Source organism: Muntiacus reevesi, chromosome 7 (assembly GCF_963930625.1).
Source record: "Muntiacus reevesi chromosome 7, mMunRee1.1, whole genome shotgun sequence".
In the NCBI taxonomy this organism is placed as follows: Eukaryota; Metazoa; Chordata; class Mammalia; order Artiodactyla; family Cervidae; genus Muntiacus; species Muntiacus reevesi.
The window spans coordinates 43,574,391-43,689,970 of record NC_089255.1 but is presented as its reverse complement, the minus strand read 5'-3'; the positions used below and the strand labels follow the sequence as shown (position 1 = coordinate 43,689,970).

Below are 115,580 nucleotides of genomic sequence, written 5' to 3'. Positions count from 1 at the left end.
CTGACTTCCCTGATGATCCAGTGGCTAAGAGTCCATGCTCCCAAAGCAGGGGGCCTGGGTTCAATGCCTGCTCCGGGAACTAGATCCCATATGTGGCAAGCAAGAGTTTGCATGCCACAGCTAAAGATCCTGCATGCCACAAATAAGACCTGGCACTGCCAAATAAATATAAATACATAAATATTTTTAAAAAGAAGATCTAGGGCAACAGAAGGGTTGATTATAAAATCAGCAAAGGAATAGAACCATGAACTTCACTTCAATCTTCCCAAAAGGCAGTGTCTCCCCATCAATGCCCCTTCCCCAAAGATATTATTTCTTCTGTCTCCACATGGCTGAAAATTAGGGGAAGACCCTCTGGTCAGAGATGGTGTCTTTTTGCATGTTTGAATCCTCTGTGCCTGGCTCAGATTCAGTAAATAATATTGAATGAATGAAAGGCTTGGGTTTCCATGGGAAGAACTCTGAGAGAAGTATTTTTATACTCACATGTCAATGACTGCATTTCCCCTCTCCCAATGTGGGAGAAAGAATGGGATACAAGGAACCTGAAACAGAAGCAGAAGATTTAAAACCAATGATCAGAAACCCAAAAAAGGGTGTCTGGCAGACCAGAGGTTTCTGGCCTGGACTCTGGGGGCTCCCAACTTATACCTCCCTCTCAGCATTCAAAACACCTGCCCCACTGCCACTTCCTACCCCAACACTGGGCCAGTGGCCTTTGCAGATGGGGAAATTGAAGTTCAGCAGCTGAAATCAACTCACTTGAGGTCACAGACAAAGTCCTGAGTTCATTTCACACTTTTTATTGAATTTTACAAACAGGTGGCTTGGAAATTTTCTAAGAAAAAATAAAACTAATCAAAGATCTTTTTGAACTGAGTCCTCAAATGATCTTTTATTCCCCAAAAAGTCTATGTGTTGTTTTTTTCTTTAATGAATTTTAAGTTCTGGCAACGATTAAATGGCACTTGCTAAACTTTTACTGGTTTTGAGTCCTTCCCAGGGAGCCAAAGGTCATCGAGAATGGCTCTCTGGCCTGTTTCCCTGCCTGAGTTGTTGGCCTCCCAGAGCCTGGGAGAGGAGATGGCCCCCCAGACCAGAGAGACTGCACAATTGCCAGGCATGCCCGGTAAGCTAGCCCCACTGGGCAGAGTTTCCAAGAAAGATCCAGGGGCTGAAAGTAGGAATGGTTGCACTTAACCAGGGTCCAGTGGGGCAAATGGCAATGTTTTTGTGATCAGGGCTCTGCATAGAGTGGGGTAGAGCAGGACAACGAGAGAAGATGGACTGGTTGTACCCTCACCACTAAAGGTGGCAGACAAGCTCCTGTGGTCTCCATCTTGGCAGTCTCCTTTGCCTTCCAAAAAACTTATTGCTCTAAAGAAGTCAGGGTGCAAGTGCAGTCACTCTGTTTAAGGCCTTAGGGGTTTAAGGAGGCAGCTTGGGGTGAGGGCAAGGCCTAACCCACAAGAGTGCTTCCTCCAAGGTGGGCATTAGGGCACGTAGATCACAGACTTGGTGTTAGAAGGGGTCCTAGAGGTCAATCCAAGCCAGTGGACCTCACACTTGGCTGCAGACCAGAATCATCTTTTGAAAAAGACAGATTCCTAGGGCCCATCTGAAAACAACTGCACCCACATCTCTGGAGGCATACCTTGGGAATCTCCTTGGGCCCCAACAGCTAGAACCCCAGCACCAGAATCCAACCCCATGCGTCAGACACAGTAATCCAGCCTCTGCCTGAATTTAGGGAGAGGCAACACCACCCCTACCTCCAGCTGCTCATTCCACTGCTGCAACTCCAGCTCTACTTGTAGCTTTATTTGTATCAGATAATGATTAGTGATAATTAACATTTGTTCAATACTTGGCCAATGACATCTTTGCACAGAGGCTAAGTTTCTACATTCTAGGCTGAGACAGGCCTGGATTTAAACTTGTTTCACCTTATTTTTGTAAATTTGGGTAAAGTGACTAAGGACTCTGAGCCTCAATTTCCTTATCTGTGCAATTGGGATAGCTTGTGTGGAATCACACAACAGTGCTTAACACAGTGCTTGGCATATGTCCTGTCAGTTAAACGTGTAAGTTGTTGGGGGCTTCTCTGGTGACTCAGTGGTGAAGAATCCGCCTGCCAGTGCAGGAGACAGAGGTTTGGTCCCTGGTCTGGGAAGATCCCACATGCTGCAACTACTGAAGCCTGCTCACTCTGGAACCTGTGCTCCACAGCAAGAGAAGCCACTGCAATGAGAAGCCCGAGCCCCACAACTAGAATGTATCCCCTGCTTGTTGCAACTAGAGATAAAGCCCTGGGAGCAACAAAGACCCAGCACAGCCATAAATAAATATAGTTTAAGTTGTTGGAATTTCCTGGTGGTCCAGTGGTTAGGACTCCATGCTACCAGTTCAAGGGGTCCAGGTTTGATGCCTGGTGAGGGAACTAAGATCCCACATGCCATGTGATATGACCAAAAAAAAAAAAGTTTAAGTTGTTCCTCCATTTAAACCCAAATCAGTTCCCCTGTGTCTCCACCCAACTCCTCCTAGCATTTGGCCCTGGGCTCCACAGCTCCATAGAGCAAGCCATGCTCCCTGCCCTATCCTTACAGACAGCAGGCTCCTTTCCCAGCATCTGATTCTGGTTCCTGTACCCTCACACCCTGGCTGGCCCCTTTCCTGGACTGTGTGGCATTGGGGCTGGTGAAATATTATGGGAAGAGGACTCTCCTCAGCGAGTCCAGGTCTCCAAGAGTACCTTGAGCATGTGGGGAACCAGAGAAATTTATGTGAAAAAGACTGCAGAGAACATACCCTACTAGTATAAAGCCGCCGACCTAGGCTGTCAACCATGTGCCAGGCACAGGGCTAAGCATAATACTCCCGAGTTCATTCACCTCTCATAGCTGACTGAGGAGACGACTCTTCCTTATTTTACCTTTGAGATGCAGAGAGGTTAACTAACCCGTACTACGATGCACAGCTGTAACAGACAGGAATGGGGTTTGAACCCAGGACTCCCTATATTCAACTCCTAGAACTAGAATGGAACAACGGAGTTGAACCTTAATTGAGGGCCAAGTCCAAAATGCAGTGTTCTTAAAACTGCATCTAGATGAATATTTGCTAATTTCTTATCTAACCATAAGCCCTTACATTTATTGTATACTTTTTTACTTTTCCATGAATGTCCACCTTCATTTTTTTTTTTTCTTTTTCTTGGGAAGAGATGATATTTACACATGATGTTCCTAGTTTAAAATTAACAAGGTGCAAAATAATTTTTTATACTCAACTCCTTTTTTATTATAGTTGATTTACAATATTGTGTTAGTTTCTGATGTACAGCAAAGTGAGTCTGCTATACATACCATATACCACTCTCTTTATTCTTTTCTTTTTTTTGACCATGCTGAGTGGCATGCAGGTTCTCAGTTTCCCAAACAGGGATCAAACCTGTGCCCCTTGCAGTGGAAGCACCAAGTCCTTACCACTGAACCACCAGGAAGGTCCCCTAGCCACTCTTTTCAGATTCTGTTCCTGGATAGGTCATTATAGAGTACTGAATAGAATTCCCTGTGCTATTCAGTATGTTCTTATTAGTTATCTATTCTATATATAGGCTCCCCCGGTGGCTCAGCAGTTAAGAATCTGCCTGCAATGGAGGAGACAGGAGTTCGATCCCTGAGTTGGGAAGATCCAGTGGAGCAGGAAATGTCAACCCACTCTGGTGTTATTGCCTGGGAAATCCCATGGATGGAGGAGCCTGGCAGGCTACAGTCCATGGGGTAGCAAAAGAATCGGACATGGCTTAGTGACCAAACAACAACTATACATAGTAGTATGTTTATGTCAATCCCAATGTACCAGTTTATCCCTCCCTCCAGTGCAAAAGAACAATGAAAACAATTTGCAGTTCTTAAAAAAGTTAAGCTTGGGACCTCCCTGGTGGTCCAGTGGTTAAGAATCCACTGGCCAATGCAGGGGACACAGGCTCAGGAAACCTGTGTGCAGCAACAAAGACCCAGTGCCACCAAAAATAAATAAAAATTAAATATTAAAAAAAATTAAGCATGGAACTACCATATGACCTAGCAATTCCACACCTGGATGTGTACCCCAAAAGAGCTGAAAACAAGAATTCACACAGAAACCTATATATGACTGTTCATAACAACACTATTCGCATGAGCCAGAAGTGGGAACCTGAATGTCCATCCACAGATGAATGGATAAAGAAAAAGTGCTACATCCATACAATGGAATATAAAAATCCACAGATAGTAGGGACATGGATAAACCACAAAAAACATACGAAGTGAAAACAGCCAGACATAAACGTTCACATATTATTTGATTCCATCTTTATGAAATACTCAGAATAGGCAAATCCTTGGAGACAGAAAGCAGGTTGGTGGTTGCCAGAAAAGGGGAGATGGAAACTGACTGTTTCTGGGTACAGGGGTTTCTTTCTGGGGTGATGAAAATGGAGAAGAAAATGGCAACCCAGTCTAGCATTCTGGTGTAGATCACAGACTTGGTGTTAGATCCTGGAGATGGTTGAACAACACTGTGGATATACTGAATTGTATACTTTTAAATGCTTAAAATGATTCATGTTATGTGAATTTTACCTCAATTTTATAAAAAGAATACTGAACATTAACCCCAACCCCATCCCTTAGCAACTGGTACAAGTTCCAGAGATGTTCTGAGCATTTTTATAAACATTTGTGTGTTTAGTTTTTCATATAAACGGTAGCACCCTGTATATATTGTCCTGTGCCTCGTTTCTTTCACTTGGCAGAGATCTTCGAGATTATTCAACGTCAGCACTTAGCAGACTTTCTATGTTGTATTTAATGTCCCTTCACTGTTCCATGTTGTAGATGTACCCTGAAATGTCAAGCCTGTCCACTTCTGGTGGACACTGATTAATTTTTAAATTTCTTTTCGGCTGCGCTGGGTCTTCATTGCTGCGTGCAGCCTTTCTCTAGTTGTGGCAAGCGGGGGCTACTCTCTAGTTGCGGTGCGCAGGTTTCTCATGGGGTGGCTTCTCTTGTTGCAGAGCGCAGGCTCTAGGGCACACGGGCTTCGTTAGTTGCGGCTCGCAGGCTCTAGAGTGCAGGTTCAGTAGTTGTGGCGCATGGGCTTAGTTGCTGCGAAGCATATGAGGTCTTAGTTCCCTGACCAGGGATCAGACCTGTACCCCCTGCGTTGGCAGGTGCATTCTTAACCACTGGACCACCAAGGAAATCCTGATGGACATTTAGATTGTTTCCAGTCTTTCGCTGTTTTAAACAAGGTGGCTGTGAATTGCCTTGTACATGGGTCCTTTCACACATGCCTGTATCTGTGGAGAAATTCCTACAAGTGGAATTGCTGGGTCAAAGACTATGTGCATTTTAATTTTTCCTTGCATACCTGTTACACAAATTTCTGACAGAACTCTGAAGCTTATTGGTTAAAAAATGGAAGAAGCCCTTCCCTTAACTCCAAACCCATGCCTCTGGTGGAGCTGCTCCTTCTTTGTCTTTCTCCCTTTGGCAGGCACTTCCCCCCTGGCCCTGGGGTGCAGCTCTCAGAGCCACCCCTGCTTGCCTGATCCTGGGTCTCCGCTCCTCCCCCTGCCCCGCCTCTTCCTTCTCTCATCCCTTAGGAGAGGCTTCCCCACCTGTGCCCAGAGCCTAGGCTGGGATTGAGGCTCGTAGTCAAATATAACCTGTGAAAGTGAAAGTGTTAGTCTCTCAGTTGCGTCTGACTCTTTGTGACCCCGTGGACTGCAGCCCGCCAGGCTCCTCTGTCCATGGGATTCTCCAGGCAAGAATACTAGAGTGGGTTGCCATTTTCTTCTCCAGGGAACCTGCCTGACCCAGGGATCAAACCCAGGTCTCCTGAGTGGCTGGCAGGCAGATTCTTTACCGTCTGAGCCACCAGGGAAGCCCCAAATATAACCTATTCCCCACTAAACCTACCAATGGCAGGCCCCTGGCAAATGCTTTCAAATCATGGAATGTTCAAACCAAAAGGTTAGGACCTTCTCATCCAACCCTCACATTCTACCTTACATGGTTTTACACAGCAGGCAGCTGAAAGAAGTATTTCACATGGTGGTAATACGAGCCCTGTAAGGATAAACAGTGACTTGGGTCCAAGAGTCTTTTTTTTTTCTTCCAATATTTATTTACTTGGCTGCCTCAGGTCTTGAATGCTACACACATGATCTTCATTGCGCCCCATAACCATAATTGTGGTTCTCAGGCTTCGGAGCATGTGGGCTCAGTAGTTGTGGGCCAGGGGCTTAGTTGTTCTTCTGCATGTGGGATCTTCCCAGACCAGGGATCGAACCCTTGTCCCCTGCATTGCAAGGCAGACTCGTAACCACTGGACCACCAGGGAAGCCCAGGGTCCAGGAGTCTTGATTGGGTGGTGATATCTGAGTTGGGACCTGAATGATAGGAAAGAGCTAGGTAAACCATCACATACAAAGGTCCTAAGTTAGAAAGAAGATTTGTGTATTTGACAGACAAGAAGAAGGCCAGTGTGACTGGAGCAAATGAGGTGGCAAAGGTGCCCAGGGCTAATCACTTAGGGCCCTGGAGACAGAGTGAAGTCATTTTGCAATGCCATAAGGTCAGCTTGTATGATAAAGAGTGGTAAAGAATCTGCCTGCAACACAGGAAACCCAGGTTCGATTCCTGGGTCAGGAAGACCCACTGGAGAAGGAAATGGCAACCCACTTCACTCTTCTTACCTGGAGAACCCCACGGACAGAGGAGCCTGGTGGGCTACAGTCCATGAGGTCCCAAAGAGCTGGGCACAATTGAGCAACTGAGCACACAGTTGTTAAAAGCCTCAAGTATATTAACACTTTTATAATGAGAGGCTCAACAAATCATTGTTTTGTATCTCATTTGCGTCTTGGATGCCCTTTGAGTCTCAGCTGGTATCTCTGGATGTTTGCTCCAGAAATTTACACATACTTAGAGACAGAGTTGTACACACAGTTAGTGGGTGATTAAGGACCTCTGAGGCCTTTGGGGGCCTCTGGATGGATAATTCCTAAGGCCTCTTCTGCCTCAGATAGTGACCAGTTGGGGGAAGGTCAGGGGGAGGGCTCTGAGAGGTAGAGTGGGGACCAGGGACTTCTGGGGGTGGACAGCACAGCCTGGGAGTGTGGTCAAGGGGCTGGCTGATGAGACGCCACACAGTCTCTCTGCCGGCGTCCATAGTGTGAGCTCTAGATGGTTGTCTGCCCATCACCTCCACCCAAATGTGGCCCACATGGCCCCTGGATGAGTTCCTTCCCAAAGTCAATGGCAGGAAAAGCCTAGCTTGGGGCAGGACCTTGGAGGAGACCCCCTAAGTCCTGACTCCTGGTGGCAATGGTGGGTCGAGCATAACTCTGTGCCCCCAGTGTGAAATAAAGACATTGGATTAGCCTCATTCTTTCCAACTGTAGACATTTATGAGCAACTACTGCATACCAAAGACCACATTGGAAAGTTGTGAACCACTGTGTTGTACACCTAAAAATTATGTAATATTATACATCAACTAAACCTCAAAAAAAAAAGTGCATTGGACCCCACCAGTGTTGAAGCAGCCTCAAGTACAAAGAACTACTCTTGCTCCCACAATGGGGAGCAAGAGGCCTCTTGCAACCTTCAGCCAGGTCAGCTGGGAAGGCCCCTGAACTCCCTGGATGCCCAGCACTGCAGCTGGACCCTGATGATGGGTAGTTGTGGGCATCCCTGGCAAAGCGCTAGGCTTCTCTGTCCATGGGGTTCTCCAGGCAAGAAGAGTGCAGTGGGTTGCCATTTCCTTCTCCAGTGGATCTTCCTGACCCAGTAACCTGGGTTTCCTGTGTTGCAGGCAGATTCTTTACCACTCTACCACATAAGCTGACCTTATGGCATTGCAGAATGACTTCACTCTGTCTCCAGGGCCCTAAGTGATTAGCCCTGGGCACCTTTGCCACCTCATTTGCTCCAGTCACACTGGCCTTCACTGGCAGATTCTTTACCATCTGAGCCAACAGGGAATCCTAGAGGGAAGGACACGGCTGTGGAAAATTCAGCATGTGCAGGGCCTGGAGCGTCAGGTGAACAGAAAAGACCTCTCAGGAGCAAAGACAGGCGAATTGGGTCCACAAGTGGTTGGGGCCCTGCCTGGTGGAGCTAGACCAAGGGCCATCAGCAGGTGACGACAGCAGGGCTTTAGGGGTGGAGAAAGGACCAAGTCCTGGGCCTCCCTCAGCTTTGTGGGAGGGAGATGGTGGGGGACAATGACACAGGGGGCCTGGGCAGAGAACACCGGTGGCGGGACACAGAAGAAAGTCGGATTTGGTAGGATATTTGTCTCTCAGGCAGTTGGACATGGGAGGCTGGAGCAGGGAAGAGATTAGGGAGAAGACTGCTCACGGTGAATGGCAGGCAGTGGCCACCTTCTCGGAGGGGAGATGACGGTAGGGTAGGTGATTTCAAAAATGAGTGTGGGGGTCTCCATTGCTCCCCTCCCACCCCAGACAGTTTCTAGGAGCTTCAGAAAGTGCATTAGCATGTGAAAGACTCAGAAAGCAGGAGGTTTAGCTCCCTTCTACCCTCTTCCCCTGTCACTAAAGAAGCTGCCTGCATTGTAGGAGACCGGGGTATTGTTGCAGGAAGGGGGACCCCTTCCAGGGCCCGAAACTGGGCTCTTGTCTAACACTCGGAAATGAATTGTCCGAGGAGACACATGTTGACAAAGCAAGAGATTTTATTGGGAAAGGGCACCCGGGTGGAGAGCAGGAGGGTAAGAGAACCCAGGAGAACTGCTCTGCCACATGGCTCGCAGTCTTGGGTTTTATGGGGATGGGATTAGTTTCCAGATGGTCTTTGGCCAATCATTCTAATTCAGAGTCTTTCCTGGTGGCGCACGCATCGCTCAGCCAAGATGGATGCTAGCAAGAGGGATTCTGGGAAGTGGACAGACAGGTTGTGTCTCCTCTCGATCTTTCCCGAACTCCTCCGGCCGGTGGTGGCTTATTAGTTCCGTATTCCTTATCAGGATCTCCTGTCATAAAACAACTCATGCAAATGGTTACTATGGTGCCTGGCCAGGGTGGGCGGTTTCAGTCAGTGTGCTTTCCCTAACAACTCCCCCCTGAGAGACTTCACACTCAAGATGCTTCTTGGGAATTGGGGCGGAGGTCTCTTTCTTCTGTAACTTCTTCCTGCTGTGCCTGGGCGTAGGCCTGCCTAGCAGAGTAGAAGTCTCTCTCTACCTGATCTAAGTTGGGGTGTTTTATATCTGAAACCAACTTTTACTCTTGTAATAACAGCAACTTAGTTTGAAACTGTTGGTGCCTCTCAGAGATAAAATAGACAGGTGTCAAAGAGGAGACCTAACAGGATGGTCATCACTGGTCCCCAGAAACAGGAGGCACCGCTGGGATGATTGGCTGGTGGTCAAGCAACAGAGCTGTGTTCTAAGAATCTTGTTTAGTCTGAAGTTACCATCTTCCACCTGGGTGGGGGCTCTAGTTCTGTAGAAGAACTCAAAAGACATTGTTATGCATATTTTTTGAGTCGGAACCAGGACCCGTCTCAAGGCTGTACCACCGTTTGATTGTTTCCCCTCTGTTTCTGTATTTTTTCTTCTCTGATTGGTAATTGTTTGAATCTACCCTTTGGAACTCAGGGAAGGTCAAGGAGGCTGAATAAAGCCTATATTTTACAGTACAGTAGATCTGTACTCCAGAGTCGCCACCCCGCGGAGTCCTGTTTAGTTTTATTTAGGGAACAGGGCAACTATGACTGTGATAACTTTTTGTCAAAATGGGGCACAGGACCGCCTCAGCTTGGAGAAGAGACACTGAATTGGAAGTATTCCTGAGTTCCAAGTCCTAGATTTGAGCCTTGTATGATTAAAATCTCAATCCCTTGGTCTGCCATTTTGTTGTAACATACCCAGTTAGTAGTAGCTGGAGAAGGGATAACTGGAGTTTTAATAGACAAAGTAAATCTCTTTCTTTTAGAAGAATAGGCCTGAAATCCAGTCTGGACCTGGCACTTCAGGGAGACTTGTAGCCAGGTGGCCAGTTGCCTAGTTTTATAAAAAGTAAGGTAGAAGTTACTAGCTTCCAGCAGACATTGTTTTGAGAATGGTGGCATCCAAGCCTGACACAACTCAGAAAACTCAAGTGTTTAGCAATACAATGACTAATCTGAAATTACACCCATAGTAACACCTGGTTATTTCCCAGGATGTCTGAACCATAGCTGAGTACTCTATTTTGACTTTTAATTTTAAAATTTTTTCTTTAATAGCCAAAGCAGATGGCACCATTAATGATGTCAGTGTTTCTCTAGGTATGAGAAGATGCAAGAATTGGGACTCATAAAATCTCTTGAAAAGATCTAACTATCTGAAGGCCTGTTCTGCCAGTTTTTTCCAGAGCACGGAACACCTCATTCCTTATCTTCACCCTGAACTCCTTTCAGGGCCGTTGAAAGTCAGCAGTTGCAGTGGCCATGATATAATCACTGTAGATGTAGATGGCAAGTGTCAGTCTTCAGTTGGCAAAGCCCCTTTTTGCTCACAAACTTGACAATGACTTTGAGGGGGGCATTTCATGACCATTTTATCCCATGGTGCTGAGAATGTCCATTCTCAGGTTTGGCAAAGATTTTGTCGACCGGCCTCTCAATGTGCTGTTACTGGATTAGGCCATAAAACAGTGTCTAAAATTCTCTGGACCACCTGTCTTACTAGCCTCTTGGTCCAGGAAAACATTCCCTCTTGTTGCTTTTTCTCATATCTAGAGTTACACTGTCATCATCATCGATTTCCTAAGGAACTATATATTATTCTATCAGAGGCCTCAGTCACACATTTGGCACTGTAAGAAATAGCAATTCTGTAAAACAGGTGAAATACAAAGAACATAGCCAGCAGTACTAGTAAAGTCACAAGTAAGACTTAAGAGCTTCTATTAGATGTAGCCCAGTATATCCCAGGTTGTCTGACTTAGTCTACTCAGTACGAATCTTTATCTTTCAGGGAAATTATACATTGGCACCACCATCTATAAGGCACACAGCCCAGTTTTCTAGTGTTACTAGACTGGTTATCTTTAGTATGATTTAATTGTTTTTAACACAGAGACTTTAAACCTAAATTACCATAGCTTAGTGTTATCTACATAAATCTATCTCATAATTGTGGGAGATTTTTTTCTCTTTTGCCAAAACTTCTTGTGTTGCTCTGATTGAGCTTGAGGAATAGAAAAAGGCTCAAATTTATGGCCAGAGTCAGAGTAGGCATTATTAATTGGCCCAGTGAAGGGATCCCGTCTGGTAGTATCACAGTGACCTGAATATGACTATAATTTTCTTTTTTTAAGTAAATTTCTTCAGGGCCAACCAGTTAGAGTCTTGTAGTAGAGAAATTTACCAAGGTAACCCAGAACTAGATACAGGTAATTGGCCACAAACCCAACAATTGGATTGATTTTTAAAACTAGCATAGTATCAGGCCTGTGATAGAAAAGCATTTGATTTATATGCAAAAGTCTAAGAAGTCAAGAAAACATTATAAATAATCATATGAATCAGGTCCAGCATCTTGGACAAGCTGTCTACCTCTGATGTTGTTGTCTTCTCATCCTGGTGTACTGTAGTTTTTCTTGTTTGAGCATCATTTTAAGGTGAGGTCAGGTCAGCTGTCTTCTCTATAGATTAATCCAGTGTAGGGGCCTTTGGAAGTGGGAATTAATCTAAGAGTTAATTTTCTTCAGTTTTATTGTGCAAGAGTTAGTTAAGAGTACCTGATAAAAAGTCCTTCCATCCACGTTGGAGACAGTCCCTTAAATTATGTCTTTTTCCAGTCCTGGTTGCAGGTCATGAGGCATCCAATTTTCATCCAAAGATAGATTATTGAGGTAAGCTTCAGAAACAAACTTAGGGTGTTCTTTAAGAATTCAATTAAATTTGCATTAATATCACATAACAGCAAAGAACTATCCAAGAAATGAGTCTTACTACATGCAGACCTCCATGAACAAACTGGGATTTAACATTTTTTTTAAATATCTTTTTTCCCAAAGTTACCCTCATTTTTATCAAATATAACCAAATTAAGGCTATTTTGTTTGCAAAATAGGTCTGTTCTCACTAATTTTGGTCTGATGATTTATATAACTATAATTGATTATAGACTTTTTATTTTGCTGAAACACCTATAGAATCTCAGACTGAACTTTTAATATAAAACAGGGCTGGGAAAGTCACACCAAAGGCTTATCACAGATTTTGAATAACAAATCTAGGTGAACTCTTCTCTTTTTAAGGTCTCAAAAATTTCTTGAGATTTTTGTACCTGTTAGTGAGATAACCTTTTTAGCTCATTTGATAAACTTACTGGAAACTTAAGAGTTTCAAATTTCTGGAGGAGTCAGATAGAGAGAAAATATAATTGTTTTGTTCATAACGTAATTTTACCAAATTATTTTCATAATTAGTTTGAGAGGAATGTTTTCCTTACTCCCGGAAAACACAAGATTTAAACCTGTAATTTTTCAGATAGAAACCATAAAAATTATAAGCATATTCACTGGTTCATTTAGTTCTTTGTTAACTTTTGTGAAGTCATCAGGTTTCTCATTAGAACACCAAGACATTTCAAAATGTTAAGAACTCCATATAATTTCTAGGATATCTGTATTAGTAATTTTACCATACATTATAACATGAGCAGATTTATTGCTCATTTGATAATCTTTTTTATGTAATTTAACCAACCAAATAAATACAGTTTAATATCTCTCTTTGGGATGTTTCAGGGGCCCTCTGAAGCACCCCAAAGTTAGCTAGAGGTCAAAGGAACTTTAAAAGAATTCGCTTTAGGAATTTTTATCGAAAAGATCAATTAAAAGCGTTTAGAACATTTGGTCAGATTTAGTCAATGTTGATGGCTGTATCATTTAACTTGTTGATATGTCACAATGGGCGTAAATACCAAGGCTCAAGGTCTAGTGAAAGTCAGCTCCGCCATCTCGGACCTAATTGGCTCTAAGCAGTTTTCTTACAACCATGTCATTCCTAACAAAATCCACTTATCTAACTAATTGTAATTCAATTTTAGAAAATCCTGATTATGCATAACTCTTTTTAGTATTTTTTCATACTTTTTTACTGAAATCACTCTTCCTGCTTTCCTTTAGCAGCCAAGAGCTAACTTTTATATTAGCATTTTATAGATTGGTGAACATAAATACCAGTGATAAATTCTAAAACCCTTGCTTTCTTAAAACATTTTAGGATGGCATCAAACATTATTCATTTATGGTCCCAAATCTCTTTAGTTTTTCTGTAAAAGGAAGTCAGTGTTTAGTAGTAAATGTTTTAAAATCTTATTTCATTTGGAAATGACCTAATTATTTAATAGACTTCTAATACTTAGTTTAGCACAACCCTTAGAAATTTAAGTTACGCCAATCTGGGGAGACTATTGTAGACAGATATTCTTAAAGAATACAAACTCATATCTCATTTACATTTTTTAGAAGTTTCTTAACTCGAGGTAATTTCCTTGTTGACAAACTTGTAACAGATATAATATTTAACTTATATTAAACCTAGGTTTAATCTTTTTCTTGATGTTAATTACTCTAAGACATGTCTATATTAGATAGGTCAACAAACAAACATTAATATCAGGTATTTAATACTGAATATTTCCCAGTTCACCTGAACCTGGAATTTATTGTTTAATTTAGAATTATTTGATTTGTAAGCGCTTACCTTTTTCAAGCCAATTAAATAGAGCTCATTTACAAATTAACCTAAAAAATATTACCCAGAGACAAAAACATACCAAGACATATTTAGACAGACACACTGCAAGATCTAGCTTCATTTTCGAAGTTTGGTCATGAATTAGATATTACAATATAAAATTTAAATAACATTTTAAAAGGCTTTTTTCCTTTTTCTCTCAGTCTCAGGAGTTAAAGATGGTCTAGATAAGTGTTCCTGAGAGCCCTGGTCTCAAGGCACAGGGAAAGAAAATCAAGTTTTAACAAAATGGCGGCAGGTCTAAATGGTGGCCAGACAAAGAAAACGGCCGTCACAAATCACAACACAGAACAGAGTTAAAACACACACATATAAACCTGGCAGTCCTCATCAGACACTCCCTTAAATACAAGAATGCAGTCTCTCAGAAAACCTTCTATAGAGACACAGAACTTGAGATGTCTTCAAAGATTTCAAAAGGAGGAAAGGAAGCCAGGTTGAAAGAAGGAGGAGGAGGAGGCGGGAAAGGGGGGCAAAAGGGGTGGCCTTACAGACGTCTCCTGCCACCTGCAGACACCCAGGCGTTACGGGACTTTTCCCTGGGCTTCCAGAGAAGGGAGGACTGGAACTCGGCCCTACCAGAAACAAGACCAGAATTCGAGTTCTCTGCCAAGAGGAGGTGATCAGTCTCCAATCCACAGCTCAGGCTGAGGCCCTTTGACCAGATTCCTGCGTCCAGGACCGGGGGACTAGAAAAACGGGAAGGATAGGAAGGGCTAAGGAGAGGAAAGAGAGAGGGAAGGGGAGGGAGGTCAATAAAATCTCCTGTTCCTTACCGGTCGGGGCACTCTGGCCAGTTGTCCGCGTCAGGAGGAGACCAGGGACAAAAGGGTCCCAGTCGCGGCCGCTGGGTCTGGTCCATTGGCAGGCAAGCTGGCCCCTGAGTACCCCGAGTGGTCAGGATGTCAGTCTCAGCGAAGAAGATGTCCCTTCGTGGTCGCCATTTGTTGCAGGAAGGGGGACCCCTTCCAGGGCCCGAAACTGGGCTCTTGTCTAACACTCGGAAATGAATTGTCCGAGGAGACACATGTTGACAAAGCAAGAGATTTTATTGGGAAAGGGCACCCGGGTGGAGAGCAGGAGGGTAAGAGAACCCAGGAGAACTGCTCTGCCGCATGGCTCGCAGTCTTGGGTTTTATGGGGATGGGATTAGTTTCCAGATGGTCTTTGGCCAATCATTCTAATTCAGAGTCTTTCCTGGTGGCGCACGCATCGCTCAGCCAAGATGGATGCTAGCAAGAGGGATTCTGGGAAGTGGACAGACAGGTTGTGTCTCCTCTCGATCTTTCCCGAACTCCTCCGGCCGGTGGTGGCTTATTAGTTCCGTATTCCTTATCAGGATCTCCTGTCATAAAACAACTCATGCAAATGGTTACTATGGTGCCTGGCCAGGGTGGGCGGTTTCAGTCAGTGTGCTTTCCCTAACAGTATCATCCCCGGGCTGGGAAGATCCCCTGGAGAAGGAAACAGCAACCCACTCCAGCCTTCTCGCCTGGGAAATCCCACGCACATAGGAGGCTGGTGGGCTACAGTCCACAGGGTCACCAAGAGTCAGACACGCCTGAAGTGACTTAGCACAGCACACACACCCACTATGTGAGGGTCTGGGGGTCACTGAGGCTCACACATGGACTTCCTGGAAGAACATTCCAGACAAATACATAAACTTAAGCAGGCATCAAAAAGATTTAACCATCTGTCAAAGTTAAGTAATTATGTATTTATGTGTCTGTTTGCTTATGAGTGTTTTGAAGCAAACTAGCTTCAGTTCAGAGCTAGATGGAATAAATGCGGTTGGGCCTGAGCCTGTCCATCTCTACCAGAACCATCTCCCCTTACAACATTTTAGTTCATGAGGTTGGAATGACTGTCTATCTTCCAAATGGGGAAGCTACAGTTCATAGAGGCTCAGAAGTTGTCCCAAGACCATTGAGCAAGAAAGTAGGGAAGCCAGGGCTGGGCTGGAACCCAAGTGTCTCTCACCTCAGATTCCTTGCTCTTCACCTTCAGGCCTTACAAACCTGGCAGTTAAACTTAACTCTTGAAAACTTGATAAAGACTTCCCTGGTAGTCCAGTGGTTAAGAATCCGCCTTGTGATGCAGGGGTGAAAAAGTGAAGGTGTTAGTTAGTTCAGTTGTGTTGGACTTTTTGCAGCCCCATGGATTGGAGCCTGGAATTAAAAAGAGTTGGACAGGCCTGAGCACACATGCTTGTAAGATGTACAATTTGATAAGCTTTGTCATAGGTATACATTTGTGAAAACATTAGCACATTCAAGATAATGAACATATATCACCCACAGAGGTTTCCTCCCCCCACCCCTTCTTAAGCCTTTCAGCTCCTCCCAGACCCACACCCTAGGGAACCACTGAACTGCTTTCAGTCACTATAGATTAGTTTGCATTTTTCAGAATCTTATGTAAATGGAGTCATACAATGTATACACTTTTGTCTTCTTTCAGTGGGCATGATTACTTTGAGAGTCATCCATATTGTTGTATAACTTAACAGATTCCTTTTTGTTGCTGAGTAGTAATCAATTTCATGGCTGTACAACAATCTGCTTACCATTCACCTCTTGCTGAACATTTGGGTTGTTTGCATGTTTTGGCTGTTAACCAAGAAAGTTGCTATGGGGGCTTCCATAGTGGCTCAGTGGTAAAGAATCTGCCTGCCAATGCAGGAGACATGGGTTCAGCCCATGATCCAGGAAGATCCCACATGCCATCTGTGTACCACAACTATTGAGTGTGTGCTCTAGAGCCTGGGAGCCTCAACTACTGAGCCCATGTGCCCTGGAGCTCATGCTCCGCGACAAGAGAAGCCCACGCGATGAGAAGCCCTAGTACTGCAAGTAGAGAGTAGCCCCTGCTCGCCGCAACTAGAGAAAAGCCCGGGTGGCAACAAAGACCCAGCAGAGCCAATAAAAAATAAATAAGAGAGTTATAAAAAATATTTTTTAAAAAGCTGCTGTGAACTTTCAGATATGTCTCTATATGACTATGTGCTTTGATGTCTTTTACAGAAATACCTAGGAGTGGAATGGCTAGGTCATAGGATAGGTGATCATATGGAAGTTATGTTATGCTTAACTTGTTGCAAAACTGCTAAACTGTTTTCTAAAGTGGTTGCACTGTTTCACATTCTCATCAGTAATGTATGGGCGGTTCAGTTACTTCAGCATACACTTGATTTCAGTCTTTATAATTTTAGAAATTCTAGTCAGTGTCCATAGTTTTAAGTTTTTACCTTTAGATCTGTCATCTATTTTGAGTTGATTTTGGTATACACATGAGATATCAATCAAATTTCATTTTGTATGTGTGTGAGTATCAATACGGAGAAGGCAATGGCATCCCACTCCAGTGTTCTTGCCTGGAAAATCCCAGGTATAGGGGAGCCTCGTGGGCCGCCGTCTATGGGGTCGCACAGAGTTGGACACGACTGAAGCGACTTAGCAGCAGCAGCAGAATATCAATAACCTCAGATATGCAGATGACACCACCCTTATGGCAGACAGTGAAGAGGAATTAAAGAGCCTCTTGATGAAGGTGAAAGAGGAGAGTGAAAAAGCTGGCTTAAAACTCAGCATTAAAAATCAAAGATCATGGCATTTGGTCCCATCACTTCATGGCAAATAGATGGTGAAACAATGGAAACAGTGACAGATTTTATTTTCTTGGGCTCCAAAATCACTGTGGACAGTGTCTCCAGCCATGACAATGACAAACCTAGACAGCGTATTAAAATGAAGAGACATTACTTTGTCCACAAAGATCCGTATAGTCAAAGCTATGGTTTTTCCAGTAGTCATGTACAGATGTGAGAGTTGGACCACAGCTGAGTGCTAAAGAACTGATACTTTTGAACTGTCGTGCTGGAGAAGACTCTTGACAGTCCCTTGGACTGCAAGGAGATCAAACCTGTCAGTCCTAAAGGAAATCAACCCTAAATGTTCACTTGAAGGACTGATGCTGCTGCTGAAGCTCCAGTACCTGATATGAGGAACTAACTCATTAGAAAAGACCCTGGTGCTAGGAAAGATTGAAGGCAGGAGGAGAAGGGGACGACAGAGAATGAGATGGTTGAATGGCATCACCGACTCAATGGACACGAGTTTGAGCAAACTCTGGGAAATGGTGAAGGACAGGGAAGCCTGGCATGCTGCCATCTGTAGGGTCGCAGAGAGTCAGACATGATGGAGCAATTGAACAACAACAATGGGTATCCAATTGTTCAAGCATCATTTGTTGAAAAGATTTTCTTCTTTACAGTGAATTCACTTCTTTAATAGATAAAGGGCTATTTAAATTATTTCCTTCTTTCTGAGTTAGCTTTCACACTTTGTATCTTTTATTAAGGAGTTTGTCCATTTCACCTGACTTGTCAAATTTATTGGCATAACACTTTTATGAATGATATCAAGCATCTTTTCAGGTGCTTGTGCACATGGCGTCCACAGTCACTTCAGTTGTGTCCAACTGTTTGCGACCCCATGGACTGTAGTAGCCCACCAGGCTCCTCTGTCCATGGGATTTTCCAGGCAAGAATACTGCAGTGGGTTGCCATTCCCTTCTCCAGGGGATCTTCCCGACCCAGGGATTGAACTCATGTCTCCTGGGTCTCCTGCATTGCAGGTGGATTCTTTACCACTGAGCCACTGGGCAAGTCCTTTTCATGTGCTCATTGGCCATTTATATATCTTATTTGGAGTAATGTCTGTTCAGAATCTTTGCCCAAGTTTTTATTGGTTTATTTTTCTTTTTATTGTCTACTTATTTGAACCCTTGTAAAGATTATGGATTCTATATACAAGCCCCTTATCAGATTTATAATTTGCAAATATTTTCTCCATTCTGTGAGTTTTTTTCCTTTCTTGAAAGTGTCCTTTGAAGCACAAGAAATTTTAATTTGATAAAGTTTATTTTATCTAATTATTCTTTTGCTGCTTATGCATTTGCTGTCATATCTAAGAATCCACTGACTGATTCAGGATTCACTACTGTGTTTTCTTCTAAGAATTTTATAATTTTATCTCTTACAATTAGGCTTTTTATCTATTTTGAGTTACTTTTTGTATATGATATGAGCTAAGGGTTTCAACTTTATTTTTTTGTTGTGAATATTGAAGTGTCTCAGCACTATTTGTGGAAAAGACTCTTCTCTAATAATGGAATGGTCTTTGCACCCTTGTTGAACTGACTGTAGACACATGGTGCTTATTTTTGAACTCTCAATTCTATTCCATTGATCTGTTTGTGAGTCCTTATGCTAATACCACACTGTCTTCTTACTGTTGGTTGCTTTGTAGTAAGTTTTGAAGTGAGAAAATAAGGATCCCCCAACTTTGTTCTTTTTCAAGACTGTTTTGGCTATTCTGGGTCTTTTGCAATTCTGTATGAATTATAGGATCAGCTTGTCAATTTCTACAAAGCTGTTAACTAGGATTCTGATACAGATTGTGTTGAATCTGCAGACCAAATGGAGTATATTGGTATCCTAACAATATTAATTCTCCTGATGCATGAACATGGGGATGTTTTTCCATTTATTTAGGCCTTGTTTAATTTCTTTCAAGAGTGCTTCCTAAAGTTTCTCATTTCTTTTGTTAAATTTATTCTTAAGTATTTTATTCTTTTTGATACTGTTGTAAGTAGAATTACTGTAATTTTATTTTCAAGTTTCTGATTTGCATATACAAATACAATTGATTTTTATATATTGATCTTTTAAATGTCTTGTTTATTTATTTATTTATTTTTATGTTTGGCTCTGCTGGGTCTTCGTTACTGTAGGCAGGCTTTCTCTAGATGCAGTAAGCACGGGCTACTTTCTAATTGCCATACACGGGCTTCTCATTGTAGTGGCTTCTCTCGTTGCAGAGCATGGGCTCTAAAGCTCCAGGTCAGTAGTTGTGCACACTGGTTCAGTTGCCCTTCAGCACGTGGAACCTTTCTAGAGCAGAGATTGAACCCATGTCTTCTGCATTGGCAGGCAGATTCTCAACCACTTGGACCACCAGGGAAGTCCTGTATGTTGACCTTTTATCCTGTAGCCTTCTTGAACTTGCTTGTTAGTTCTAATGGTTATTTTTTCTAGATTCCTTAGAATCTTCTATATACAAAAAAAAAAAAAAAAAAAATCTTCTATATACAAGATGATGTCATCAGCAAATAGAGGTAGTTTTAATTTTTCCTTTCTAATCTTGATGCTTTTTATTTCTATTTCTAATTACCCCTACTATTATTTTATTGCTCTCAGTTTCAACTTTCAGATCTGCTAATATTTGACTTACATACTTAGGTGATTTGATGCTCAGTTCAGTTCAGTTCAGTCACTCAGTCGTGTCCGACTCTTTGCAACCCCATGAATCGCAGCACGCCAGGCCTCCTTGTCCATCACCAACTCCCAGAGTTTACTCAAACTCATGTCCATTGAGTTGGTGGTGCCATCCAACCATCCCATCCTCTGTCGTCCCCTTCTCCTCCTGCCTCCAAGCCCTCCCAGCATCAGGGTCTTTTCCAATGAGTCAACTCTTTGCATCAGGTGGCCAAAGTATTGGCGTTTCAGCTTCACCATCAGTCCTTCCAATGAACACCCAGGACTGATCTCCCTTAGGAGGGACTGGTTGGATCTCCTTGCAGTCCAAGGGACTCTCAAGAGTCTTCTCCAACACCACAGTTCAAAAGCATCAATTTTTCGGCACTCAGCTTTCTTCACAGTCCAACTCTCACATTCATACATGACCACTGGAAAAACCATAGCCTTGACTAGACAGACCTTTGTTGGCAAAGTAATATCTATGCTTTTTAATATGCTGTCTAGATTGGTCATAACTTTCCTTCCAAGGAGTAAGTGTCTTTTAATTTCATGGCTGCAATCACCATCTGCAGTGATTTTGGAGCCCCAAAAAATAAAGTCTGACTCTTTCCCCATCTATTTGCCATGAAGTGATGGGACCAGATGCCATGATCTTAGTTTTCTGGATATTGAGCTTTAAGCCAACTTTTTCACTCTCCTCTTTCACTTTCATCAAGCGGCTCTTTAGTTCTTCTTCACTTTCTGCCATAAGGGTGGTGTCATCTGCATATCTGAGGTTATTGATATTTCTCCCAGCAGTCTTGATTCCAGCTTGTGCTTCTTCCAGCCCAGCGTTTCTCATGATGTACTCTGCATATAAGTTAAATAAGCAGGATGACAATATACACCCTTGACATCCTCCTTTTCCTATTTGGAACCAGTCTTTTGGTCCATGTTCAGTTCTAACTGTTGCTTCCTGACCTGCATATACGTTTCTCAATGTATTTACAATTGCTATATCTTCCTATTGAATGAGGCTTTATCATTATGTAATGATCTTCTTTGTCTCTAGTGCCATTTTTCGGCTAAAAGTAAACTTCTTGTGGTATAAATGTAGCCATTTTTGCTTTGTTTTGGTTATCGTTTGCATGAAATATTTTTTTCCATCACTTCACTTTCAGAAGGTCTAATTGTCTCTAATGGGGCTTCCCCCATGGCTCAAGTGATAAATAATCCACCTTCCTGGGCTGGAAAGATCCCCTGGAGGAGAAAATGGCAGTCCACTCCAATATTCCTGACTGGAGAATCCCATGGCAAGAGGGGCCTGGCAGGCTGCAGTCCATGGGGTGGCAAAGAATAGGACACAACTGAAACATGGACTGGGACCCACCAGGCTCCTCTGTCCGTGGGATTCTTCAGGCAAGAACACTGAAGTGGATTGCCATTTCTTCTTCCAGGGGATCTTCCAGACCCAGGGATCAAACCCATGTCTCTTGGGTTTCCTCCATTGCCCGCAGATTCTTTACCATCTGAGCCACCAAGGAAGCCCCTGGTCAGGGTTGAGCACACATGCAATTATCTCTAATGGGTGATTCAAGACTCTGGTAGCATCCCATCCAGCAACTAGGAGGCCCAGAGGGGAAGGCTTTTATAGGCAGAAGGAGGATGGGGCAAGGAGGTTATTAGCAAAAGAAGAGAAGGAATTGTTTCAGGCCAGGGCTCTTCTTTTGGGGGGAAGGGAAGGGCCAGGTCTTATTATGCAGATTGTCTCACTGATTACTGCTGTTAGGACATTTAAGGTATCTCTTTAAAGACTACATTCCTGCGAGAGGTTGAAAGCACAGCTAAGTCTTGGTTTGCTGTCCTGGGGGCAAATAACTTCATTTTGGACTTGTTACTTCTTTATAACAATTCTCCCCTTTTTTGATAAGCTCTCACCCTAACAGAGAGATGTGATCAAAATTTAAGGCATTAGTGCCATTCTCAGCTATATGCATGATGTTTTGTTAGTAAGTAAAAAAAAGATCCCCAATGGAAATGTCTTTTTTTTAAATTCATTTTTGGCTGTGCTAGATCTTCATTGCTGCCCTCGGGACTTCTCTAATTGAGGTGATGGGGGCTACTCTTTGTTGTAGTGCACGGTATTCTCATTGCAGCGGCTTCTGTTGCAGAACGCAGGCTGTATGTGCACAGACTTCAGTAGCTGGGGCTCACGGGCTTAGTTGCTCCACGACGTGTGGAATCTCCCCAGAGCAGGGATTGAACCTGTGTTCCCTGCACTGGGAGGTGGACTCGCAACCACCAGACCACCAGGGAGGCCCCCAAGAGTCATCTTAAATCAAGTTTGCTCAATAATCTTATGTAACTGAGTTTCAACTTTCCCAGAAGTGTTAGCTCAGGTACATCTACTTCACTTGTTTTGTTTCTAAACAAACAAACAAAAAAATCTGCTTTCCTTATTGGTATATAATGTGTCTTTTCTTTCTCAGGCTGCTTTTAAGTCTAAATCACTTTTTTTTTTTAAGTATTATTTTATGAAGGAATCCACTTTCATGACTCACGAAACCCAGGCTGAGTTAAGAGAGATGAGTTCCAGAGGTAATGACACCCAGCTCTGGACTTTCTGGTTGTAATCACTGTCTTCTCTCTCTACCTCAGCTGAAAACTCAGACTCCATGAGGTGTCAATCCCTGCCCTCCTATTCCTGTAAGATACCAAAGCCAACTATGAAAGAGGCTTTTTCTGAGAAGATGAATCTGTCTTCCCAGAAGACAAACCCTCTACTTTGCTTTATGAGACAGATAGGTATCCCAAACCACAGACAGGTTGGGAATTCTCTTTTTTTATTACTTTTTTTTCCTTTCTTTTCTCTCTCTCTCTCTTTTTCTTTGGCCTGAGCTGCCACATGCAGGATCTTAGTTGCCAATTTGGTTCAGTCACTCAGTCATGTCCAACTCTTTGCGACCCCAAGGACTGCAGAATGCCAGGCCTCCCTGTCGATCACCAGCTCCCAGAGTTTACTCACACTCATGTCTGTTGAGTCGGTGATGCCATCCAACCACCTCATTCTCTGTCGTCCCCTTCTCCTCCTGCCTCCAAGCCCTCCCAGCATCAGGGTCTTTTCCAATGAGTCAACTCTTTGCCTCAGGTGGCCAAAGTATTGGCGTTTCAGCTTCACCATCAGTCCTTCCAATGAACATTCAAGACTGATTTCCTTTGGGATGAACTGGTTGGATCTCCTTGCAGTCCAAGGGACTCTCAAGAGTCTTCTCCAACACCACAGTTCAAAAGCATCAATTCTTCAGTGCTCAGCTTTCTTTATGGTCCAACTCTCACATCCATGTATGACTACTGGAAAAACCATAGCCTTGACTAGATGGACCTTTGTTGGCAAAGTACCTTCTCTGCTTTTTAATATGCTGTCTAGGTTGGTCATAACTTTCCTTCCAAGGAGTAAGTGTCTTTTAATTTCATGGCTGCAGTCACCATCTGCAGTGATTTTGGAACCCCCAAAAAATAAAGTCTGACACTGTTTCCACTGTTTCCCCATCTATTTGCCATGAAGTGATGGGACCAGATGCCATGATCTTAGTTTTCTGAATGTTGAGCTTTAAGCCAACTTTTTCACTCTCCTCTTTCACTTTCATCAAGAGGCTCTTTAAGTCTTCTTCACTTTCTGTCATAAGGGTGGTGTCATCTGCATATCTGAGGTTATTGATATTTCTCCCGACAATCTTGATTCCAGCTTGTGCTTCATCAAGCCCAGCGTTTCTTATGATGTACTCTGCATACAAGTTAAGTAAGTAGGGTGACAATATACAGCCTTGACATCCTCCTTTTCCTATTTGGAACCAGTCTTTTGGTCCATGTCCAGTTCTAATAACTGTTGCTTCCTGACCTGCATACAGATTTCTCAAGAGGCAGGTCAGGTGGTCTGGTATTCCCATCTCTTTCAGAATTTTCCACAGTTTATTGTGATCCACACAGTCAAAGGCTTTGGCATAGTCAATAAAGCAGAAGTAGATGTTTTTCTAGAACTCTCTGGGATCAAACCTGAACCCCCTGCAGTTGGAAGTGCAGAGTCTTAACCAGTGGACCACCAGAGAAGCTCCTCTTTATCATTTTTAAAAAACAATTTGTGATATACTCTGGTATAGTTTTTTTTTTTTCTGAGTAGAATGTACTTTATTGATGACAAAATAGAGTTCCCCAAGTCCCTCCCCTTCTTCAGGGGAAAGTGTGTCAAGAAGGAGAGATTCTCAGAGTGTTGGAAGATTGAGTTGAGGCAGGGACTCCCCAGCAGCTGAGCACCTCTCTCTTCTTCTTGTGCTCTTGGTAGGGCTGGTGGTCCAGGGACTGTTACTCCTCAGAGCCACATAGATCATAAAATCCATCACCCAGTTACAATAGTCAGATTCATTGTCATACCAGAAAATATGCTTGATAAGGTGATTGTTGAGGGCAATGGACTCTGTGATACCTGCTTTACCATCTTCTTTTAAAATTTTCTTTAATTCTATTTTTGGCGGTGCTGGATTTTCGTTGCTGCCCACGGGGTTTCTCTAGTTGCGATGAGCAGGGGCTACTCTCCAGTTGCAATGCACAGGCTTCTCATGGTGGTGGCTTCTCTTGCTGCAGAGCCACAGGCTCTAGAGCCCTCGGTCTTCAGTAGTCGTGGTGCACCAGCATAGTTGCCCTGCAGCATGTGGAATCTTCCTGGACCAGGAATTGAATCTGTGTCCCCTGTGTTGGTAGGCAGATTGTTAACTATTGGACTGCCAGCGAAGTTCTCTAACACCTTCTTTCTCCAAATGGAGGTAAGACCCAGAACCAACAGATTGTTGATGTATATATACATAAATATATATGTGTGTGTGTGTGTTATAATGTATTAACATTTAGATTTTTAACTTTTTTGTTGTTTAGTCACTAAGTTGTGTCTAACTCTTTTGTGACCCCATGGATTGTAGCCCACCAGGCTCCTCTATCCTCTATGCCGTGGGATTTCCCAGGCAAAATACTGGAGTGGGCTGCCATTTCCTCCTCCAGGGGATCTTCTGGACCCAGGGATCAAGCAGTGTTTCGTGTTTTCTCACTCCTGAGCCAAAATCTCTTCTGACGCTGGCCCGTCCCATTAGTTGTGCAGTGTCCACTCGGGCTGTGGGAAGCAGCGCTACTTGCGGCTTCAAGGAGGAGCCTCCAAGGTGTGAGCTCCAAGGATGATCCCCTCTCCTCCTCCTGAGTGGTGCTTCTGTGCTTCCTGGTGGTTTCCTCACGTGCAGGGCCTGAGCAGAACTCCTGCTGAAGCACCCTTATAGAGCTTGGGGTTCTGTCTGTGCAGCTCTTGCCTTTTCAGTTCTCTGCCGTGGGTTCTGTCCTCCCAGCTTTTCAGGCTTCTCAGTGCCAGTGCGGGGAGGCTGTCCGAATTCACCAGTCTTCCTCTCATTGTGCTCTAGCCTGGAAACTTTCTTCAGGCAGTGAGGTGGGAACTTAGAGGGCTCACCTCATTTGTTTCTTTACTTCCAGAAGTCACTATTTTTCCCTGTCTGCTTCCAATGTCTTGAGAATCACTGTTTCTTATATTTTGTGGGGTATTTTGGTTGTCTAATCTGCCTGCAATGCAGGAGACCTGGGTTTGATCCCTGGGTTGGGACAGTCCCTGGAGAAGGGAATAGCAACCCACTCCAATATTCTTGCCTGGAGAATTCCATGGACTGACTGTATATAGTCCATGGGGTCACAAAGAGCTGGACACAACTGAGCAAGTAACACTTTCACTTTAGTTGTCTTAGGTGAGGATGTAAAGCCCGTCCCTGTTACTCCATCTCAGCTGGACCCAGAGATCCTTATGATCAGATTTCCCTGATGGTCCAGGAGCTAAGACTCTGAGCTCGATTCCTGGTTGGGAAACTAGATCCCACGTGCTGCAACTAAAGATCCTGCATGCCTGCAGTGAAGATCAACAATCCCTCGTGTCACTGTTGAGACCCGGCACGGCCAACAACAAATAAACAAATAAAATCCTGGGCTTCCCTGGTGGCTCAGTGTTGAAAAGTCCATCTGCCAAAGCAGGAGACTCGGGTTCGATCCCTGGTCCGGAAGATCCCATGTGTCGTGCAGCAACAAAACCCATGTGCCACAACTGTTGACCCTGGGAACCACAACTCCCGAGCTAACGGGCTGAAACTACTGAAGCCCATATGCCCTAGAGCCTGTGCTCTGCAAGGAGAGAAGTCACTGCAGTGAGAAGCCCGCACACCACAACAAAGAGCAGGCCCTGCTTGCTACAACTAGAGAAAAGCCCACACAGCAAGGACGACACACCACAGCCAAAAATAAACATGTAAACTTATTTTTTCAAATTCCTTATGGTCGTTTGTTGATTTGTTCAGCTGGCATTGACTGAGGGCAAGCTCATGTGTGCCCACCTCTTACTGATCTCCAGGCACTCCAAATTTTCCTACCTCAGGGCCTTTGCATGGTCCCTGTCCTCTGACCAGAAGGCTCTTCTTAGCTGCACTTCTTCCCTCAGCTCAGAGGCCTTCTAGGACTAATCTGTGCAAAGTGAACTGCTCTCTTTTGTTTGCATCACACGTATGCTTTCCTCTACAGCTTCTCTTACTATAATACAGGCAGGAATTTTTGTCTGATTCCTCACAGCCAGCTCAGGGCCAGGCACACTGTCAGTGTTCAATAAATATTTATTGAATGAGTGCAGTCTGTGTATTTCACGGTGCCTGTCACGTAACAGCTCAGTCAACTGGAGGTGCTTGACCGACGGGAACACAGCTCCATGACTGAAGATGCCCAGCAGGGAAGGGATCCCAGGCCCCTGGACCGAGGCCACCCTCAGCTCACTCTCAGCTGCGCTCTCCTTAGTGATAACCAGAGGCCTGGCGTGCTGGCCAGGAGGGCTGACAGGTGGGGCTGATGAGTTGCAGACCCAGGCCTCCACCAGGCACAGAACCAGATGCCGGGCAGGAGCCAGAGCCAAACTTCCCTGATGCCGCTGTCATCCAGGGCCCTGTCCCTCCTCCACCCCCCTCAGAGAGTCTGCCATCAGCCTCTGGGGAAAGATGGAGCCATCCCTCTGGTTCTAGTCCCAGATCTAGTTGTGTGACCATTGACAACTATTAGAATGCTCACAGGAGGAGTGTGTGCTTGCTGTAGTGGGTAGCCATTTCCTTCTGCAGGGCATCTTCCTGACCCAGGGACCCACATCTCTTACATCTCCTGCATTAGCAGGAGTGTTCTTTACCACTAGTGCCACCTAGGAAGTGCCTTCATAGGAGGAGAGGATGGCTTTGTAAACTGCAGACCTTCTACGAGCACTCACAGCACCTTACAAGGTTTCTGTTCCAAACACCTACTTTCGACAGAGGAAGGGGCTGGGGTTTAAATGAGATGATGTAAGGAGGCTGCTTAGCACAAGGCTGGGCACTGTGTGTTTCTATTCTAGCTGCTAACCAGCTGCCTACCTCTGACTAAGCAACCAACAGCCTGCAACCCCTCAGCTGGGGGGCCTTGATCCATCTGTCCTCAATAAAGATGATAGCTGCCATTTTTTGAGCATTTACGAGGTGCCAGGCCATGAGCTCAGCGCTTTGCATGAATCATCTAATTCTCTCATCAGAGGATTAGATAGCTGTTATTATTCCAGTGAGGAAACTGAGGCTCAAAAATATTAGGCAACCTACCCAAACCCTTGCAAGTAGTAAGTGGCTTAAGCTGTGTTCAGACCCCCGGGTGTGAGGTCCCCAAGCTTCTAGGTACTGGCCTCTCTTCCCTTAGTGATCTCTGCTAATAACTGGTATTTCTTGCCAGCTACTCCTTCCTGGGCCTTGGGGAAAGGTTTCTGAGAGTCCTTTTGGCCAGTCACCAGATCAGGGCAAGACAGGGTCTAAAACCTCCAGCTGAGCTTCTGCCCCAAGCCCCAATTATGAGCTTGTGGAGTTGGCAGTCAGGATATCTCTGAGGGTCAAAGGAAATCCCACGTTAAAAACACAGCCCTGGGGAAGGAGCGGGGGGGGGGGGGGGGGGGGGGGGCGGAGCCCACAGACCCAACTGTTCCCTCAGCAAGTATCCTGCCAGCTGGTTTCCTGCAGGATTGCAGGAGCTGCAGATGCAGGCAGGTGCGTGCATCCAGCCCCGTGGGAGCGCCACATGGGTGAGGTTACTCTGATGGGGCCTCCAGGGGGCCTGGCCACTCCAGGAAGGGAGGGAGCTGAGCCAGCCTCAGAGCACCTGGCCAGTGTGGATGAAGGAGTGGGAGTGGGATGGGCAGCCTCTGAGCACAGAGAAACCTGGAGGGCTAGTCAGACCATCCAGCCTTTCCCAGGCTGCTCGCTGGTGCCCCACTGTGTGTCCACACCACGGGCCCTGAGTGAGGGGTTGTCAGTACTTGGTAGGTGAAGTCTCTGAGCTCAGTGTCCAAGGCTGTGGTGGGGTGGGCTGGATGCCAGGTGATAAGTTGGATTACCCTGAGGGAGGCCATGGTGGGGCATGGGAGGTTTCCAAGCATCAGGAGGTTAGACAAGGTCTGGGGTGACTTACTGCATGGGAAGAGTGGAGCCAGAGGCAGTGTGGAGGCTGTTGGAGCAATCTTTTATTTTTGGCCACACAACGTGGCATATGGGATCTTAGTTCTCCAGGAAGGGCCCCAAACACATGCCCTCTGCAGTCAAAGCATGAGGTCTTAACCACTGGATCGCCAGGGAATTCCCTGTTGGAACAATCTTGAGAGGCTGTGAAGCTGCCCTGGGCCAGGTCAAGAGCTGAAAACAGGCCTGGGGTTGGGGCTGTGCTGATGGGAGGTGCAGGGGATCTAAACAGGAAGACATCTGGAACTTCCCTGGTGATCCAGGGACTGACTCCCCACTCCCAATGCAGGGGGGCCGGGTTCAATCCCTGGTCAGGGAACTAGATCCCACATGCCACAACTAAGAGATCCTGTATGCTGCAACCAAGGCCTGGCACAACTAAACAAATATTAAAAATAAATAACAAAAATAAACAGGAAATGGTCTTAAAGACCATCTACTCAACCTATTTGTTTTACACAAGGAAACCAAGGCCCAAAGAGGGAAAGGGGATTGCCCAAGGGCCCAAAAGAGGTGAGTGGTAGAGCCAAGCTGGAAAGACCTGGTAAAAGCTCAAGGGAGGAGCAGTTTCCTCCTATAATAGACCCTCCTTCCCCTAGGATCAAGCCTCACCTGAGGTTACCAGGGGTCCCAATAAAACCAAGGTTGGCTTCTGTCTCACTGTGGACCCTGGGGCCTCCCCTACTGTTTCCTGGGCCACAGTTGCTCATCCCTGAAATGAGCCCACGGGATGAGCTGACTGCTTTGGGCCCCGTTTTCTCTAAGCAGCCAAAGGAAAAGGCGGCCAGGGCTTCTTCCTCCCTCTGGTCCCGCACCCCCTAGTCCAGCCTGACACCCATGCGCAGGTAAGGCTGGCCCACTGGGCTTGCATGCCTGAGGAGTGAGCGCCTGGTCCCCAGGAGGCAACATGATCCGTAAAGGATCCCTGAGTGTCTCCTTCTGAACCCTGGAGAGGGCGCCTCCATCATGTGAGGACCACAGGAGGGGATTAGCCACGCTAGATGGAGGCTGGGGAAGTGGGCCAGGGCACCTGGGGAAAGAGGGAGAGGGAGGGGGAAGGACTGAGTGGAGGGAGGGCCCTGCGGGGGTCCTGCCGCGGGGATGAGACTCGCTCCTTTAGAGGCAGGTGGGACATGCCACTTGCTGGCTGTGAGTTTCTCAGTGTGTGAACCAAGTGAAAGTGAGCTGTTCCAGAGGCCATGCCAGAAGCAGGGGGATGACCGGGCCAGAAAGCCAGGAGGAGAAGGAGGAGAGGGCGGTGGGCCTGGGGAAGAGAGGAGGGAGTCGGCGTCCCCGCGGGGGAGCTCCGCAGGCAGAGGAAGGGTGTGTGTAGGGGCCTGTGCATGGTGGCTGGTCCCGGACGAGTCATCGTCAGATATCACATACAGCCCCGGCCCCGAGGAGACTTGGCGTGGAGGGGCAGAAAGCATAGAATTTGGAGTGGCCTGGCCTGATTTCAGACCTTCCCACTCACGCACTGTGTGGCCCTGGACAGGTCTCTTGGCCTCTCTGAGCCTCTGATTGTAGAACCCGTATAGCAGCTGTTTCATCCTTCCTGGGCAGCTTGCGATTAGATGTCAGTCTTGCCCCAGACCCTCCCACTCCCCTTGCTGGTCAGATGCCACCTCTACACCCAAGCACACCACCCCAGGTCCTGGAAGTATTCCTCAGCCCCCATGCCCCATCTCAGTCCCTGGGGCTGCATGAAGTCTTCTTGGAGGGCCCCAGCCCCTCTAAAGGGGGGAGTCAATCCAGGGTCTGTGCCGTGAGGGGACCAAATGGAAGGCTGGGGAAGGAGGTACAAGGACCGTCCCATCCCCCTTCACCCCTGTACCTCCCATTCTCCCTGCTCTCTGTGGGATATTTGTGACTCCCTCCCCTTTCTGTAAGCTCAGGCCCTGCTCCTTTGCTCCACAACAAGGAGCAAATATTACTTAACAGGAGATCAGGAGATTTGCCTTAAATAGGCATGGAGTGCAGTGCCAGGGCCCAGGGTGGGGGGTGGGGGAGGAGGCCATCCTGGGTGGTGGAGAGAAAGGACTGGAGCTGAAGGAGAGGAGAACACCCTCCCCAAGGATATGCACAGCCCTTCACAGTTTACCCAGATTAGTCCCAGCTGCGGTGATCGCTCACACAGGGTTTATTGTACCCTACCCCCATTTTGAGGATGGGGAAACTGAGGTCAGCTCAGGGAACTGACAGGTGTGCTAGCTGCCAAGTGGCATCTGAGGAGGGTGACACGGTCTTTCGGCTTCAGCCCCCAGGAGCTGGGGCCTCCTGCATCAGAGATGGGGCTCCTGCAGGGTGTAGGGTTTGGGGTTTCCCCCCATACCTACCCCCACCCCCAACCAGGGCCCAGGCCTTTAGTTCCTGCCCCTGGGTTGCCCTGGTCTGCCCTCCCAGCCCCAGCCTGTAACTGGACGCCCTCGTCCCTCGGCACCTTCCCAGGTGAGTTGGGCTCTGCTTACTGAACCCAACACCAGCTGGGGGAGCCAGGATGAAGGAGGGAACTGAGGGGGTGGGAGTCCATGGAGTGGAAGGTAGGCTGACTCTCGGTCTCCTCCCCACAGGGCTTGTCTAGCATCCGGCTCACAGCCCTATTCAGGGTCTCCATCCAAGCCCATCCTCTTCCACCTCAGCCCCTCCCAGCCATTTACGTCTCAGCAGGTGGTGCTCTTGGAATCAGAAAGAAATGGAGTCCTGCATGTGGGGTTTCAGGGACAAAGCTAAAGGCCAGGAAGCACCGCCTACTTCCTCCTCGTTGCAAAAGCCCTGAACTCCAGGGTGAGGCCTCCTAGCTCTGCCATTCACAGCCCTGTGACCTTGAGCTGCCCACCTGCTGTGAACCTCCTCTAAACTAGGCCTAAGAATTGCCCTCCTGGAGTCCTCAGAGACACTCAGTGGAGGTGGACAGAGATAAGAAGAGGGGCCGCCATGACTCAGGGTCATCCACCAGGGCTAGGATTCTTAGGATTCACATTCAGGATTGTGGCGGGAAGGAGAGGGGACCATATCCATTCTCCCCTTCCCCAGAGGCTAGGCACAGCCCGGGTCTTCCAGGAGGGAAGACTGCGCTCTGCTAATGAATTCTCTTTGTTATTCCCTGGCCACTCTAGAGGTTGGGGGGCGGGGGAAAGAGAGATGAGGGGGGTTGCAGGGTGGCCTCTTCAGGTAAGTGTAATCAAGGCCAGTGGGAACTAACCAGGAAGGTTTACCACATGCCTGTCCTGCCTCAGCTCTTTACCTGTCCACGACTGATGAAATTTGGGCTCGGGGGCAGCACATCCAAGGTTACACAGCAAGTGGTGGAACCAGTACCTGGCTTCAGAGCCCTTTGCTGACCTTGCAAATACCCCAGAACCCTGGGGTTTGGGTTCCAGATCCAACTCACCATGTGGCCTTGGCCAAGACACCTAACCTTACAAGAGATTAGTTTTCTTTCCCCATGTGCTGGTGATGTCCCCCTCTCCTCTCAGGGTTATTGTGAAAAACAAGGGGCTAATGAACTCAAACTATGAGACACTCAACAGATACTTGGTACAAACTTCAACAAAGAAGCTTTCCTATGTCTACCGGCTGCCCAGCTCCCGAGGTAACCCCCACCCCCATCCAGGCAGAGACTGGAAGACACAGGACCTGCCGGGTCTCTGGGAAGGCACTGAACGACCGCTTGGCGCCACCTAGTGGTCCATTGTGTGTGGTGCTTGGGGAGCCGGAAGCCAGCTTGGGGATGGAGGGGTCTGAGCACCACCTTTGGGTTTGTAGGGGTGGGCAAACTCTGCCTAGACCTCAAAAGGGAGGAGGTTATGCCAAGCTAGGACTTTCCTTCTGGCTCAAACTGCAAAGAATCTTCCTGCAATGTAAGAGACCCAGGTTTCTTGGGTCGTGAAGATTCCCCAGAGAAGGGAATGGCTATCCATTCTTGCCTGGAGATTTCCATGGACAAAGGAGCTTGGTGGGGTACAGTCCATGGGGTCGTAAAAAGTCAGACATGATGAGCGATTAACACTTTATTCCTAGCTAAGCCCTCCCTTGGTCTCCCAGCTAGGGGTAGGGTGAAAGTGGGCAGTCCTGCCATCTCATGAACAACAAGGGGAGGGCACAGGATTCCAGTTCCAGCTCTGCCACTGCCTAGCTCCCTGGGCCTCAGCTACATTCTCTGCAAAATGGGAGTGAAAATTCCCACCTCTCAGGGAATGGCACTGTCCCTGAATTCTTTAAATATCAAACATTTTATGAAGTGTCTCCTTTCCAGAGTCATTGTGCGGAGCGCTTTGGCACATGAAGACATCTAAACCTAGTTTCTTGCTACCAAGAGACCCACCTTATTCCCAGGGGAAATCGACATGTAAGTTACTCATCACTTGCAGCAGCAGATCTCAACTGACACTGAGGGAGCATTGAGGCAGGGGAGATAAATGGGGGCCGGCAGGAAGTGGGAGGCATAGGAGCCCCCCGCCTGCCGCCCCCCCCCCCCCCACCGAGGTGGGCTCTCATCCCATGCTGAGCCCCCTCAAGGTTAGGCCCGCTTTCCCCAGCTCCCAGCTTCTCTTGCTGGACCACTGAGCTCCATCTTTCACACCTCTGTGCTTTGATCCTACACAGTTCTCCTTTCCTAAATGCCTTTCTCCAACTTGTCCACCTGACAACTCCTCTCCAGCCTTCCTTTTGGGATGGAGTGGGGAGTGGGAAATACTCATGACCAGGCAAGTAGGGAGGACATGGAGGTCAAGGTGCTGTTTTCCATGTCTTCCCACTGCCCCCTGCTCCCCCAACAAGCAGTGACACAGACACTCATCATCAGGGCAGCAGGCTCAGGTGCGTGGCAGGCCTTTCTGGTCCCCTAACTGCAGGCTTTCTGAATCCTTTCAGTCCCATATTTACTCATTCTGCCTGCTCCATTTCAGGGGCTGGGTGGGCCCTGGGGCTGCAAGAATCAGGAGATTCAATCATGTTCTGAGGAACTTTCTGGTGCAGGAGACAGACCCACAGCCAAGAACAGCACAGTGCATGTTCTCAGAGACCCGAAGTGACCATTCTGCCTAGAAAGGGGCAGGGCTATATCCTGGGAAACAGAGGGGGTGAAGTCTGAGGCAAGTCATGAAAGGTTAATCTGGGTATTTCAGATTTGCTAGAAACATGTAGTCAAGTCAGGGAGGTGTGAGGTGGGAAGGCATCTATATCAGAGGCCCTTTCTTTGACCATCCTAAAAGTGAGTGCTCCCCAACTGGCAGGTTCTATTATTTGATTATTTGCCACTTCTCGCGGTGTGAGGTTATTTGTCTGCTTGTTTGTAATCAGTCTCCTGCCTGTAACTGTATGCATCCCAAGGCAGGGCCATGTCACTCTGGCGTACTGTGGGGTCTCCAATGTCTAGCCAGCACCTGAATAAATATTTGTGGAATGAATGAATGAATAAACGAACATCAAGATGGGTGGGAAGTCTCCTTTATCCCAGTGACAGGATATTACCAAGATTTTCTTCCTAATGTCTGTCCTTATCCCTCCACCCCCGCTCCCAAATTCTGAGTGGGGTCACCAGACTTCTCTGTCTCCAATCTGGAAGCTATTTGAGGGCACATCGTTTCCTGGCTTTTGCATCCTGGGTCCACTTCTTTGAGGGGATTATGTTAGGGGTAAGGCGCATCAAGGGGCTTCCCTGGTGGGTCAGTCAGTAAAGAAACCACCTGCAATGCAGGAGACCTGGGTTTGATCCTTGGGTTGGAAAGATGCCCTGGAGAAGGGAATGGCAACTCACTCAAGTATTCTTGCCTGAAGAATTCCATGGACAGAGGAGCCTGGCTGGCTACAGTCCATGGGGTTGCAGAGTTGGACATGACTGAGCGACTAACACTTTTTTTTTCCACAAGGATCAGAGAAGAAGGTCTCCAAGACTGGACAGGGGTGGGTGATCAGTGTCCCCTGGGAGACCACTGGGAGCTGCAGGGTTCCAGAGGGTGTGGTATGAGGCTCCAAGAGAGGTTATGACTCTGGGAAAGCCTTCCCTCGCCCAGCCCCTGGGCCTGGGCAGAGTTATGGCCTGTGGAGGCTGGTAGCTGCGGGTGTCAGCAGCTACCATGACACCCTGATGGTAACAGGCCTGCTCCTAGAAGGCCCACTCCCTGCCTGTACGACCTTCAGGGTGGGGAGCCTCCAATCCTGACTGAGCTAGGGTTTCCATACACTCCCAGGGATACAGGTTCGAAGTTAGATTAAATGAGGGGACTTCCCTGTGGTCTAGTGGCTAAGACTCTGCACTCTGAGTGTGGGGGACCTGGGTTCAATCCCCGGTCAGGAAACTAGATCCCATATGCTGCAGCTAAGAGTTCCCACAACTAAGACCTGCATAGCCAAATAAATAAATAAAATTTTTTTTAAAAGTTAGATTAAATGAGATGCCAAGAAAATAAAGAACTGGAAGGTTCCTTGCATACCTCCGTCATGAGGCCGTCTACTCTCATGATCTGGCCTGAGAGACAGGGATGTCTGGAGATCCCCCCTCTAAGGGGCCTCCTGGAGAGCATCTTCACCATGAGAGAGGATTGCTAAGGACAGGACTTTCTGGTGTCCAGGTGGTCTTGTGAGGAAGACATCTTTATGCAGGGTGAGTTCATTGGAGACCAGGGAAAGCTGAAATCAGTCCCTGGTGAAGGAAAAGGGATTGGGGGTGGTGGGGGTGCCTCAGCAGTGTGAGTTGAGGGTGGGGTCAGAGAGGAGAGTCCCAGGAGAGGGTACAAAAGAAATAACTGTATCTCTAAGACATCTTCAATAGCCTGACTCTGGAGGATGATGGGAAATTCATCTCCGGGCAGAAGCCCTGATCCTTCTTTGCACCTTGAGAGCATATTCAGCCTCTTGCCAATGGCTGCAGGCCCTGCATGAGAGACCAAGCTCAACCAGCAACATGCCCACCTGTTGTGTAATGGTGATTCACCTTGTCATTTCACTGTGAGTCAACAACTCAGCGACCTCAGTTTTGCGTATTATCAAGTGATACTAACAAAAGCTCCCATAAGGGTGCTGTGAGCTCAGCCATCAGGACGTGATAGACACCTCTGCGTAAAGAGGCAGGGCAGGGGTAAGCCTCCCTGGAAAGGGTTAGCCAGTGTCTCAGGCAGGGGTTCTTTATGTATTTATTTTTTGGCTACGCCAGTCGGCATGCAGGATCCTAGTTTCCCGATCAGGAATCAAATCCACACCCCCTGCAGTGGAAGCACAGTCTTAACACTGGACCACCAGGGAATTCATTAGGGGTTCTCAAAGGGAACAGAAGACTCAACAAACAGCCTTCACACAGTTTACCAGTTTATTTGTCCTAAATAAATAAAGTTGGAGAATATCCATACTCCCACGATGTCTTTCCCCAAAGAGCAGCTTAAGATATAGATGCATATTTTTGCAGCACGTGTTCTCAAGTTAGGCTCAGGAGAGTGTTTGTCCTGGCTTGTGCAGGACTGGATCTGGCTATGAAGACTCTCCCCAGGTTCCCTTCTCTGCTTCAGACTTGAGTCCCCTGCTAGGACCCCTACGTCCTGTTCCTCCTCTTGAAGCACCTGCCGCCTCTCCTCTCTGTAGCTCACAGGGAGCAGCGCCCACAACTGTGTGGCCCTGTGGCCGGCCGCTCGCAGAGAGCTCTGTCCTGTATCACCAGCTACCACTGCAGGCCCCTTGCCAACCCCTAACCCTGGAAGAAGCTCACCCAGGGCAAAGGGAGAAACTGAGGCACAGCTGGCAAATGGATGGAAAGCTGGCCGGAAACTGAGAGCCCCCGACAAAGGAGGAAAGGGACACTGACCACCCTCCCGCTGGGATCCCCCAGGGCCTGGTTCCCTAGGGAGCAAGAGGAGGGGAGACCACCCTTTGTCTTCTCTTCGCAGATCACAGGTTCGGGTCCACGTTCTCCTGGTCTGAGGTTCCCTCCTCATCATCTGGGGACTCCTATATCAGAGCCAGAGAAACCTATTCATGGGCTCGTACCATCCCCTAGAGTCACAGTGGAGGGCCAGCATCTCCTTCCTCCTGTCCTCGCCTCCAATGGAGCCAGAGGAGGCTCTGCCACCCCCATCCCAGCGTTCTCTGGCCTTCCCTTCCTCCTAGCTCCCAGGCTACCCACGGCCACATTCCGCCCACCATTGGGTGACTCCCTCTTACCAGGCTGAGGGCCCCATTCCGCCGCAGGGTAGCATAGAAGCTCAGCACGCGGGGGTCACAGCGAACCACCATGGGGTCAAAATCCAACACTCGGAGGCCCTGCAGGCTTCGGGCCCGGGAAAGGGCCACGTAGGCCTGGCCACTGGCAAACACACGGCCCAGAGACATCTCCACACAATCCAGGGACATGCCCTGGGGAGGGAGAGACAGGGCTGGAGCCACCTCAGCCTGTATTTCCCTTGTGCCCAAGAAGCTGACCCTACCTCCACCAGCCCAGCTATGGCCCCTGATCTCCTTGCCCCGTTCATAGAGTCTGAGCCAGAGAGACAGGATGATGGGTGTCTGAGTAAGGGGGTGTCCAGGAAATATGGATCCAAGATAAGAGCGGAGGGATAAGGGTGAAAGGAAAGAGCTGAGGTCTGGGTCAGACAGGCATGGAAATGAGTCTTGCTCTGCCTGGCACTACATGTATGACCTTGGATGAGTTACTTAATTTCTCTGACTTTGGTTTCCTCTTCTGTAAAACAGAAGTGATTATTACAATTATACCTCATAGAGTGGTCATAACACATTAAAATTAACATATCCAATAGTGGCTCAGAAAATGGCAGGAGAGAAATATATGTGTCCAGGAAAGAGACGAGGCAGGATGGGAAATGTACTAAAGAAAGGTTTATTCTACAGCTGGTCTGGAACTTTCCATCACTCCCAAGGCCTTTAAGACCCCCACCCTTCAACGTGCCAGGCCTATCCTGCCCCCTCCACCCTGCCCTGCTGCCAACCCCTGGATTCACCTGGCTCTTGTGAATGGAAATGGCCCAGGCCAGCTGCAGGGGCAGCTGCTGCCGGCTCAGGAGATGGCCTCCCGTGGTCTGCACCGTCCAGCGGTCAGCACGGATGACCTCAGTGACTCCACACAGGAACCGGACCTGGGGCAGCCCTGAGGGAGGTGTGGTGAAGGCTCACCTTTCATTCCTGCGTCAGGACTCCAAGGTGAGGCCTGTCCTCACCTTCCCACACTAGCCTTTTCCTCCATATGCTACCCCTGGGGCCCTGCTGCAAACCCGAGCAGTAGGACTGCTTCCCCACCACTTACCTCTCCCCTCGGCCTCGAACCCAACTACCACCCCTCGGGCGCCATTCACCAGGCCCCGAGACACTGCCAAGTTCTTCACCAGCATCACCTGCGAGGGAAGGAAAACTGGAAGCATAGAGAGCCGCGCATCCCTACGCCTGGTCTCAGCTCCAGGCGTTGCTGCGGCGGTTCTCTGAGGCTGGGGGCTGTCACAGAGGGGCGCTGAGTTGAGGGATCCCTGGATCAAGCTGCTTTATTTCCCTAGGTTTCCCCTTGTGTCAAAGGAGAATGACGTTTGCACAGTTTGCCTTAGAAGGAGGGGATAAGGCATAATAAGGTGACAGGGCTTTGACAATGACCATGTCTATGACAGGTTATGTTTATGAACCTCAGTCTTGAGTGATTGCCTTCTTCCAACTACTGTGTCTGCAGTTCCCTGTGAGGGCCCTTTGAAACCTAAGGAAAGGCCCCCATTTGGCTACCCTCACTCTTCATGAAAGGAAGGAGACACAGTACAAGGTGTACTACAGAAGACAATTGTGTGCGGTAGGTATTTTACTCTGAATTTATTTATTAATACTTTTGGCTGCGCTGGGTCTTTGTTGCAGTGCATGGTGTGGAGCATGAGCTCTAGAGCAGGTGGGCTCAGTAGTTGTGGCTGTGTGCTCTCTAGTTGGAGTGCTCAGGCTTAGTTGCCCCATTGCATTTGCAATCTTAGTTTTCCGACCAGAGATTGAACCCACATCCCCTGCATTGAAAGGCAAATTCTTAACTATTGGACCACTGAGGAAGTCCCCTCCTCTGAATTTAGAGATGAGGAAACCCAGCTTCAGCAAAGGAGAGTGATCTGTCTAAAGCAACACTGCTTGGAGCTCCAAGTGGAAGAAGAGGAGAGCAGTGGACAATAGAAGACAGAAAGGTGGGAATGAGTTTGTTGTGGTCACAGGTGGGTCCTCTGGTCATGGAGCAGCCTGTACAGAAGGGCAGTGATCCGGGAGGCCCAGCTCTCAGGGTCTATGTCCGGCTTCCCACTCACCTGGGCCCCCAGCTTTAGCTGAAGAAGCTGGCTAACAGGACACTGGGCATCCAGGGTCCGGGCTTGCTCAGGGTCACTGTCCATGGCCTCAAAGCTGTGTACTTCACCTGGGGAAAGAGTCGGGCAGACAGACTACAAGTCACTCACTTGTGACTCAATTTCCAAAAAACCACATATTAGCCCAGGGCATGGGGGAGGCAGTGAGGACAGCTCAGGCCTAGCTGGGGCTCTGAAATCAGAGGCAGGTTCAAGTCTCATTTTTAGTGTTTACTGGCTGAGTGACTGACCCAGAAAAGGCCACATCTCTCAAAGTCACAATTACATTTGCAGATGTAGGGGACTTTATGGCTGTAAGGCTAGGGACCAAGATATTCAAATGACACCAGGAGTCCAGGCTGCCTGGAGTGGGGGGATGGGGGGAGATGTCTGCCTGATGGCCTTTTCTAGCTGGTCTGGCCTCGCTCCAGCCCCCTGCTCACCTGGCAGTTCCTGCAGCTGCCTCTCATTGGTAAGGGCCACATCATCCTGGTGGGTGCAGAGCCTTGTGGCCACAATCCCATCTCGCCCCACCTTGTGGGCAGCTGTGGCCCGGAGCTGGCGGGTGACTTCATCTGAGCACCTGTGGAGGCCAGGTTATCAAGAGCAGAGCAGAGCCGAACACCAGAGAAAGTGGGGCACGTGGCCCACATGTGGCCCACGTGTCAGGCCATGGACCAGGCCTGGGGACTGGATGCGGTACCAGCGCAAGATCTGCTGGTTCCCAGGCTGACCAACTTGTTTCTTCCTCACTTGGACCCCAGACATGGAGCAGTGGTGCATGACTGTGATCAGGGGCGGGCACCCTTCCCTGTGTCTGTCCTCAGATTGGAGCTAGCTGCCCTCCTGAGGAAGTTGGATCTGATGAGTGAGCATGGGCCAGAGATTTAGAGACGCAGACGAGGCTCTGAGGTTGAGGCTGATACCCTATAATACTGGCACCCTATCATCAGATCACCCTCCAGGCTACAATTTTCTAGTCCTTTGCCTGCTGCCTTACAGGAAAAAAAAAAAACTAGCTTGTGTTTCTATTGTCCCCATTTCAAGTCTTCCTCCTGGGGAAGACTGGGTGCTGCAGCAACTCAAGTGGGAAGAGGGGGCAGAAGTTGGGACCATCACTGACTGCTCTGCCACTCAGTCTTCCTCCTGTCCCCTACACCGCTGGTGTGTGCTGCGCACTTCCTACCCGCCTCCTGGAAAGCCCCTCCCCACCACCCCTCCCCAGTTTGACTTGGGTCTCAAGGCCCAGCTCTGGCTCATTTCTTCTGCCTTCTTGGCCTCCTTTCCACTCCCGTGTTAGAGCAGCTGTAGCATCTCAACCTTTTGTCCTTGCTGGGGTGGGATCACGTCTGCATCCTCTCCTTCTGCACCAGTTGACCCCATGGACTCTAAGAGTAGAAGGAACTTGGGTTTCGGCATCAGACCCAAGTGCAAATTCCATCTCAGCCACTTATTAGCCATGACTCTGGGCAAGTCACTTCACCTCTTTGAACCCTAGTTTCTGCATCTATAAAATGGGAGTGTCTCTATCTGCCCATAATTCCCTGAAATGTACTCTGTGCCAGGCCCTGTGCTAGCTGATGCTCACAGAGTGACCGTCTCGTATGGGGTCATGAAGCACTTCTCCCCCTTCTCTGGGTTCCTGTGCTCCTCTCTGATCCATGCTTGGATCCTCATCCAGTGGCCCCTTCTCTCTTCACCAGGCCCCACCTGCCCAGCCGCACAGCTTGCAGCAGAGAGATGAAGGTCTTGTCCGTTTGCCTCCACACCTCAGTCAGTTCCAGGGTCACCGGGACACACCTCCTCCAGCTCTTGGCCTGGTGGGGGCAAGGTGGGGGAGTTAGGGAGCAGAGCAGACCCCCATGGGCGTTAGGGCCGGAGGGCAAGGAGTACCTGGAAGCAGAACTGCGGGAGCTGGGATCCCTTGGTTACAGGTGGCAGCTGCAGGAAGTCCCCACAGATGATGAGCTGGATCCCTCCGAATGGCTTATTCTGCTGCCGGACAGCTCTGCAGAGGAGCGCGGGGTGCTCTAGGGTCTGCGGTGGTTGGATTTCATCCGGAAGACCACCAGAACCCGGTCCTCACTGCACATACTGACCTGGCCACGGCCTCCAGCTTGTCAAACAGGTCCGCTTCCACCATGGAGATCTCATCAATGACTAGCCGCTGGCAGTTCAGCCAGCCCTGCCGCACACCGGGCCGCTGGGCCAGGGCCACACACTGGGCCAGGGGAGCCTGGCCCGAGCCAATGCCTGTGAGGGACACCATTCAGCCTGGGCTGAGATCCCAGCGCTGTCTCAACCCACCAGCCTGGCTTGCTCCCAGTTTAAACCCCAGGGGCTCTCACCTGCAAAGGCATGGAGGGTAGTACCCCCGATGTGGCAGGCTGCCACCCCAGTGCTGGCAGTGGCCACAGTGCCCGTGGGAGGCAGTGAGCCCAGGATACGCTTCAGCAGATAAGACTTCCCCGTCCCTGGGCAGAGGGCAAAGTCAGGGCCGCTTCTCCATCCCAGCGCCCCCTGTTCTCCCCACACCCACTCTGCCCCACCACTACCTGCACTCCCAGTGAAGAAAATGCTCTGGCCTTTCAGGACAGCCCTCAGGACGGCAGCCTGTTCCTTGGAAAGCTCTGGTTTGGTGGGGGGCAATCTCAGCCTCTTCACAGGCAGGGGCCACCTTGTGACTTCCTGGGGTGGGGGAGGGCTGTTTCAGGACCTCCCCACATCTCCTCGGCATCACCCCCGCCCTTCTTGGTCTGGTAGCCCTTTGTGTCTCTGCTGGCTTCTCTCCTTGGAGCCCTTGGGCAGCCTTGGCTCACCTGGAGATCTTGCCAGTAACCACAGGGGTCCAGGTCTCTCCCTGAGGAAGGGATCAAAGCTGGATCTCCACTGACTCTGGGTTCACCCCTAACGTCCCCTGTCTGCAGGTCTAGATTCTCCTCAGCGTCCTCTCCTGGGTTTCCTAACTCTCCTGGTCCTCTAACCCATCCTTCCTTCTCACAACTCTTCCTGTCACAATCTGTCTCTCTGACCTAAAATCTCCCCAGCTAAACCCTGCTTAGCCAGGGCCCCTTTTTTCCCCATTTCCATCTTCTCTCCAGATTAGTCTCAAACCCCTGTGGTTTGTGATCCTTCAGTTCCAGTTTGCGAACACTGTCACATCCACCAGACTTTGCCCCCCAACAACTCTCCCCCATCTGATTGGACCTGTGGGCTGCCCCTAACACAGCTGATCACTTTATTCTCTCCAAAACCTCCTCTCCTCCTCCAGGAGGACTGCATTCCTACATTTCTTCTGAAGCACCTTCTCTGCTTTCTCTTTTAACGTGACCTAAGCCTATTTTCCTATTCTCATTGCTCAGTCTCAAGGATTGCACTATGAGAAACGCACGCACAATTCCCATATTTCCGTTAGTCTCAGAAGCCTGAACATCTCCTCTGAAGTAATCAGCAGCCATCTCAAATGCCACCACCATCTTCCCCCTAAACTTGGGCTTCCTCGGTCTCTTCCATCTCCCACTCCCCAAGGCGACCCCCGTTTTCCTGTCCTCACTGTGCTGGGCTTGGCTCCCGCCCGAGGTTCCGTGGGCCGCTTCACCGGCGTGGTATCTGTGACCCGGGTGGCCGCCACGCGCCGCAACTCCTCGGGCTGCACCGGGCTGATGCCGACGAAGTCGCGGGGCCGCGGGCCAAGCAGCTGCGTGCGGGCGGAGGCCGGCCCGGGACCCGGGGCCGCCGCCAGCTTGAGGCGCAGGGTACGCAGGAAGCGGCGCAGGCGGTCTGGGGGGCAATCCGAGAGCAGCAGCTGGACCGCGCTGGCCCGGGGAGTGCTGTCGGCGGGGAACCGCAGAGTGCTGCGCCCGGCTGCAGCGAAGCGGGTGAAGAGGCGCGCGGCGCGCACGGGGAAGCAGCGCGGCCGCCCAGCGGGCCCGGGCGCCTGCAGCCTCAGCATCAACTCGCGGCGCTCGTTACGACCCAGGCTCAGCTCCGCGGTGCGTAGGGACTGGCGCCTTCGCGCCTGCCCACCGGGGCTCAGCTCCTCCACAGCCACACGGCACCGCAGTTCTCCATCCTCGCATTCTGCGGCCGCTGCCTGGGTGCCCGAAAGCATCGCCGCCGCCTCTGCAGGCCTGCAAAAAGACCGGAGCGCAGGCGTCACAGGGACTCAGGGAACATCATAGGTGTTACAGGGGTCTGGACAGGGAGCCCATTCAAAGCCACAAAGGGTCCCAGGGCTGTCACTGGTAACATAAACAGATCACGGAGACTGTAAAAGCACCCTGGGGCAAACCGGAAATTCTCCTAGACATTTTTCTCCCACACAATAATTTCCAGAGCTGCGGATGGGCAACGTCAGGCGCACCCAGGATTGGGAATCTCTGTTTTCCGACAAGAGCCACAGAAAGGAGCCCCTGAACAGAAAAGAAGCTTGCGTCTAAGAGACCCAGGGAGGGGGCACGGGAATCTTGAGTCCTCTCCGCAAGGAAGCAGGAGACGCACCTGTGGAGGTAAGCAGGATTGACATGTTATCAGCGCCTTCCCTCTCCCAGCTACTTTCACTGGTTTATATGTAGCCAAGCTAGTGTCACTATTTCCCATGTACAGAAGTGGAAAACAGGCTGAAAGAGACCACAACGGCTGGTGGAAGTCAGAGATAGTGTGATTCGGAAGCTCTCGTGCTTCCCATCTCTAAGGTGGGGTGGAAGTAGAAAATATTTGGCTACGGAAATAGCGGAGGGACCCTGGCTTCCGGGAACCAGTCCACGCGCCGTCTGATTCATTCGTATGCACCCTCCCGGCAGGGGCCCCTTGAAGAAGAACGTTCTGCCTCCCACGTCTGGGATCAGGTGGACACTCACTTGTGCCAGCACTCGGACGAACCAGTTGAGAAATGTCGGCCTGCAGGCAAAAGCAGCACACTGGAAACTTTCAAATTCTGGGAGTAGAGAATTATCCTATCACCTGCTGGAGCTTTAAATTTTCTAGCCAATCAGAGGAAGCGGGCGTGACAAGGGGCGTGTCTTTCTGTGCGTTTCAACCCTCTGAGCTTGGGCTGTACCAATAGCACGCCAGGGGAAGGAGGCTTATTGTGGTGGCGGAGCATACCAAGCCGCGCGGACGAGTGGATGTGGTGGGAGGGGACGGAGACTGCAGCTGGGCCGCGCGTGGATTAGTGTCACCAATCGCGTCTCTGAAGATTTATATTCAAGACCTTGCCTCCAACACAGACTCCTTCTTCTCTAGCTCTCACACAGCGGCTGAACTTGGCTTTGGGGAAGAGCTGCCTCGGATCCCTCCCATCTCTGTTTACACTCACGGGACCTTTGTTCATTTCTGGGCAGACCGCGCCCCCCCCCCCCCCCCCAACCCTCGCCCCCTGACCGAGACCTGCTGCTCCCGCTGCCCCCACCCCCAGCTCCTTCCACGCTTATCGGTCTTTGTGTCATTTTACTCATGTCTTTCCCATCCGTCTGAGACACATCAGTGAAGAACTGAGACCTGTGACCAAGTGCTCAGACCAAGTGCTCAGAGTACAAGGGAAGTGAGCAAGCCTCTTGTCTTCAGGGAATGCGTATCCCTCTCATTGTACTGAATGCATAGGAAATTTGTTTTTCATTTTCTTTTCCCTCATTAAATCTTGGAATGACAGAGCTAGAAGGCATCTTACAGGTGAGTCAGCTTGCTCATTTATTGAATTGCCCACGTTTTTCAAATGAGGAAACCAAGGCTCCAAGAAGTTTTACCAGATGTCACATAGCTTATAGATAGCAAAACAAAGCCTGGAAGCCAAATCTAAGTCTGTTAGTTTATCTACTACACTACGTTGCTCCGAGAGAGAGAGAGAGAGAGAGACAAAGAGACAGAGGCTGGTCTAACCTGGTGAAGGGAGTCCAGGCCTGGACTGGAATCTCAGCTCCTGAAAGGCACCGTGTTACACCAGACCTGCAGGTTTGATGTTATTCCAAGCAATTTTCCTTAATGTCTCAAGCCTTTGTTTCCTTATATTTAAAAATGAAGGAAGATGAAAATGTGATGATTGCATAACTATGACTATACTAAAACCCATCAAATTATTTGCTTTAAATTGTATGGTATGTGAATTGTATCTCAATAAAACTGTTAGGAAAAAATAAAATGAAAAATATTTTTCCTCTTAAATGTTGTTTTGACATATGACTACTAGTGGCACAGAATAAATTTTAATATCACTGTTGTAAGCAGAATAATGATACCCCCCCATATGTCTACATCCTAATCCCCAGATTCCTTTTGTATGTTACTTTACATAGCAAAAGGGACTTTGCAGCTGTGATAAATTAAGGATCTTGACATGCGGAGACTACCCTGGGTTGTTTGGGTAGGCTCAATTAAGATTCTTACAAGGGAGGCTAAAGAATCAGATGGAGAAGGAAATGGCACCCCACTCCAGTACTCTTGCCTGGAAAATCCCACGGACGGAGGAGCCTGGTGGGCTCCTGTGGTTCATGTGGTTGCTAAGAGTCAGACACGGCTGAAGTGACTTAGCAGCAGCAGCAGAGAGTCAGAGGAGATGTGATGAATACGTGGACATGTGTGTGTTTGTGAAAGAAAGAGAGAAAGGCTGATTTGAAGATGTTACTGCTAGCCTAGAAAATGGAAGAAAGGGCCATGAACCAAGCCTTAGAGGATACAGGTTTCTTGAAGCTGGAAAAGGCTAGAGGAAGTGGGTTCCCCTCTAGATTCACCAGAAGGAACACAGCTCTTGATTTTAGTCCAATGAGACAACATTTTAGGCCTCCAGAACTGTAAGATAATAAGTTTGTCTTGTTTTAAGTCACCAAATTTGTGGTAATTTGTTACAGTAGCTATAACAATAAGAAACAAATACAATTATGAGCTAGGAAATGAAAGCTGGGATTATGAAAGTATGTCTGTGTCTATTTCCAAAGCCTATGTTCTCTCTTCCCACTACCCTGTGCTCAAGAGTAGCCCCAGCACACTCACACAGCCTGCTCCGTTCTCCCTTCTCTCTGTGTAGTACCCTAGACTGGTTCTAGAGAAAGCATGGAGACTTCCATATGAATTTTCCCCCAGTATTTTTTTCTTTTGGACTCACCATGCAACTTGCAGGATTTTAGTTCACCAACCAGGGATCTAAACCAGCCCCTTGCAGTGAAAGCCCCAAGTTATAACCACTGGACTGCAAGGGAATTCCCTCATTTTTTTTTCCTCAATTCTTTTTTAATTTTTATTTTATTTTATTTTTTTTTCTTTTTTGAATTCTTTTTTTAAATTGTAGAATATATGTAACATAAAATTCACCATACTGGTTTTCAGTATATAATTCGTTACCATTAACTGCATTCAAATATTGTATAACCATCAACACTATTTCCAGAAGTTTCATTATTCTGAAACAGAAACTTTGTATCCACAGACCAGACATAGTGGAATGTGAAGTCAAGTGGGCCTTAGGAAGCATCACTACGAACAAAGCTAGTGGAGGTGATGGAATTCCAGTTGAGCTATTTCAAATCCTGAAAGATGATGCTGTGGAAGTGCTGCACTCAATATGCCAGCAAATTTGGAAGACTCAGCAGTGGCCACAGGACTGGAAAAGGTCAGTTTTCATTCCAATCCCAAAGAAAGACAATGCCAAAGAATGCTCAAACTACCACACAATTGCACTCATCTCACATGATAGTAAAGTGATGCTTAAAATTCTTCAAGCTAGGCTTCAGCAATACATGAACCGTGAACTTCCAGATGTTCAAGCTGGTTTTAGAAAAGGCAGAGGAACCAGTGATCAAATTGCCAACATCTGTTGGATCATTGAAAAAGCAAGAGAGTTCTAGAAAAACATCTATTTCTGCTTTATTGACTATGCCAAAGCCTTTAACTATGTGGATCACAATAAAATGTGGAAAATTCTGAAAGAGATGGGAATACCAGACCACCTGACCTGCCTCTTGAGAAACCTGTATGCAGGTCAGGAAGCAACAGTTAGAACTGGACATGGACCAAAAGACTGGTTCCAAATAGGAAAAGGAATACATCAAGGCTGTATATTGTCACCCTGCTTATTTACCTTATATGCAGAGTACATCATGAGAAATGCTGGGCTGGAGGAAGCACAAGCTGGAATCAAGATTGCTGGGAGAAATATCAATAACCTCAGATATGCAGATGACACCACCCTTATGGCAGAAAGTGAAGAAGAACTAAAGAGCCTCTTGATGAAAGTGAAAGAGGAGAGTGAAAAAGTTGGCTTAAAGCTCAACATTCAGAAAACTAAGATCATGGCATCTGGTCCCATCACTTCATGGGAAATAGATGGGGAGACAGTGGAAACAGTGGCTGACTTTATTTTTCTGGGCTCCAAAATCACTGTAGATGGTGATTGCAGCCATGATATTAAAAGACGCTTACTCCTTGGAAGGAAAGTTATGACCAACCTAGATAGCATATTAAAAAGCAGAGACATTACTCTGTCAACAAAGGTCCATCTAGTCAAGGCTATGGTTTTTCCAGTAGTCATGTATGGATGTGAGAGTTGGACTATGAAGAAAGCTGAGCACTGAAGAATTGTTGCTTTTGAACTGTGGTATTGGAGAAGACTCTTGAGAGTCCCTTGGACTGCAAGGAGATCCAACCAGTCCATCTTAAAGGAGATCAGTCCTGGGTGTTCATTGGAAGGACTGATGTTGAAGCTGAAACTCCAATACTTTGGCCACCTGATGCAAAGAGCTGACTCATTGGAAAAGACCCTGATGCTGGGAAAGATTGAGGGCAGGAGGAGAAGGGGATGACAGAGGACGAGATGGTTGGATGGCATCATTGACCTGATGGACATGAGTTTGAGTAAACTCTGGGAGTTGGTGATGGACAGGGAGGCCTGGCGTGCTGCGGTTCACGGGGTCGCAAAGAGTCAGACACGACTGAGTGACTGAACTGAACTGAGACAGTAAGTCCCATTCCTCTGTTCTCAGACCCTGGTACCCCAAATATTTTATTCTGAAAATATATTACAACATGTACAGAAAGATTGAAAGACTTTTACAGTGAACACCATATACCTACCATCAAGATTCTACAATTAATATTTTGCTGTATTTGTTTTGTGTATTAGTCGCTCAGTCGTGCCTGACTCTTTGCGTACTATGGCCTGTCAGGCTCCTCTGTCCATGGAATTCTCCAGGTAAGAATACTGGAATGGGTTGCCATTCCCTTTTCCAGGCGATCTTTGCAACCCAGGGATAGAACCAAGGTCTCTCGCATTGTGGGCAGATTCCTTACTGGCTGAGCCATCAGGGAAGTATTTAACACATCTATCCATTCCTGCAGTCATCAATCCATCTTTTGTGATGCAGTTCAAAGTTGCAGACAACAGTATATTTCACATCTAAACACTTCAACATGCATAGAATTAGCTAGAGTTTATGCTTACCTTTTTAATGTAAACTTTACATATAGTGAAATGCACAGAATATACAATATGTATTCTTGTGTGTCCTGGCTTCTTTCACTCTCCATGATTTTGAGATTCATCCATGTTGCTGAGTGTATCAGTAGTTGGATCCTTTTTAATGCTGAGTTGTGTTGCATTGTATGGATATACTACAGTTTACCCATTTTCCTGTTGATGAATATCTGGATTTTGTGGTATTTATGCTTTATTTTCTCTTGGAAAAATACCTAGGTGAAAAATTGCTGAGTCTTGGAGTTTACATTTAGTCTTTTTTTTTTTTTTTTTTAATATTTATTTGGCTATGTCGTGTCTTAGTTGTGGGAGGCAGGATCTTTAGTTGCAGCATTGCGAACTCTTAGTTGTGGCATGTGGGCTCTAAGTCCCTGACCAGGGATCGAACCCAGGCCCCCGGCATTGGGAGCGTGGAGTCTTAACCAGTGGACCCCAAGGGAAGTCCCTACATTTAGTCTTATATGAAACCGCAAGAGCTTTTCCCAAAGTGGTTGTCTGCCCACCAGGTTAACAGTGAGTCCTTGGGCAGAGGAAAGCTGGACACCGCGTAGCGGTGGATTAACGGTCCTCAGGCTCCGCCCTCCTCCCCGCCCCAGCGCCACGGGTCTTCAGCTGGATCTTGATTGGCTGATGAAGGAGGGGGGCGGAGGCAGAGGAATTGCTCACGTCTGTGACCGGACTTCCTCCCTATCGGCTTTGTGCAGCTTTTGCATCCGCGGGTCTTCTGCTCACTGCTGCCGCCGCGGGGTCATTTCCAAGTGAAGCGCAACACTGCTCCCTGGTCTCCCCGCCTAACCCAAAGCCTGGTTTTAACGCAAGTTGTCTGGAGGAATGGATTTTCTTTATCATGACATTTCCTCCTCCGGAACTCTCTCTGTTCATCTTATCTGCTTTCTCCCACTTGGCGGCTCAGTCCAGTCTCCGACTCACTAATAATGACGACCTCAGCCCAGAACGGGGTGGTTTGCTAATTGCACTGTTAGGCGTTTTCTCTTTTGATACGTAAAAGAGCCAGCCCTTCCCCTTTATGATCCTTTCTCGCCGTGCTCTCTCCACCTTTACAGTCCTAGGCTTACACAGTCTTGCAGAGGAGCTTGAAAGGGTGTTTCATGGTCTTCCAGCTTACGGAGCACGACTTCACCTCGCATTGCTTCTTCTTTGGGGCAGCTGACACTGATTTTATTGAACCTCCGGTACAGGTGATTCTGATTCTCATTAAAATACTCTCAACTTCCAAAAGACACATTCCCTCATTTTTCCTACATACCGGCGGCTTCATGTCATTCTCCTATGCTGATCCCTTTTCCTCAGCCAGCCCTCTCAGTGTGGGAGGACTTTTTTTTTCTCCCGTTTTATACAATCCCACGGATTATTAGCTACAGGTTGATTCTCAATATTATGACCCCCGCCTGCCCTTCTCCTCTGATCTCCAGATCATATTCATTTATCCTCTTATGCTATCTCCACACAGATGCCTAAATGGCATGTCAAACTCACTGTCTCCAAAACAGATTTTAATCTCCTCCTCCATGATAGCTCAGCTGGTAAAGAATTCCCCTGCAATGAAGGAGACTTGGGTTCAATGCCTGGGTTGGGAAGATCCCCTGGAGAAGGGAAAGGCTACTCACTCCAGTATTCTGGCCTTTAGAATTGCATGGACTACATAGTCCATGGGGTCACAAAGAGTCCGACTTTCATTTTCCAATACCATATAAACTTGTCTTTCTCTTGTCTTCATCATCTCTATAAATGGTACCTCCATTTTTAGCTCGAGTTGAAAACCACACCATATTCTTGATCCCTTCTTCACCTACAACATCCAGTTCACCATTGAAAAATATTGTTTCCATCTCCAAAATGTTTGTTTTGTTTTTTAAAATTGAGGTATGGTTAATATAAACAAAATGGAAATGAAATCTCTATGTACTGGGAGAAAATATTTGCAAATGATGCTACTAACAAAGGCTTACTTTCCAAATATACAAATAGCTCTTACAACTTAATGACAAAAACCGCTGAACAACCCTATCAAAAACTGGGAGGAAAAAAAAAAAAAAAAACTGGGAGGAAGACCTAAATACTCACTTCTCCAAAGATGACATACAGCTGGCCAATTGGCATATGAAAAGATGTTTAACATCACTAATTATCAGAGAAATGCAACAAAACTACAATGAGGTATCACACCAGTCAGAATGGCCATCATTAAAAAGTCCACAAACAACAAATGCTGGACAGGGTGTGGAGAATGTACACTATTGGTGGGAATGTAAATTGTTACAGCTGAAACTGTTTGGGGTCGTTTGTGGGGGCGGGGGTGGGCTCCAAAGAGCTCCCAGTACCATAGCCCTTTATGTCTCAGTGCAGAAAAGATTTCATCGAGAGGCAGAGTGATAGATAAGAAGTGATTTATTATAATAGGATGCTTGCCAGGCTTACAAGCAGGCGGACGAGGGCGTGCTGCTGAGAACTTACTGGGCTACAGTTTTACAATCAAAGGAAAAGTAGGGACAGGGAGAAGAACTTCTTGAGTAGATGTCATGATTCCATCATTAGTTTCTCCTCTAGGGTGGGCAGGGGAATTTTCTTGTCCCTACGTGGTCATGCTTTGTGTGTCCAGAGAACATGTCCTAGGGATCATTAACTTACTGAGTTCACTAGGCAGTATGTGTGTCTCATGCCACCATTGTTTTATTATTTGGGGCATGTCTCATGCTTTTGTTGCATGATTTTGTTGCTAAGCAAGGCTGCTTGGTTTTGTGGCTAAGCAAACCTGCTGTCTTTAGTAATCATTAACTTCCAGGGGTCTCCTATATTTTTTCTACCTACAATCCCCTGGTGGAATTAACTATTTAATCACCCACTTTATCCTTTTATTTTGTCCTTATCAAAGTCACTATGGAAAATGGAAGCTGTACAGAGGTTCTCTATACAGTGGTTAGAAATCCGCTGTGCAACATAGGGGACACGGGTTCCATCCCTGGTCTGGAGGATCCCACATGCTGCGGGGCAACTAGGCCCATGAACCACAACTACTGAGCCCATGCTCTAGAGCCCATAAGCCACAGTTACTGAAGCCCACATGCACTAGAGCTCATGCCCTGGAAAAAGAGAGGCCACCTCAATGAGAAGCCCATACACTGCAACTAGAGAGTAGCCCTTGATCACTGCAAGTAGAGAAAGCCCAAGCACAGCAATGAAGATTCAATGCAACCAGAAATAAGACAAATAAATAAAAAAATTTTTAACAAGTATCGTTGAAACGTATTTTAAAAAATAAAAATAAAAACCACTAAAAATAGAGTTACCATATAATCCAAACAAGCCCCCTCCTGGACATATATCAGGAGAAAATTCTGATTCAAAAAGATACATGAAACAACAACAACAAATCCCCAGAAGATATATGCACCCCAATGTTCATAGAAGTACTTTTTACAATAGCCGATACATAGAAGCAACCTAAATGTCCATCAATAGTTGAATGAATAAAGAAAAATTTGAAGTATAGTTGATTGAAAATGTTGTTTCAATCATAGCAAAGTGATATATATATATATATATATATATATATATATGATGTCCTTTTTCAGATTTTTTTCTATTATAGGTTATCAAAATGTATTTTGAATCTATTCATTTTCCTCCATCCCCACACCACAACCTAGAGTTAGCAGCCTGTCAGATCTCCCCTGGGTTACAGGATGCGTGCATGCTCAATCACTTCAGTTGTGTCTGACGCTGCAACCTCATGGACTGTAGCTCACCAGGCTCCTCTGTCCATGGGGTTCTCCAGGCAAGGATACTGGAGTGGGTTTCCAGGCCCTTCTCCAGGGGATCTTCCCAACCCAGGGGTCAAACCCGAGTCTCATGCATTGACAGGCAGGTTCTTTACCACTAGTGCCACCTAGGAAGTTCCCTGGATTAGAGCAGTTGACTCATAATCTCACTGGATTCCTGGATTCTGCTCTGTCCCCCCTATAATCCTTTCTTTCTCCAAACAGCAGCAGGTGGGATCTTTTCAAACATGTAAATCAGTCGTTGCTACTGCTCTAGTAAAAGGCTTTCAATGTCTTCCTAGGCTATTCCTCTTTACCATAGCCTGAGGCCGACTCTCTCCCTTTCTTCCACTGTGACCTCAAATCTTCCACTTTCTTCTTCTGTTTTATTTAAAAGTTTATTGATTTAATTTATTGACTGTGCTGGGTCTTCATTGCTGCTCACGGGCTTTTCTCTAGTTGCCACGGGCAGGAGCTACTCTCTAGTTGCAGTGCATGGGCTTCTCATGGCAGGGCTTTCCTTGTGCAGCCAGGGCTCTAGGCGCACAGGCTTCAGTTGGTTGTGGTGAGTGCACTCACAGGCTCTAAAGAACAGGCTCAATAGCTGTAGCGCACGGGTTTAGTTGTTCCTTGGCATGTGCGATCTTTCCAGACCAGGGATCGAACCTGTGTCCCCTGCTTTGGCAGGCGGATTCTCAACCTCTGGACCACCAGGGAAGTCCTACCACTTTCTTCTTTACTCACTGTGCTTCTTTCACACTTGTTCCCTTTGTGTTCCTTGACGACCCCATGCCAGAGTCTTTGCGTTTGCTGTTTCTTTTGCATGAAATACCTTCCCTCTCTCCCCTTTGCCTCTTTTTGGGACTTTCTCTTTCTCATCGTTCATGTCTCAGCTGAAATTTCCACTCTGTGGAAAGGTTCCCCCCCACCACTCACACCATATCTAAAATTACTATTTTATTACCTCTTTATTTCCCTTAGAAAACTTACTGCATTGTGTTGTTATCGTGGTCATTTGTTTATTTGCCTATCATCACTCTCTTCCAGCTTCAAGAGGGCAGAGATCACCCTTGTCATGTTATGGCTTTGTGCCCTGTGTTTAGAACAGTGCCCGAGGCATGATAACCTCTCAACAGATATTTACTGAATGGATATTTATCAGTGAATAATGAAGCCATTCTCTCCAAGTCCTGACCCTCTATCTCTACTATCTCTTGAATCTGCTTCTACCATCCATATAACCCACTGGCCTGGTTCCGGCTCCATCAACTCCAACCTGGATTTCTGTGACAATTTCTGACCCAATGGGTCTCCATGTCTCTCTTTTCCTGTCACCATTCTTCACATACTAGTTCTTTTTTTAAATTTATTTTTAATTGCAGGATAATTGCTTTCAATATTGTGTTGGTCTCTGACATACATCAACATGAATCAACCATAGGTATATATATGTTCTCTCCTCCTTAAACCTCCCTCCTAACACCCACCCCTTCCCACTGCTTCTGGGTCGTCACAGAGCCCTGTTTGAGCTCCCTGAGTGATATAGCAGATTCCCACTGGCTATCTGTTTCACATATGGCACTGTATATGTTTCCATGTTACTCTCTCCATTCATCCCACCTACACACAACAGTTCCAAGAATAAGGTATTAATATGAAAATCCATGTCAGATCCTGCCTCAGTGCTTCAGCAGCCCCCAGCTACTTGCAAGAAAAATTTCTAGTCTCTCAGGTCACTATTCAAGGCACTCAATACTCTAGCTCCTGCTGCCTCCTTGGTGGCATCTTTCTGAACTCCCCACCAACCATCACACACATATGACCACAGACACCTGCCTACAGTCCCCTAACAAGTCAGGTGTTTTACAAGTTCTCTTTGTGAGACATTCCCACTGCCTAAATTCCTCCTCCTCTGCCCCCATCCGTCTAACCCTGCTAGAATACAGCTTAGTTACTCCAGCCCTCTGGAAACCAGCTCTTAGCACACAGAGTGTACCCCTTCTCAGAACTTGTCTACCCTCCTACTGATCCATACCTCTCCAAGGCAGGGCCTAGGCTTTTGAGTAGCCTGCTCACACAATGCTGCCAAAAGACATAATTTAGTAGAGAGCACAGACTCTGGAGTCAGGTGAGGTTTGAATCCTTGGGCCACCACTTGGCAGTCAAGTGACCTTAAACAGGTCCAAGCTTTGGATCCTTTTTTTTTTTTTTTTTGGTCTGTGATGAATCTTTGTTGCTATGTTGCTTGTCTCTAGTTGCAGTGGATGGGGGCAACTCTTTAGTTGCAGTGTGAAGGCTTCTCATTGTGGTGGCTTCTTTTGTTGCAGAGCACCAGCTCTAGGGTGCAAGGCTTCAGTAGTTGCCACATGTGGGCTCAGTAGTTGCTGCTCCCAGGCTCTAGAGCACAGGCTCAATAGTTGTGGTGCACTGGCTTAGTTGCTCCTTGGCACGTGGGATCTTCTTGGATCAAGGGTCAAACCTGTGTCTCCTGCATTGGCAGGCAAATTGTTTACCATTGAGCCACCAGGGAGACTCTTGAGAGTCCCTTGGACTGCACAGAGATCAAACCAGTCCATCCTAAAGGAAATCAGTCCTGAATATTCATTGGAAGGACGGATGCTGAAGCTGAAACTCCAATACTTTGACCACCTGATGTGAGGAGCTGACTCACTGGAAAAGACCGTGATGCTGGGAAAGATTGAAGGCAGGAGGAGAATGGGACGACAGAGGATGAGATGGTTGGGTGGCATCACCAACACAATGGACATGAGTTTGAGCAAGCTCTGGGAGTTGATGATGGACAGGGAAGCCTGGAGTGCTACAGTCCATGGGGTGGCAAAGAACTGGACACGACTGAGCTGAACTGAACTGAGTCACCAGGGAAACCCTAAGGTTTGAATTCTTGATCTGTAAAATGAGGATAAAAATTTTATTTCATGGATGGGTATCTACTTTTGTGAAGATTAAATGAAATATATGTGAAGAGTTTAGTATAGTGAGCAGATATCAGAGGTGTCCTAAGTTCTTTTGAGCGAATGGACAAATGCCAGGATGATGTACTGGAAAACATATCACTTTAGAGGCACTCAATAAACTTTGTTGATCAAATGGCACACATGCAAAGCAGACTCCCTTCCTCTATGCATTTACCCTCACATTTAACACACAGTTTCCTTTGTTTACATGCCTTTCTCTTCTGATAAAGGACAAGGACACTTGGTCCTTCTGTTATCTTCCAGCCATTAGTGTGGGGCCTGACAAATAATCACGGCAAATAAAATATTTGTGTTGAAAGAATGTGTGTAGTGTGGAGGCAACAACTAGAGGGACAGCATAGGCTGGATGGGGGAAAACTGAGACCAAAGTGGTGATCAGTGGCTCACTCTCAGTAGCAACAGAGATGACTGAATTTCAGAACTGACCTCACTCCCACTCCACCCCCACCATGAGTTGCTTCTATGCAACCACATGAATTCCCCAGGGTCTCTGATCTCAGGCAGGTGGAACCTGAGTTTATAGATACAGGATCTTCTGAGTCCTCAGGCATTGGGTACACCAGCTGCACAGTTCTGCAGGTTGAGGGACTTATACCATGTGGTGGCTTTAAGAGGTTGTTGCCAAGTACACTGACTTTCTCAGTTTCCCCAAGCTGGATTTTCTTTATCCCTTTAGGTAAAGGAACCCAGGGACAGGTATGAAGAAAAAGTATGACCCCTATCTTCCTTCCCCTTGGTCCTGGAGCTCCAGGCTGCCCTTTTCCATGCTGGCTGGAAGTGACTTGCAAGTGTGAGGGCCAGCAGAAGGCAGTGAAAGGGGAGCTGGGTCAACTGCTACAGCTGCTGCTATGGCAGCCAGAGCCAAAGGAGGTCACCGTTGATTCCACCCGCACTTAACTCTTCCTGCAGAGGCATAAGGTGCTGGAGGTTGGGATATATAGCCAGTCACCTTTTCTCTGTAGACCTCTGTTTCTCTAAGTGTCAAGTGAGGGCACAACGCCTAACTAACACCATTATCCTTACATTTCGCTTCCCAGCAAGGTTGTCAAGGCTGCAAGATTCACTGCTGGATGGGGGTGGGGGGACCCCTCAGATACAGGAATTAGAGAGGTGGACAGTTCTGAGCAATGCCCAGCGAGGGCAGAATACTGAGACCTCCACCCCCAAAAGGAGTCCAGACTCCCAGCCCCAGGTTTGGGATCCGAGCTCCAGGCGCCGCCCTGCCAGGAGATGCCGGGGAGGAGGACCAGGTCATTGCCACTACCCCAGGGTCAGGGAGGCAAGAAGGAATCTCTTGATTGCCCCCATTTCTGGGCCGTCCAGGCCGGTTAGCCCAGTCTGGCAACCGCAGCCCACTCGGTCAGGAGATCTCGAAGGCAGGAGCAGTCAGCACCTCGGGGGCTCGCTCGGTCCTGCCCCACCCCGGCCCCGCCCTCGGACCCCGTCCGTCCCCCTCGCCTCCGCCTCTGGCCGGAAGCCCCCTCCCCCTCTCCCTCCCCCGGCTGGTCCCCCGCACCCCTTATTCCTTTCCAGTCCCTGTCCTTCCGCGGGTCAGGGAAACCTCTCTCCACCCGATCCCCTCTGTCTTCCTCCAGCTCGGGTTCCTCCATCCAAGTCCCAAGCCCCCGCCGGGCCCCGCCCAGGCTCCTCCCTCGGCCCGGCCCCGGTCCCAGTTTCCCGCCCAGACCGGGGCCTTCAGGCCCGTCTAGTCCCCTCCCCGGGCCCCGCCCCCGGCCCCCGGAAGCCTCTCCCCGCCCTCGGCCCCGCCTCCCCCGAAGTTTCTTGGGCCCCCGGCAGCCAGCGGGACAGAACGCGCAGAGCCGCCGCCCGGCCGGCGGTTGATGGAGGTATCGGAGACCGCGCGGCGCCGGGAGTGAGCGGCCGAGCGGTCGAGCAGCCGGACCTCAGCGGACGCGTCATGGAAGAGGAGGTGAGGGCCGGGCCAGTCGGGGGGCCTGGGCTGGGGTCTTTGAGACTCTTGCGGCGGTTGGGGTCCCTGACTCTGGCCCTTGTTCCAGCCAGCCCCTCTCCTGCGGCGGGTCTCCGGACACCCCCACCCACTCTGTCAGCCCCAATCCCCCAGGCAGAGCCTAGGCCCGATGAGATGAGGCAGGAGCCGGAGTAAGGGATCACAGACCCATTCTCCTTCATTATTTCTGTCTTCTCCCACCAACTGTGGTCCTAGTGGTGGTGGTTGTTCCCATTGGACAGATGGGGAGACTGAGGCTCCGGTGAGTTTGATGATTTGCTGAAAGTAGCCTGAGTCGCTGGGCTCGAACCTTTGTTATCACCGACTCCCTGTGCTGTCCACGTCGGATCTTAAAAGAGCACAGAGTGTGTGTGTGTGTGTGTGTGTGTGTGTGCGCGCGCGCGTGTGCGTGTGTGTGTGTGTGTGTGTTGTGGTGGGTCTGTGGGTTCTGGAGTCCTTCTCTCGAGGAATCTTGAGGCTGTGGCCCTGTCCGGTGGCTGGAGGACTGGAGAAGTTGCGTTTTCTCCCCTAAACCCCTGTAGGTCTTTTATCCGTGGTGGGTCCAGCTTCTTCCCTGACTAGGTGTCAGGCCCTGGTCAGGGCTGATCCCTGCCCCTGCCATCCTCACGTCCCTGGAGGGCTGATTACCTGGAGGAGCTGGGCAGCTGGACCAGCAGTGGTCCTTGAGCTTCCCTCATTCCCATCAGACCTTCATGGTCTGGAGTGTGGTCAAGCACTCTGTGACCCCCGCCCTTTACTTGCAAACTCAGTTCTCTCAGTAGCCCCCTCTTCCAGGCACACTGCCAGCACTTAACGTGTGACTGCGGAATGAATAAACTAGGGAGGAGCCTGCTGAGACTAGAGGATTTTGCTTCTGGTCCCCCAAGGGGGTCTCAGCTTCTGCCCCTCCCAAACTGAGGGGAGGGGCTGTGTCTTTGCCTGAATAGGTGGGGAGGAAAGATGAAACTTCACTCTTGGGGCAACCCTGGCCAGCTGGGGACCAGGCTGCCTGTGTCCCCATCCGTGCTCATTTCCTTGCTTCCTGGGACCACTGTTCAGGAGCAGCTGGGGTATCTGTCTGAGTTCTCTCAGACCAGGCCCTGCACTTCTGTGGGATGGTAGATAAGTCACTTCCCCTCTAAGCCTGCATTTCCTCTTCTATAAAATATTGGGCCTGGTCTCCTTCCCGGGTCTTGATTGTAGCGCCTTCTCTCAGAGTGGGTGGAAATAGGGGCACAGTCAGGTCACTATGATTTGCTGTGGTTTCTTGCGGACAGGGGTGGGGCTCCCTTACCCTTGTTGTGAGGGCTGGGCTTCTTCTCTTCCTCTCTTCTTCTCCCAGAGGATGTGGGACAGGACTACCCGATCTCCGATCTGCTCTGGCCACCGCACTCCCCTCAATTAAGGGAAGTTCTCCTGGGGCCTCCTTGTCCAATGGCTTGTCTGGTGGTCAACCCAGCCCTCTACTCCTCTGGTCTTGAATCTCTAACATTGCCATTTCCTAACTCCCGGATGCCAAAAACTCCCTGCATACCTAGGGTATCTAAGGCCTTGCCCACCACCTCCCTACATGGCCAGGGGCTCCCTGTTCTCTACCCTTCCTTTGGCATCCCTCTTTTCCTCTCATTTCTTCTCCCCACCACTTCCTCTTGTTTCTCCAGGCCTCAGTACCCATCCTGCTTTTTCTTAAACCCTGCATAGACTGTAGTCACCTTCTCTGCCCCATGACCCCCTGCTGGCCTCCTCACCTCACTGCCAAATGACTGCCTTTAGTTCTCCCCCTAGCTTTGAACTTCCTTCCTAGGCACACTGGTGCCAAGCCCCCTCAGTGACCTCCTCCATATAATAGGTTGGTAGTTTCATCAGGCTAAGGTTTGGTGTGGAAGTGCGGGTCTGGGCACTGGGCATCTGTCCATCTGTGTTCTCAGGGCCACAGTTTCCCCATCTGTAAAATGAAGGAGGTGGGCAGTCCAGAAATGTGATGGTTTATGTGCAAAAGCTTTGAAAGCTGCAGTGATCAGTGTGAGGTTATTGTTGCAACTGAACTCAGGCTTTCCTGTCTCCGCCCTGGGGTTCTGCCCCCTCCTCTCAGTCATGCCTTTCCCTGGCTTGGCCTCCAGTGGCACCAGGCTGCTCCTTTGCCCTTACCCATCTAGAGAGAGGCAGAGCAGTGGCCTGTCCCAATACGGGTTTTGGGACCTTAAGCTAATCTTCAACTCTTTCTGGCCTGCACTTTCTCATCCTGTAGTGAAGGGGTTGAGAATGTAGAGTCTGTAATGCCCTTTTCTGGGCCAAGATATGTGTCTCCTTTCTCACAATCCTACCAAAACCCTTCCTTCTGCAAGGGCTTCCCAAACTAACCCCAAGCCCTTACCCTACCAGAGAGCCAAGACTGGGTACCCGTCTGGGTAGGTTCTAGAGCCCTCCCAACGGATTGGGATCCTCTCAAGCAGAGGATGCCCACCCAGCCCCCAGACTGGGGATTTCCCTTGTGCGGGGTCTGTGTTGCGCCCATCGGACTGGAAGTTCCCCACGCAGAGCCTGTGCTTCCTCTCTCTGATTGCCCCATCACAGGGCTCTGACATGGTGGGTTCTTAGCAGAGTTTGGTCAGAGCATCATGGGGTTTAGTCCAGTCCAAGAGCAAAGGTCATTATCCTAAGCTCTCTGTGATGTGAGATGCCAGCAAGTTCTTTTCTGCGGGTCTGTCTCTCCCTGTCATGGCTCTTTTATGTGCACAGGGCTGGGTTGACCTGGTATCTTTTTCTTTTTCTTTCTTTTTCTTTTTTAAACAAATGACCCAGAGACCCTCCCTTTTCAGGCAAAGCAGAGCCAGGCTGGTGCCCAGGGGTTCCTCAGAAGCTGCTCACGGTGGGCCTGGGGAGGGGCTTGAGTGAGGATGGGTGGGAGAAGAGAGGGCGAAACAGGAAGAAGAGTGGTCAGCTGGTCAATGAGAGGAGAGGAGGCCGAGAAACTGGGGTGAGCAGGACAAAACCTCCCCTCTGAGCCCTACCAAAGGGAGGGGCCGCTTATTAAAACTTACTGGGGCATACATAGCCAGCCTCCTGGTGGGAGAGTGTCTGAGGGGCAGGGAGAGGGACTGGGTGAAGGGTGGCAGGACTCTGACCTCCAGCCAGGCCTGTCTGCTGGCGGCTGCTGTGACTGATTCCTGGCCAGGAGACCCTCCCATGGGCTTGGGTTTGTGCTACCTCCAGTCCCTCAGTTGTCACCCCCATCCCCAAGTGCCTTGTCTCAGCCCCACGCTGATATCCACATCCCCAAAGGCTCCGGACTTGCTTCTGGCTCAATCATGGCAGTCACTGGGCACTGCTCTGCTACTCGCAGAGAGGATGCATCAGGACACAAGCTTCCAGCCTTGCCCCCGGGAGCTTCCAGCTGGCAGGAAGTTTTCACATCTTGGGTTGTGGGTGAGGCAGGCAGGAGAGGTCACAAGTAGAGGGGCTGTGAGATCCCATGGGGTTGTGGGTGGGCCCCTGGAAACAGGAGGCGAGCTTGGAGCTCAGAGGTGGGAGATCTGGGCCACTGTTCTGCAGTCTTCTGTAACAGAAGCCTAAGTCTGCAGGCGGGGTGGGGGTGAGGGGGGTGGCCAGCTGCTGTAGTTGCTAATGGAGAGGTGTGATGTGTCAAATGTGGGGGTGGGATTTCCCTTGTCCCACTTTTTCCCCTTCAGCCCTGGGCCTAAGCCAACTTGAAGGGGTCCCTGAGTGGGGGAGGCCCGAGTGGGTCACACAGCCCATAGGGCTGAACACAAGTGATGATGGTGTGGGGCTTTGGGTGCATAGTAGGATGCTAGAGCCCTCCCTTGTCAGAGGGCCCCAAAGTCCCTTCTTCTGATCAGGGTGGCTCATAACTAGCCTGTCAGCAGTCCTCTCACTTCCTCATTCTCCATCCGGGAACACCATTTGGGACCATCCCACTTCTCCATTTCTCTTGCCATCTATAAGTTAGGGAGAGATCTTTAGGGGGGCACCTTGTATTCCTGGAGCTCCTGGGGGCATTGAAGCCCAGCAGCTGAGCCCAGATAGGTCTTGTCTTGAAATCTGAACCAGGCCCAGAGACAGGGTCTCTGAGAGGCAGAGGGAAAGGCAGTGACGACAGTAACAATGATAGCTGTCATTGACTAAGTTTAGGGGGTCCTAGGCATTGCTTTATATGTTGTATCTTTTTATGTAGCAACAAACATTTATTGAGCACCTACTGTGTGCCAGACACTGTCTAACTACTGGGGATACAACAGTAAACAAAACAAAAATCCCCGGCCTTACGGAGTTATAGTCCTTGCAACTTCTGTCAGTATCACCACGTCACTGATGAAGAAACTGAGGCTCAGAGAGATCATGTGACTTGCCTCTGGTCTGCGTGACTTGGGCTTCAAAGCTCAGACTCCTGACCATTGGAGTGCGCAGTGCAGTGGGGGAGGGGGCCATGGTAAGGACCAGACTGGGGGTTCCATGCTGTGATGGAGCTCAGGGAGGCCATGCCCTGCCCCACCCCTGACTCTTCTGTCTGGACCTGTCCTTCTAAAAGCATCTGTGGCCACAGGATATCTCTGGGGAGAGATGTGCTCCTTTTAACTGGCGCCCCCTTTTTTTAAGCTTTATGTAAATTATAAAGTAGTCAAAATTAGTCAGTGCTGATTTCCTTCTAGCATCCTGTACATTCTGACATTCTCTTAGCCCCTTCTCCTCCACCCTCCCCTTCACACTCAGCACTGTGGGTACCAGTCATTGAAGCAAAGTGGTTAGCAAACTGGGTGTATTTTTATTTTCATTTCACAGGTCTTTCTCAAGCACCCATTATGTGTAAAGAAACAGTATTGGGTGCTGGGTACTAAATGTGAATTTGACCCCACCTGGTAGGCATATTGGAGAAGGCATTGGCACCCCACTCCAGTACTCTTGCCTGGAAAATCCCATGGACGGAGGAGCCTGGTGGGCTGCAGTCCATGGGGTCACGAAGAGTTGGACACGACTGAGCGACTTCACTTTTACTTTTCACTCTCATGCATTGGAGAAGGAAATGGCAACCCACTCCAGTGTTCTTGCCTGGAGAACCCCAGGGGTGGCAGAGCCTGGTGGGCTGCCATCTGTGGGGTCGCACAGAGTCGGACATGACCGAAGCAAATTAGCAGTAGCAGCACATAGATGTATATCTGGCACCCAGTTACCCAGGTGGGTAACCAAGAGACACGAGATGTCAGTGACTGGCCTGAAGCCTCCAGGGTGGCTGCCGTGTCCTCGAGAAGGGTTTGAGTTTACCTCCTGTACCTGCCTGTGGTTGAAGGCAGCCCTCGTCAGGGAGGGTGGCTGCACTAAAGTCCTGACTAGGGCATGGATGAGGGCAGTGGAACCTCCTGCTTTGGGGCCAGATGCAGGGGCTGCCGAGAAGGCTCCCTGGAAAGGCAGGGGTGAGGAGGAAGATTACCATTCTGCCTGCCTGCCTCCTGCCATCCTTTTGATCATGCTTGGACATCCTTTTCTCTGAGAGGCCGTCCTATGCCACCCTGACCTGAACAAGGTCCTCCACTATCCTGTCTCGCTCCCTCCTCTTCACTTCACTTTCACTGATTGCTTCATAGCATTTCACACTTGTTTGTGTGTTTATCTCTGGTGTTTATTTGTTCAGCTCCTCCTTCCCCACATTGCCAGCTCTGGGAGGGCAGAGATGTGTTATTTTTGTTCTTCCCTGCCTACTCCAGCACCCGTGACATTGTGGGTGCTCAATACCACGTGTGTTGATGTGGTTGCATGAATACACCGAAGCAGAATAGTGGAGGGGAGTGTGAGGTCAGAGGCCCAGTGTGAATTCTGATTTTGTCCTTCCAGTGGTGTGACTTTGGTAAGTCACCTCCTCTGTTGGAGCTTCAGTCTGCAGTGACATGTGGATGAGGATGCTACCACCTAGGAGCGTAGTTGCATGCGTTAAATGAGGTGGTCTGTGTAAAACATAATACAGTGATTCAATATAAGGTGCCTGCGGATATTATTGTGGCTGCTGTTATTATTGCCATTTCTGATACTGGATTGAGAGTAACTGTCTCAGGGGTTGGGGGGGAAATTCACGTGAGGTGATATCCAGCAGAGGGATATGTCTCTGTGTGGCCTCAGGGCAGCAGCCCTCATGGTCTGTCCGAATGCTCCGTTACAGGGTGTGAAGGAGGGGGGCCAGAAGCCTCGGAGCGCGCAGACGGCGGACAAGGCTGGCTGGATCAAGAAGAGCAGCGGGGGCTTCCTAGGGCTCTGGAAGGACCGCTACCTGCTTCTCTGCCAGGCCCAGCTGCTGGTCTACGAGAATGAGGTAAGGACCAACCTTCTCCTGCGTTTGAGTGTTCTGCATTGGGGAGCCAAGTAGGGGCAGCCCAGGCCAGAAAGGGATCCTGGACCTGGGACTGGAAGGCGTGTTTCACTTTGGACCTGCTGTGCTGCCTCGGGCAAGTGCCTGGTTTTCTCTGGGCCTGTGCAGTACAAGGGCAGTACCTCTAGGTGTGAGTGTAGGGCTCCCAGGTGAGGGCTGTTTGAGTGTATGTGGGTAGGGATGCGTGCTTCTCCTCAGCTGGCCATCTACTCTGCAGCTTGCTATCCCGGGGCTAGGTTCCACTTACGTAAAGTTTCCAGAAACCCAAAGCTTGCTCCACTCAGTAATGAGAGTAGAAATAATACTTACTTCTCATGCTTGTTTGGCGACCTTGCCTACCGCTCTTGGACGATGCTCACGACAGTCCGTGAAGAGCAGCCGTCATGTCATATTCTACAGAGGAGGATCCTGAGGCTCAGGGTGGCCAGATCCTCTTCAGCGTCTCAGTGAAAGAAGGTCAGATCTAGACCCAAAGTCAGGGAGCTCTCCATCCAGTTATGCCAGCAAGTAAACTCTAAAACTTGTTTTTTATGGAAATTCTCTAAAACAGGGGTCTGCAACCTCCAGGTCAAGGACCGGTACCTCTATCGGATCAGCGGCAGCATTAGATTAGAAATAAAGTGCACAATAAATGAAATGTGCTTGAATCACCCCCAAACCATCCTCCCACCCCTGCTCCATGGAAAAATTATCTCCCACAAAATAGTTCCCTGGTGACCAAAAGGTTGGGGACCACTGCTCTAAAACATGTTGGATATTCTTGTCTGCCTGCTTCAGCAGAGGATGCTGGCCTAAACAGTCTTCCTCAGTGACTCGGTCACTGGTGAGCCGGCCGTTCTTACTGCCGCATTGTACTTTTCAGCTTTTCTTTCTCCTTTAACATCAAGCTTCCGGTTGCCTCTTTTGCTGTCCTTGTGCTTCTCATAGTCTCCGCATCTTTCTGCTTCAGACATGTGCCCCTTTTCATTTTGGCAGGCTTGGAGTTTAGACAGCCCAGCACGTGGAAGTTGTGTGTCGAGTAAGTGTTGATAAAGTTCTGGGTGAAGACCTGAGGCGAAAAGGTGGTCTTTACTTGGGAATGCTCTCTGTGTTCTGGGGTTGAGGCTGTAAGAGAGCTGTTGCTGTGTGCCTCTGACCAGTGGGTACGCGGGGACGAATTGGGCTGGGGGCAGGGGAAGGGGGATCTTGCCTGTTCCCCATCAGCCCCTGTTAGCATGCCTCAGGCTGACCTGGTCAATTCGTCCTTGTCCCAGGCCAAGAGAGATCTAGGCGTTTAAAGGAGCTGCCTTTGCGATGCACCTCACCTTTCCTGACTGAGTCCCCAGGCTCAAGGAGCTGGGGTGTCAGAAGAAATAGCCAGAGAAGGCCAAGGGGGTGAATCGTGCAGACAGTCCCCAGACGTTCTGCACTGCCATCAAATTAGGATATGCTGTGGTGACAGCAGGGGGCTATTTTTATAAGTAAAGGGGGCTGTCACAGCCTCCTCCAGTCACAGCTACCATAAGAATTGCGTGACAGGCCCCCAGCTGTCAGCTCGTCAGGTGCTGCCAGCCTTGTCCTGGGCTACCTCTCTACATCTGGCCACGTCTGTGAAGCAGGAAGGATTTCACATCCCCTAAACACAAAAAGTCTAAATCACGCTTTAAAAAAAAAAATCACTATTAAAAACCTCAAGGCGGTTTCAAGAACTTAGCACTTGGGGGTGGGGGAGCTTGGCACAGGAGAGGAATTGAGAAATGTTCAATTCCCCTTTCTGATGTAAGGAACTAGGCGAGTGCGAATGACTCTGGCTGTTTCTTTGCTGTCAGTGAGGCTGACATTCCAAAAGTGCTGCCCCCGCCCAGTGCCTGCTGGGTTATCCGATTTTTCTGAGCTGCAGAAGGGCCAGATGATTCAGCGATTCAGGTTGAGAGGAGACCCAGGTCAGGCAGCCGTGGGGAACTGAGTGGTGGAGATGGTCTGACCTTTTGCTTCCAGACAGAGGAGGGTGTGTTTGGGCCAGTTATCTTCCCAGTGGGGGGAGGCCTGTGCATGTGGGGTAGGTGAGGATCTCTCTCTGGGATCGGAGGGCGGGGTGGGTTTCTTCCTGGAGTCTTGCTCTGAGTCAGGCATTCAGTTTAGCAAACTTTTCCTCTGGAGCACTGTTCCTTAGGAGAAGGCAATGGCAAACCACTCCAGTACTCTTGCCTGGAAAATCCCATGGACGGAGGAGCCTGGTAGGCTGCAGTCCATGGGGTCGCACAGAGTTGGACATGACTGAAGTGACTTAGCAGCAGCAGCAGGAACTGTTCCTTATAGGGCACTGGCAGGGGAACAGAAAGGAGACACAGGCAACAGAAGTGGAGAGAGGTGGCTCCAGGGAGTTAGGACGTCCTTCCCCATGACAGCGTGTCCCTAGCGCCTAGTGAGACGCCTGCAGATGGGGAATGTCAGAGGCGAGAGAACACTGAGGCTCAGGCTCGTGTGGGAGAGCAGGGCGGCTTCCTGAGCAGGTGGATTTTACCAGCCTTGTGTTGAGTGCAGACACCTGCAATGGATTGAAGACTTAAGGATTGGAAAGAGGTGCATGGAGGCAGGAATGGGAAAAGATACTTGTTTGAATCTAGATGGGAGAGACCAGTCACCCTGGCTACCTGTTGCCCTTTCCCCAAGGGGCTGAAGAGAGAGTAGGTCAGTGGTTACAGACCTTAGCTGTACAGTGATCTGCTTTGGAAAGTACTAATGTCTGGGCTCTGTCCTCCAGGGATCCTGATGTAATTGGTCTGGGATATTGCCTGGGCATGGGGATTTTTAAAGCTACCAGGTGCCACCAAGGTTGAGAATCTCTGGTGTAGGGCAGAGGTTTGCAAGCTTTTGCAAAGATCACAGTCACCTCGAGGGCTTGTTAAAACTCAGGTTGCTGGCCCATTCCCCCAAGATTATGATTCAGTAGGGTGGGGGCTTGAGGATGAGCATTCTGAAAAGTCCCCAGGCGATGTGACTGCTGCTGGCCCAGGTACCACACCTGGAGGACCACTGGTGCAGAGCAACCTGCTGCTAGGGCCACTGTCCAGCCTCTGGCTCTGGCTGGAATGAGTGTGGTGTGCTAAAAGGGCTCTGACTTGGAAGTCAGAGGATGTGTGTTTCCACTTGGCACTGCTCCTGTGTTTGGGTCTATGTGTGCTAGTTGCCAGTTATGTCCGACTCTTTTGTGATCCTATGGATTGTCACCTGTCAGGCTCCTCAGTCCATGGGATTTTCCTGGCAAGAATACTGGAGTGGGTTGCCATGTCCTCTTCCAGAGAATTTTCCCGACCCAAGGTCAAACCCGCATTTCCTGTGTCTCCTGCATTACAGGTGGATTCTTTACTCCTGAGCCACTGAAGAAGCCCATATTTGGGTCTGTGCCCTAGGGCAGATCCCTTTGCCTCCAGATCTCATTCTTTTTCTCTATGAAATGAGGCAAATCCTGGGATTCTAGGATTTCAGGGTGCTTGAGGGACTCTGGAGAATCAGGGAGGCGAAAGGGCTTGCTAAGTGTCAGGGTTTCTGAATAGATGAGAATTATCATGGAGGGAAATTGGGGTATTTCCTCTGCAAAGAATTGAGTCAACTGCCTCCCTCCCAGATATTCCACCCAAAGTTTCAGAGCCCTGAGGTGGTCCCTGGTTGGATGCTCCGGCGGGCTCTGCATGGTGTCAACAGCAAGAGTTGACTTCACTTGCTGGCCAGTCTCCCAGGGCGTGCAGCTACTTCCCTGGAGTCTCCGGGGTATGACACGCTGAGGAAGCTATTTCAGCCTGGTCTTCCCCAGAAGAGGAAGCAGCTGACCACCGTGGAGGGAGGAGCATATCCTAGGCCGCTTGCTGGAGAGGCACCTGGGGGGTGGAGCCCAGGAGGAGAATACACTGAAGAGCCAGGGCTGGTGTGTGGGAAGGTGGCCCAGGCAGTGTCCAGAGGTGGTTGAGAAGAGACTGGTCACTGTCCTGGCCACCAGCCCTACTAGAGATGAATCCTCACGGTGGCAGGCTGGGGATGCTCTTGAAGGAACTCTTGCCCTATCTATTGTGCTGGCCATGGAGAGTGGCCTCTCACCCCAGGTGAAGGGTCAGAGGAAGAAGATGCCCAGTGGGGAAGTCAGCTCCAGATCACAGGGGTGAAGTCAGGTCATACAGCCCCAAACAGCTTCTCTCTGTGGCTCTACTTGGAAAGCCTTTTCTTCCTTTCAGCTTGCTCCTCCTGCCAGGCCACCTCTTGCACTGATCTCTGCTTGGCTTCTGGGCCTGCACAGACTCCCAGGCACACTTGCCTAAGCCCTTCCAGCTTCCTCTGTTTCCTCCTTTGGCCTTAGGTACATCTGAGTCAATTCTGCTACCTACCTTTGTGCTGAGAGCCCATTTCTTGTATGGATGGAGAGCTTGAGGACATCCCTCCAACCAGCATAGACTGAACATTGTCTACTTGCCGGGTCTGAATGCCACCTCTTGGTGGTTGATTGACAGCCCGAGGGCCCCCTCTGACCAAGCGACGCCCTCACTGAGTGGGATCAGGGTCTAGGTGCTTACTGTGTTCCCTCTGTCTCCCTTCCCAGGATGAGCAGAAGTGTGTGGAGACAGTGGAGCTGGGCAGCTATGAGAAGTGCCAGGACCTTCGTGCCCTCCTCAAGCGGAAGCATCGCTTTATCCTGCTGCGGTCCCCGGGGAACAAGGTAGGGCTAAGCCTGCTGCTGGCTGACCTCCCTCCAGGCCAGGGTCTGCTGGGGAAGGTCACCCTGGAAGGGTCTCGAAACAGTCTGGGCCCCTGGATACAAGCCTGCTGGGTCTCTGTTCAGTGTGGTGGAGGCTTAGACCCAGGTTCTGCTGTGGGTGGGACCTTTGGCTTGTTTTGGCCTTGGAGCCCCCCAGCCCCTGGTTGATAGAGGTGCGTTTAGGGCTCTACTGAGAGCTCCACTCCCATCTCCCCTTCTGGGCCCCGGGGGCCACGTTCCCAGGCTGTAGTTGGAAAGTAGTGTTTGGGAGGTGGGCCCTTGGCATTCTCCCACCGCCTGGACACGGGAGACCAGGGGCTGAGGCAGGAAGGTTAGGGATGAGGTCTTCACCCCACCAGGCCTCGGCACCCTGCCATAGTTAGGCAACCACACCCTTCCTTCGTCCCAGGCCTTCCTGGGTGGGCCACCCCTCCTGCCTTCCATCCTAGCTTCAATGCTCGGACCCACAGCTGCAACTTTCCTCCGTTCACATTGTCCTTTCTTGGCTGAAGCTGGAGGAAGTCTCTTGCCTGAGAGGTTCATTCCCTGGGACAGGCTGTGTATGTGGACAGAGTTTGCTGTTTGCACCCCTCATCTCTGGCAGGGAGTCCGGGTGGGTGTTGCCACGTGGCGGAGTTTCACAGATGTCAGGAGGGAGATCAGCTTGGAGGCTGGTGTACGCAGTGCTGCTCGCCAGCTCGCGCCCATCTGCAGCTGGGCCGTGCCTCGCCCCAGCTTCTGCTCATCATGTGGAGCCTCGCAGAGAGGGGCTGAGTCACAGAAGCTGGGGGCTGGGGAGCGGGCCTGGTCTGGGCTTGCCCCAGGCCATTATGATTCTCTCGTAGCTTTAAGGGCCAGGAGCCCAGTCCTCAATCGTCCCCTGGGGGAGACCATGATGGCTTGACTCAATAACCTTCTGTCCCACTCAGTGGTAGGTGGACGCAAAGAAGCATGGAGCTCTGATCCTGGGGATGGGGTTGTGCCAAGGTCAGGAGCAGGTTTCACTTGACTTTTGCTGCTTACGGAAGATGGGGAGAGCAAGCATATTTTGGTCTTTCAGGCCCTAGAACCCCTACCCTGTTCTGGAGGCACGCTTTCCCTCTGAGTGGTGCTGTATTTGTGTGTGTGTGTGTTTGGGAGACGTGTAGAGTGTGCAGTGTGCGAAGGTTGGCCTGTGTGCCTGAGGCCCGTGTGTGCACTTCTGTGTGCAGGAGAGTGTTCACCTGGCCCAGGGGTTGTCTGTGTCTGAGTCCCTCGCTGAGCACCTGTGGATGTGGGTGGAGAGGTCTTGCTTCTCTGTCCTCTGCCAGTGCCGTTCTGTGGACCACCTTGTTTCTCTGAGAACCAGCTGATGGTGGGCTAGACGGTTAGGGCCCCACTCAGGGTGGGACATCACCTTCCAAGTAAGCGGCCTGTTTGTGCAGCTGCATTCTCAGCTGCTTCGGCCAACACCCTCCCTTTCGTCCTCCAGTCAAGCCGGGAGTTCAGGTTGACTCTGGGTGACTCTGGGAAGAGGACAGTGAGTTGGGGAGATGGGGCTGTGGAGTGATTGGTGGGGGCTGCTGGGTAGCGGGAACACAGCCTACCCTGGTTTCAGCTCAAGGGCCCCCGACCCTCGGTACCCCAGGAGCTCACACAGAGAGTGGGGCCTCTCCAGAGATCAGATGGTGGACTGAACAGAGCACTGCTTCCCCCGCCCCCAGCTCCCCCGCATCCTCTCACCCTCCTTTCCTATCGCCTTGGGTGTTCCCGTCCTCAGTGAGGCCACAGGCTGGCCAGGAGGTCACATGACCCCGGCTGTCTGGTCCTGAGGCCGCCTTTTTTTCCCTCTAATCAAATAAACAAAGACTCCAGTGTCTTGCATGCCCCTCTCCCTCCTGCCTCCCCGTCCCCACACCCCTGCCATGAGGTCACAGGCAGACGCTGCCAGGAAGCAGGGTGGCCTCTGCTGGGCCTTGCTGCCCTGCTGGTTTCAGCCAGCTTGGCCCTTTCCTCTTTCCTGCCTCCTCTCTCCCCCTCCCACCTCTTTCCTCTCTGCCATTTTGTCCTCCCCCCTTTCCCAGCCAAGTGGGCCTTCTCTGTGTCCAGTCCTGTTAGCTTCTAAACTCCTGGCGGGGCTTGTGCACTGGAACTTCCTGGGAAGGCTTGGGGAGGGACCATCGGTGCAGCCTGTGGCTCTTCAGGATGTGGGGTGGGGCTGGGGCAAGAGGAGCAACTTCTTGGTTTTCTGTCTGTCCCTGTTCTGATGCCTAGTTCATTCAGGCAGGTGGGGATGGATCCTGTATAACTTCGAAATCCCTCTCCTGGGGAACCCCTGGGCCGGCACACTCCCCCCAGCCTGCTTAGGTGGGCTGGCCAATGGGAAAGAGTTACAGTTTGGGTTGGGTGCAGTGGTTGGATTTTTTGTCCCACTGAGGCCCCGATTAGTAAAGAGACCCTTGCAGTTCTCATTGCAGGTTAGTGGGACTAGAACTCTGATGTTGACTCCTTGGTCAGTGTTCATTCTCTGCCCCACTCTTGCTGCATCTTTTTCTGAGTTCAGGTGTATGCCTCTCAAGCTGTCAGGTATGCTAAGTCCTGCACCAGGCAGGGGCCCCAGCCCACTGACTCTGGGCCTGCAAGCAGAGGCAGTAGCTGGGCTGATGGGCTGCCTGGGGCCACCATACTCGCAAACCCCATCAAAGGGTGGAGCGGGCCCTTTCAGAGCTCAGATGCAGTGCTGTCCCTTCCTGAGCCACAAGCAGCCCTGATGGCTGGGCTGAGGCAGTTGCCAAGGTGCCCTGGGGTTTCTGACTTAGCTGCCGATCTCCTGCCAGGATCGAATTTACCCTGGTCATGCAAATGAGCATTTGGCTGTGCCTGGTGTGGGGAGGTGGGTGGGACCAGGGCCTTGTATGAGGAGAACTCAGAGGCAGCCAGGAGGAAGTTATATAACGAGGATGCTGAGGGGGCCAGGCGGGCCGTGTGTTACATAACCAGGAGAACGGCAGGAGGGGAAGGCACAATCTTAACACCCAGGCAGGGATGGGCAGCTGGTGACCTGCCTGACAAAGAACTAGGGCATCTCGAGGTCAGAGAGTGGGCAGAGGCCCCAAAACAGGAACCAGGGGCCAGCTCATTCATTGAAGAGCTGTTCATTCAGTAACTACTTACTGAGTACCCAGTATGTGCCAGGCCCTGGCTTTGTTGTTATTTAGTTGCTAAGTCTTGTCCATCTCTTGTGTGACTCCATGGACTGTAGTGAACCAGGCTCCTCTGTCCATGGGATTTCCTAGTGAGTTGCCATTTCCTCCTCCAGGGGTCCTCCTGACCCAGGGATCGAACCCGCGTTACCTGCATTGGCAGGTGGATTCTTTACCAGAGTCACCAGGGTGTTCAGTTCCCTCGGCATTGCTTTGTAGTAGGCAGTGGCATCCCTTTTTCCAGATACGGAAACTAGGACTGTTTTGTGCAGGAAAGAAATGGTGGCAATTCCTATGACTGAGCACCCTGTCTGTGCCCACTTCCACGTTTAACACTTTGCTACATTATTGATCTTCACAGCTCCCTGAAGTTCAGGGTCAGCCAGCTGTGAGTGCTGGTCTGTCCAGCTCAGGGGCTCTACTGCTGTGTCCGCCATGGGAGGCAGCTCCTCAGTTTGTGTTGCTTCGCTCCTTCCACTGTTTCCTGTCTGGCCTTGGGGCCTGACCAGGAGGGGCCTCTCTGAGCTGCCTTCTGATTCTAATGTAGGAGCTTGGAGCTTCTGCCTGAGGTGGGAAGGGACCTGTGGCGTGGGGTGGGGTGAGGGGGGATGTGAGGTTGAGTCATGGGTTTACTTCAGGCCGCCTTGACCAAGTCCCGTCCCTCTGACGAGCCTCATCTACATGATGAGGGGGCTGAAATGCCCTTTCTCTCTTTCAGTCCATGACTCAAGGCCAGAAGGGAGACCCTGGGACTTTTTCACTTGGCCAGGACTGGGTGTGGGGTCCCTGGGCAGCTGTAGGTGGCCCTTGTTCTAGTAGGCCTTCTCTGAGGGCCACCGCTCACGCCTGTCACCTGTGCCGTTGTACTCAGTCTGGCAGATGTAGACTGGGACTATATCCCTACTTCACAGAGAAATTTCAGAGGTCAGGCTGCGGTCTGGGGGAGTCACAGAGGGTGAGACCAGATCTGGGCAAGGCCGATTTGAATCCGGATCCCTGGCAGCTGTATCCATGGAGAGGGCCCCTTCTCTGATGGGTCTGTCTCTCCCCTTGCTCTGGAGCCCCCGTGTGAGACCGATATGGGGGTCATTTTGATTTGCTTCTGACCAGCTGTGGGAAGGCAGACTTCAGGTTGTGGTGGGAAGTTTCCCTAAGACCCCAAGTGTGAACCCTTATAAACATCTGCCATTCATCACACCCATGCCTGTTGCAGGTCAGTGACATCAAGTTCCAGGCACCCAGTGGGGAGGAGAAGGAATCCTGGATCAAAGCCCTCAACGAAGGAATCAACCGAGGCAAGAACAAGGCTTTCGATGAGGTGCGATGCAGTCCTCCGAACTGCTCTGGGTCTCTTTTCCCTCCACGTGTGATCTCAGAGTGGACCCTGCCCCCTGCCCCAGACAACCCCTTGATTATGTCACTGCTACAAACACTGGGCACCTGCTGTTGTTACCTCATTTAATCCTCACAACACACTCTAAGTGTCTGTATTCCCATATTACAGATGAGGAAGCTGAGGTATAAGGAAATTTAAGTATGTATTTTTAAATTAAAACATGGGTAGAATTTAACTGGTTGCAGCTGTGCTTCCTTTCCAACCCAGATGCAGCCATAGCAGCAGGTGAGCCCAGGGCTGAGAGGTCTGGGGTGAGCTGAGAGCCTGACGGCTTACTCTTCAGTTGGGCCGTGAAGTCCGAGTTTGGCTGGCTATAGGCCAGGCCCTCCTTACCTGTCTGCAGTGGCCATCCAGCCCCCTGTCTGTAGTGGTGACGCCAACAGGGCTGTGATCAGGCTCTGGGCAGGAAGGGTGTCCCACGGGAGCAGATCTCCTAGGGAGGGTTTATCTTTGAGTAAATTCATAGCTATTTGGGCTAAAATGGACCTGGGGCCACCTAGAGTGATCCTTTGGCAGAAGACTGAGGTTGATGGGGGATGAATTCTCCCAGGCAAGTTCCCTCTTAACACCCACATTCCCTTACTGGCAGCCATGGCTCTCAGGTCACGTCTTATGGGACTGTGTCATATTCAGCCCTTCACTAGTTTGGTAAAGTGTCCCCGTTTCATGGGAGAGGATGGTGGAGGCCACAGGAGCATGGCCTGGGCCTCGGCCGACAGCCTTGATGGAGCAGGACCAGCTGCTCCACTGCAAAGACCCCCAGGTGGGCCTGAGTCTCACCTCCGGGGAGAAGAGTCTTAGAACACCCCCATCACAGGGACCAGCTGCGCTGGGATTCAGTCTGGATTTCCCACATGACTCTCACTGTGGCTTCCCCGCTACTCCTTGCCCACATTCCTCCCCCTCAGAGAGGGTGCCCCCTAGGCTTCCCGACCCAGGGGGAGTAGAGTCCCTGGTCTTTCTTGAGCTTTCTTTCAGGATCCTCAGGGGCCCTGGGAGAGTGACTGGGGCCAGGGAAGGCCTTTTCTGGAAGCCAGGTACTAGGGGATCTTGTGCTGACCCCTCCCCACTCCCCCCAGCTAAGCTCTAAAAGCCACAGGGCTGCTTATATATTTGCAGTGGACTGAGAGATGAGGGCTGATAGCCTGCGTTTGGGCAGGAAGACTGAGGCCCAGAGGGCAGCTGCAGAAGAGGGAGAGCCTTAGATTGCAGAGACGACAAAGGCCGTGTAGAGACAGGGTTAGAAAATCGGAGACCTGGACGCAGGGAGAGGCCTCAGAGAGAGACAGCATGGGGCACTTGACCCTGTCAAGCAAGGAGGAGGTGCAGACCCTGCCTCTGAGTCAGATCATCACCTGGGCATTTCTTCCCCTCCCCAAGGCTGGGTGGGGACTGACATGGTTTCCTCGTTCCCAGGTCAAGGTGGACAAGAGCTGTGTCCTGGAGCATGTGACACGGGACCGCGTACGCAGGGACCAGCGGCGCCGGCCCCCCACGAGAGTCCACCTGAAGGAGGTAAGGCCTGCCCCCAACTTGGAAGGGTTGGGGGTCAGCTGAGCCTGGGACTGCAGCTGCTTAGGTGGCAGAGGGCTGGGGGCCACCTTGTCTCTAAGTGCTCTTGGCGTTGAGCTGAGCTGACCCTTGCAGCACAGGAAAGGTTTCAGTGGGGAGACTCGGAGTGAGCGAGGTCCTGGGTGTAGGGAATGGTGTGAGTTTGAGGCCCCAGCAGGGGAGAAGGTGTGCTCTGTCCCTTTGACTGGGAGATGGTATGGGAGGGCGGGGTTGGGGGAGGAAATTGTGGAGGTCTTGAAAGCAGGGTTTGGGGGCAGGATGGATGGAAGGGTGCGTTCCAAATGTCAGTTGGAGGCCCTGGTAGTATGGGGTAGGTTGATGTAGAGAAAGGCAGGGGGCCAGGAAATAGAGGTAGGGCCTCCAGGCTCCAGGAGGGGTGAAAAGGGAGGGACCAGTGGGAGAGACACTGGGCAGCAAGGGCCACCTGGGCTTGTGACTGAATTCAGGGCTCAGGGAGGCAGGTGGACACAGAGGGAGGGTTGTCAGAGCGCCCCCATGCCTGGAGACCCGGGCGTGGGAGGGGAAGGACACAAGGAGGCCCTGGACACAAGGAATTGGGGAGAAGTTATGGCCAGGGGAGGGGGAAGGGAGCATTGTTACTGATGGGGGTAGATGGTGGGGGGAAAGATCTTGGAGGACAGGAAAGAACCTCAGCAGATGTTACTTTTGAGGAATGAGGGACACAGGGAGCCGAGGAAGAGGAAGCCTGAGAGGGGTGCATCCAGAGAAGGGCACTGGACTGTGGGTCATCAGCCAGGTTGGCAGCCACAAGTCATGGGGCAGGACTGGGGGAAAGGCAGATGGTGATGATTCCAGCACATTTTCCCAGAGAAGGAGTCGGCTTTGGGCTGTCATGGCGTGCAGAGCTGGGGGTGCTGATGCGAAGGAGACCATGGCGGGGAAGGAGGGAGACAAAAGGGGGTCTAGGCCATTGGATGGTTTGCTTTTGAGATGAGACAGCCTGTTCACGTCTGTCAGCTGAGGGAAAACGTCCTGCAGAGGGAGTGACTGAAGCAGCCAGAGAGGAAAGGCACATCTGCGGGAGGAAGCCTGGGAGCTATGGGGAGGGCCAGCCTTGGAGAGGGGAACCCTCTGAGAAGAATTTAGGGAGGGACTTGTGTCTAATGACTGAGTACATGTATAGGCCTGGTCACCCTTTGTGTGTGAAAGGGAGTGAAGACCTTGAGGGACCTCGGGCAAGGGGCCTCCTGCACAGTCCCACTCCATGCCCTCTGAGGAGGTGTCCCCATGACCTTGGGGCTGCTGGGTGTCCCTGTGGGCCCCTGGGGCCAGGTGGGGACAGCTGCCTGCTGGGTGCAGCTGTTCTCCTCTGGCGGTCAGCTGTGGTCTCGGGCTGCCCATGTCTGGGGCCACGTGTGATGACATGAGGAGAATGAGCACTGGCTGCTGAGCAGCTGGGCAGGGGAAGGCTGGAGAGTTCTGACCCCGAGGGCTGGTCATGGGGCTGGCTGGCTGGACAGAAGTCTCCGTGGCCAATGAGCGCAGGGTGATGCAGGAGACTCGTGTGTGAGATCTGATCCTGTCGCCTGCTGGGTGGGTGGTTCCAGAGAAGGGACCCTCCCAAGGCCTACAGCCAACTAGGGGGCTGAAATAGGGCTGGAAAGCATGTTCCCTGCCACCAAGGCCAGCACAGTTGCCTTTCAAAAGAGCAGCATATTATACAGGCTGGAAGAAGCCAGGCTGAGGCCTGAGAGGACTCCTTGGTTCTGGCTTCCTGGCCTGTGATTCCAAAACCAGGAATTTTATAGAAGTGAGGGAGATGAGAGGATTCATCAGAGAATCACTTTAGCTCCTAATCAGGTGGCTTTGGAAGCCAGAGCAGAGGGCATGGATGGTGTGGGAGGCCAGGGGCATGGGGAGCCTGGATGAGAGGACTTGAGTACTCCTGTAGGTGGGCACAGCTGACCCAGTGGCCGGTCATCCAAGTTGATGCCATGTCCTGCCCCTGTAGGTAGCCAATGCTGCATCTGATGGGCTTTCGCGTCTGGACCTCGATGTTCCGAACAGCGGGCCACCAGTGTTAGCCTCTAGCAACGATGTCGATGCAGCCCAGCCCCAGGAGACACCCCGGGAGACACCCCGGCCACCCATGCCTCCTGCCAAGCCTTCCCCAATGCCTGAGACCAGCAGTGCTGGTGACAGAATGGAGACTCCTATGGGGCAGAGCGCCCCTACCCCTGTCCCAGCAAGCACTGAGGCCCACCCTGAAAGCCGAGAAGACTCGGAGACTCCAGTGGTGGAGGACAGTGACTCTGAGCAGCCCCCCAACAGGATGCTGCCTGACAAGCTGAAGGTGAGCTGGGAGAACCCCAGCCCTGAGGAGGCCCCTGATTCTGAGAGTGCAGAACCACCCCAGGAGTCGGGTGCTGAGACTTCTGTGGCTGGGCCCAGGGAGGGTGGGAAGCCCCCTACCCCCCCGCCCAAGATCTTATCGGAGAAACTGAAAGTGTCCATGAGTGGCGTGGAGGCTTCTGGGCCAGCTCAGAGTCCTGGGGCCTCTGAGGCGTCTGCCCCAGGCCCAGCAGAGATCTCAGTGAATGGTGTGGATGACAGTCCTGAGCCCCTCCAGTCATCCCAGGCTGCAGGCCCCCCAGGAACTCCCCCAAAGGCTGCAACGACATCTACCACTCTGCCCCCCTGGGATCCGCAACCTCAGTTCCATCCCCGCTGCTCCTCCCTGGGGGACCTGCTGGGGGAAGGCCCCCGACGTCGGCGGCAGCCTGGGGAGCAACTGCATTGGGCTCAGCTGGAGGTGAAGGTGGCCTCGGAAAAGACAGAGAAACTGTTGAACAAGGTGCTGGGCGGTGAGTCGGCCTCCGTGAATGCTGAGACGTTGCTCAGCCAGGCTGTGGAGCAGCTGAGACAGGCCACCCAGGTCCTGCAGGAGATCAGGGATCTGGAAGAGATGAGCCAGGAAGCACCTGGGCTCCGGGAGAAGAGGAGAGAGCTGGTGACCCTCTACAGGAGAAGTGCACCCTAGGGCCTGCCGGGCCAGGGACGTTCCCTGCTGGCCGGCTTAGTCCCTCAGAGCCCAGCCCTGCCGAGAAATGTGCTTCTTCAGGCTGTAGAAGGGCCATCAGGCATGTCAGGGTTCGGCCAGGACCTGTAGAGACTCCTGGGATCCTTCCCTCCCTGCCCTGGCCAGAGGTGCCAGGTACCGCCCAGGGCTGCTGTCTGGCTGGGCCTCCAGCTCTGGGCTTGGGCTGGGAGCACACACTCGGGACGTCTGTGCTTGCGTGGTTGTTCCGAACAGCCCCAGGGCCTTGGCACAGTGCTCGGGGTTTCCGGGGGCGGCATCATCTCTACTTCCCGCCCTCAATAGTTTACATTCCTGACTTCTGAATAGAGCACAGCTGAGCCCCCAGCAGCCTCCATGGCCAGATGCTCCCAGGCAAAGCCTCATGGCAGAGGCAGCTTCAAGCCATAACTGACTTTCCCCACCCACCTCTTCCCAGAAGTGGCTGGGGCCTCCGGTCTAGAGCAGAGGTTCGGCCTTCAGTTGAGTGTGACCTGGATCCCAGCCGGGGCCTCTGAAGGCAGGTGGGAGGCATCTGTGTGAGAAAGCCATTAGCTATGTGGCCCCTCCCTGGGCCCGTTTCCTATTCTACAGGCCTTCCCCTCTGGTGAGCCGGGCTTGGTGGACTCCAGGGTGGAGGAGGAACTCGAAGGGTCTCGTAGTCTCTTCCCTGCCCCTGGACCAGCTTGGGTCCAGCCTTGCACATTCCTGTTCAGGTGAGCCTGATGTCAGCATCAGAAAATCCTGTATGTAATTCATTATAAATCAGCATTCAGGAGTGAAGCTGCCCCAACTTCTGTGCTTCCCAGATGGGATTTATATCTGGGTCTCTGGTTCCTTCTCAACCCAGACAGGTCCAGTATCCCAGTTATTTCTTCAAATGCTGATGGAAGCTGTTGGGCCTGAAATCACTTCCCTCTCCCTGTTTCCCTCCTCCCATGGCTCCGGCTCCACATGGACTGCTCCTCCTGAACTTCCTTGTGGAAGGAGCTTTATCTCCTGTCCCTTTCCTGGTCCTTCCCGTCCCTACCCCTTCCCTGCAATATCATCTCTGGCTCCGGAGCACATCCGGTCTCTGTCCGGCTGCAGCGGCTGGACTGAGGGCAGGGTCTGTAAGGTGGGGAGGCTCTGAGGGCCATAGCCGCTCCCTGGGGCCTGTGGGAGTAGGAGCAGCTTCCAACAGGCTTGCTCAGGGGTTTCTGCAAGTGCACTTTTGTTTACTGAAAAAGAGGGAGGCTCACAGCTGCATGCTTTGGCCTTCCTGCCCATCGCCCCACCCCCAGCCTCTAGTCATGCCCACTGAGGCCTGCAGGTGCAGGTCCCTGCCTTCTTCACTCTGCTTCTACTTGGCTCTTGAGGGTAGTGGCAGGTATCAGGAGGGGCACGTGTCTGCTCTGCGGCCTGACTGGGCAGGGGTGTGGGTGAGCAGCAGTGTCATGACTCATGAGACCCCATTGGCCTCCCTAAACCACACTCCTTGAATAGACTAGGCTCCCAGACCTAGCCTGTGTGAGGTTTCCTCATACATCAAATTAGATCAAGGTCCACTCATCTCTCCACATGTCTCCAATATGAGAGCAAGAATGTCACCAGGGGCCCACCTTCACGTAGCCCCCTGCAGTCTTCTTTGGGGAACAGCCTTCCCTCACCAGCCACCTGGGCTGGGTGAGGCATTCACCAAGTCACATCCTCCCTGGGACTAGAGCCTCAGTTTCCTGCTCTGATAAGTGACCAGGATGAGCAAGCAGCATCGGGGTCACCTCAGTGGCTTGATGCCATTGTTTCCTATGGGATGCCTGTGCCTTGGCAGCCTGGACCCACGGGGGATGCCAGCTTCCATGGGGGGAATGGGGAGGAGGATCCGGAATATGCAGGGGCTGCCTGACTGGCCTCCCGGAGGAGGATGGCATTCCATGTCTTCTGCTTATGAAGCGCCTTTCTTGAAATTTGGCAATAAATCCCTTTTTATGGAACTTCTCTGCCACAAGCCTGTTTGTTGATGTGGAGACCAGCTCCAGGGCCTCATGGAAGCAGAGGATAGTTGGTGGTTGATGAGGCCATCACCAGTCCTCCAAACTCTTCCAGGGTCCCCTTCTCATAGGCCAGGCTGGGGGGGCTCACCTTCTCACAGTGCTCCATCTTCGCTAAGCTTGATCTGATCTTGCAGTCTGACCCCTTCTATCCAACATGTTTGTACAGCCTGAGGGCTAAGTACCATAGGGAACAGTACTTTTCAGTTTTTAAAAAGTTTATTTGGAAACAATTTCAAACACAGAGAAACATGGCAAGAGTAAGTACAGTACAAAGAACACCTGTATACTCAGGTTGACCTGTTGGCTTATCTTTTGAGTGTCTTTTTTCTGTTACAGACATACAGTTCTTTTTTGGAGTCTTTGGAGAATTAGTTATCATGGCCCATTTCCTCTAAATACTTCAGTGTGTATTTCCTAAAAATAAACATATTCTGTTATTAATCATAGTACAGTTAGCAACTTCAGGAAATTTAACATGGATAGAATACCATTCATATTCTGGTTTTATCATTAGACCCATTAATATCCTTTAATCATATGTTGCCTCCAGGGTAGGGTTGAATATTGCATAAATGTCCCTTTAAGTCTTCTTTAATCTGAAATGTTTTCACAGCTTCTATTTTTCATGATGTGGGTATTTTTGAAGAATACAGTCCTCCCCTTTTTAGTAGAATAGTCCTTATTTGGGGTGTGTTGCGGTTTCCTCATACATCAAGTTAGATCAAGGTCATAGAGTCTCAGCTAGGAGAACTGCACAGGTGATGTTAGGTCCTTCTCAGGACATCATATCTGGAGACAATCTCCATCTGCCCTTCACTGATAATGTGATCTACCAAAGTGTGATCACCCAAAGTATGATCTACAAATTTTTCTACTGTATAGTTACATACTTTTCTCTTGTAACTAATAAGCAATCTGGGAGACATTTAGAGACCATGCACAGGACTTCCCTGGTGGTCCAGTGGTAAAGACTTGGTGCTTCCATTGCTGGGGCCACTGGTTCGATCCTGGTCAGGGAAATAAGATCCCGCGTGCCGCATAGTGCGGCCTAAAAAAAAAAAAATGACCATTCATAAATGTGTTGTATCTCATCAAAATTTCCCTCTAGATCTAGTCTCCACTGATGATTCTTGCCTGAACAGGTATATCCTATGATGGTTCAAAATTATTCCAGCTGTCATTTTAACTTCAGAGCCTGGTCCTTGGGGTGAGCCTGGGACTCACCTGATGCCTGTGGCATCCCTGACACATCTCAGCAGGACCCAGAGCTTTGCTGATTGCTCTTTAGAAACCCCTGGGCCAGCAGACAGCTCCAAGTCAAGCGACCAAGTCAAGTCAAGCTGCTGGCAAGGTGTCGAGTCCCACCAGGGACCTCAGTGAAGCTCAGCCTCAGGAGGCCTCAGTTTCCTCCCTCACAAAGGGGATCACAGTGCCACCCGCTCCTGATGTGGGAAAGCACCGCAAGTTGTTCCCCAAAGGCCGGCTCCCTTCCTTATCTGTGAGGGCTGCTGAACAGGCCTGGTGGTCAGCACAACAGGAAGCACCTGACCCGGGACTTACTGACTGTTCTCTGACCTTCGTGTTATCCCTCAGGAATTCCCCTGCCACTGGCCTGACGTGTGTCCACCATACCAAGTGGGTGGCCTGCAGAAGCGGGGGGACCCCAAGCAAATCAGTTCACTTCATCTGCGAGGGAGGTGAGGGAGAGAAGTCCCTTTACTGACGGGGGTGTGCCCCCATCCTGGCCCAGGAACAAGGTCTCCTCCTGAGGGCCGCCTTGAAGGGAGCGGCTGCTGGGAAGGTGTCAGTGGCCAGCCAGCCGCAAGACTGAGGAAGGATGTGGTGAGAACTTTCTTTCCTCCTGGCCCTGGGGGCAGGAGGCCTGTGCAGAGAAGCGGAGCCTTTTTCTTCTAAATACGAGTCCTGGTATCTCTGGTCTGAAGGCCTGTGGGGTTGCAAACCACAGATGGCTGCCTTCAAGCAGGACTCAGGACAGAGGGGGAGGATCAGGTGGGGAAGGGGACATCCAGAGTGCCTGTGCCTCTGGTCCCACCTGAGCCCGAGCCCTGGAACCTCCCTGTGTCTTTCTGGAGCCACCATAGTTTGTGTCCCCCCAATCTTGTGTTCCTGCCTCCCCACCTTCCCAAACCCTCTCTCCTATCCCAGACAGGAGGCAAGTCAGAGACATGAGGCAGGGCTGTCAGAAAAAAAAGACCTCATGAACTCACTCAAGTGAAGGTTTCTGAGACATTACCAGGAGGCTCTGTGGGGGTACATGGAGGGTGGAGAGGTCATGGTAGAATTCTGGCCTGTTGTCATAATTTTATTAAGAAACAAAGTTCCTGGAGGAAGTAGCAGGGTGTAAGTAGAAAAATATGACTTTAGATTTAGAGGCAGACACATCTAGATTCAAATTCTGGCCATGAATGAATTTACCTTAGGTAAAGCCATTTACCTTAGGTAAAATGTGCCTCTGTTTTTCCTGTTTGTCAAATGGGCTAATCTCCCTCTTCACAGGATTATTGTGGAACACGTAGCCCATGGTCTGCCTCACAGAAAACGAGGTTAATAAACTCCAGCAGCCCAGCCTCACAGAGCCCCTGCTGATTGGCAGGCCTGTTCTGGTCTCTCACTGTCACCAGTGGCCTCATGAGGAAGATTTCTGTTCAGTCCATTTACAGGTTAGGAAACTGAGACTTAACTTGCCTAGGAGACCACAAGTTAAGCATCGGGACCTGGGATTCCACACCCTAGGTTCTGGGCCTGGGGTGACAATCAACTGCTTCCTGTTTCTTCTCTGGAGAGTCTGTGACTGCCGATGGATGCTCAGCCCAGGGAAATTCTGGCCAACCTGGGACATCCCCACCTTTCCTGGCCCCCAAAGGATACCCCAAGACTGGTCTGGCTATCTACCAGCCAGCCAGGGCCCAAGGGAGAGGCTCGGGAGGCCCTTCCCTTATAAGGACAGCAGCTCGGCCGTGATGAAACTTCTGGGCCTCCCAGCTGGGTGGGCGGGGGAAGGGAAATGACAGGCTCCAGCAGCTACAGCTGAAAGCCTGAGCCTCCGCAGGAACTCGCCCACGAGCCTCCCCTGTCCCCTTCCTGTGGCGACTCTCAGTGGGGCTTTCCAGAGGGTCCCACTGGCCAGAGTGGGGAGGAGGAGCCAGGGCCTGGGAACCCAAGGCGGGCGGTGGCCCACGGAGGGAAGATGCGTAAACAGGCCAAGAGAGGGGACAGGACCCTTGTAGGTCCTGCAGGAAGCATGCAGTCTGGACTCCAGGTTGGCCAGGCAGGGCCATGCGAGAGGGAGGAGACTGAGGAGAGGCTCTTGGGGAAGTCTCTCTCTCCCTTTAGACCTCTAAGGTCTAGTCATAAAGGGGTGGGGACCTGGATGGGGGATGGTCAGCTTGCAGCAAGACCTTCCCCTCCCCTTTCCTTAGCTGTGTCCCTAGTGGCCTGCCCTTCCCAACAAAACTTATCAGTCCAGATCCATCTGGGCAACTAGTTGAAGAATCATAGGTTATCAGGACTGATATGGATCCTTGCAACCATTTAGTCCCTCCTGCTGGTTTTAGAGTGTGGGAACTAAGAGCTTGGAGGAAGAATCTGAACAACTTGCCCATCTATTTTGTTTAAAATATATATGTACATATATAATATACATACATACATACATACATATATTAATGTGTATGTATATATGTGTATGGGGCTTCCCTTGTAGCTCAGACAGTAAAGAATCTGCCTGCAATGCACAAGACCTGGGTTTGATTCCTGGATTGGGACGATCCCCTGGAGAAGGGAATGGTTACCCACTCCAGTATTCTTGCCTGGAAAATGCCATGAATAGAGGAGCCTGGCAGTCTACACTCCATGGGGTCACAAAGGTCAGACACAACAGAACAGTTGCTTGTTCATATATGTTTATGTTTGTAAGTGCTTTTTCTTGGTTTACTATTTAAAGTTACTTTTCAAGAAATCTCAACTTGTTAGTTGAAGAAAAGGACAAAGCGCTTTTTCTGCACCCAGGTCTGGTTAGCTCTGGGTATTGGTGCTTCACTGGAGACCTCTGAGCTTGGCAGTGGGGGTGAGGCAAGATCCTAATGAAGAACCAAGTGTGGCAGATGGAGAATCAGTCTCTGACACTGCTCTGCATAAGCTGTGTGACCTGAAGCAGCTGCAGCCTCTCTGAATCTCAGTCTCATCTCTTCCGGAAGGGTGATCTTGAGGATAAAATGAGATTATTTCCATAAAGCATTTAGCTTAGGCCCTGGCACAGAGTAAGGGCTTAGTAAATGGGTGACGTTACTGTTTTGGACACCTATGCCTTGCCAACATTACATTAGGTGCTGTGGATTCCAAGCACAATAAAATGAGACAGACACCCTGACTCAGTGAACGCAGTGGGATCAGCCCTGAGATAGAGGGGCAAGTTTCTGCAGTAGCGTAGAGGCTACTTTTGCTGGCGAAATCAGGCAAGGGCTCACGGAGGAGGTGACCTTTGCTTGGGCCTTGAAGGAGGAGTAAGAGTTTACAAATGAGTTGAGGAGAGCATTGGAGAGGGAATCACAGCATATTACTAAAACTGGGGCAAATTCTGCGTAGTATCCTATGGAAGGGGGTGCTGAGGGAAGGGTAAGGGGATGTGAAATGAGGTGGCAGGAGGCAGGGGGTCGCGATGTTTCCCAGAAAGCTTGAACTTGGTCCTAGTGACTAAAGGGAGTCATGGGATAGTTCTCAAGAGGGTCGGGACAGGCCGGGTGGGGACTGGAGGCAGGGAGACCAGTTAGGAGATGGTTGCAATGAACCAGATGTGGAGAGGTCAGGGGCTGAGCTGGGACACTTGCTCCTGAGGTAGAATGAAGGAATAGATCCTTTTTATTACAGGAAGCAGAATGGGGGATTTGGGGTCTTGTGGGTACAAGAGAGATGGAGTAGGGGGAGGGGAATGAGATGACTCGGGGTCAGGGCTGGGAGTGTGGAGGTGCCCTTTCCTAAGACAGGGAGCATGGGGGAGGGACAGCTTGGAGAGAGGATGGCTACTGTGTGGAATTGTCCAGTGAACTACCAGGACTGGGCTGGGGCAAATCTGAAGTTCACAGACATGCGGACAGTGGGTGATTGAAGCCACAAATATGGCAGAGTTATGTATGTTACGATGACTGTGACTGACAAAAGGCCGTGTTATCAGGAGAGTTCATCAGAGGCTATATAATCAGCTCTGGAGAGACAGCCAAGATAGCAGGGACTCAAGTTTATTTCTCTGTGAGTTAAGTCCAGCGGGAGAGTCCCTCTCCACCACAGCATCTCCACGGACATCCAGGACCTGGCATTTCTTCCTTACCATGTGTTTTTCCATATTAACCCTTGATGACCTCTTCATAACCCATGAGTGACACTGCTCTGGTCACCACACTTGCATTCTAACCAGTGGGAATGGAGGAGTCATAAGGACACACACCGTCCCTTTAAAGACAGTTCTGGAAGTTGCACTTCTGCCTATCTCTCCTTGGCCAGATCTTAGCCACGTGGCTACACATAACTGCAGTGGTGGTCTTGCTCCTTGATCTTTGATCCTGGTGACTACATGTCAGCTGAAAATCAAAAGTCTTATTACGAGGACTTCCCTGGTGGTCCAGTGGTTAAGACACTACACTTCCACTGTAAGGGGCATAGGTTCAATCCCTGGTCAGGGAAGATCCCACATTCCTCGTGCATGTGTGTATGCTAAGTCGCTCCAGTTGTGTCCAACTCTTTGCGACCCCAAGGACTGTGTAGCCCACCAGACTCCTTGGTCCATGAGATTCTTCAGGCAAAAATACTGGAGTGGGTTGTTGTTTCCTCCTCCAGGGGATCTTCCCAACCCAGGGATTGAACCCGCGTCTCTTATGTTTCCTGCATTGGCAGGCGGGTTCTTTACCACTGAGCCACAAGTGCAGCCAAAAAATCTTATTACCAAAGATAGGAAGAGTGTATCTAGAGCAGTGCTTTTCAACTGGGGACCCTGTTGCCCTCCAGGGGACATTCAGCAGAGCTTGGAGATATTTTTGTTTGCTCCAACTGGGAGGGGTGCTACTGGCAACCAATGAATAGAGACCAGGGACTCTGTCAAACATATTACAATGCCCAGCACAGCCCCCCTCCCCACACCCCCCCAACAATATCTGGCTGAAAATGTCGGTGGTGCTGAGGTTCAGAAACCCTGACCTTGGCAGACAGTTTATAGTTCCACTGCCACGACCAGAAAAGTATGTGCAGAGTGAGCGCTCACTGGTGAGCTGGCAAGAGAGCTGTCCCCAGTAGGCCACATATCAGGTGGGGTCCAAGTGCTCAGACCTAGGCTCGGGGATTTTTCAATCTACCCCAGCTTGGAGGAGCTTCTGCCCTCTTACAAAAGCCAAGAGAGTTTCATTTGTGTCTCTTTGTTTCACTCATTTCTTGCTATTGGGCTCAGAGGTACAGTTTTCCAGGCTGGACTCTTGGGGAAGGGGCTTGTTTAAGCTATAGGCGTTTCTTTGCCCACGAGCCACCAGCCCTGCCCCTCACTGCTGTTGAGGGAAAAAACCACATATTCTGCACAGCTGAGGCCAGGTGTGGGCTCAGTCCCTCATTCACAGGGCGATCTTGTCAAGATCCCCCTCCAGCCTCCCGGCCACAAGCCAGGGCTGAGTGGCCCAGGTAAGGCCCTGGTGGCCCTGGATCTTCAGAGATGCCAGGGCAGCTTTGCTGGCTTTGCCCACAGCCCCGGGCTAGGCCTCCGTGCTTCCTCCCTCCCAGGCAGATTTCTAGCCAAGTCAGCGTTTCTGGGCCCCTCCCACCTTCATTTCCTTCCTGGGCTGTGGCCTTGGGCCTGAAGGGAAATAGGCCTGCCCAACTGCGGCCAGTGCCAGGCCATGCTGGGCTTAGCCTGTGGGTCCCCAGAGGCTCCAGGACGTGGTGTGGCCAAGAGTGTGCCTGACTGTGAGTGGAGAGTGTGTGAATGGCTCTGCCCCTGGGGAGAGCTAGAGAGAGAACTAGGCCCCAGGCCCTTCTGAACTGTCTGGGGTTCCTGCTATGGGTGAGCAAAGGTCTCCTCAGGTCAAACAGTTCCCCACTTTCCTCTGGCTGAGAAAAAACTTTCTGAAAGAAACTGGTCTCAGAACCACCCATTGAGCCTGAGCCAGGGTCAGTTCCTGCAGTAGGCCTAGGTGGTGCGGTCTCTGCAAGCTCAGAAGCGGTTAACTCCTGCCTCCCAACCTGTTTCTGGAAGTCCCGAGGGACCCTGAAGTTTTTCTACCCTTTATCAGAAGGTCTCCTCAGAGAAGTCACTCTGAACTTATCACAAAAAGTACATGGTAGGAGGGACCTCAATAGCCTGCATTTTACAGACGCAGACACTGGGACGGGACTTGCCCAAGGTCACCCAAGGAAGCCTGTGGCAGGCTATCACCGGTCTGGGCAACATTCTTCTCCCACCCTGTCCTGGGGCTCTCCACCCCCCACTCAGGAAACAGGCCCAGTGCTTTCATTTGCACCGTTGTTGGGAAGAGCCCCAGATACCAACAGGCTGTTTTCTTTCCAGCTCAGGGTTGATGTCTGGAATCAGGAAGCGGGGTGATGGGATGTGTCCTGTCTGACGTCCTCCTGCTGGGGTGGGAGGTCGGGGCGGGAACCTCACAGGGCCGGGCTTCCTGAAATACAGTTGTGGCAGCAACTGCAGGAGCTGGCATAACATGTAGCATTCATTAAAAAGAAAAATCAAACCCTGAGAATGATGGAGAAGGGAGGAGCGACGGGGGAGATGGAAGAAAACTGACTTTTGCTGCAGAGAATAAATAGAGTGATTCTAGAGTTGATAAATCAGGAGGTAGAGCCTGGTGGGCTACAGTCCAGGGGTTTGCAAAAGAGTCGGACATGACTTAGCAACTAAACAACAATGACAAGAAGCATCAGGCATATTATTTGCAAGCAGGGAGAGAATTCACAAGAGCTAAACATCATTACTAAGCCACTACTGAAGTGATTACCTCTGGGCGGTGGTAAAATTTAACTTCATTTGATACTTTGGAACACTATTTGAAGTATTATCACCATTATTTGCCATATGTGTGTGTTACATCTTTATTCTTTTGTTTTGTTTTTTAGCTGAGTTGGCTTGTCTTTTTTTTTTTTTTTTCATTTATTTTTATTAGTTGGAGGCTAATTACTTTACAATATTGTAGTGGTCTTTGCCATACATTGACATGAATCAGCCATGGATTTACATGTGTTCCCCATCCCTATTCCCCCTCCCGCCTCCCTCTCTACCCGATCCCTCTGGGTCTTCCCAGTGCACCAGCCCTGAGCACTTGTCTCATGCATCCAACCTGGGCTTTAATAAAATGGTTAATGCTGCGCTCCAATGCAGGCAGGGGCTGCTTGGGCAAAGCTATAGTGCGGCTTCATTCGTCTCTAGGCTCCTCGGATGTGACACCCCCTCTGAAGTGCTTGTCAGGCATAGAGGGAATTCTGTGTCATTCAGGCTTTATCTGGGCCCTCCCTTCCTGCCCCCTCAAGATCTGTTAAGATTGGCTCTGGGGGGACTTCCTTGGTGGCCCAGTGGTTAAGAATCTGCCTGCTAATGCAGGGGACACGGGTTTGATTTCTGATTTGGGAAGATTCCACATGATGTGGAACAACCAAGCCCGTGGTGGGCCACAACTACGGAGCCCAAGCATCTGGAGCCTGTGCTCCCCAATAAGAGAAGCCACTGCAGTGAGAAACCTGCACACCACAACAGACTAGCCCCCAATCTCCGCAACTAGAGAAAGCCTGAGCAAAGCAACAATGACCCAGTGTAGTCAAAAATAAATAAATACAATTATCTGAAAAAAAGAACTTCTGCTTATCAAAGGACACCTTGAATAAAATGAAAGACAAGGCTACAAACTGGGAGAAGATAATTATTTTATATAACCAACAAAGGGTGAGTATTAAGAATATATAGACGGCTTCACTGGTGGTTCAGGGGTACGGAATCCACCTGCCAATGCAGGACACATGGGTTGGATCCCTGATCCAGGAAGATCCCACATGCCTCAGAGCAAGCAAGGCAGTGTGCCCCAACTAGTGAGACTGTGCTCTAGAGTCTGTGAAACACAACTACTGGGACCACGTGCTGCAGCTACTGCAACCTATGCACCCTAGAGCCCATGCTCTGCAACAGACCAGCCATCACAACGAGAAGCCGGCGCACTGCAATGAAGAGTGGCCCTGCTCGCTGCAATGAGAGAAAGCCCGTGCAGCAGTGACGACCCTGCACAGCCAAAAGTAAATAAATAAAATAAAATAAAAAAGGGACACAGTTGTCTAAAAGAAAAAAAGGAATATCTAGAAAAAAACAGAATTCCTGTGAATCAATTAACAAAAAGGTATATAATATGATAGACAAGTGAACAAAAAGATATGAATAGGCTTTTCCCTGAAGGGAAAATATATCTGACTAGTAAACATGAAGAAGTACTCAAGCTCATGAGCATTCAAGAAAATGCAAACACACATCATAATGAATACCATTTTACATCCATTTGGCCGCCTGAAGTTTGATAATACAAAGGCAGAAGAGGATGTGGGCAATCAGATCTCTTAAAACACAGCTATTGGGAATATACATTGGCACAACCACTCTAGAAAAAAATTTGAAGGACTTCCCTGGCAGTCCAGTGGTTAAGAGCTTTCACTGCAGAGCAGGCATGAGTTCGATCCCTAGTCAGGGAACTAAGATCCTGTTTGTGGCAAGTGGCACAACCACACTCTCCCCCGCCCCCCCAAAGAAAACAATAAGATATTTTCTTGTCAGGTTGAATGTACATCTACCCAGCAGGTTGAATTATTATTCCCAAATGAGGAAATCAAGGTACAGAGTGGTTAAGTGACTTACCCAAGGTTATACCTAGTGTCAGAGCTGGGGTCTGATCCAGACTGTGTAGTTCCAAAGAAGGAAGACAGGGCAGTGATGAAATTCTCCCAGACACTGAGGTAACTGCAAGCTGGGGCTGAGGTTTTCTCTGACCCCAGAGGGGAGAGGTAAATGATATATATGAGAACAATACAGATGTAGACATGTGATCATAGCCTCATGGGGAGGAAGGGGCCTTCCTGGGCTTTGGGCCCTGCTGTAACGTGAGTTCTGGAATAGTAATTACAGGTGCCCCGAGTTGTGAGTACAGAAGAGATGCACCGCTTTCTCTTGCAGGTCAACCCACTGAGGAGATGAACATGTAAGAGGCCTAGATAGATGCTGTGCTGGGATTTGGGGTGGATGGGCACTTCACCCTGCAACTCATTTCACCCTGCAGGCATTTCTGTATCTCCTGAACACATGAATCCTAGGAAGACCCTCCTGAGTCAGGGTTATCACAGGCCCTTTACAGACAGGGTGTGCAGACCCAGGGATGGCCTGTGACCTGCCACGATACACAGTTTGGGCACAGCAGAGTAGGATCTGGAATCCAGGCCTTCTGCTGTGATACCCAGCGTGATTCCCAGCAGGTGACCCTCCAGGCCCCTACGCCGACAAACGATTTGAACGTGCCCTCCTGTGCGCCTCAGGCTTGGCTCCTGGGGTGCAGCACCTCTCCAGCTTTCCTCCTCAGAAATGGGTCCCATCCTTCCAAATCTCCCTCTTCTCGTTGTCCCTCTTTGACAATGGTTGAGACAAACAGGATGAATCACTTCTAAAGCAGAAGCAAATCTGCATCACCCACAGCACCTACTCAGTCAATTTCCTGTGTTGGGTTTATAGGCGTTATTTCTCCAGAGTTTTCAAACTCCCACTCAGATCCAAGACCAGACTCTGCCTTCAAGGGCATGTCTTGTTTGGGCTATGATTTAGGAGACGAGGTGGGACTGTGTGGCAGGGCCTTGAGTTAAATGGATCTACACTCTTTCTGAAACACCACCACTTTCATTTCTCCAGTAGGATCCTGATAATCAAAACACATCTTGTAACTTGTCAGCCAGGATGAATCCCATATTATAGCTCTGAAAATGCTTTAGAGTTTATGAAGTGATTTCACATCTAAAAATGTTCTTGGTCCTCAAAGCAGCTATGAAAGGTAGGGCAGCAATTTAGACATATCATGTGGGACTTCCCGGGTGGTCCAGTGGTTAAGAATCTGCCTGCCAATGCAGGGGACACAAGTTCAATCCCTGGTCCAGGAAGATTCCACATGCTATGGGGCAACTGGGCCCGAGTGCCACAACTACTGAAGCCCACAAGCCTAGAGCCCATGCTCTGTAACAAGAGAAGCCACCGCAGTGAGAAGCCACTGGACCACAACTAGAGTGTAGCCCCTGTTTGCTGCAACTAGAGAAAGACGGTGTGCAGCAGTGAAGACCCAGCACAACCATAAAAAAAAAAAAAAAAAACGCATCATGTAATAGATGAGGACACTGGACAAGGCTCAAAGAGGAAGGGGACTTCATAGTTAGTCAGAGCCAATATTTGAACGCAGGTCTTTTCACTCCAAATTCTGCTTACCTCAGATAACTGGGAGTTGCCTTAAAGCAGAGGCTGACAGGACGCAGAGTAGGAGGGTTTTGATAGGAATGTGGAAAGGATGAGGGAAAAAGGTTCTGGAGAAGGGGCACCTGGATGGCAGACCTTGGCTAGAGGGAAGGGAATGAGCTCCACGGCGTTGACAGTTCAGGCAGGGGAAAGAGCGGCCTGGCCATGCACGCGTGTGTGCTGTCACTTCGGTCGTGTCCGACTCTTTGCAACCCCATGGACTGCAGCCCGTCAGCTCCTCTGTCCATGGGATTCTCCGGCAGGAATGCTGGAATGGGTTGCCATGCCCTCCTCTAGGGGATCATCCCAACCCAGGGATCGAACCTGCCTCTCTTATGTTTCCTGCATTGGCAGGTGGGTTCTTTACCACTAGCGCCACCTGGAGATCCTGGCCTGGCCATGGGGGAGGCTGCAGAGGAGGAGTAGGGCTTGAAATCTGGGGAGTCAGAGCCTGAGGCCCTGGGCTCAGCCTCTGTTCTAGGCTTCCGTCTGTCCTGTGGGGTCTGAGGGCCTTGCGGCTCTGCACTGTCTGCTGCCTGATTCCTGGCCAAGAGTCTTGTGAGCCTGTCAGCACTGACCTACTCACACTGGCTCGTGACTCTGTTCCTCATGTGACCACAAATGAGTCAAGAAGGGAAGCAGGCGCCAAAGGGCTTCTGGGGAATTCCCGGGATGCAGGCCATTCGAGGTTTGGGTGTGAGAGGACTCAGGGGGCCTGAGAGGCTGGGGCTCCCAGGGCTGGCTGTGAAGTCACCCTCCTCCAGGTCAGGGGCCAGTCAAGATATTCCCAGAGCCAATGTGATTCTCCTCCGGCCAAGTGGCATCAGTGTGAGGATGGGCACAGAGGCCCCACTAGTGGAGGAAGGCCTGGCCCCGTGCCAAGCGGTCTGTGGGCATCAGGGGCACAGTGCCTTGATGTAACCTTGGGTGCTCCACTCTGCGGGTGAGCAGACAGAGGCTCTGTTTTTCCTGGGAGAGCAAACGGAGTAACCTTAGCAGGAGCTCTAGGTCTCAGGCAGAGAGATTCTCATTTCTCACTTGTTCTCATTTAAGATTCTCATTCTTAATTATTCTCATTTATTTGTAAACTTAATCAGACTTTAAAAACTACATCTACACATTAGACACATGTGCTATAAAAGATAGAACTAGGCCAGTTCTTAATCTGGGGTCTGTGGGATCCCTAGAGATCAAAGGATAGAATTCAGGAGTCTGAAAGTTGGAAGGAGAAAATAAAAATGTTTATTTTCACTGACCTTTACCTGAATTTTCCTTTCCTCATCAATAATGTGGCAGCATCATTGCCAGTAGCAGTATTAGCACTGGTAGTATTAGGAGGAATGGTGCTAGTGTCACGGGGAGAATTACAGTTGTTTTCAAATCACTTTTTTCAGATATTTCAAAATATGGTTTATATTCATTGCTGTTTTGAAACTACATTAGTGATTATACTTGTTGCTAGATCTTGGTATTTTATGCATTGATTGGGAAGCACTATCTACATTAAAATATTTTTTAATATTTGATAACTACATTTTAATATAGTTGGTTTCCTTCATAGGCCTATGTTATTTATACTATGCATTTAAGAACATTATTCTGAGAAAGGGTCCATAGGCTTCTCCATATGACAAAGGAGGTTATGGCATAGACTCACACAAGGTTACAAGCCCCTGATCTAGGCCTGTGTATGTGTGCATGCGCCAGTGCTAAGTCACTTCTATCGTGTCCAGCTTTCTGCAACTCTATGGACTGTAGCCTGCCAGGCTCCTCTGTCCATGGGCTTCTCCAGGCAAGAATACTGGTGTGGGTTGCCAGGCCCTCCTCCAGGGGATCTTTCTGACCCAGGGATTGAACTCACATCTCTTATGTCTCTTGCATATTGGCAGGTAGATTCTTTACCACTTGCGCCACCTGGGAACCCCTGTTCTAGGTCTGCCCTACAGTCTTTTGGGAGGATTCTGTTTTTTTTTTAAAAGACTGTTTTCCAGTTACATCAGAAAGTTGAATGCTGATCTGGTTATTTTACATAATCAAGTGAAATTTAGGGATTTGCCTGGTTGTCCAGTGGTTAAGACTCTGCATTTCCACTGCAAGGGGCACAGGTTTGATTCCTGGTCAGGAAACTAAGATCTCACATGCTGGGCAACCAAAAAAAAAAAGTAAAATTCAACTTCCTGCCATCACTGGACGGCGAGCAACCCACAGCTCTCCAGGTGAACATATGTAACAGCCTATTAGCAGAGAAGTCTTTCCCCTGAGGGATGGCCCAGGATGGCCAGCCAACGTCTGGATAGTCTCTGCTTTCTCATTGCTACCCACTTCTCTCCTTCATCACCCTATCTCTCTGGGGTCCTGGTTCCTCTTAAAAAAAATGTGCTCTGGGGAGCTTCCCTGGTGGTCCAGTGGCTAAGAATTCATGGTCCTAAAACAGTGGGCCCCTGGTTTGATCCCTGGCCAGGGAACTAGATCCCACACACTGCAACTAAGAGTTTGCATACTGCAACTAAAGATCTTGCGTGCTAGAGCGAAGATCAAAGATCCTACGTGGTGCAGCTAAGAGCCAGTGCAGCCTAATTAATTAGTTTTTAAAAAGTGCACTGGGAGAAAGGTGCTGAGTGAGAGGGGTTGCGGTAGAGGGAGTGGCCCACCCAACAGAGGAGCTGGTTGCAGCGCTAATCAGGGCATCGCAGGACCAGTCACGACACTTCCCTGAGTCTTGTGTTTCTCAACTGTAAAATGGGGGTAATGGTATCTGCTCTTTTTGGCATGAACTCAATAAGATGCTAAATGAGAAAACATTAGCGGTACAAGGTCACAATGATCATCCACTCACACTAAGGTATAGGCAACTGATAAAGCTCTAAGGATAACTACTCCTGGCACTTGCCTGGTGCTCCAGTGGTTAAGACTCTGCACTTCCAGTGCAGGGGGCATGGGTTCCATCCCTGGTCAGGGAACTAAGACCCCACATGCATCACAGCTAAAAAAAAAAGAAAGAAAAAGATGACTATTATCAATGTGCTTGGTATTGAAATTGGGGATGGAGTTAGGTTGAAGAATCTACCGTCTTCCTTAATAGTGAGCCCTCCCTTTACACAGATGGGGAAACAGCACAGATTCATAATCATATAGAATCCTGGCTGTTCCCTGACAGATGTCTGACCTTAGACGAGATGGTTTCACTTCTTTGAGACCCAGTTTGCCACCTGCTTAGCGTTGACAATAACAGAATCGACCCTGAGTGTTATGAAGATTCAATAAAAACCTGTCAAGAGCACTTAACCCAGAGCTTTGGGGGATATACTGGAAAAATGTTTATTGATGAATATGATCTTGATCTTTCAGGATTCAAATCCTGGATGGGTGACTAGGCCCTGAGTCATTAAGGCAGGCTGGACTCACCAGAGGGCTAGTGTGGGGAGGAGGCTGAAAGAAAATGGAGCCCCTCCCTCACCTCCCCAACAGATCGCTGCCAGGCCTGATGCCCAGCTGCGCGTGGACCTGGCTTCTAGGCCAGGCCTGGAGACCCATGAGGAAAGGCCCAGGAGTGGAGCTGTCTCCTGGGTGAGGCCCAGAGCCTTCCCCCTGCTGGGATGGCTCCTCACAAAATGAGCAAGGCTGAAACTGGTAGGGACAGAGGAAAGTGGGAACCAGGACCCAAAATGAGGAGCTAAAACCTAGAGAGGAAGGGACACCCACACAGTGCATACCACATGCCGAATGGCGCTCTTCTCAGAGCTGACTGCAGCTCCCAGGGACCGCATCTCACTCTCTGAGCCTTGCAGGCCGCCCTTCCTCGCGCCCACCTCCCCCCCCAGAAGCCGGCAGCTCATCTCTCCACCATCTCACCTCAGCTGGCCCCTCCACACACACCAGAGCCTGAGCTGCTTGGCTAGGACCAGACAGGCAATAGGGTGGGGGTGGGGCACACACTCAGGAGTGGCCCAGGTGTTTGCCAACAGGGGCCCATATTTAATGTCTCCAACGGAGTGGTTACAAGGGTTGCTTCTAAAGCTTCAGCCATTCTTGCATTACTTACCGGAGTTTTGTTACCTAAATGATTAACCATTTGATATTTCTCAACTCCTTTCAAAACTTAGTCTAGTCCCAAGCAATAATATCTGTGAATTCATGAGTTTGATAGCAGATTTATTTTTTCTTGATTTATACTTGGATCAATATATTGGTTTTTGTTTTTTAAATTTGGCCACACAATGTGGTCTGTGGGATGTTAGTTCCCCAACCAGGGACTGAACCCACACCCTTAGCGGTGAAAACATGAAGTCCTAACCACTGGATCACCAGGGAATTCTCAGATCAATATAGTAGTAAAACAGTGAACAATTCATCCACATATCATCTAAACTCACCTTATGGATCAGGTTTTTAAATTCATCTTGTGCTCTGTGTAGAGGAACTATTTAGTGGAAAGAAAGATTTTGGGGTCATATCACATAGGTGAGCTTGGGAAAGTCACTTAACCTCTCTGGTTTTCAGTTTCCTCATCTGTAATATAGGCACAGGTGTGAATACTGAGCACAGAGTCCAGTCATGGTAGCTTTTCTCCTTCTCTGGGAATCCTGCCCATTTCCGTGCAGGATAACAGGCAGAAATCCTAGCCTCTTCAGCCCTCTTCTTAACCATGAGGAGCTACTGCATTCTAGGGTATTCTCTACTCTAAAGGCATGCCTGTGAGGAGGTTCCTTTGGCACCTTACTGGAGAACCTCAGGGGATCTGCTTCCTGGCTTCTGTCTGAAGTCCCTGTGCTGCAGTGTCAGTTCCTGTCTTACATTCCACCCTCAGTGGAAATGAGAGTTAGGGACCCTCCTTCATGGGCTTCCCAGGTGGTACAGTGGTAAAGAATCCACCTGCCAACACAAGAGATGCAAGAGACTCAAGTTTGATCCCTGGGTTGGGAAGATCCCTTGGAGGAGGAAATGGCAACCTACCCCAGTATTCCTGCCTGGGAAATCCCATGGACAGAGGAGTCTGCCAGGCTGTAGTCCATAGGGTCACAAAAGAGTTGGACATGACTGAGCGCGCGCGCGTGTACACACACACACACACACACACACACACATCCTCCTTCAGGGAAGTGCAGCCTGATGGTGTGGAAAGGCTTGTGGGAAGCTAGGTGCAATCCTGACACCACCACTGTCTCACTCTGCATTTTCTCATCTGTGAAATGCGAGGGAACTTGGGTGTGAACCTGGCCTCTCCTCCATGCAACTTCCCCCACTGCAGGTGGGGTGGGTGGAAGGACAGGGACTCCTGCCCTTTCCTGAGGTGAAAGTGTTTGTCTGCCAGGCTCCTCTGTCTATGGGATTTCCCAGGCAAGAATGCTGGAGTGGGTCGCTATTCCCTTCTCCAGGGGAACTAATTTGTTTTCTACAGGGGAAGTAATTTGTTTCTCTTCTGTTTGGGGATGTGGGAACCAGGAGGAAGCAGGGCAGATCAGGTAGGAGTGGAGAGGAAGTTGCTGATGAGGGTGGGAGACTTTGCTCCTTTCCCCCTGGAAACATCTGCCCTGTCCCCTCCTCCATGCAGCCACAGGGCAGAGTATAGCCTATGTTTCCAGGGGTAGTCTGGGAAGGGTTAGATCAATGTGAGTTGGGCAGTGTGCCTAAAGAGAAATCGAACTGTGCATGGTCTCTCCCTCTGAAGAGTGTACTCTGTATACTGATCTGTCTCCATGAATGAGACGGTTCAGAGATCACCTAGTCTCCATCCTGCTATTACAGAAAGGGAAACTGAAGCCCGGAGAAGTGTTGTTTGGGGTCACACAATGACTTGGCAGCAGAGTCCTGCCCCCTGTTCCCATCCTTCCTGCCCTGCCTTCCCACCTTTCATCCCCCAAGCTCTGATGACACTCCCAGGGAGATTTGGGCTTCTATTTTTTAAAAAATGTTCTAATTGATTCTTAACAGGAAATGTGGGCTTTTTTTTTTTTGCTCTGAGTTGACAACCACAGCAGCTACACACATACTCAGATAAGAAACATATGCTCCCACATACACCCCCCCCTCCAAGTCTGCACACAGCTGCATGCACACACACCTGCTTGTACTTGTTGGCATTTCGGTGCACAGATAAGACATACCTATGCATTTCTCTCCCTGGTGCCAGAGGAGGCCCAGTCAGAGGCTCTCACTAGGTGCTCTGTGACCTGCCTTATGTTCTGTAGTGGAGGGTGGGTTTGAAGGGGTGGGACTGAGCCAAGGGGATCAGGCATGGCTTCAATGGGTAGCAAAGTCCTCCATGACCCGGGTTTGGCCCCAGAGCTGATGCCCACAGTGCTGGGCCTGGAGGGGGTGTCATTCATAGGGCAGAATGAACAGGAAACCACCAATGTGGCATGGGTGGGGGGAGGTCAGAGAGGCTGAAGGATGGGGCTGCGGGGAGGTAAACTGCATGTAAATGGCAAAGCCTAGATTTGAAACCGTGTCTGTTTGACCAAAAGCCCGGGCTCCTGGTTCCACAGGCACACTTTTTTTTGCTCCAAAGCAGCTGATCCACAGAACTTCTATGGACAAAATAAAGGAAACAGTATTAGTGGGTGTCTAGGTAGGGTTGAGGGAAGCTTCATGGATGAATTGGTATTTGAAGCTGATTTAAGAATGAATGAGACTTTATTATTAGGTGAGTGGGAGGGGACAGGGAAGGGTATCCCTAACAGTGGGAACAGCATAAGCCAAGGCAGTGCGAGAAGGTGCAAGGGACAGGGCAGGGCAGAGTAGCAATGGAATGGGAGCAACTGGCGAGAGAGGTGTGTGGTCAGAGCACTGGGTTGAGCTGGAGGAGTGATGTGCATGTCGGGTGTGGGGAGAGGTTGGAAGAACCTTGGGTGCCAGGCAAAGGCATTTGGGTGCCAGGATATCCTGGCAGGTGTGTAAGGAAGTGTGTGCTTCCATCAGTCCTGTGTTCCAGAGGATGCTAGTGAGTGGAGTAAGGAGGACAGGCTCTCTGCCTCCAGGATGAAGGCTGCTAGTGAGTGGAGCAAGGAGGAGAGGCTGAGGAGGGGAGTGTCCAGACACTGGCTCCACCAGCAGTGAACCAGGGACCCTGCCCCTACAAACGACTGCTGGTGCCTCTGGGAAGTCAGGTGGAGCCCTGATTGCCATGTTGGATTTGTGCAGTTATTGCTTCAATAGCAGGTGTGGGATGGTCATGCTGATTGGCCAGGCCTGGTCACATGCCCAGGCTTAACTGCAAGGAAGGCTGGCATACTTAGTCCCAGGCATGGAAGTTGGGCTCCTCCTCATGCATGAAGACTACCCCACACATAGGAAGGGGTTTTAGATGCTGAGTGGCCAACACGAATGACAAATATCCAATATGCTACCTTACAGAGATGTTTGTGAGAATTAAATGATTTATTCCATGTATACGTTTTGCAAAGCATCTGGTATTGGCTTGGTCAATGTCAGCTCTCTATTAAACTGTAAGCTTCATAAGGGCAGGAACTGGACCCCTTTTCTGCTCTCTACTGTATTCCTAGTGCCTAGTGTGGTGTCTGGCATGCAGCAGAGCTTGACAATTAAAAAAATCTTTTCATTAAAAAAAAATGTGAACCATTTTTAAAGTCTTTATTGAATTAGTTACAATATTATTTCTGTTTTACGTTTTGTGTTTTTGGCTGTGAGGCATGTGGGGTCTTAGCTCCCTGACTAGGGATAGAGACCTCCACCCTGCTTTGGAAGGCAAAGCCTTAACCACTGGACCACCGGGGAAGTCCCACAAATATTTGTTGCATGAATGTCTTGCTCCTCAAAGCTGGGCTCTGTCCAGCCTCTCTCTCCTCCCCTTTTCTTCTTTGCCTTGGCTGTGACCACAGCATTTTCCAAGGAGAAGGCACATGCCAGAACAGAGGGAACATTGTAACAGGAGACAGGTGCCCACAACTCAGCTCCACCATCAGCTCACGGTGTGAGGAGGGCAAGTCACCTCCCCTCCCTTGGTCTGGGTTTCCACACCTGCAGAATGGGTACAATAACCTCAGCTGCTATGTCCCATATCTCTGGTATGAGGGACAAATGAGAAAATGTGAGAAGCTGATTGCAAAGCCGCAAAAAGCCTTCTGCACCAAAGCTGGGAAGGAAGTTGCTGCTCAAGCCATTCAAGGAGAAGTGTGAAGACCCCACCCCTAAGGATCCGCTTTTGAATGGGGCCAGGGGAATGTAGGTGGGGAAATGGGCTTCCTCTTCCCTCAGTGGAAAGGCCTGATGTTCATGCACTGTGAAATGAAGCTATTTTTATGTAGCACAACTGTGATTATGACAGGGCCTCTTCCTGAAGGGGAAGGGTGGGGAGTAGTCCTGAGTCATCAGTGGGGCCGCACAGCTGACACAAGTCTGCCGTGAAAATTAGTCCTATCCCCCCAAACGACTCTCACCCTCTGTCTTCCTCCCTGAAGGTGCCAAAGAGAGCCTCAGGGTGGACTACATGCTCCAGGAAGGACTAGGTCAGTCATTGGGCTCAGGGCCTGTCAGTCATGGTTGATCTTCCAATGAACTATGGGCTAGCAGCGTCCCTGGGCGGGAACCTGAAGACCACTGGAAAGAGCTGGAAGACAGGACTGAAACGTACCTGACACATCCTTCCGGCACCCTGCCGGGTTGGCCGGCTGAACTTGAAGTTCCAAGCAGCGTTTATTGGGGACCGATTGTGTGTCCGCACTGTGGATATGGACTTTACATCTCCTTTACTTGAATTTTCCCAACACCCTCCCGCTTAGGTAGAGGTGACTGGCCTCGGTCTTAGAGATACCTATAAGGGCGCCTAGGCTCCATGTGGATATGACTGACTCAGCGCCACTGCACTCCAGACTATGAATCCTGAGCTGAGGGAGCCAACAGGAAGGGCGATTATTTTCTTTACTGGAAGGATAGGGAAAGGCTTCCCAGAGAGGGTGACATTTGAGCCAGGCCCTAAACAATGAGAAGGATTTAGCTCGCTTAGGGGGCAGGGAGAGGAGAGAAGGAAAGGCCTGTGACACAGAGGGGTATGGTGTGGACAAAGGCCCGGAGGTTGGGGCAGGGGGTGGGGGGGAGGTGTCAGGTAACTCTAGGTGACTGGGAGTGTCAGGGGCACTGAGGGTGCTAGGGAGGGGCCTTGCCTGCCAGACCGAGGGGTTAGGGCTCTTTGGGGTTCCCGCAGAGCTGGCAGGCCCTCAGCATTGTCTCGGAAGTGCGGTCAGGCAAAGAGAGGGGAGGGGAGCCCACAGCGGGAGGCAGTTTAGCGGGCGTTAGGCCCAGAGGAAACCAGGTAGGTTTCCTGTCCTGGAGCCTGAGCTCAGGCAGTGGTGGGCCAGGGGCCCTGCAGGCTGCTACGCCTCCATCAGAGCCTTGGTGCCTGGCTCCTTTGTGCTCCCCAGGGCTCCTCTCCTCTGCCCTTCTCTGAGCGCCTCCTCTGTGCCAGCGACTTTGCACACAGTGTTCCCTTTAATCCTCACAAACACCTGCAAGGTATGTGTCACCCCTGTTTTTGTGAGGGAGGAAACGAGAAGTTAGAGGACTTACTCCCAGTCACATAGCTCCTCTGGGTGACCTCATGAGGCCTCCATCGTCATCCTTCAACAAAAGGGTCCTCTGAGCTCTGCTTTCAGTCAGGGCAATGACAGCCTTCTTCCTTCAGTGAGAAGAGGACCCTGAGGCCAAACCTAGCTGTTACTCACCTGCCTCCCAGGCACCCGCAGTCAGACTCAGATGTTCACTCCAGAGAGCCCCTTAGAGATCATTTTGTCCCCTCTGCAAATTACAGATGGGGTAACTGAGGCTCCGAAAGGAAGAGACTTGCTTGGGTTCCCACTAGTGGTGATTGACCAGCCTAGTGGTGATTGACCAGCCTCTTTTGAACAAGAGTCTCTCACTGTGGCTCTAGCTCAGCTGAGAAGCTGAGCAGTGAGGGACAAGTGGGTTAGAACTTTGGCCTGGGGGTAGTGGCAGTGCGTGGGACAGAGAATGGTGTGGGACTTCTAGGAGCTCAGAGCCAAAATGCACTAAGCCCCTTTATCCCACTCTCCTCACTTCAAATAGATGTCCTCCCCACCCCACCCCAGGATGCTTTACTGCCATCTGCCTGAGAAGTGTGCTAATAACTATGCAAAACCTCGTGACATTGAGGTGACTGTGCCCCTAGAGTTGTGTAGTGCATAATTTGTACAAATGTGAGTGGCTGCCCAGCCCTGAAAATGTTAACTCTCCCCACTTCTCTATCCCCTCTCATTTTTCCCTTACCTCTTCCCACAGAGCCGGGGAGCAGGGGGCCACGTCTTACAGGCGTGGGAGAGGGAAGGAGGGACAGAGACAAGGGAGGAGGAAGGAGAATGTGGAGGGCAATAGAGGGAAAGGGTAGGACTCAGTTCTGCTATCAGAAACCAAAACCGAAACTCCTGGCAGGAGGCAACGTGAAAGGCACGTCTGCAGCTAGACGCTAAGATTGCAAGGCGACACTGAAAGAGCCACAGCCTCCATAACCAGCTGTTCAGAGACTCCCGACGTTGTGTCGCCTAGACCAGACCTTGCCCTTCATGCTGACAAGAAGTGTGCAAGGCCAGAGGCTTTTCCTCTGTCCATGGAATTCTCCAGGCAAGAGTACCATTCCCTTCTCTAGGGAATCTTTCTGACCCAGGGATCAAACCCTCATCTCTTATATTGGAGGCAGATTTTTTTTACTGTCTGAGTCACCAGCGAAGCCCGAGGATTCAAAAGGCCCCTTTCAGCATTACAGTGCCCATCTCTAGGGTTAGACTCTTTGCTGGAAGACAGGGGAGTGTGCTTCTCAAACCACAGTCACCTAATGTCCCAAGACTAGGTGACCCTTAGCCTTAGTTGGTGTTAGTGTCTGTGTGGACATGCACACACCGATGAAGCAGGGGCAGCTGGCATCAGTGTGCCTGGAAGAATGGGGACTATATTTCCTCCAAGTTGAGCTCAGGACATGTGAAGTCACATGGATTTTTGTGACCCATCTGGCTGGGAGGGGTTATTTAGGTGCCACAATGTTTAGGAGCCTCAATCTGAGGCTCTTGCTGCTTTATTTCAACAATGAGATGGAATGTTTGAAACCTGGATTGCCTTTAGAAGTTCAGAATTTGTATAGTTACCATTTATTATGACCTTTGTGATTCGATGAGCCAGTCCTGTATCAGGGACCCAGGTGTCACCCCTCCATGGAGGTTCCTTGACGCTTTATGTGGGGAGGGATACTGTTCCCAGAGTGCTGTGGCTCTTGGCTCCAGAATGGGCAGCCTCTTGTGTTTAATTAATCTTTGTATCTCCCATTATAACAGGAGCCTTCCCCCACCTTGGGGTTCTCAGAGTGTAAGCTCCTGGCTTCTCTTTTTGTGGGGTGATACCTACTCTGTGCTGGCCTCACAGAGATAGGGAACAAGGGGACAAATGCATGGGCAGGGCCTAAGGGGATCTGGCTCCATCATTTCTCAGCCCTGTGGTCTTGGACAAGTTCTGTTCCTCTGTGAACCTCAGTTTCTTCAACTGGAGATGGGGATGACTTAAATAACTAACTTTTCTTGAGCACATACTGTGGGTCGGGCACTGTGTTGAGCGTATTACATGCAGTAGCTTGTTCAGATATACTGACAAGGGCTTCCAATATGCAAGGGCCTCTACAAGGTCAGCTGATGAAGTGGAGGTTTGGAGAAGTTAGGTGACTTCCCAAGGTTATGTGCAGATGAGTGGAAGCACTTGTACTCCAGAACCCACACTTCTAACCAACTCACTGTACTAGATGGACCCCAGGGGGCCAGGAGGACAGGCCTGTGGAGAGCTCAGCATGGAAGCAGCTTAGGGAAAGTTCAGGATGGTGGTGCCGTTATCCGTGGAGGCCAGGCCCAGATGGGCTAGAAGGTGCTCAACCTGACTGCGGGGGCTGGAGCAGAGAGAGTCCAGCCAGGTTACACCTCAGGATGCTGTGGGAAAAGGTCCTCCAAGCCAGGAGTCATAAAAAACACGGCCAGCAGGAGGGGTGAAGGCTCAGAACCCTAAGGAAGGGAGCTGGGCCACCCCTGAGCAGGATCCTTATGCTCCCCTCCCCTCGGATGCCCCATCTGAGGGCAGGAGCCTTAGAGGAAGCCAGCTGAGCAAGTAATGGAAGAAGCAGGTTACGTTCAGTTCAGAACCCAGGCTGAAGAACCTGAACCTGGGAGTGCCCCAGAAAGCAGGTCACCTATGTGGCAACCGTCAGTCCACTCACAGGGCTGCCTCTGGGTATCTGGCTTAGCCTCCCTTCCCAGTGCCACGCGGCTGAATCCACACTGACCCTGAACCAAGGACCCACACAGAGATGGCCCTGAGCAGAGGGAGCTGTGGCTTGCTTAAGGACCGTCCTTCCTGTACCCGGCTAAGGCTGGCAAGTCTCTCAGCCTGCCAAAGAGGAGCTGCGTCTGCAGTGTACAGCCCCAGGGGCTGGACACACACAAACACGCAGGCATGCATGCCCACGGCACTCAGAAACCCAGGCTGGGTGGATGCAGAGAAGTCACAAGAAATCTAGCAGCCCAGCTAAATCCTTGGATCACCCTTGCTTCCTTTCTCTCATACTCCACACCCGATCTGCTAGCAAACCCTATGGGCTCACTCTGTCCCCATTGCCACCTGAGCCTCTACTGTCTGTCTCTGGGACACTGCAGCAGCCCCTGCACTGACCTCCCTATTTCCATCCTTGACCCCCATAGTCTGTTCTCAACACCGCAGCTAGAGTGACTGTTAAAAGATCATGTCACTCCTCAGATTGAAGCCCTCCAGTGGCCCTCTTCATCAACACACTCCACTAAGATACCATTTCCTACTGCTCCCTTCCCTCTGCTCCAGTCACTCCAGCCTTTCTTCGAAACAGTCAGGTCTGAGACTTCCCTCGAGGTCCAGTGGTTAAGGATCTGCCTTGCATTGCAGGGGTGGTTGTTGTTGTTTAGTGGCTAAGTCGTGTCCGACTCTTTGTGACCCCATGGACTGCAGCACACCAGGCCTCCCTTCCCCTCACTATCTCCTGAAGTTTGCCCGAGTTCATGTCCATTGAATTGGTGATGCTATCCAGCCATCTCATCCTCTGCTGCCCTCCTCTCTTTTTATCTTCAATCTGCAATGCAGGGGACGTGGATTCAATCTGTGATTTAGGAGCTAAGGTCCTGCATGTTGCAGTCCTTGCACCATACCTACTGAGCGCATGCACTCTGGAGCTGACACAGGCAAATGAAAAAAAATTACAAAGGGTCAAGTGTACTGTCCTATCTCCAGCACGGTCCCCTCTGCCCAGGACTCTCTTCCCTTGGATATCAGCATGGCCTGATCCTCAGCCTGCTCAAATGTCACTGTACTTCTCTGTCTTTCAGCAGAATACAACACTCAGGATTATTCAAGGACTATTGGCAGAAATGTGGATGGGATGTAAGGAAACCCCAACGGAGAAAGCAGTTTGCAGGCCCAGGAGTGTGGGGTGCCTTTAGCTACTCCCAGGCCTGAGTGGGAAGGAAGGAAGTGGCTGCCAGAACCAAGAAAGTGAGGGAGAGGGCCAGCAGGCCAGAGCTGTGACCCCACAGGGAGAGAGCTGGGAGAATAAACCCCTCCCTCTCCTTCTTGCCTCCTCTGTAAGGGCTGCCCATCGCTTAACCAGGTTGATAGCAAATGGATGTCCCTCATCTGCTTGCCTCCAATTCCCAAGATCTCATACTTTGCCCTGTTTTCTTTCAGTGTTAGTTCCTATCATATTTACTTATTCACTCTGGTTATTTGTATTGTCTGTAAGCTCCAGGAGGGCAAGAAATCTCATCTCTTTTATTCTCTGGGACTGATGCTGAAGCTGAGGCTCCAATACTTTGGCCACCTGAATTGAAGAGCCAAGACCCATTGGAAAAGCCTCCGATGCTGGGAAAGATTGAGGGCAGGAGGAGAAGAGGCGACAGAGGATGAGAAGGTTGGATGGCATCACCGACTCAGAGTCATGAGTTTGAGCGAACCCTGGGAGATAGTGAAGGACAGGGGGGCCTGGTGTGCTGCAGTCCATGGGGTCGCAAAGAGTCGGACACAAGCGACTGAATAATGGATGTCTACTGTGTGCCAGTCGGTGTTCTTGGGATATTTGTTGTTGTTCAGGCATCAGTAAATAATCCCTGAATAAATGAATCCTGGGACTTCCCTGTTTAAGAATCCACTTTCCGATGCAGGGATCCCTGGTCAGGGACCTGAGATCCCATGTGTAGCAGAGCAGGTAGGCCCACGTGCTGCACCTGTGGGCCTGTGTAGCGTGCGAGCTCCTGTGTGCCACAACTGGAGGGCCCATTTGCTGCTACAAAAGAGCCCTCGTGATGTAGTGAAGATCCTGTGTGCTGAAACTATGACCCAAAGCAGCCAAATAAATAAATTAAAAAAAATAAACGAAGACCTACTCAGTCTCCCTGGGCACCGGGGAGAAGGCCTTTGGGTCCTGCCTGGGGAACGTTTGGGTGAAGGACACTATTGTCTGGGGCTACAGATCAGAGAAAAGACAGCTGAGCCTGGCTGGGTAGGAGGTAAGCCTGACGGCCTGTGCTCAGAGCAGCCTGCTGTATCTGAGGTTCCCAGAGCAGATCCCTGCCTCCCCGCAAGTCTGTGATGTTGAGCCCATAGGACTGTCCTTGGCAAAGGTGTTACTGTGTTTGGTCTCCTGAAGAGGATGCCACTCTGTAAAATCTCCTATGTTGTGAATTAGCTCTTTGAGAGTACGTCTGGCCCCTCTCCTGGACCTGCAAGGAATGTTTCTTTCAAGGAGGCCTAAGTTCACCCTGCAGTGGAGGTCTAGGAGTCACAGGCCTCTCCTGGCCAGGCCAGACAGACAGGGCTGTGGGGAGCCTGCCTGACCCCACGCTGCCCTTTGGGCTCTTGGGCTCTCTTTCTTGTTAGGTACCCACAGTGCTGGGGTCTCCTCAAGACGGCAGTGTCACCCCCCTCAATAAGCCTCAGTGTCCTGTGGAAGACAACAAGGTGACTTGCAGCCCTGCCCCCGCAATTGTAAAGTTGTGCATTTTCTTTATGGGGCTTCCCAGGTGGCTCAGATGGTAAAAGAATCTGCCTGAAATTCGGGAGACCCAGGTTCCATCCCTTGGTCAGGAAGATCCCCTGGAGAAGGGAATGGCAACCTACTCCAGTATTCTTACCCGGAGAGTCCCATGGACAGAGGAGCCTGATGGGCTACAGTCCATGGGGTTGCAAAGAGACTGAGCGACTAACACTTTCATTTTTTTTTTTTTTCTTTATGGGATCTGTCAATCCAAACACCAATAGATTTAGAGAGGAAGCCTTGAAAAATGATATTAATCTTCTAGAAAAATAAACATTTGAAATCAGCAGGAAAATTCTGGAAAAGGAAAGGAACGTGCCGTATAAAACTCAGAAGTCTTAAAATAAAAGATAGATAATTTGAACATGTGAAAACATTGAAAAACCTGAATGGAGAAAATTATATATATATATATATATATATATATATATATATATATATATATATATATATATATATATACGTGTCAAAAGACTGTGGCCCACACTGGGAAAACTGTTTTGTAACACAATGTCAGATAAAGAGCTAATCTCCTTAATATACGCTTTTTAGAGATCAATATTTAAAAAGACAACCAAATTTTAAAATGGGTCAAGTATATAAATAGACAATTCACAAGGAAAGAAAAAATTTTTAATGAACAGTTATTACATGAAAGATACTTACCTTCCTTCATAATTAAAGAAATGCATAACAAAATAACAAATACCATTTCAACTGCCAGATTGGTACCAATTAAACTGTTTCACAATGAATAGTATCAGTGGGGAAAGTCAGACTTGAACACTGTTGGTGGAAAGGTAAACTGACCAACATTTTGGAGGACAATTTGGAAATGCCTACCGTGGTAGAGTGAAAGTGTCCATGAATTCTTTGACACTTCTCCCATAGGAAGATGGGGTCTGTGTCCCCTTCTCTTGACCTTGGCTAGTCTATAAGTTCTCTAATAAAATGCAGCAAAAGTGATACTCTCTTCATTCCAAGTACATGCCCTTAACTTGTCCAGTGGGTTTCACTTCTTACATCTTACCTGAACTGTGATTACCAGACATCACCTGCTCTGATGAAGCCAAACCATGTGGGGAATCCCTGGAGGATATGACACCATGTGGAGAGAGAGAGGTTGAGGAGCTCTGAGGCTCGGTTGCCTAAGTGATAAAACTAGCTCGGAAGAGAACCAAAGATGAGTCACCCAACTCAGCCCTTCCTGAATTCCTGACCTAAAAATCATGATTCAAATAGAATGTTGGCATTAAACACTGAGTTTTGGGGTGGTTTGTTATATAGCCATAGGCATCTGCAACATTCAGATTTAAATTTATTCTTGAGCTTCCCTGATGGCTCAAGAATCCACCTGCCAATGCAGGAGACATGGGTTCCATTCCTGATCCAGGAAGATCCCAGATGTCTCAGAGCAGCTAAGCCGATGTGTCACAGCTTTTGTCTGTGCTCTAGAGTCTGGGAACCACAACTACTGAGCCAGTGTGCCCGAGAGCCTGTGCTCCACAACAAGAAAAGCCACTGCAATGAGAAGCCTGCGCACTACAATGAAGACACAACCAAAAATAAATATATGGATAAAGTAAAAAAAGAGAGAGAAGCTTAAATAAATAAATTTATCCTTTGAGCTAGCAGTTGCCCTTCTGTGAATCGAAACTACTGAGATGTTTCCACAAGTGCACAAAAACACAACAAAAACACCTGACTGAAGAAATTCATCACAGCATTGTTTGTGATAGCATGAGACTGGAAAAATCTATCTGCCCATCATTAGGGGAATGATTAAATTAATTCTAGTATATCTAATTAATATTATATACTGTGCCTGATGATACCCTGAGACAAGAAAAATTCTCATTTATGGTCCTGTGAGCCTCAGGTGACATAACAGAAGAGTTAAGAGCATAGATTTTGGAGTCATAGACCCTGGCTCTGCCATTTATGATCTGTGTGACTTTAGGAAAATTGTTTAATCTCTCTATACCATAATGACCTCACCTGTAAAATGGAAATGATAATCATAGTCCCTACTTCAGATGGCTGTGGTGAGAAATAAATGAGTTAAAATGACAAGCCTGGTATGTACCTGTGATATATGTACTTTGAAGATGCAAAGAGCTTGGGATTTCAGTTCGGTTGGGCCTGATGGTTAACATCCTAAAGGGACTGGATAGCAAAGGATCTGCTGGATTGCCAGCCTAGGATAGGAAAAGAAGAGTCACCAAACAAAGGTTTCAAGGCAGTGGGTGGGAGAATGTTTGTAAAAAAGAAAAATGGACTCATCCTCTACGTCCTATTCTGCATCTTGCTATCTTTCGGAGATTCTTCCTACCTCAGCGCTCACAGACACACTTGGTTCTTTTTAACAGTTGCTCAGCATTACATTGAATGATTGCACCTCAATTTATTTCACCATCCTCTACTGATAGACTCTTGGATTGGTTCCAGTTCTTTGCTATCATTACAGACAACACTGCAGCAGACATCCTTGCACATTTATCTCTGCCCACTCACTGATATTACTTCTATGGTGTAGATTCTTAGAGGAGTTGTCAAGCGTAAAGTATATGTATCTTTTAAAAAATTCTGATAACTCTTGTCAAATTGTTTCAATATCTGGTCCCATTTTCCTCTCCACTGATTTTGTTTCCATACCTTCCATACTATCTGTTTGCACATTTTTTAAAGCATTGTTTTGCCAAGTATTTTAGGCCTCATTTTCAAATGAATACACCAGGGCTGAATTAGCCACCATGCATGCCGTGAAAGGTTCACTGTCTGGCAGGATTGGAGTGGGGATAACAGTGTAGTGCGGAATGATAGCTGTGGACAGTTATTTCCATCAAGGCCAGAGCTGGCACCAAAGACTGGACCATGGTCTCTGGGAACCTGCAAGAAAGAGCAGCATTTTGGGTCTGGGGCAATCAGGGAAGCCTTCGCAGAGGAGGTATTCTGCCTAACTTTTGCACTGGTTACAGAGCACTTAACACTAACTCATTGAGTTCTCACAACAACCCTTTGCACTAGGGAGTAGTATCTCCACTTTTCAGATGAGGAAACTGAGTCCTGGAGAATGAAAGTCTTGCCAGACTCTGTCCCCCTAGCTCTGAACTGCCTTTTCCCTTTCTCTTTGTTGTGCTTTCCCCATCACTTCTACCCCTAGCCCTCCTGCTCCCATCCTGTGCCACACTGACTGGGCTGGCAGAGCCCTGGCCTGTGGGCGCTACCCATGGACTCAGTCCAGGCCTGAGTGTCCTCCTTCAGAGCCCTGGGACCCAGACCTCACAGTAGTCTGGCCCTGGCTCCTGCTCTGGGGCTCACCACACAAAGCTGTCCCATTTCCCCACCCAGGAATGCCAGGTCATCACATCCCTTCTCCACATCCCTTGTCCCACTCTGCGACTTCATGAACTGTGTAGCCCGCCAGGCTCCTCTGTCCATGGAATTTTCCAGGCAAGAGTCCTGGAGTGGGTTGTCATTTCCCACAGTAATTTCCAAATGTTCTGTACGAATAAAGTCATTCTACCTTTTCCTTCAAGATTAGAAAGGCCCGAGGTTCTCTGGGAGGTCCCTGGTGAAGTGGGAAATAAGGGGAGTGGGAATTAAACTAGAAGTTAACTCCACATTACTAACATCCCTGCCACAACTCTTCGTCACCCAAGTTCTTAGCCTGGCATTCAAGGACTTTCACTGGCAATTTTGGGGAAAGCCTCAAAAAAGAGAGCAAAAGGAAATCCAGAGTGGAAGACACAGCAGGGAGAGCCTCCTCCTTCACCGGAGGACATAGCCAACCATAGCTCAGACTACAGCCTGTGTCCACCAGCCTCTCCGGTGATGGCAACAGATTACTTAGACGCCCTCACAGGAGGAAATTACGGTATTTCCCGATGACAGCTCTTTGCCGGCTCTGGCTCCCCCGCTTGTCGAAAACGGGAACTGCAGCCGAGCAAAATCGGCTCCGCCCACTCCCTGAGGAGTTCCGGGGGGAGGTGCAGCTTGGGGAAGCAGGGCGCCCACGCGCCCCATAACTCTGTTCTTGTCCGTTTCCTCCGCACCGGGGTGCTTGCTTGCGCTGTTTCCTGAAGTTTCCCCCCAGATCGCTTTCCTCCTGACGACAGAGCTGCCCCGTAGAGTTGGAGTACCCCCCCGGACGCTGGCCTGAGGGACATCCTCTGTCCTTATCTGCAGTCGCGGGGTCGCTGCCCCGCCCGGGACCAGCGCTGGGTGAGGCGCCTTGCGGCACCTGACTTCGGCACCTGACTTCGCCTTTAGAGAAGCACAGCTGGATTCCACTCTAAACTCATACTTGCTTGCTGTGTCACTCCGGGGGAGTCATTAACCTTTCTGAACTTCACTGTCTCCTCTGTAAAATGGAGCTTAGATTTACTATTTACCAGCACTTGCATCCTAGGGTTGTAAGGATGACTCGATGGGATGGTCCAGATGGCAGGTGGAGAGCAAGATAATAATCACCACCATAATGGGACACTCCCTGGGTGCGGGGGACTGCTCTAGGCTTTTTGAAATGGCCTTATAAAAAGGTATCATTCACAGATGAGATATCATCCACTAGTTAAGAAATTAAGATTTAGTGATTTTCCCAGAGTCAGACAGCTAGAGAGGCAAAGCTGGGACTGGACAGAGGTGGACATGGGTACACAAGTGCTGGGAAGTGTGGGTGGGAGGTCCAAGGTTTATGAGATTAGGGGGGGGTGGCTCAGAGGCCTGAAAAATATCCAGCTGTTCCTCCCTTTGGGTCATTATTCAATGTTTTCTGATAATGGATTACTCATGCCTTCTTAATGCTTTTATGGGCAGAGACCTCAAAGACCATCCATGCCTCTTTCCTTATGGAGAGCCAGGGAGAGACTTGTCCAGGGTCACATTGGCTGGGCAGCTCCGAACTGGACTGGAGCTCAGCTCCTTCCCTGTGTTCCTGCTCCTCCACCCACCCTTCTGCTTCATGGGAGCAGTTATAGCGGGGGATGCTCCTTCCCACCCACAAACTGCCCACTCAGTACAGGTCCCTCTCCAGGGCCTTCCACTGGCCACTCCTGACCCCACTTGGCTAGGACCTTCTGCCACTCCCCTCTCCCTCCATCAGATACTCTTGGTCCCTCCCCCCTCACAGGGGTAATGCCCTAACCAGTGCCTCCGCTGACTCCCAAGTGCTGGCATAAAATCAGTCAATATTTTACCACTCTGTGCTTGTTCGTGTGCATCTTTGTTTTGTTTTGTTAGAAAGGGGCTAAGCAACAACAGTAGAAGGTTGTTGTGTCAGTCAGGATCCATTTGGGGAACAGAATCACTTTGAGGTTGCATAATAGAGGCTTTATGATAGTGATTTGCCTCGCACAGTTGTGGAAGGAGCTGGGAAAGATAGTGACCAGAAGGGGAGTTAGAGCATCCGTGGAGTCAGTAATCATTCTGAGAAGCCAAGTTGGTCCAGCTGTGAAAGGGAAGCACAGGGGAAGCTCCAGGAGGTCTGTGGGAAGCTGTTTCCTCTGCGTAGAGGATGCCTCTGGGTCTGCGCTGAGCATCTGTGGTGACAGGAGGCACTACTGGTCAACTGGATCATCAGCTGGGAATAGAAGCTGGATATGGAGTGGAGGAGAGAACAAGGTGGGTGCTGCAGGTCTTAGATAACTGACTATAACAACTTTCAGAGACTTGACTTTGAAACCTGTAAACATTTTATATAGTTCTAAAACAAAAGTACGTTAGACGTACCTAAACAGTTCACTGCTGTACGTGATATATGAAAGAGTAAATCCTAAGAGTTCTCATCACATGGGAAAAATTTTTTTTCCCTTTTCTTTAATGTTGTATCTTCAGGAGATGATGGATGTTCACTAAGCTTATTGTAGTAATCAATCATGTATGTAAATCGCATCATTATCCACCCAGTGCTGTATGTCAATTACAGGTCAGTAAAATTGGAATGGAAAAAAAATCTAAAAAGGAAAATGAGGACTTACCTGGTGATCCATTAGTTGAGAATCCGTCTGCCAATGCAGGGAACACGGGTTCAATCCTTGCTCTGGGAAGATTCCAGTTGCTGCAAGCTGCAACTACTGAGCCCATGTGCCACAACTGCTGAAGCCGGAATGCTCTAGACCTCATGCTCTGAAATAAGAGAAGCCACAGGAATGAGAAGTCGGCACACCACAGACTGAGATTAGCCCCCACTCGCAGTAACTAGAGAAAGCCCACATGCAGCAGTGAAGACCCAGCATAGCCAGAAATAAATAAGTAACTAAATAATTGTTTAAAAAGCAAAATGAAATAAATAAACCTATGCCTGTTGAGCTGGTAGCATAATCGTATAGAGAGGAACTATTCCAAGTGGCTTTAAAGCAGTAGTGTGACTATACAGTTACCCTTGGTATCTTAGAGGGATTGGTTCCAGCACCCCTGATACCCAAATCTGCCGATGTTCGGGTTCCTTATAGAGAGGCATAGTGTTTGCGTCTAGCCTACCCACATCATCCCACATTAAATTATCTCTAGATTACTTGTAATTCTGAATATAATGTAATGCTATGTCAGTATGTGACAAATTCAAGTTTTCTTTTTTGAAACTTTCTGGATTTTTTTTTCCCCCCAAATATTTTTGATCTGGGGCTGAATGAATCCTTGGATTCAGGCCCTTGCACATATGGAGGGCCAGCTATAGGTCCCTAGTGGAGGTATGTAAAATGGCAAGACAAACTTTAAAAACAAAGTTTTCAGGAATCAAGTTATTGGTTATTGTGTTGAAATTGTTATTCTGAGACTGTTGTGAGTAGATTATAGGGTAAAGTGAATGAGGAGTTCCAACATGGAAGAAAGAAAACACATGTAATTTTGATGATGTTAGGTAAAACCCTGTTGTCTTGAATTTGAGTTGATAGTCATGAGTAGGAACTTGTGATATGTTTTATCAGAAGACAAATGAACAAACATTTCCTGCTCTCTCTACTGAAGGGTCTTAGAAATAAGATCAACCCAATAACAGTTGTCATCCCTATGTTTACTGTTTATTATAAATGGATGTAACCCAGAAACAGCCTTACGGAAGAGATGCACAGTGAAAGTAGGAGACTGGAACCACCCCACCTCCCTCTGCCCCAGTCTGCTCCAGGTCGTTGCTCTCCTGGAATCTTCATGTGTTCACCAATCTGGAAGCTCTCTGATTCCCCTCTGTTTTTGACTTTTATGGAGGTTTCATTACATAGGAATGATTGATGAAATAATTGTCCACTGGTGACTGATTCAAACTCCAGCCCTTCTCCCTTCCTCAGAGTTTGGGGAGGAAAGAGGACTGAAGTTTCCCACCATCTAATCTCAACTGGTTCCCCAGGCAACAAGCTCTGAGTCTTAGGACATCTAGAAAAATGGAAGTGTTCATTGTCCAGTCATGTCCGATTCTTTGCGACAACGGACTGTAGCCCTCCAGGCTTCTCCGTCCATGGGATTTTCCAGGCAAGAATACTGGAGTGGGTTGCCATTTCCTTCTCCAGGGGATCTTTCCAACCCAGGGATCGAACCTGGGTCTCCTGCATTGCAGGCAGACTCTTTACCATCTGAGCCACACCTAGAGGTTTCCCAAATCACCTCATTAGCACAACAAAAGATGCCTTTCTGGCACACCACAGGTGCGTTTCCAAGGATTTTAGGAGTTGTGCTCCAGGAATAGGGACAAAGACAAAATATGTATTTGTTATTATGAATCACAATATCACAGTGGTTTAAAAAATGAACTTGGGAAATCATCAATGGCTGCTAACTTCACACAAAGAAGGAAAAGATGTTCTATACATTTAATGAAAATGCACACGGCTTATGAAAGGAGCCTCTCTAAAACTCTGTTTACAAAGTTTTTGATCAATTTACCAATTTATAGGAAACACAGGAGGCAGAGGAGTGTGTTAAATGTTATCCTAGGGAAGTCACCAGCAAAATATCGACTGTGGGAATCTCTACTGGATACACAACCCAGTGCAGTGAATCAACAAATAAATTGTGAAGGGTAGGAGAGAGAGAGTGCATGCACAGAGTGGAACTTGTAGATTAAGAGACTTAAGAGACAAATCAGCAATTTCACTGTATGGAGCTTATTGGAATTCTGATTAGAGTAAACTATAATACAAATATATATATATATATATATATGACAGTCAGGAAAAGTGGAACACTGAATTGATGATATTAAGGAATTACTGTTAACTTTCAAGCGTGAAAATGGTATTTTAGTTATGTTTTAAAATGAAGCTTTACTTTTAGAGATACTGACATTTATGGATAAACGGATATTTATGAATCTGCTTCAAAATAATTCAGGAAGAGGAGAAAGTTAGCCATGGGTTGCTAACTGTTGAAACTGGTTGATAGATAGGCATGTGGGTTTCATAGTATTATTCTATCTTTGTGTATATTTGAAAATTTCCATACTATTTACAAAGCTCCTATTTCTTTGATAAGATAAATATGGCAAAATACTAATATGTAGTCCTACTCTTTCCACTTTTGTGTAGGTTTGAATTTTTCTTTCTTTTTTGGCTGCACTGGGTTTTTGTTGCGGCAAACCAGTTGTGATGCTCAGGCTTCTCTTGTTGTGGGGCATGGGTTTATTTGCTCCCATATCCCCTGCATTGGAAGGCAAATTCTTAACCACTGAACCATCAAGCAAGCCCCAGTTTGAATTTCTCTAAACAAAACATTAGGAGAAAAGAAATTGTGGCTTTGTCTTGCTCCTTTTGCCCCAGCAAGAGTCATCACTGCTCAGACCTTGGGCCCTTAGGGAGCAGTCTGTTCAGCCTGGAAGAAGTCTTATGGTCACAGGCTATAACCTGGAGCAGGCCCCAGATCCTGAAAACTCAGAGTTAGGAATAAAATCCAGGCATTTCTGGACTCCTTTCTGAAGCTGCCTGGGCCACCTGGAACTTTGAGCCTGAACTTTGTGCTCAGGCTCCCATCAACTTGGGGAGTCCTGAGCCACTGAGACTTGCCCACCACTGTCCCTCTGACTATCCCTCCCTCCCTGTGATTTAATGGTGAACAAAAATGCTTAAAGGGAAGTGGGGGGTGGGTAGATAACAAGTGTCAACTACAAATTGGCTCCAAAATCACTGCGGACAGTGACTGCAGCCATGAAATTAAAAACTTGCTCCTTGGAAGGAAAGCTATGACAAACCTAGATAATGTAGTTAAAAAGCAGAGACATCAGTTTGCTGACAAAGGTCCATATAGTCAAAGTTATGGTTTTTCTAGTAGTCATGTACAGATGTGAGAGTTGGACCAAAAAGGAGGTTGAGCGCCAAAGAATTGATGCCTTCGAATTGTGGTGCTGGAGAAGACTCTTGAGAGTCCATTGGAGAAGACGCTTGAGAAGCCAGTTAATCCTAAAGGGAATCAACCCCGAATATTTCCTGGAGGGACTGATGCTGAAGCTGAAGC

General features: G+C 49.5%; 2 protein-coding genes, 1 long non-coding RNA gene and 1 other non-coding gene across 4 annotated transcripts; 3 read left to right on the top strand and 1 right to left on the bottom strand.

Annotated features, from left to right (window-relative positions):
- Nucleotides 1-36,033: 36,033 nt before the first annotated feature.
- On the bottom strand, nt 36,034-43,822 carry PIF1 (PIF1 5'-to-3' DNA helicase). The gene is made up of 13 exons (XM_065940112.1): nt 43,401-43,822; nt 42,591-43,167; nt 41,593-41,725; nt 41,386-41,511; nt 41,137-41,290; nt 40,931-41,045; nt 40,748-40,854; nt 39,481-39,620; nt 39,002-39,108; nt 37,987-38,074; nt 37,685-37,830; nt 36,891-37,082; nt 36,034-36,677 (listed from the first exon to the last, which is right to left on the bottom strand). The coding sequence occupies exons 1-13, from the start codon at nt 43,634-43,636 to the stop codon at nt 36,618-36,620; spliced, it is 2,181 nt and encodes a 726-aa protein (XP_065796184.1). The 5' UTR covers nt 43,637-43,822; the 3' UTR covers nt 36,034-36,617.
- LOC136171484 (uncharacterized) lies at nt 38,418-48,749 on the top strand. The gene is made up of 3 exons (XR_010663878.1): nt 38,418-38,884; nt 43,373-43,545; nt 46,455-48,749. It is a non-coding gene; the product is annotated as an uncharacterized lncRNA (long non-coding RNA).
- An 8,320-nt stretch (nt 48,750-57,069) lies between these two features.
- On the top strand, nt 57,070-79,500 carry PLEKHO2 (pleckstrin homology domain containing O2). Its single transcript, XM_065941023.1, has 6 exons — nt 57,070-57,202; nt 63,408-63,557; nt 68,185-68,301; nt 72,736-72,840; nt 74,335-74,433; nt 76,463-79,500. Exons 1-6 carry the CDS (start codon nt 57,191-57,193, stop codon nt 77,489-77,491), a joined length of 1,512 nt encoding a protein of 503 aa, XP_065797095.1. The 5' UTR covers nt 57,070-57,190; the 3' UTR covers nt 77,492-79,500.
- A 5,684-nt stretch (nt 79,501-85,184) lies between these two features.
- Nucleotides 85,185-85,257, top strand: TRNAG-UCC (transfer RNA glycine (anticodon UCC)). The gene has a single exon. It is a non-coding gene; the product is annotated as a tRNA-Gly (tRNA).
- Nucleotides 85,258-115,580: the final 30,323 nt, after the last annotated feature.

Bases quoted from the DNA above. Each gene is read 5' to 3' on its own strand.
- PIF1 (XM_065940112.1), bottom strand. From the start codon at position 43,636: ATGGGAAATAGTGACACTAGCTTGGCTACATATAAACCAGTGAAAGTA. The intron at 41,291-41,385 runs GTGAGAGCCCCT...TGTCCCTCACAG, and splicing joins TACCCTCCATGCCTTTGCAG to GCATTGGCTCGGGCCAGGCT. The intron at 38,075-39,001 runs GTGAGTGGGAAG...CTTCCCTCGCAG, and splicing joins AGCTAAAGCTGGGGGCCCAG to GTGATGCTGGTGAAGAACTT.
- PLEKHO2 (XM_065941023.1), top strand. The intron at 68,302-72,735 runs GTAGGGCTAAGC...TGCCTGTTGCAG, and splicing joins TGCGGTCCCCGGGGAACAAG to GTCAGTGACATCAAGTTCCA. The intron at 72,841-74,334 runs GTGCGATGCAGT...CCTCGTTCCCAG, and splicing joins AGAACAAGGCTTTCGATGAG to GTCAAGGTGGACAAGAGCTG.